This window comes from Anomaloglossus baeobatrachus, chromosome 2 (assembly GCF_048569485.1).
Source record: "Anomaloglossus baeobatrachus isolate aAnoBae1 chromosome 2, aAnoBae1.hap1, whole genome shotgun sequence".
NCBI lineage: Eukaryota > Metazoa > Chordata > Amphibia > Anura > Aromobatidae > Anomaloglossus > Anomaloglossus baeobatrachus.
Genome location: NC_134354.1, coordinates 471,612,054 through 471,733,271, shown reverse-complemented (window position 1 = coordinate 471,733,271; position 121,218 = coordinate 471,612,054). Strand labels below are relative to the sequence as shown.

Here is a 121,218-nt window from a genome sequence, read left to right as displayed (position 1 = left end):
ACCATGTCGCCAGTCGCCGTCATAGACATCGTACTTGGGCAACACACCACAGAAACAGTTTTCCTTGAACTCAAACTTAACTCCTTTATTCAGCATACATTTCTGGGAGACATCTTCATAACACACGTTTCAATCTTCAAAATAACCTTCCTAGGACAGACATACCACTTTCTCCTTTGTTACCATTACATTGCCACTGCTCAACAGACTAGCATTCTGTTCAGCCCTCGCTCTGGGTACTATTCCTCCAGCAGCCGAGTCTGACTTCTATGGTCCCTGTCTCTTGCAGTCGTGCCCATAGGACACAATGGAGGATACCTCCTAAGGCCTGGGCAAACTTTGGAACAGAGCTTGTGGTCCCAGGACCTCCTGTGCAGCACACTACTGCATCTTCAATAATCTGATCTGAACTCACTAGAGCTGATCGAACTGGCCAAAAACCGAGACCGGCGGATCACTGCTCAATTAAAAAAAAAAGACCTATCCGCCCCGGAATCCGGTGCCCATATAAGTCAATGGGGACCAGAATCCGGAGATTAAAAACATTGGTGGAAGGGATAGGGGTGTAGGAGTGTGCACAGTATACTCATCCAGGCGGTGTCATGGCGGCAAACTCATTCCGGGTCACATTTTTCCCTTCCGGTGCCAACAATTCAATATTCATTGGTTTGTCCGCCCACCGGCGCGTGTAATTGGTTGCAGTTAGACATGCCCCCACCCTGAGTGGCAGCATGCCAGCTGACTGCAACCAATCACAGACGGCAGGAAGGCCGGTGGACGGGGAAATCAGTACACGTGTCTGCGGGTCAGTATGGTGAGAGTGCATGTAGACAGAAACACATGCATGCTCCTGTCAGAGTGCATGGCTGTGCCAGTGATGCGATGTCAGACTCGTACGAGTCTGGCATGACATTACCCGGCACAGCCTGCCACTCTCTGAACATGAGCGTGCATGTACCTAGAAAAACATGCACGCGCCTGTCAGAAGTGTGTGCAGCTGTGCCGGTGATGCGATGTCAGACTCGTACAAGTCTGGCATGACATCATCCGGCACGGTCTGCCATTCTCTGAACGTGAGCATGCATGTATGACGCCCTGGACTAGTCAGGTCATCACAGGGTTCTGCACAATCTTTCTCTCCCTGTGCAGGGCTCAAACCCCCATGGTTCTGGGAACCTAACCTGCAGTACTGCCTCCACCAGCATTCCCAAATCCTAGATACACCTTGCACCACACCCTGTCAGGCACACCAGTGGGCTACTTAAGCTGGAATAGGGCCGCTCACCTAGGGGTCAGGCAGGGAGGTGGGAGGTGTCAGTTGAGTGGTAGCCCTTGAGCTGTGAGGAGTTCTGAGGAAGGTGGGAGTTGTAGCTCTCAAGGGAGAAGCAGACTAGGTCACAGTCGGTGGTCTGGACCTAGAGGAGTCGGACCCCCGGTCACAGGGGATTGAGCCTAAGTGCCTGGGACCTGTCTTGGAGGATGGCCAGCAGCCTGGACCTAATCACCGGTCTGGGACCGAAGGCACGACGGGGTACATGGACCCTAGGTCGGGGAGGAGCTTCAGGCGACCCAGCAATTAACCTGCGGAGAAAGGCCTATATGGACTGTTCCCACCAAGCTCAGAGATCGGGGGCACTAGTGCAATGAGGGGGATAGGGCTTTCCAAGCAAGCGGTTCACTAAAATCCCAAGCGTGAGCTCCTGAGAACAAGCTCTTCTACTTAGCCACAATGGGGAGTGGGGCCCGGAAAGATTCAAGCTGACGGGCCACAAAGGACACTTTAAAACTACTATGCCAGGAGGCAGGTCACGGACCACCAGACAGTGCTGCAGGGAACGGGACCCGGACGAACTCCCTCAAGAGGGCAGTGGCACCCAGAGACTTGGTTTACCCTGTTGTCAGCGTCTGCTTCATTGCTGAGTGAGTACCAGGTTAACCCCTGCAACCGGCAAGCCTGCGCTCCCCCAGCACCCCATACCACCATCCAGAGTCCCAGGCCCTTCCCCTACCCGTGGAGGGTAACGTCATCTGGATGCCACACTCCATCACCCAGGGTACTCCCAAATGGCAGCGGCGGTACTCCCTATTACCGCACACCACGGGTGGCGTCACAAACTACTGTATATCTCCCCTGTAAATACCACCTTCTGTATTCGGGTGTGACCATTAGCCCCCGGGTCCGGAGACCCTCGAGCCATGAGCAGTGACATCCGGATCCGAGCGGTTCGACCACTGCTGGGGCGTTACACATGTACCTAGAAACACATGCATGCTCCTGTCAGAAGTGTGCGTGGCTGTGCCGGTGATGCGATGTCAGACTCGCGGGAGTCCCTCGCAAGTGTGATTCCAGCCTAAGAGAAATCGCATGCAGCTTTTTTAATTTATTTAAATAAATAATTTTAAAAAAAAACTGCGTGCTGTCCTGCCTAATTTTCATCCCCAGCCAAGATAAAGCAAGCTGGGGGCTGGTATTCTCAGCCCGCAGCCACCCAGTATTGCCACATCCATTAGATGTGACAATCCCGGTGCTATACCGGCTCTTCCCATTGCCCTAGAACGGTTGGAATTAGGGTAATAAGGGATTAATAACAGCGCACAGCTGCTACTAAACCCTAGCTTAGTGATGTCACAGGCGTCTATGAGATACTTGCAGCATAACCTGTACATGAAGGTACAGTTAGGTCCAGAAATATTTGGACAGTGACACAAGTTTTGTTATTTTAGCTGTTTACAAAAACATGTTCAGAAATACAATTATATATATAATATGGGCTGAAAGTGCACACTCCCAGCTGCAATATGAGAGTTTTCACATCCAAATCGGAGAAAGAGTTTAGGAATCATAGCTCTGTAATGCATAGCCTCCTCTTTTTCAAGGGACCAAAAGTAATTGGACAAGGGACTCTAAGGGCTGCAATTAACTCTGAAGGCGTCTCCCTCGTTAACCTGTAATCAATGAAGTAGTTAAAAGGTCTGGGGTTGATTACAGGTGTGTGGTTTTGCATTTGGAAGCTGTTGCTGTGACCAGACAACATGCGGTCTAAGGAACTCTCAATTGAGGTGAAGCAGAACATCCTGAGGCTGAAAAAAAAGAAAAAATCCATCAGAGAGATAGCAGACATGCTTGGAGTAGCAAAATCAACAGTCGGGTACATTCTGAGAAAAAAGGAATTGACTGGTGAGCTTGGGAACTCAAAAAGGCCTGGGCGACCACGGATGACAACAGTGGTGGATGATCGCCGCATACTTTCTTTGGTGAAGAAGAACCCGTTCACAACATCAACTGAAGTCCAGAACACTCTCAGTGAAGTAGGTGTATCTGTCTCTAAGTCAACAGTAAAGAGAAGACTCCATGAAAGTAAATACAAAGGGTTCACATCTAGATGCAAACCATTCATCAATTCCAAAAATAGACAGGCCAGAGTTACATTTGCTGAAAAACACCTCATGAAGCCAGCTCAGTTCTGGAAAAGTATTCTATGGACAGATGAGACAAAGATCAACCTGTACCAGAATGATGGGAAGAAAAAAGTTTGGAGAAGAAAGGGAACGGCACATGATCCAAGACACACCACATCCTCTGTAAAACATGGTGGAGGCAACGTGATGGCATGGGCATGCATGGCTTTCAATGGCACTGGGTCACTTGTGTTTATTGATGACATAACAGCAGACAAGAGTAGCCGGATGAATTCTGAAGTGTACAGGGATATACTTTCAGCCCAGATTCAGCCAAATGCCGCAAAGTTGATCGGACGGCGCTTCATAGTACAGATGGACAATGACCCCAAGCATACAGCCAAAGCTACCCAGGAGTTCATGAGTGCAAAAAAGTGGAACATTCTGCAATGGCCAAGTCAATCACCAGATCTTAACCCAATTGAGCATGCATTTCACTTGCTCAAATCCAGACTTAAGACGGAAAGACCCACAAACAAGCAAGACCTGAAGGCTGCGGCTGTAAAGGCCTGGCAAAGCATTAAGAAGGAGGAAACTCAGCGTTTGGTGATGTCCATGGGTTCCAGACTTAAGGCAGTGATTGCCTCCAAAGGATTCACCACAAAATGTTGAAAATAAAAATATTTTGTTTGGGTTTGGTTTATTTGTCCAATTACTTTTGACCTCCTAAAATGTGGAGTGTTTGTAAAGAAATGTGTACAATTCCTACAATTTCTATCAGATATTTTTGTTCAAACCTTCAAATTAAACGTTACAATCTGTACTTGAATTCTGTTGTAGAGGCTTCATTTCAAATCCAATGTGGTGGCATGCAGAGCCCAACTCGCGAAAATTGTGTCACTGTCCAAATATTTCTGGACCTAACTGTAAATAAGCACAAACACAGAGAAAAATCCTTTATTTGGAGTGAAATACAAAAACACAGGCTCCTTCACCACTTTATTAACCCCCAACACCTTGCAGATCTGACGTAATCCACACGAGGTCCCACAGATATTCAGCTCTGCCACATCTGAATATCCCAACGAGCGGCCATAGAGCACGACCGCTTGCTGTGAGCTCCAGAGAATGGATGAGCTGCGCAATGAGTGGTGACGTCACTCAGATCATTTGCGTTCACAGCTGGAGGTTCCCACGGTCCTTCACCTGTGATCGCAGGTAACCTGAACTCAGGTGAAGGTCACTGAGTTCACAGAGCTGCATCTCCTAGCAGAAAATCGCATTTTTTTTGGCCAAGAGATGCAGATTTGGTGCTGAAATTTTCCACAATATTCCTGCACCCAATCTACACCTCCTGGCAAAAAAACGCTTTTTTTTGTAAGCATTTTTTTTGCTGCGGAATATGGTTCCAGCTTTTTGCCACGATTTTTGCCGTGGTTTTGTGCCAGGAGGTGCACATTTGGTGGTGAAATCGTCTGCACCAGATTTCAGCACCAAATTTCCACCTCCTGGCAGAATTTTTATTTTTTTTTTCATTTTTGGGCCAAGGGATACAAATTTGGTGATGAAATGTTTTACACCATATTCCTGCATCCAATCTACACCTCCTGGCAAAAAAAACACGGATTTTTTTACCCATATTTTTACACTTTTTTTGTTCCGGCTTTTTGCTGCGATTTTGTGCCAGGAGGTGCACATTTGGTGCTGAAATTGTCTGCACCAGATTTCAGCACCAAATTTGCACCTCTTGGCAGAAAAAAAAAATAATTTTTCGGCCAAGGGATGCAAATTTGGTGCTGAAATTTTTACACCATATTCCTGCATCCAATCTACACCTCCTGGCAAAAAAAAATTGCATTTTTTTGACGCATTTGTTTTGCCGTGGTTTTTTGTTCTGGCTTTTTGGTGTGATTTTTTGCTGTGGTTTTGAGCCAGGAGGGGACACTTTTGCTCCTGCTGTCAGAAGTGTGCATGGCTGTGCCGGTGATCCAATGTCAGACTCGCAGGAGTCCCTCGCAAGTGTGATTCATGCCTAAGAGAAATCGCATGTGTCTTATTCTATTTATTTAAATAAATAATTTAAAAAAAAAACCCGACGTGCTGTCCCCCCTAATTTTCATACCGAGCCATGATAAAGCCGGCTGGGGGCTGGTATTCTCAGCCTGCAGCCGCCCGGTATTGCCGTATCTATTAGATATGACAATTCTGGTGCTATACTGGCTCTTCTTGGTGCCCTGGTGCTGTGGCAATCATGGTAATAAGGGGTTAATAACATTTCACAGCTGCTACTAAACTCTAGGTTATGATGGCACAGGCATCTATGAGATACCTGCATCATTAACCTGTACATGAAAGTAAATAAGTACAAACACAGAGAAAAAATCCTTTATTTGGAATAAAATACAAAAACGCACCCTCCTTCACCACTTTATTAACCTCCAACACCCTGTAGGTCCGGCATAATCAACACGAGGTCCCACGATGACGCATCCAGCTCTGCTACATCTCGCAGCCAGCGGCCATAGAGAACAACTGCCAGCTGTGAGTGTAGCCTATCACTGAGCTGTGATGCTTGATGACTGCAGGCAGACACTGTCACAGGCTGGGAGCGCATCTGACTGCAACCAATCACAGACGACAGGACGTCTAGTGCGTGGGGGAAGCACGGAAAGCTGTGTGTATGCAATGAGCCAATTGTGCAGTACAGGAAGTGACTGCGTGACCCGGAAGCAGTGTGCCACCATGTCACTGAGTCACGGTAAGTATGAAACGCTGTTTTAATTCTGTTTTTCTTCATTTTTCAATTATTTTCCACAGTGTCGGATCTGGATCGTGCACTCGGAATCCTGGGTCCGGCACCCGGGCAACTTTGAAACTTTGAGACTTTTACAGTCCGGATCCGCTCAGTCCTAGAACTGACTCATCTGGCCTGTTTACCTCAGCAACTCACCTTTACTCCACCCACTGTGCGCTGTCTCCCTGGTTACTATTGTATCAATTTCTAGCTGGTCTGCTAACCTGCACTTATCTTCTAATAACACACTATCTACATCTGACTTCCTCCTGCCCTCTTGTCCCTATGTTGTACTAACTATACCTTAAAATATTCTGTCTTAATATTCCTATGACTGTTACTTACTATAGTTTACTCCATATTATCCTACTTAACACTTCTATATTTTACACATCATTAATACCATTTTTCCTGAAATAAAACACCTTACATAAAACATTCTATACTCTATATAGATATAGAGTTATATTATATATGTATAATAGGAGGGGGAGTGAATCAACCACCTCCTACAAACCCATCAGCCAATAATATGAACCCCAGGCATGAAATTTCCTGAAAAGAAAAAGTACATTTCTCAAATTTAGCAATCAAAAAGTTCTCTGTGTAAGTGTGTGGAACCACAAGGCGCAGAATGACTCAAACACAGTCCAGGTGGTCTTTCAGGGTTTTTACTCACAGTAGATGGCAGGGTGAGTAACCCTGGCGTAGCTGGGATGAACCAGGCTGGAACCAGATATCCTTCTGGCTGGCTGATGAGGGTGACTACCAACTCGCCTTCCTTAGCCCTGTGTGTTTTTGTGGTGACCCCAACTTGAAGTCCCTGCGGGGGTCACCCAGGGAAGTTGCTTGCTTGTAGCTGGACCAGGTCACTCCGGCTGCTTGCCTCCTGTGAACTATGGGCCCTCTCTTTGCTACGTGGCTGCGGACTCTGTGGTGGTATGGTGTGGGTCTGAAGTACCCCCACCGGCAGGTTTGGCAGGAGAAAATTGGATAAATCTCTGCACTAGGACCTGTGACCCTTGCGGGCCTGGTACCTCCCTGGCTGTCCCCTTACTCTGCCACTCCATTGCTCTCTCTAGCCTTGGGTGGATTTCGGGTGGCACTACCAGGTGACCGATCTCCCCTGTCGATAGTTACTGCGCGTACGTTGTCAGATTGTGACAGACTCCAGGGTCTGCTGCATGCGACTGCTCTCCCTGAGCTGCACTCACTAACTGGCTCACTAGTGGGTACTGCACGTCTGCCCTTTCTGAGCTCCACTCCAGACTCCTCACTCCTCTCTAATTCCTCTCCCCACTGTGCCTGCCTACGCAACCTAGCAACCAGGCTCTCTACTACACCCCTTCAGTGGAGATGGAGGCCACGCCCCCTCCTGGATTCCCCAGGGGTTGACTCAAAGGTAGATATGTGAGACCTGATTACTATGCGCCTGTGTAGTCACACCTCAGTCAGCCTTCTGGATTACCTGTATTGTATTGCCCCCAGCATGGGTGCAGTACTCAGTGGTGCCTGACCAGGTCAGGGGTGCCACATTTGTTCCTGGTAAGAATTCAAATTTGACGAAAAAATTAAAATGTCATCAATGTAAATCATTTATAAAATGTCCAGCGAGACCACAGTAAAAACAGAGTCCAAGACTGTGTCTACATCACCTCTCTGTGGCACTCCAACCTCCATCGGTTCCCCCACAGGGAACAGATATGCTCTGCGGGAGCAAGAAAGGCACCCTCCTGCTTCTAGCTCCTCTCCCTTATTCCCACCTCACTCCCCATAGAATGTTATGAGGTCCAACTGTCATTTCCTAGCTCAGTAATGGGAAGGTCTGTATTCACAGAAGACAAATTTTACCTTTAAATTAAGAATGTTGGGAAAGACAAATCAGTCCAGGAGGCGAAAGAAGCAGATTTCTCTGATAAAATCTGATACAAACTATCATATTTTCATGTGTATTATTGAAAAACTAATTGAAACAGTAGTTACTCTACAGTACAAGCTTCCACTACTTTTACTCTATTGAGGCTTTAAAAGAAACCTCAGTTTACATTCCTTAATTTACTTTGGCATCAAAACAAACTACAGCTCAGGCTCGGAAATCACCTATTATTTCTTTTAATGTGGTTATGAGAATTGGTCGATGTGAACAAACATCTCATGGGGCTATTTCTCCTTCAGATGCCTTCTAGAAACTCCTTAGAGGCTCTCACCAGATTGGATTTCATTTATTAGGCCTAAGCCACACAGCATGAAAATCGGACCGAGTGGAATGCGATAAAACATCGCATTACACTCGGACCAATATTAGCCTATGTGCCAGCACACATGAGCGATTATTTTCTCGGTCCCAATCGGACCGAGAAAACAATCGCAGCATGCTGCGACTGTAATCCGAGACTCTCTCTCTCGCACCCATTCAAGTCTATGGGGCGAGAGAAAGATCGCGCTGCACTTGCAGTGCACCAGTGTAGTGCATTGCGAGAATGTGCACATCAAGTATTTACTGTAAGATAATGCCTGGTCTTTTAATAAAAGTCTGCAGTCACTGTATTTGACTGCAGGCTTCTGAATCTTACAGCATGCACACTGCACGCAGTCAGGATTCTCCAGTATCATGGGCGAGAGTAGGAGGTCACGTGACTGCTCGTATACAGGGTTTTTCAACTTGCCAGCTAGACATGCTCGGCTTTATCAATGAGTGGTGCAAAGGCTTGGTTTGTTTGAAAACCACTCAGGCCAGTGATTGGCTGCAGCAGTCATGAGATATAGATGCAATGTTACAACTGATGCTCTGTCAGCAAAGATTGGCAGGGAGCAGAGATGCATCATTGAAGTGGCTGTAGCTAACTAATGCTGATTTTGTTATTTACCAACAGATTAAGCCTTTGTTTCATATTTCCGGGCAATCCCTTCAAAGGGAATTTGTCAGCAGCTTTTTGTTGATAAAAAAATGTATTGAAACTACAGCAAATGGCTTAGTAAGTGACACATCCCTGGAGTCAGGCTTTCTGTCGCTATATCATGCTGTTCTCAGATTGAATATTAAAGACCTGATGACAAACTCACTTTAAGCTTTTGAAATGTTGTGCTTGTTAAATGATACTTGTTTTTCTTTCAGTAATTATAATTTACATTTTGAAGAAAAATAATGGAAGTGATACAGTACAAATATTGTATTATGATGTTTGTATCATACGTGTATCAGTCCCTTCCTTATTCTGCTTGATAAAGCAAATAAATCCTTTGGAAAAGACAAAAGGGTTGTAGAGAGTGTACTTTAGAAGATTAAAGAGCTCGATAAATATGGCATCTGGCCAGGAATAGGGCCAGAAAACAGGTGGAATTGAACTTATAAATATTTCTCCATATAGAAAATCATTGTGATTTAGGAGGGATAATAATCATCTTTATTTATATAGCGCCAGCATATTCTGAAGCGCTTTACAATTCAGGGGTTCATATACAAAGTCATAAGTAACAGCTATAGAAGATACAATAATTAAAAGACAACTGCAACCTGCAGGTGGCGTCACATGACAAAAACTCTTATCTCCCCTGTAAATACCCCCCATTAATAAAAGGGGCCCAGAGCACGGGACTGGACAACGGCCACCAGAGTGACATTCCCATTTGTTACTGCCCAGGACCGAGTACCCACTTCCCTGGGCGCTACAGTTCCCCTTATTCTGGTGTCAGGAACAGGATACGGACAAGGCCCGTTAACACGGGTGATGTGTGCCTTAAGGAACTGTATTTAATGGACTGTTTGTGTAAAGACTGTCGCCATCTTGAATGCTGAAAAATTTGCTGCACCATCGCTGTGCCCAAAAGAGCGCGAAACTGCAAAAGCGAGTGAACGTAAGCCCCGTCCACGAACCCTGAGAGTGCGGGCAGAAGTCGGCAGTAACCGGACCCGGAAGCTCCCAGTGTACTGAGTCCCCGTGAGAGTGGTGAGAGTTGACCAAATAGGACTGGCAAGGTGGAGGCGCAGGGAAACGGCAAGGGTTAGCAAACCTGTAACCGGCGAGATGTCTGCTCCTCCAGCTCGCGAGTGTAGGTGACCCGGTCACAGGGCTGTACCCTGGACAGTGGAGAGCCAGGAGGCGGAGGTTCAGTGGCTGTACTGGACTATGCGGGCGGAAAACTTGTGGTGAATGGAGGAGTGGGAGGCGAAGATGATGGGGTAGTGGCAGCCATGCGGGCTCAAGAGAGTGGAGCGCCGCCTGACCAGGCTGCACCGTACCAGACTCCCGGATCCATCCTCGGCCAGACCGTATCACTGCCGGAGCCAGCGAGACATAAGCGGTCGCATCACCTTCTCCGCTGTGGAATGAGCAAGCATCAGTTCCTGATCTAGAGCCAGCAATTCAGGCTCTGACAGTGTCGGGAGCCGCAGAGAAGGTTGCCACCAGTGCTGACGACTATCCTCAGGTACTGCGTCCAGCCACTGTAAAGCGAACGGCAGATCTGATCCCAAAGCTGGAATGGGTGCCGCATGCAGGGGGCGAGTTCATCTGCGTTGTGCTAACGCGATATATGGTGTCTGACATCGAGGCGCTAAAGCCAGAGGAGCCTGTACACCAATCTGCTGCGGTTCCCTCCCCAGCCTCTGCACCTGCGACAGCCCCTGCATTTTGGCTGCCACCCGGGGGAAGAAGTGGTGTGTGAACCCAGTGCACCCAGACCTCGAGTGCTGATCTCAGGAGGCCAAGTGATCCAGATGGCCCCCTTATTGAATAATGGTAGCGGAACCAGGCTACCTCAGCAGTTATAATGTTGATGTTGTTTTATGTTTGTGTTGTTACAATAATTTGCTAAAAATCTGCATAATAGTCTAAGAATATTTTGAAAACTTTGAATAATGTCCGGAAACGTAACCTGATTCTCTACAAGTTAAAGTTAAATATGGACCACGGCTGCAAGACTGGCAGCAGCCAACATGAACTTGTGTCAATGTAAATAGTTGCACCCAGTGTGCCTCCCAGAGTAATCCCATCTGCACCATCAGGATATTGATCCTGTCACCAAGGAGAGGAAAGTTAGAGGAAAGGTCTGGGATAGAGATGGCCCAGACCTGGTCACCAAAGGGACCGGTGACCTGCCTCCTTGAAGGGTTTTGGGGAACCAGGACCTTTTTGGGTGGTGGGTTGATGGGGGGATGCTCAAAGCAACGTTTAAGGAAAGTGCCTCCACTGTGTAGAAGAATGTTAAATGTTATGCATTAACCTTTTACCTTTTATTTGCAGTTATAGTAAAATTCTATCTTGCTTACAGCCCAAGGACGTGCTGTATTTAACCAAGGGGGAATGTAGCTACAGGGAACTGCATCCTCTTGGGGATGCAGAACCTACCCCCTGGGACCTGGAGTACCAGAGCTGATTCCATTCAAACACGACCAAAATCCTAGTTCTCCACTCCACACTGGGCATAGAGGGTTAACCATGTAAGGGGATGGTCGCCATGGGATCGAGTCCCTGGGTATAACCAGCCTGGTGAGAGGGGTCAGCAATGAGAGAGTCAGTAGTGAGGAGAGAGTCGAGTAGCACACAAGAGAGGTGTGCGGACGTTCCTGAGCTGGGTCCGTGTAACGGTGACCTCGGGGGCACAGGAGAGAGGTCGCCAGGATAGGTAACGGAGATACCGCTGGAACCAGAGCACGCACGGGATACAGGGCCCTAGGTCAAGCACAAGTTTTAGACTGTTTGGCAAATACCTGCCTGGTGAGGACACCTTCACGGACTTCACCGAACCAAATAATCCGGGGGTCATAAGCAGTAAACTAGGATCAGGGTTCGGACACTTACCTCCCCACAGGGTATGCACTGCCCGCCGTACGGAGAAGGAGACTGTACCCCAAAAGGCACAGTCAGGGCCCCCAAACGCTCCACGCTACGGGGACCCATTCAATAAAGAGTGTCAGGGACAGAGCAACCTGGGTCACTACATTGGCACTGGTCTTCCAAGGGACCTGAACCAGCAACCCCTGGGTCCACAGTGAGTAGAGACTGTTAAAGACAACATGGTGTGGTCTCCGTTATTGGCCCGTTACATCTCCCAGGCACAGCCCTACCTGCGGAGGGCCTACCATCACAGCTGCCATTACCACCAGCCCTGGGAGTACCCACATTCAGCAGCGGCGGTTCTCCGTCCTTAACCGCAACCCACAGGTGGCGTCACATGTCAAAAACTCTTGTCTCCCCTGTAAATACCCCCCCACTAACAAAAGGGGCCCAGAGCACGGGATCGGGCAACAGCCACCAGAGTGACATTCCCATTTGTTACTGCCCGGGACCGAGTATCCCCTTCCATGGGAGCTACACCAGTGCCAGTTGACTACTCGGTTGCTCTGTCCCCGGCACTCTCAGTGTGATTGGGTCCCCGTAGCGTGGAGTGTTTGGGGCCCGACTGTCTCTTTGTGGTGGCAGTCTCCTTCTCCGTGCGGCAGGCAATGTGGACCATGTAGAGATGGTCTGTGTCCCGAACCCTGATCCTTGCTTTACTGCTGGTGCCCCCGGTTTTATGATTCAGTGAGGTCCGTGAAGGTCACCTCACTGAGAAACTGTCACCTGACCTATGGCCCTGTGCCCCGTGCGTGCTCTGGTCCCAGCAGTACTCGGGTGTACCCGCCCTGGCGACCACTCTACCATGCCCCTGGGCCACCATTATACGACCCAGCTCTAGGCACGTCTTTCCACTTTCACTTCTTATTCAGACTGCCAGCTGTTCCCTCCCACCAGGTTGTCTAGTCCCTCTGGTCTGCCTCCACCCTCCAGGTGGCCATCCCCTTGTATCTGACTAATCAATTACCCCTGGTGTGGTAACTAGGATTTTGGTGTGTATAGGTGTTGCTGGCACTGGTGTTCCAGGTCCCAGGGGATAGGCCCTGCATCCCCGTGAGGATGCAGTTCCCTGTAGTGCCCTGAGTGTCTCAGGGGCGCTACAAGGGCCCCACAGTAGCCTCCACACTGTCTGATGGCTGACTAGTAGCCCTATGATGTATGATGGAACTCTTTGTAACCTCGCTTTGTATAAGGGCCCCTTTGAAGCCCCCACTTTTCATGAAGGCTCCATTTGGAGCCTTCACTAAGTATGAGGGCCCCTTTAGCAGCCCCTACTTTGTATACGAGCCCCCTTAATAGCTTCCACTATGTATGAAGACCCCCTTAATAGCCCCCCATTCTGTATCATGGTTCCCATTCTACGATGTCCTCAAACTGTATGACTGCTCCTACACTGTGTCATGGCCCCCTTAGTAGCCCCCACGCTGTATGATGGCATCCTTAGTCACCTCCACTCTATATGAGGACCCATTTAGCAGCTCCCACAATGTATAAGGGGCCCCTTAATTGCTCCCACTCTGTATGAGGGCCCCGTTTGTATCTCCCATACTATATAAGGGCCTCGTTAGTAGCCCTCACTATGTATGTGGGCCTTCTTAATAGCCTTCATTATGTATGTCATATATCTGTTGCTTGCCTCAACACAGCCATAAAGCTGGATGAAAAAAATTGTCACTTTGGGCAGCCATCGCTGTGGTGTTATAGGACTAATGGAAACGAGAAAAATTAACTTGGTAGAAGGACAAAGTAATCAATTGTAAATACAAAGTACTATATAATATGATGATAGCAATATATTAAGATTTTAAGAGAATAAAAGAAGATGTAGAAGTTAAGTTTTCCATTTTCTCACCTGTGTTCTGAATCTCACATGCGAGACAATATTATTGTAGAGGTGTGGAGATGTCACCACACCCTCTGAAAATTGTAGTTCATGTCACCTTATGTAGCTCCTATGTTTGTCTATGTGTATGTTATGCGCAAGAGGAGTCCAGTCCTGTTATGACTTGCATTGAACCAGCAATAGCGCAGTTGTGGAGTGGAGCCCCTGAGGCTTCAGTCGCCACAGGGTACTGCATCTCCCTTAAGATGTAGGACTCATCCCGGGTAAGAAGAGGTTAATCGCTGGTGTTTCTCACATTCACAAGCCACAAACAATTAGGTGCTTTCCCATCGGGGATGTGGCCTGGGGTAGATAGGGGGGTGGCCAACATGAAGCATGAGACTTTCCCGATTACTAGGACAACCACCTGGTGGATGGGCACCACTTGGGGAAAAGGAAGGAGCATCTTCACACATAGTTAGTTAGCCCCAGCCACAGCATGGGGTGAGGAGCACAGTCGGTCCAGGCACATTCTCTCTACCTTCACACTTCTGGGAGCGCCATAGGACCCGTGGCTTAGAGCAGGCTGCTCGGTCTGGGTTCTCTTCAGCTACACGAGATTCCAGGGTCTGCGGAGAGTGCAGGAAACACCCGCAGCCCATTCCATATTCCACATACACTGGGATTGGAGGAGTGTGAACACCGGCGGTGACCTCGAATTGCTTGGGATCGACTGGGGCCCATCACGGTGGTGACCGGCATCTTCCGGGTAAACCAGGACTGTGAGTAAAGACACCTTGAACCCGCAGAGACTGTGTCCGCATTTCCTTGCTGGCGCTGGTGCCCCGCACTTCGGCACCAGCCATCACTAGTCCCCTCATCATCCTTCCCGGGGCCCGCTCCACCTGTGGGGAGCGGAAACATCTTAGCTGCTGTGACGCCCTGGCAAAACCAGGTAGTCACAGATAGGCCCCTACACAACACCCTTCCCTCACTAGGAAACACACAGCCAACCTGATACCCTAGTCACCCCCCCTTAGGGAAAGATAGACACACCAGTGGGCGGGACCAGGCGGTTGGACACGCCCACTCAGGAGTCTGGACAGCCCGGGGTGGGAAAACAAGGAGAAGGAGTTTGGAGTTCAAGTTGAGAGGAGTGTGGGCTGGAGCTAGGTGTAGCTCCAGCAGAGGAGGCTCAAGTTGAACGGTTCCAGGGTAGGAGCCCTGTTGCCTTTGGCTAGGAGACAGACGGTGCTCTCCATCACCAGGAGATGGGAAGACGGCTCGGCAGAACCGAGGTGGACCGGGACAGGGTTGTAGCCTGCCGGTACCGACACGGGGAACCGACCTGGAAACCGGAGCACAAAGGGGGGTACTCGGACCCTGAAGCCAGGACCGGAAACAAGCAACCTGGTTAATTAATCAACTGAGGCCAGGACTAGAGGCCCTGTCCCACCCAAAGTCCCTCATAGAAGACAACAGCCCACCGATGGGGATAGGAGGTCACCGCTACAGGTGGGTGGGGTGATGGGCGGGGATGTGCGCATAGTAAACAGCCAGCCTGCATGATCACCCCTGGCAACTACAGCCTGGAGTGATCATGTGCGGCTATATTCACTGCCCCCCACGCATCATCATCAGCGCGGGGTGCAGTGAATCAATGTAGTCACCATTCCCCTGCAGCACCACAATGTCCTCCTGTCTGCTGGCCATGCTGTGTGGAAACTAGCGGTGCTCACAACGATGACGTCATCGCTGTGCGCACGTGTCCACACAGTCGCGTCGGCAGACAGGAGGACATCGCGATGCTGCAGGGATCGTGGCCGGCTCAACACAGCGCTGCCAGCAGACAGGAGGAGGAGCGACGCTGCGTGGAGTGAGGAAAGGTGATTGTAAACGTTTATTTTTTTTTTTTTGTGTGTGCCACAGGATGCAGGACATAGCAGTATGATGGGGGTATATGAGCAGGATGATGGGGGTATATGAGCAGGATGATGGGGGTATATGAGCAGGATTATGGGGCCATATAGCAGGATGAGGGGGGTATATGAGCAGGATGATGGTGTATATAGCAGGATGGGAGCACATACCAGGATGGCAGTATATAGCAAGATGGGGCTATACCAGGATGAGGGACATATATATACACAAGGCATGAGGATCATTACCAGGATGGGGTACCTTAGTAGAGATTTTGGGAACATTACCCCCATAATAGTGTCAGCAGCAGATCCTCGCCCCATAACAGTGTGTAATGACCACATTTTTGCTTAATTTTTTTTTCCTATTTTCTGTCTCTAAAACCAGGGTGCGTCTTATGGTCCGGTGCATCTTATAGTCCGAAAATACGGTATGTATTAACTACTTTGTATGGTATAACTATCTCATTTAAGGATATACAAATTAAAAGTTTTAAAATTGAAAAATTTTCTATTTTTTGCCAAATTTTTGATATTTTCATAAACGAACATAAATAATATCGACCAATATTGAGAATAAATATAAAGTACAACGTGTCATGAAAAATTATTCTCAGAATCACTGGGATCCGTTGAAGCGTTCTAGAATTATATCCTCATAAAGTGACACTGGTCAGATTTAAAAAAAATGGGGCTTGGTCATTAACTTACAAAGTGGCTTGGTTCTTAAGGTGTTAACATAATTATTTTGCTTTTGATTGAGCTTTTTATTTACACTATAAAGGCACCTCTATGAGTGTGAAGTGTGCATCGGTTTTCTCAAACCTGTACATGGGGGTCTTAGAAGAAATTTTAAATATATCAAAATTCATTATTTTCTCCTAATATTTTTTCTATGAACAGTTTATATATGATATGATATTTGTTTGGAAAGGTCCTAAGGGAAAATCTAGAACATTTTTTAACCATCTAAATAAAAATGAATGGGGTCCTATCTTCAGTGAGAAATGCAACCCGGAACAAGCTGTTTTTTTAACTTCAATATTTTCATCAAGAGTAATAGAAAATATACAAAAACCCATTTTATGTAGGATGATGTGAATAGTTTCTTAAATTTTGAGAGTAATAATTTTAAGAAGAGGAAAACAAGCATGCCCTTTAGTCAGATGGTGCATATGAGGAGGAATTGCACTGATGATAAAGACAGGGACCTTCATATAAATAAAATAGGGACTAGATTGAGGGAAAAAGGATATCCAAAATCCATCATTGAAGGGTCAATAAAAGAGCTAAAAAGATTGATAGGTTTAGTTGTATTGATAAAATAAAAAACAATAAGAAGGGCCAAGATGAAAAGAAATATGGTCTAACCTTCATCACGAAATTTAATAGTAATGCAAAATAAATTCATAACATCATTAAGAACTATTGGAGAATTTTATGGGGTGCTTTTCATTTGGGGAATATTTTGAGTAAAGCGGGCTTTACACGCTACGAGATCGCTATAGCGATCTCGTTGGGGTCACGGATTTTGTGACGCACATCCGGCCGCTAGCGATCTCGTTGTGTGTGACTCCTAGGAGCGATTTTGGATCGTTACAAAAACGTCCAAAATCGCTCCTCGTTGACATGGGGGGTCACTTCTCAAATATCGCTGCTGCAGCGTGTACGATGTAGTTCGTCGCTCCTGCGGCAGCACACATCGCTTTGTGTGACACCGCAGGAGCGAGGAACCTCACCTTACCTGCCGCCGCCCGCAATACGGAAGGAAGGAGGTGGGTGGGATGTTACATCCCTCTCATCTCCGCCACTCCGCTTTGATTGGGCGGCCGCTTAGTGACATCGCTGTGACGCCGCACGGACCACCCCCTTAGAAAGGAGGCGGTTCGCCGGTCACAGCGACGTCGCTAGGCAGGTAAGTATGTGTGACTGTTCCTAGCGATGTTGTGCGCCACGGGCAGCGATTTGCCCGTGTCACACAACCGATGGGGGCGGGTACCCACGCTAGCGATATCGGTACCGATATCACAGCGTGTAAAGTGGCCTTAAGTCACTGAGGATGGTATTTAGGAGGGCAAGGACCATTAAAAAGATAGTGGCTCCTTCCTACCATAAAGTAAGGGGCAGACGGGGAACACTGAAGGAAGGCATTAGTTGGATAGACACTTATGGGGTTTTTAAATGTAAAGTTGAGAAATGTGAAATTTGAAGATGTATCACACATAGACATAAAGCCTTCAGAAGTAATGTTGCGGGACAGAATTTTGATATCAACCAATTTCCTAATTGTGGAAATAACTTTACTATCTATTTGTTGGAATGTTAATGTTGCCTTCTATACATAGGTAGAACAACTGTGTTGCTAAGAGAAAGACTCAAGACACAAAGATAAAAACTTAGGCACAAAATTAAAAATCATAGGGTATTACAAAAATTTTCTATGATACATGATAGTGATTACAGTAGTTTGAAGGTTACATCCATTGAACAAATACCCCATTCTTATTCTAGGCATAAAAATATCTGCAGAAGAGAGATGTAATTTTTAGATCGGATTGTCTAGGACCTAAAGAGTTAGATCTTTCATTGGAAAAAATTGTCTAATATAACAGGCTTTTTATATATATATATATATATATATATATATATATGAAGCCTGTTATACTGTTATATTAGACAATTTTTTCCAATGAAAGATTTAACTCTTTACTTATATATATATATATATATATATATATATATATACACACATACATAATAAATATAAATATATATATATATATATATATATATATATATATATATATATATATATATATATATATAAAATATGTATATAACTTTATTTTATATATCTATATATATATATATATATATATATATATATATATATAATAGAGATAATCTGATAGAAACAGCAATTTCACCGAGCACATGTGCACACATCCATGGACACATGTACACGGTGCTTAGGAATGTAGAAGAATGCCACGGTATGTGCCATTCTGGGGACCATTACAGGATCACAGTAAAATGACTCTCAGCCCACACTCGCAGCAGACTTTGAGCCATGTCATATGCATAATTGGCCCAAGAGGATTATCACTAGTGTGAGTGAGCTCTAAATGTATGTAAAGAGCCCTACACCGTGTGCAGAATTATTAGGCAAGTTCTATTTTAGAGGATTTCTTTTAATTATTGATTAACAACTACAGTATGTTCTCAATCAACGCAAAAGACTCATAAATATCAAACCTTAATATTTTTGGAACTTGGAGTGGTGTTTTTTTTAGATTTGGCTCTCTTAGGAGGATATCTGTGTAACTATTACTGTGCAGAATTATTAGGCAACTTAATAAAAAACAAATATATTCCCATCTCACTTGTTTATTTTCACCAGGTAATAAATATAACTGCACAAAATTTAGAAATAAACATTTCTGACATGCAAAAACAAAACCCCAAAAAATTTAGTGGCCAATATAGCCACCTTTCTTTATGATGACACTCAACAGCTTCCATCCATAGATTCTGTCAGTTGTTTGATCTGTTTACGATCAACATTGAGTGCAGCAGCCACCACAGCCTCCCAGACACTGTTCCAAGAGGTGTACTGTTTTCCCTCCCTGTAGATCTCACATTTTATGAGGGACAACAGGTTCTCTATGGGGTTCAGATCAGGTGAACAACAGGGCCATGTCATTATTTTTTCATCTTTTAGACCTTTACTGGCCAGCCACACTGTGGAGTAATTGGATACATGTGATGGAGCATTGTCCTGCATGAAAATCATGTTTCCCTTGAACAATACTGACTTCTTCCTGTACCACTGCTTGAAGACGTTGTCTTAAAGAAACTGGCAGTAGGTCTGGGAGATGAGCTTCACTCCATCCTCAACCCGAAAAGGTCCCACAAGTTCATCTTTGATGATACCAGCCCATACCAGTATCCCACCTCCACATTGCTGGCGTCTGAGTCGGAGTGGAGCTCTCTGCCCTTTACTAATTCAGCCTCTGGCCCATCCATCTGGCCCATCAAGAGTCACTCTTATTTCATCAGTCCATAAAACGTTTGAAAAACCAGTCTTAAGATATTTCTTGACCCGGTCTTGACGTTTTATCTTATGTTTCTTGTTCAAAGGTGGTCGCTTTTCAGCCTTCCTTACCTTGCCCATGTCCCTGAGTATGGCACACCTTGTGCTTTTCGATACTCCAGTAATGTTTCAACTCTGAGATATGGCCAAACTGGTGGCAAATGGCATCTTGGCAGCTTCACGCTTGATTTTCCTCAATTCATGGGCAGTTATTTTGCACCTTTTTTGCCTAACACGCTTCTTGCGACCCTGTTGGCTATTTGCCATGAAATGCTTGATTGTTCGGGGATCACGCTTCAAAAGTTTGGGAATTTCAAGACTGTTACATCCCTCTGCAAGACATCTCACAATTTTGGCCTTTTCAGAGCCTGTCAAATCTCTCTTCTGACCCATTTTGCCAAAGGAAAGGAAGTTACCTAATAATTAAGCACACCTTATATAGGGTGTTGATGTCATTACACAACACCACTCCTCATTACAGAGATGCACATCACCTGATTTACTTAATTGGTAGTTGGCTCTCAAGCCTATACAGCTTGGAGTAGGACAATGTGTATAAAAAGTATCATGTGATCAAAATACTCATTTGCCTAATTATTCTGCACACAGTGCATTTTGTGTGGTCCAGTTATATGCATTGCTGTATACAATGTATTATTAAAAACTATTACTCAACCCCCCTCTTTTATTCACTGTTGGGTACAGAATTATATTACTGTTGTTATTTGCAGTTTCCAAGTGTATCCTCTTATTAAAAAAACAAACCATATGCTTTCTTAATAAGGATTTGTTCACACATTCAGAAATTGATGGGAATAACTTTCTGAAGGGATTTTCCATCTTCGGGACTTTTTTAACCTAAGTTCATATATTATAGAGAATACCACATTCACTTGCATTAGCTGTAGAATCTCAACAGAATCTTACAAGATGTAGATGAGGAAGTCGTGAATATGCAGACATTGTAAGTCCACACTTCTACATCTATTTCTGCAACCTAGAAAGACCTCCTGGAAGTGGAGGGGTCCAAGATTAGTTTGCATTCCACTGAAATGAAGGACAAGTGTGAGATAAAGGAAGCCAAGACTTTTCTAAACTTCCCCTTTGTTATATTCAATTGAAAACTGCATTTGCCAAGAATTATTACAACATTTAATGAAATGTATATAAAATGGGAAGGCAGGAATTTAGAAATTATCTAAGATATTGCATAAATTGTTTCTGTGGACATATTTAAAATGACAAGTGGAACATCTTAAAGCATACAAGTACTTTGAAAAAAATATCAAGTATGTTCCGAAAAGGGCATCAAAAAGCAGCACCCCCACTAATTCAGGTAAAGGCCCCAATCTATGACTGTAGATTTTATTTAAAAAAACTCATTTTGTTATGTATATTACACACTTAAACACACCCCAAAATTATTACAGTCTACTCACCAGACCTTGGAAACATATAGACCACATTTCAGACCCCAATTATAGCCATAGACCATAAGACAGACCGGTATGTATATTCCTGTAAGAAAACAAATGCGCTCAAGACATTGGAAAAATGTTAAGAATATAGTTTTTTTTATTATTATTATTATTAGTATTATTATTATTATTATTATTATTATTATTAATGGGTGGACAGATTAACAACAAAGAAATGAAAGAGAATGCGCAGCACAACAGGACAGGTAAGTATATTGACTGGTGAGTATATTAAATATTTGAATAATAAATGGTTACATCCAAAAATGTGAGGTGACCTGAAAATAGATAACTCACTGAGGTAAAGATTCTTTCAACTGCTGATTAAAGCTTAGCCACAGCTGTTAACCATTTAAATGCCATTGTCAATTTCTGACAGCAGAATTAAAATGGAAAGCGTCCCAGTGCTCACACTTTTGGCTCCCATCATCACCCCATGACGTGATTGCTTGGTGCCAATGGATTAATATAACAGCCGTGGAAACTGGTGAACACAAAAAAGAAAAGGGTCCCCGTGTAAGAACAATATATGGGCCCTTTGCAATAGCTCATCATAATGCACAATTCCATGTGTTTCAAGGTAATAGTGGGCCCCATTTTTTCTTGGACCCCTGTGCTGCTGCACAGGTTGCACCAATGGTATGTCCGCTAATGCCTAGTAACCTTCTGAAGGTCCCCGTCACTTGAATCGTGGTATGAACAGAGCCTTGTGTTGCTGGTTGGTGTAATAATATGACTTTTCTTGAAAGGGGGCTTGTTAGGTTGCTTATGAAAGGGTGGGAGAGAATACAGACTACACTTAGCTAGCTCATAATCTGCCAAAAGGAAGAAGGAACCACCGACACTATTCAGCGAGCTTACCGCTCAATCCACTTAATCCAGGCTTGTGATCGCACTATATGGCAGTAAATCCATAGAGTCTTGGCCACGGTGCTCTTTCCAATAGACAACAATCCACACAGTCCATGAAATAGAGAACGGAAGGCACTCACCAAATATGCTCAGTGAAAAAAAGTTGTTTATTCAACCATCAGGTCAGGGGGAAACTCGTGGAAGCGTCGGTTGTAAAGACGTGAAACGGCCGTCGTCCGACAGATTGTGTGTTCCTACCTCCCTCACGCCTTTTCCCCTGACCTGATGGTCGAATAAACAACTTTTTTTCACTGAGCATATTTGGTGAGTGCCTTCTGTTCTCTATTTCAAGAACTGTGTGGCTCATAATCTGGACAAGACATTTAGGAGGTTAAGAACTCCAGTCCAGTGGTGTAACTAGAGTTTGATGGGCCCCAATACAAGATTTGGATCTAGGCATCCCTTCTCCTGCATATTGCAGTGCAGGGACATGATGGCTCTCTGCTCCACAATACACTTCAGCTGAATGTGCATTCTCAGATGCACATCCAGCAGACGTAGGCGCTGGGGTCAGTGAGCCCCCCCTACAGCACGAGCCAGGTCACGATCTCTGCAACTATGATTGTAACGCCCTTGCTGCAGTCCCATATTTTTATATATCATGTCACACATGTAAAGTGTATAATAAAAGTGAGTAAACCACTCACATTTTTTAAAGTATTTTTATTATATATTTTCATGGGATAACACTGAAGATATGACACTTTTATACAATGTAAAGTAGTCAGAGTACAGCTTGTATAACAGTGTAAATTTAGTGCCCTCTAAATAATGCAACACACAGCCATTAATGTCTAAACCGCTAGCAACAACAGTGAATACACCCCAGGTGAAAATGGCCAAATTGTGCCTAATTAGCCATTTTCTCTCCCCTTTGTCATGTGACTCATTATTGTTACAAGGTTTCATGTGTGAATAGGGAGCAGGCATGTTACATTTAGTGTAATAGCTAAGACACACTCAATCATACTGGTCACTGGAACATGGCACCTCATGACAAAGAATTCTCTGAGGATCTGTAAAAAAGAATTGTTGCCCCAAATAAGATTGCCTAGGCTATAAGAAGACCTTGAACCTGAGCTCAGGCACGGTGGCCAAGACCATACAGCAGTTTAACAAGATAGGTTCCACTCAGAACAGGCCTCGCCATGGTCGCCCAAAGAAGTTAAGTGCATGTACTCAGTGTCAAATCAAGAGGTTCACATTTCAAAACAGACGTATGAGTGCTGCCAGCATTGCTGCAAAGGTTAAAGGGGGATTCAGCCTGTCTGTGCTCATACCATATGCCGCATACTGCATCAAACTGGTCTGCATGGCTGTTATCGCAGAAGGAAGCCTTTTCTACAGATTATGCACGAGAAACCCCACAAACAGTTTGTGAAGACAAGCAGACTAAAGGCCCCGTCACACTAAGCAACATCGCTAGCAACATCGCTGGTAACGAACAACTTTTGTGACGTTGCTAGCGATGTTGCTGTGTGTGACATCCAGCAACAACCTGGCCCCTGCTGTGAGGTCGTTGGTTGTTGCTGAATGTCCTGGGCCATTTTTTAGTTGTTGCTGTCCTGCTGTGAAGCACAGATCACTGTGTGTGACAGCGAGACAGCAACAACTAATGTGCAGTGAGCAGGGAGCCAGCTTCTGCTGAGGCTGGTAACTAATGTAAACATCGGGTAACCAAGAAGCCCTGTCCTTGGTTACCCGATATTTACCTTTGATACCAGCCTCCGCCGCTCTCACTGTCAGTGCCGGCTCCTGCTCTGTGCACATGTAGCTGCAGCACACATCAGGTAATTAACCCGATGTGTGCTGTAACTAGGAGAGCAAGGAGCCAGCGCTAAGCATTGTGCGCTGCTCCCTGCTCTGTGCACATTTAGCTGCAGCACACATCAGGTAATTAACCCGATGTGTGCTGTAACTAGGAGAGCAAGGAGCCAGCACACATCGGGTTAATTAACCTGATGTGTGCTGTAACTAGGAGACTGGGGGCTGGTCTCTGGTTGCTGGTGAGCTCACCAGCAACTCGTGTAGCCACGCTCCAGCGATCCCTGCCAGGTCAGGTTGCTGGTGGGATCGCTGGAGCGTCGCAGTGTGACAGCTCACCAGCAACCTCCTAGCAACTTACCAGCGATCCCTATCGTTGTTGGGATCGCTGGTAAGTTGCTTAGTGTGACTGGACCTTAAGGACATGGATTATTGGAACCATGTGCTGTGGTCTGATAAGACCAAGATAAACTTATTTGATTCAGATGGAGTCAAGAGAGTGTGGCGGCAACCAGGTCAGGAGTACAAAGACAAGTGAGTCTTGCCTCCAGTCAAGCATGATGGTGGTAGTGTCATGGTTTGGGACTGCATGAGTGCTGCCAGCTACAACAAATTCTCAAAAAAGATACACAATGTGTAAATGGGGCTCTAACATAACTGAAACATCCAAAGTAGAGAGGCAGATATAAAAAAGCGTAGAACCAATGAGTTATGAAAAGCCCATGAAGTTTATTAAGTAAATTAATAGACACAAAAATATGTGTAGTATAATAAATAATACAAGACTAGATCAAATGCTAGGATAAAAATATACAATATAAAAAGCCAATGCTGTAGTAATTTAAATGGCGGACATCACAACTAATACACTAAAAAGCAACATACAAATCCGAAAATATAATACTACTAGAAGGTGGCCCGATTCTATGCATCGGGTATTCTAGAATTTACGTATTGTGTAGTTAATGTATGATTTTTGTTATATATATAAATAAATGTTGTTGTGTGTAGTTACCAAGTGTTTGTGTAGGGCTCTGTACATGTTCTGGGTGTTGTCTGGGTGTGGTGGGGGGTGAGAGCGGTGTTGTTTGTGTGTTGCGTTGTTTGTAGAGCGCTGTGTGTCTATAGCGTTGTGTGTGTGTGTTGCGCGGTTTGTGTGGGTATGGGGTATGTGTGTGTGTTTTGGGGGGAGGTATGTTTTGTGCAATGTGTGTGTTGTGCGGTATGTGCGTATATTTGTGTGTGCCGCGGTGTTTATGTGTTGGGTGTTGTGTGTGTGCGGCGTTGTCTGTGTGTGTCTGTGTAGGGCAGTGTTTGTGGTTCCCAGTGTGTGTGTGGTGTGTTGTGCAGTGCGTGTGTGGCGGTGTGTGTGTGTGTGTGTTTTGGGGGGAGGTGTGCACCCCCCATCGTGCTCCATCCCCCATGCTGCGTACCCCCCATCGTGCTCCATCCCCCATGCTGCGCACCCCCCATCGTGCTCCATCCCCCATGCTGCGCACCCCCCATTGTGCTCCATCCCCCATGCTGCGCACCCCCCATCGTGCTCCATCCCCCCTGCTGCGCACCCCCCATCGTGCTCCATCCCCCCTGCTGCGCACCCCACATCGTGCTCCATCAATCATGCTGCGCACTCCCCATCGTGCTCCATCCCCCATGCTGCGCACCCCCCATCGTGCTCCATCCCCCATGCTGCGCACTTCCCATCGTGCTCCATCCCCCATGCTGCACACTCCCCATCGTGCTCCATCCCCCATGCTGTGCACCCCCCATCGTGCTCCACAGTCACACATCAGACAGTATACAAGCACACATCTGATCGCATACACTCACACACATACCCCACTTCTCCCTGTGCCCACCGGTGGGCGGTCCCAGCATGCGTGCGGGGGGCGGGGCCAGAGCGAGCGTGCAATGCGTGAGGGGGGTGGGGCGTGGCCGAGTTGCCAATGCGTGCAGGGGGCCGGGGCAAGAGGACAATCCGTGTGAGGGGGCGGAGCCGAGGCGAGCGGCCAATCCGTGCGGGGCCATGGCGAGCCCAGCGGCCAATCCGCTGTTTGTCACCGTAAGAACACAATTTTGGAGCAAGACAGACAGACAGACAGACAGACAGAATAAGGCAATTATATATATAGATAAGGTGCTGATAAATTTAAAGAAATATAAGAACAATGAATAATGTGTCCAAGTGTAGTTGTGCACAATATAAGTCTACATCAATAAATCATGAGGTAATCATATATAAAGTGCAGTATGACAGGTAAAAGATACACATGTGAACATAAATCAAATAATGGTAAAACTTACATGGGCACATAGTGTAGTGTGCATCCTCTGTACCCCAATGCACATTTCACCCTTCTTCATCAGGGCACGTGTGTGTTGGGGGACATTACAGGGTTTGTATAGGCAGGCCATCACAATAATCACCTGATTACGTGTGACTGTCTTTCGGGTTGGTAACGGTGCATGCATTGCCGACATCACCCCCACGTCTCATCTGTTCCTCTGTCCTGCCAGCTGTGGGGACCTACAGTTCATTCAGTGAACCATGTGTTACCATGTGCTCTGGCGGATTGAGGGAAAATAAGAAACACAACCTTCTTCCTCAATCGCAACCCGGGGTCCACCATGCAGAGATGTGATACCACTGCTAGTGTACCGCCCCGGTGTTGGTCTGGCTGCTCAGATCCGGAATCGTGGTGGCTCGAGCCAGTACCCAGGTTGGCGGACACTTTGATCCGTGAAAGGGGTATCTACAGGGGATAAGTTTGTGACGCCCCCTGTGGATTGCGGTAATGGGAGTACCGCCGCTGCTGTAAGGAGTACCCGGGCATATGGAGTTAAGCAGTCTGATGTTAGTCCCTACACACGTAGGGATGGCCCCGGGCTCAGGGGTGTTGGTGGTTTTTTGGGAGAGCAGGGTGCAGGGGACCAGGGTACTCACTGTGGGTAGTCATGGTGCTGGATGAGGATTGTGAAGGAGACACACGCTGCAAGTAAAATAAGTTCTCTGTGTGCCGTTGCCGCTGCAGGAAGCCCGTCCAAGTACCCGGTCCCACCAGTGTCACATAGTAATCTGGAGCCTGCCTCCGTGCACAGTTTCGTGTCCATGTGGGTCCCTCTAGCCTGAAACTATGAGGTCCCACTCTTCAGTTTTTAAGTGAAGATGTGCTCCCAAGGCCTGGCACTTGGGTCTTTAATGGGTTGCTTTCTCTGGAAAATCCTGTCCCCTGCGGTGTGCTGATGCCCTCAGTCTCTGAGCTCTCTGGTAAGGTCCCTGAAGGTCCCCATCTGCAGGTTAATTGCCAGGACGTTGAATCGGCTCCTGACCTAGGGTCCTGTACCCCGTCGTGCTCAGTACAGGTCAGTTCTTTTGGGATTTCTGGTGCCGACAGTCCTCCTAGACTATGTCCGTCGCACCCTTTTCCAATGTCACTGCCACTGGTCCCCGACTCCTCTGGTCCTGGACTACTGTCTGCGACCCAACCACGGTCATTCTAACTCCCCGGGGGCTAACACTCCCCAGCTCCTCTCTCTTTGAGGGCTCTCACTCGACTCTCTAGACTCTCCCTTCCACCAGTCTGCCTGATCCCTAGGTGGGTGGCCCTTTTCCAGCTAGTCCAACCCACTGGTGTGTCTGACAGGTCATGATGTGAGGTGTTGATTGAGATTTGTGGTGCTGATGGAGGTGACAACGGTTTCTGGGAACTTGGAACCAGGGGAGGTAGGTCCTGCATCCTGAGCGAACAGGATACAGTTCCCTGTAGCACCCTGTGTGGTAAATACACAGTGGTATTTAGTGGGTCACAATAACCTGTGTTAAAAGTCACAGAGGTTATGCAAATGAAATGGAAACATCACTGTAACCAATGTTATCTTCACAGAGGCTACGCAACTCAACAACCCAAAGTAAAACTCCATGCATACACCCACACCCAAAACACATGCCTAAAGAGCGATCCCTAAGTGGCAGTGGAGTGCGACACGCCTAGCCCGTGTGCACACCAAAGGAATGTCTGAAGACAACCTGCCTAGGCAGCCTGTCTAGGTTGTGGAGTTACCCTCTCACAGACCCAGGCCACAGTGTGAACTGTACCTGCCTAGGTAGCCTGTCTAGGTTGTGGAGTTACCCTCTCACAGACCCAGGCCACGATGTGAACGGTACCTGCCTAGGTGACTTGTCTAGGGTGTGGAGTTACCCTGTCACAGAATCAGATCACAGCATTGGCGTTCAGCCAGACATCCAAACATATGAGGTATAGGCTTTTAAAAGTGCGCACCCATGTGCGCCGGTGGGAGCCTTAAGTAACATTAGCTCCACCCTAAACAATCACAGAACCACCCCAAACAAGGGCACCAGTCACCGTCAGACAACCACGGCCAATAGTCCTGAAGGCGAGCGTCTAGCTGCGAATCAGCTGACATGTCACCAGGGCAACTGACGTAAGAGAGCCAATCAGGACCTGCCACGTCATGGACATGCTCAGGCCAATCAGTGCTGGTGAAAGCACCCGCCCCCGTCGGTTGTGCATCATGGGCAAATCGCTGCCCAACATCGCTAGGAACAGTCACACGTACTTACCTGCCTGGCGACAAACCACCTCCTTTCTAAGGGGGCGGTTCGTGCAGCGTCACAGCGACGTCACTAAGCAGCCGTCCAATAGAAGTGATATCCCGCCCACCTCCTTCCTTCCTCATTGCCGACGGCCGCAGGTACGGTTATGTTCCTCATTCCTGCGGTGTCACACATAGCGATGTGTGCTGCCACAGGAACGATGAACAACCTGCGTCCTGCAACAGCAACGATAATTGGGATTAGAAAGACGCGTCAACGATCAACGATAAAGTAAGTAATTTTGATTGTTAACGGTCGTTCGTGCGTTTCACACGCAACAATGTCGATAACAAGGCCGGATGTGCGTCACAAATTCCGTAACCCCAACGACATCTCGTTAGCGATGTCGTTGCATGTAAAGTGGCCTTTAGTCTCAACCAGAGTGGAAACTTCCCATACATGCCCAGTAGCGAATTTTCCACACTTAGTCTCTCGAAGAGGAGACTCAGACCGAGCATGCTCAGTAGGCAAAACACAAGACTTAAGGGTACTTTACACACTGTGATCTCTAGCGAGCGTACCCGTCGGTTGTGCGTCACGGGCACATCGCTGCCCGTGGCGCACAACATCGCTAGGAACAGTCACACATACTTACCTGCCTAGCGTCGTCGCTGTGACCGGCAAACCGCCTCCTTTCTAAGGGGGCGGTCCGTTCGGCGTCATAGCGACGTCGCTAAGCGGCTGCCCAATAGAAGCGGAGGGGCGGAGATGAGTGGGCCGAACATCCCGCCCACCTCCTTTCTTCCTCATTGCTGGCGGTCGCAGGTAAGGAGATGTTCCTCGTTCCTGCGGTGTCACACATAGCGATGTGTGCTGCCGCAGAAACAACGAACAACATCGTTACTGCACATACAACAATTTTTGGTAAATGAACGACCTCTCCAAAACCAACGATTTTTACCTCTTTTGTGATCGTTGAAGGTCGCTCGTAAGTGTCACATGCTGCGATGTCGCTAAGGATGCCGGATGTGCGTCACAAACACTATAACCCCGACGATAAATCGTTAGCGATGTCGCAGCGAGTAAATGGCCCTTTAGTCTCTGATAGAGAACTAAGTACCTGAGCATGTGTACCGCCCCGCGCTCGGTTGTAGCCGAGCCGCTCGGGTCCGGGCTCGTTTGGTGGGTGGCTCGAGCGCCTCCGGACCTGGGGGTCACGTCGCTCTGCAAGGGGTTGCTGGCGATCTCGATGGGGGTGGTTAGGTAGGTGTACGGCCGGAGCCGTGTTTGAGTTCATGACGCCACCCACGGGACGTGGTGAAGGTGTAGACACCACCGCTGCAGTTATGGGGGCACCCGGGGGAGATGGTCGTGCAGCAAGATGTTAACCCCTCTGTGGGCAGGGATGGTGGCCCCGGGACCCGCTTGGGAAGAGTAGTGGTTGGGCAGTGCAGGGCGGTGCACGGCCGGATGGCACTGTGGTACTCACGATTATTGATACACACAAGTCTCTGGTGAACAAAGTTGATGGTGGTCGGTGCACGCAGCCGGCTGCATCTTGTCCCCCACCCGGGTTGGTGGTCTTGGCCTTTCTTCTGCACCTTGCTATGTTTGTGTAGACTGCCTGTGCCTCAGCAACGGGAGTCTGCTCCCCGGCTGTGTATGTGTCGTGGAGTCCGTTTGCCCGCAGGCGCTGGCCCGTGGGATCTCTCTGCCTGTGCGGTGGCTTTCTATACCCCTCGGTGGGCTCCTGCAGGCCAGGCCACCACCTGCTTCCTAGCCAAGGTGTGCGGGCTACGATCCTCACACCTGTCAGTTTTCGCTGCAGACCTGTCACCACAGGCCTGCTGCACACTCCTCCTCTCAACTCCACTTCCAACTGACAACTCACAACTGGCAACTAACAACTGCCTTGTGTTTTCTGCCTCAGGCCCTCTGGACTCCTCGGTGGGCGTGACCAACCGCCTGGCTCCGCACCCCTGGTGTGTCCATTAAGCTCTGAGGGAGGTGACTAGGTTTTAATGTGGTTGGCTGCTATTACCTTTTTAGGGGGACGGGTATTATGCGGGGCCTATCTGTGACTACCTGGCTAGTCCAGGGCATCACACATGCACAGTAGAAGATTTTTGGGACTTAAAACCCAAAACAAACTGAACAGCCAGAGCATGCACAGTGGGATCTTTTAGGGACTTAAGGGTGCTTTACACGCTGCGACATCGCTACCGATATATCGTCGGGGTCACGTCGTTAGTGCCACACATCCGGCGCCGGTAACAACATCGCAGCGTGTGACACCAAGGAGCGACAATCAGCGATCGCAAAATCATTCAAAAATGGTGATCATTGACACGTCGCTCCTTTCCTTAATATCGCTGCTGCCACAGGTACGATGTTGTTCGTCTTTCCTGTGGCATCACACATTGCTATCTGTGACACCGCAGGACCGACGAACATCTCCTTACCTGCGTCCACCGGCAATGCGGAAACAAGGATGGTGGGCGGGATGTTACGTCCCGCTCATCTCCGCCCCTCCGCTTCTATTGGCCGGCCGCTTAGTGACCCCGCAGTGACGTTGCTATGACGCCGAATACACCTCCCCCTTGAAGGAGGGATTGTTCGGCGGTCACAGCAACGTCACTGACAAGGTATGTGCGTGTGACGCTACCGTAGCGATAATGTTTGCTACGGCAGCGATAACAAATATCGCACGAACGACGGGGGCGGGTGCTATCGCGCTCGACATTGCTAGCAAAAGGTTGGGGGTTTATAAAAGAGCCCGGAATATTCATGTCCCGCAGGGATGTGCTGGACCACCTGAAACAGGGACATCCAGACCGTGACCTTCACATGGTTGACATGGTCACGTACACCAGGCATCATGGAGAAAGGGGCTGGTATGCTCTTGATGTGCAGAAGATCCGTGATCTATCCCTGCCAGCTCCTCCTACTCCCCCACCGTTTCTAAAGTCCTCCATTCTGTGGTAGTGGAGCCAGGCTACCCCAGCAGTTGAAGTGTTGTTGTTTTAAGTGTGCATTTGTTATTTTCCTTTAAAACAAAAATCTGCATAATCTAAGAAATGTTTGAAACATGTTGAATAATCTCAGAACAGTAACCTGATTAACCTGTTTGAAAAGTTAGTTTAAATATATACCACGGCTGCGGGACTGGCAGCAGCCAACACAAACTTGTGTATTGTAAATAGTTGCACCATGTATGCTTACCAGAGTAATTATTTTTGCCATCAGGACATTGATATCGCCACCAAGGAGAGAAAGGTTGGAGGAAAGGTGTCTGGGATAGAGAAGGCCCAGACCTGGTCACTACAAGGACCAGTGACCTGCCTCCTCAAAGGGTTTTGGGGAACCAGGACCTTTTTGGGTGGTGGGTTGATGGGGGGATCCTCAAAGGTTGCAACGTTTAAGTGAATTGCCTCCCCTGCGTCGGAAGAATGTTATGTAAACTATTTAACTATTTTTTTTTCCATTCCGGTTACAATAAAACTCCATTTTGCTTACAGCGCGAGGACGTGCTGTGTTTAACCAAGGGGGAATTTAGCGCCCCTGAGACACTGGTGGGAGGGATCAGCAGTCAGTCAGTAGAGAGTCTAGATAGTGCAGCACACAGGAGAGGTGTGCGGACATGCTTGAGCTGGGTCCGTGCAGCGGTGACCCGGGGGCACAAGAGAGAGGTCGGCAGGTCGGGTACCGGAGATACCACTGGGAGTGGAGCATGCATGGGGCACAGGGCCCTAGATCAGGCGCCAGTTCTACACGGCTTGATAAATACCTGCCCGGTGAGGACACCTTCACGGACTTCACAGAACCAAATAATCCAGAGGCTTCATCAGTAAACTAGCATCGGGGTTCGGACACTTACCTCCCCACAGGGTCTGCACTGCCCGCCATACGGAGAAGGAGACTGTACCCCAAAAGGTATATGGAGATAAGGTATGCACACCAGTGACTATGCAAGGGCAATACATGTAATAGCAGAAACTGCTGTATTCACAAAGCAGTTTCTGCTATTACATGTATTCCCCTTGCATAGTCACTGGTGTGCATACCTTATCTCCATATAGTGATGTTTATTTAGGTTTTTGCACCCAGTTCAGACCTAGAATGGAGTTGCAAACGTTATTCCTTATTTGTTAGTAGTTTTTCGTTTGTGAACCCACCCCACTCACGCCTATTGCCAATCCACATGATACGTATATATAGCCTGGGTCTCAGATTCCCATACACGGTAAGTTTTTTTTAACTGCATGAGAGGACACACACAAGCTAGGGACCCCAACGTAGAGAAATACTTTGGCGTAGTGTTGGGGCTCTATTGCATTGATCAATTCAGTAGCTAAATTTCTCTTTATTCATATGTTCATGGCAGTAATGCAGATTCCATTTTTCACATTTCATTCTTACATATAGCTATTGAATTTTTTATGTCAGTATTCGCACAGCAGTTTCTGCTATTACATGTATTCCCCTTGCATAGTCACTGGTGTGCATACCTTATCTCCATATAGTGATGTTTATTTAGGTTTTTGCACCCAGTTCAGACTTAGAATGGAGTTCCAAACGTTATTCCTTATTTGTACCCCAAAAGGGACAGTCGGGCCCCAAATGCTCCACGCTACGGGGACCCAACCAACAGAGTGTGCCGGGGAAAGGGCAACCTGAATCACTACATTGGTACTCATTCTCCAAGGGTCCTGAACCAGTAATCGAAGGGCCTGAGTGAGTAGAGACTGTTAAAGACAACCTGGTGTTGTCTCCGTTATTGCCCCTTATCATCTCCCAGGCACGGCCCTACCTCCCTACCTTCGGAGGGCCTAACACCATTGCTGTAATCACCACCAGCTCTGGGAGTACCCACATTTAGCAGTGGCGGTTCTCCATCCATAACCGCAACCCGCAGGTGGCGTCACATGACATTAACTATTATCTCCCCTGTAAATAATCCCCCTTACAAAAGGGGCCCAGGGCACGGAACCGGGCAACGGCCACCAAAGTGACATCCCTAACGGTACATTCTGCCCGAGAACGAGTAACCCCATTCCCTGTGAGTCACACATGCTCAGTTGTCAAAACTCCACACATAGGGGTACTTTGCACGTTGCGACATCGCTACTGCGATATTATCGGGGTCAAATCGAATGAGACGCACATCCGGCGCCAGTAACGACGTCACAACGTGTAAAGCCTAGATGCGCCGATAAACGATCGCAAAAGTGTCGAAAATCGGTGATCTGTGTAGCGTCGGTCATTTTCATAATGTCGCACCAATGAGGGAGCAGGTCCCTCACAGCGGTCACCTGCCCAATGAGCGTCCTTATCACAGGCTTTCATTCCAGGAGTTTGTCTCCTCTTTCCCATGCCCATTGCGAATTGCAGCCTGTGTGACTCACCTCATACACATAAGGTTTTCACCAAAAGGATGTAACATTTTCCCTCTTTCATTGTGGACTGTAGTAAGTGAGTGTTACCATATATATACAAAAGGTTCTTCTTTCTCATAGCTTAAAGCAGTTTGTCTACGGAAACGCGGCCATAGACCCGTGAGATATAAGATTTATGTTTCCTATGATAGAGTCAGTAAAAATAGTCATTATCATCGCTGACCACCTGTCCCCCTTCTTTAACATCGTTATACATGTTATGAGACCTATATTTAAAGTTTCAGGCCGTCTTCTATGGCTCATACACATTGGTATTAGCTTTAATTGCTTTCCTTGTGCCCTTCATTAGTTTCTACTGACAGTTCTTTGAGAAAGGCATAGCTTGCCGAAAACGTTTTGTGACACTGTCTGTAAAATACCAATTTTCACTACGGACTATACTACAATAAAAAGATATTTGTTTGAACATAACGTCAGTGTAGTCCCATGAAAAGATATAATATATTATTTACGAAAATGTGAGGGGTGTACTCACTTTTGTGACATACTGTGTATGAGAGCCAGGTAACACAGTGGCTGCCTTTTCAGAACTCAGTCTTGTAGACAAACTACAAATGTTAACAAAATCTTAACAAGAGGGTCATCAGTGACATCTAGTGGATACTTAGTAGACTACAGCTACAGACTCATTGAAAGGAAGGAGTAAATAGTATAAAATGCTAAGTGAAAAAAAGAATGCTAAATAAATAAATAAATAGTATACAAAGTAGCTACGTGTGCAACACCGCGATCCATACACTTTTACGTGTGCCACATCGCAGCCCATACACTTCTACATGTGCCACATCACGATCCATACACTTCTACGTGTGCTACATCACGGCCTATACACTTCTGCATGTGCCACATTGCAGTCCATACACTTCTACGTGTGTCACATTGCAGTCCATACACTTCTACGTGTGTCACATTGAAGTCCATTCACTTCTACGTGTGCCACATTGCAGTCCATACATTTCTACGTGTGCAACATCGTGGCCCATACACTTCTGCGTGTTCCACATTGTGGCCCATACACTTCTACGTGTGCCACATCTTGGCCCATACACTTGTACGTGTGCCATATCGTGGTCCATGCACTTCTACATGTGCCACATCTCGGTCCATACACTTCTACATGTGCCACATCTCAGTCCATACACTTCTACATGTGGCCCATCACAGCCCATATGTCACACCCAGGGATATGGGGTACTCGGTTCCGGGTGGTATAGGTCTTGGCAATGTCACGGTGGTGGCCGTTACCCGGTTCCGTGCCCTGGGCCCTTTTTGTAATGGGGATATTTATAGGGGAGAATAAGATAATGTTGACTTGTGATGCCACTTGCAGTGTTGCGGCTAAGTGTAGGGAGTCGCCACTGCAGAATGTCTCTACTGGGGCTGGTGGTATTGGCAGCTAGAATGGTAAGTAATCCCTCCAGAAGTAGGGTTTTGCCCCAGAGGGTGTATGGTGCAGTGGGTGTCGGAAGAAGGTAGTCCACACAGGTGTTCAGTGCAACTGGTTTACTCACTGCTGGTAGATGTTGACTGGTTGCCCGAGGCCGGCTGGTTTATCCTCTAGGTCCCCTTCAATCCAGTGCCAGTTTGGTTCTCTGTTACCTTCTTCCCCTGCACCTGTCTCTGGTAAGTGGCCTGCACCTGTCTCTGGTAAGTGGGTCTCTGTAGTATAGAACAACTGGGGGTCCCCGTTTTGTGGTTTGTCCACTTCTGTCCGCCTGATGATAGCGTGAAGCCTGTGGGGTTGGAGTCTCTGGTCCTGTCCCCGGTTCTCCCTTTGCTACTGAGTCTTCGGATTCTTTAGGGTCAGCAAGGTCTCTGATGGTCCCCTTGCTGTGCAGGTGTTAACAGGTCGGTTTGAAGCTCTTTCCTGTCCTAGGGTCCTGTACCCCGTTGGTGCATAGTTCCGGGGGTACTCCACCGGCAACCACTTCTCCTGGGTACCAGGTCACCGTCAACCCGAGTCAGGACGTTACTTTGCTTCCACCTTCACTCCTTGCCTGCCTGACACTTGTCTGACTACTCTCCACAGTCTGCTCCTCCCACCTGGTCAACTAGTGGACTGGATTGGCTCCACCTCTAGGCGGCCATCCATTGGTCCCACCCTAGATAAGTACCATTGTATGGGGGAATGTTGGGGAAAAACTGGGATTACCTGGGTTTTTGATGGTACCAGAACTGGGGTTCTGGGTCGCTAAGGGGGTAGGCCCTGCATCCTTGTGGGGATGCAGAACCTTGTAGCAGCCTGATGGCTTCAGGGGCACTACACATATGTAGCGCCCAGAGAAAGAGGTACTCAGTCCCGGGGCGGTACAAAAATGGGACTGTCACTCTGGTGTACATTGCCCGGTCCCGTGCTCTAGGCCCCTTTTGTTAATGGGGGGTATTTACAGGGGAGATAAGAGTTTTTGTCATGTGACGCCACCTGCGGGTTGCGGTTAATGATGGAGAACCGCTGCTGCTCAATGAGGGTACTCCCAGGGCTGGTGGTAGTGGCAGCTGCGATGGTACGATATCCGCAGGTAGGGCTGTGGCTGGGAGATGTAATGGGGCAATAACGAAGACCACACCAGATTGTCTTTAACAGGCTCTACTCACTGTGGACCCAGGGGTTGCTGGTTCAGGTCCCCGGAGGACCAGTGCCAATGTAGTGACCCAGGTTGCTCTGTTCCTGACACTCTCTGTAGATTGAGTCCCCATAGTGTGGAGCATTTGGGGACCCCGACTGTCCCTTGTGGGGTACAATCTCCTTCTCCATACAGCGGGCAGTGCGGACCCTGCGGGTAGGTAAGTGTCTGAACCCCCGATCCTAGTTTACTGCTGATGCCCCCGGATTATTTGGTTCGGTGAAGTCCGTGAAGGTGTCCTCACCAGGCAGGTATTTGCTAAACAGTCTAAAACTTGTGCTTGACCTAGGGCCCTGTGCCCCATGCGTGCTCCGGTCCCAGTGGTATCTCGGTACCCATGCTGGCGATCTCTCTCCTGTGCCCCCGGGGTCACTGTTACACGGACCCAGCTGAGGCACGTCCGCACACCTCTCCTGTGTGCTACTCGACTCTCTCCTCACTACTGACTGACTACCCCTCCCACCAGGCTGGCTATACCCAGGGACTCGTTCCCATAGCGACCATCCCCTTATGTGGTTAACCCTCTATGCCCGGTGTGGAGAGAACTAGGATTTAGATTGTGTTTTGGTGGAAAAGGCACTGATACTCCAGGTCCCAGGGGGTAGGTCCTGCATCCCCAAGAAGATGCAGTTCCCTGTAGTGCCCTGAGAGTCTCAGGGGCGCTACACATACACTTCTGCTGTGCCACATCGCGGCCCATACACTTCTACATGTGCCACATCGCAGCCCATACACTTCTACATGTGTCACATTGATTGCGGCCTATACACTTCTACATGTGTCACATTGCGGCCTATACACTTCTACATGTGCCACATCGTGGCCTCTACACTTCTACATGTGCCACATCTTGGCCCAAACACTTCTGCTGTGCCACACCGCGGCCCATACACTTCTACGTGTGCCATATAGTGGCCCATACACTTGTATGTGACATTTCATTGACCAGCGGCGGCACCACCATTCCCTGATCAAGGCAATGCAGACGCAGCGGGAGCCGCTCCAGCCGCATGAGCGGTAGCGCCCGAAGCTGAAGTGACCAAGTAGTCCCAGCTCCCAACGCTGCGGACCCAGAGGAGGAGATAGATTCGGGCTCCAGCACTCCGGAGGCAGCCTGGGTTCCGCGCTTCGGAGGGAATGGCTACTGTGTCTCCCTATCAGCACGTTCGGTGCCGGAGGTACTGGTGATGGAATGTGAGGAAGAGTCCACATCAGATGTTGAGCCTCCAGCGGACACCGTTGATGTCCTAGTGCCAATTTGTCGCCGCTGTGGCCTGCCAGGACACTTTGCACGGGTGTGTCCGGGGAACGCCTGACACTAGGGAGCTGGAACTGGTTCTCAGGAGCAGCAGTTGTAGCTGAACCTGAATTGCTACCCGCGAATCTGTTAAGGAGTTTGAAGTTTGAACGTTGAATATGGGACTTGTGGCCCTTGTTGAACCTTCCCACAGTGTTCTGTTCAGGTGGAAAAGGCCATCAGGGGCCCAGGGGTCTCTGGTGGAGGGCAGCAAGGAAGTTAATGCTTAGCAAGTATATGTGCCTTCCTTGTTGAACCTTTTTATATTGCTCCGTTAAAGATAAAAAGGCCATCAGTGTCCTGGGCGGTGCGCCACTGGGAGGTGGTACCAGAGACGCTCGGTGGAGGGTGGCGATTGGGTAATGACTGCCAGATTACCCAGGTGGTTTACTGAGAATGTAAAAGTGTTAAAGAGTGTTGCAAAGTGACTGCACCAGTTGTGCGTTCCCTACGAAGTTTACCAGAGTCGTCTCTTGAACCATCAGGACTTCAATCCTGTCACCACGGACACTGTAAGGAACTTGGGGTGGTGCAACTCCATGGTTAGCAGTGGCACCAGGGGTTCAGGTGTTTTGGGTGGCGGCTTGAAGGGAAAAGGGACAATGGAAATGGACAGTCGCAGGAAGGAGCTGCAGCAGAGTAGGCTGAGTCTCTGACTACAGCTACAACCAGTAGCGTTACCATGTGTTCTTGTGTTAGGCTCTGTGAGTTAGAAACATTTAAGTGTATTGCCTCCCCTATGTGGGAAGAATGTCTAAATATATAACATGTTATCCCTTTTGAGTTTCAGTTCAATAAAATCTCTGTGTGTCCTGTAGCTCAGGGACGAGCTACGTTTAACCAAGGGGGAATGTGGCACCCATCAGTATATCAGGGTGCCACAGGGTACTGCAATCCTTACCAAGGATGCAGGGCCTACCCCCCATGGTTCTAGGTTCCCAGAAATCGGTGTCACTAACATCAGCACAAATCCCAATCACACCTCACATCACAACCTGTCAGACACACTAGTGGGTTGGATAAGCGGAATTAGGCCACCCAACTAGGGGTCAGGCAGACTGATGGGAGGGAGGAAGTAAGCCGAGTAGTGAGAGCCCTCAAGGAGTGAGGAGCTGGGGAGTAGTAGCTCCCGGGGAGCTAGACAGAGGTTGGGTAGCAGACGGTGGTCCGGAACCAGAGAAGTCAGGGACCGGTGGCAGCGACATTGGAAGGGTGCGACAGACATAGTCTAGGAGGACTGTCGGCATCAGAAATCCAAAAGAACTGACCGGTACTGAGCACGACGGGGTACAGGACCCTAGGTCAGGAGCCAGTATAACATCCTGATAATTAACCTGAGAGGGAGAGTCTCTTTATGAACTTCCCTAGGAGCTCAGAGATTGAAGGCGACAGCACACCGCGGGGAATAGGGCTTTCCAGTAATGCGGCCCACTAAAATCCCAAGTGCCAGCCATCAAGAGCACAGCTACACTAAAAACATAGTGAGCGGGGCCCCAACAGCTTCAAACCGAGGGGCCACACAGAGAACTAACTTGTGCACGGAGGCGTATCCAGCTTACTCAGGGACACCGGTGGGAGCGGACGCCTGGACGGGTTCCCCTGTAGAGACTGTGATGCACAGTCTTAGGTTTCTCTTCAGTGTGTGTCTGCTTTATAATCCTCATCCTGCACCATGACTACCAACAGCGAGTACCCTGGTTCCCCTGCACCCTGCGCTCCCAAAGATCTCAGCAACTATCCCCAGAGGCCGGGGCCTTCCCTACCTGCGGAGGGACTGACACCTTGCTGCTCCCCACCATCTGCCCCGGTACTCCTTTCCAGCAGCGGCGGTACTCCCGCAACCCGCAGGTGGAGTCATGAACTTCTCTCCTGTAAATAATCCTTTCAAAGATCGGAGCGAGTGCCGAGCCAGGGTCCGGACTCCTCAAGCTACGACCACCCCGGATCAGAGCATCCCGATCTGCGCCGGGGCGGCACATTTACATCCATCTTTTTTTCCTTGTTGGTTTCCCTTGGCCCCCACTCTGTTGGGAATAAGGGTATGTGCGCACGTTGCGTACTAGCCCAGCACCGTAAAAGGTGCGCTTCAGAGCGCAGCTGAAAAGCTCCGTTCTGAAGCGCATGGTGCCGGCGAGAAAGTGCGCTCTGCCTGCAGCTCCTCCCATAGACAGAGCAGGAGCTGCCGGCAAAGCGCACGGAAGAAGTGACATGTCACTTCTTTTTGCGCAGCGCTTCGGCAGTAGCCGAAGCGCTGCGCTCTAAAACGCCACGTGCGCACGGCCCCTGCACAATCTCCATAGACTGCATGAATAGACTGCAGGACGTAACTGCATGAATTTACGCAACGTGCGCACATAGCCTAAGATTGTATATCTTATTGTTTTGCACAGATTTTTATGTATCACATTGCATTATGTGGTTTATCATTTATTCTTTTGTATTGTGACTTTATCCATAATCCATATATCCTTTTAAAGACTATATTGAAAGTTATATTTTATTAGACCTGGGAATTTTCATTCCGTGATATTAATCTTATGACCCTGATGAAATATCACACTGAGTTATTCATTTCATTGACCACCTGTAACAGAAAGAGTAATGGTATATTCATGCAAATAATGAAGAAGTGTCCCCTTAGCTATGAAGTGGTACGGTCCGGGAATTGCGGCTCAGCACCGCCACAAACACGCTGTCGGGGGCGGAGTCAGCTATCTGCAGCTTCCATGACATGCCTCATCTGACACGCCTCCGGACTTGGGCCAGGTGCATGCCGGGATTTGTAGTTTTCTCGGGAGGTCAGCAATATGGCTGCGCCCATGCCGGTGTCTGGTGTAGTGATCGTGCAGCGTGTGTAGCAGGATGGCTGTGACTGTGTGACCTGATGGTGAGTGACAGAACAGCATGGCCGCTTCCGTCCACATGTGTGACTACATGGACGCTAGAGGCAGCGGATGGACAACCTGCAGCTTATGGCCAGTGACCGTCCTGAACACTGATCGCAGGTCCCTTCTGACGATTCTCAGTGGCAGTGATATTTAATTACAGGTTTATTGCGATTGCCAGGATATTTTAGGGTTAATCGTCCAGTTAGTGGTAGGATGAGCAATATTGCTGGATCCATAGTGGTGGAGCAGTGTGACATTGGCATGTGTGCCCAGTACTGCAGTGCTTGCCATGTTGTGGCTTCTATAACTGTTTCTATAGGTCCTGCTGTAACAGTACACGAGGGTCTGGTCGCTGCGGCTGACATTGTGGAGGGTGGGTGTCTGGAGCTGGCACACAAATACAGGGCACATCAGCCAGGACTAGGTATATGTTGCGGGCGGAGGAGGGGACGCTGCGCTCACCCACTGCTCGGGTCCGGCTGCTGCTGCTGCTCGGTGGTGGCTTGAGCGGTGGGCCGGATCCCGGGGACTCGAGCGGCGCTCCTCGCCCGTGAGTGAAAGGGGGTGATTTGGGGATATTGTCCGTGATGCCACCCACGGTTGTGGTGAGGTTGTGACACCACTGCTGCTCTGGATGGGGATCCCGGGAGCGATGACAGGGAGCAGCTTGGATGTTGTTTCTCCCCTCCGTGGGTAGGGAGGTTGGTTGTCCCGGGGCCCGGTGAGGGTTAGGGATGGCAGGCGGGTTACGGGGCCTGGTGAGGTGCGGGGGCAGCGCTGTGCCGCACAGCACGGTGGTACTCACTCAGCCAGTAATTTACACGGAGTCTCTGGTCAAACAGACGGCTGCGGTGTTTTTCCCCTGACCCCAGGTTGGTAGTGTAAGTCCTTTCCTTCACCTTCGTGTACACTCCTCCTGTGCTCCGGTTTCCAGCTGGCTCCCCGGTTCGGTACCGGACGGGCCACTACCCTGTCCCGGCTACCTACGGTTCCACCAAGACTGTCTTCCCGGCTCCCACAGACGGCCACTACCGTCTGCCTCACTGGCTACACGAGGGACCTAGGCTCCAACCTAGGCCCCAGTCTGCCTCTCTGCAGACCTCCTCTCTCTTCCTCTGCCTGGACTTGTCTGAGCTGGTTTTTGCCTCAGGCCAGCTAGACTCCTTGGTGGGTGTGCCCATCTCCTGACTCCGCCCACCTGGTGTGTCTGTCTGAACCCGAGGGAAGAAATCAGGTCTCACTGGGGATGTCTGCTGTGAACTGCTGGGGGTGGGGGTGTGTGTGTGTTGTTACCTGTGGCCCCTGGCTTGTCCAGGGCGCCACATATACTACCCTCTTACATAGGGCTTGTTCCGGCTGAAGCCACTGGTTTTATAGGATCCTTGATAGATTGGTTAGAATTAGTGATGAGCGAGCTCTACCATGCTCTTGTGCTCGGTGCTGGTAACCAGCAGTTGGACGCTCAACGGGCTCAACTCGAGTGCCGCGTATAATGGGAATCAATGGAGAACTTAATCATCTTTTTGGAAGGATCTTCTGGGAAAAATACTTAATTTCTCCATTGACTTCTATTACACTGGGTCATCAATTCACGCCCATATGAGCATCATCTGCTTGTTACTAGTACCGAGCAGCCAAGCATTCTAGTTCTCGCTCATCACTAGTGATAATCTGACAATAGAAAGAACTAACCCGAGTGTGAGAAGAGTCTACACAGCCATATCTGTGCATATCTCCTGTGTATATACTCTGCTAATAAGAATTGAGGAATGCATGCAACAATGAATGTAAATGTAAGGCTGGGGCCACACGGGGATTACTGCGATCCCCTCGCATGACACTTAGCTCACACTGGCAGTACAGCAGAGCCGAGTGTCATGCGAGTGTCCCTGCGACTGATGTCTGACCGTGCGAAGAGAAGAGAAGACCATCTCAAGAAAAGTCATACTGCCCACCATTTAGACAATCGGGGTAACACCACCATCCTGGGCTAGTGCCCATTTCACCAGGGTATTCCTTTGCCATACATGTACTGTGGATGTGTGCACTGAATGTATGGCGTAGGCTCAGGAGCTACGCCCTCCCCTACAGTGTACATGCTGGCTGTGTGATGTAGCTGGCGGTTGCCCCTAACAGCAGTCCCACAGAGCTAGCTCTGATCACAACCTCCTAGATGCCACTGTTCATCACAATAGAGGCATTAAAGAGGATGGAAAGGTCACCCTAACCAACTCTCATTGCCACATGATTGCAGAGTGCCAGTGATATTGTCATGTCTGCTGGAGGGCCTGTTGTGGAGAGCCCGGAGGGGCCTGTTGTGGAGAGCCCGGAGGGGCCTGTTGTGGAGAGCCCGGAGGGGCCTGTTGTGGAGAGCCCGGAGGGGCCTGTTGTGGAGAGCCCGGAGGGGCCTGTTGGGGAGAGGCCGAAGGGGCCTGTTGGGGAGGGCCCGGCGGGGCCTGTTGGGGAGGGCCCGGCGTGGCCTGTTGGGGAGGGCCCGGCGTGGCCTGTTGGGGAGAGCCCGGAGGGGCCTGTTGGGGAGGGCCCGGAGGGGCCTGTTGGGGAGGGCCCGGCGGGGCCTGTTGGGGAGGGCCCGGCGGGGCCTGTTGGGGAGGGCCCGGCGGGGCCTGTTGGGGAGGGCCCGGCGTGGCCTGTTGGGGAGGGCCCGGCGGGGCCTGTTGGGGAGGGCCCGGCGGGGCCTGTTGGGGAGGGCCCGGCGGGGCCTGTTGGGGAGGGCCCGGCGTGGCCTGTTGGGGAGGGCCCGGCGGGGCCTGTTGGGGAGGGCCCGGCGGGGCCTGTTGGGGAGGGCCCGGCGGGGCCTGTTGGGGAGGGCCCGGCGGGGCCTGTTGGGGAGGGCCCGGAGGGGCCTGTTGGGGAGGGCCCGGCGGGGCCTGTTGGGGAGGGCCCGGCGGGGCCTGTTGGGGAGGGCCCGGCGGGGCCTGTTGGGGAGGGCCCGGCGGGGCCTGTTGGGGAGGGCCCGGCGGGGCCTGTTGGGGAGGGCCCGGCGGGGCCTGTTGGGGAGGGCCCGGCGGGGGCCTGTTGGGGAGGGCCCGGAAGGGGCCTGTTGGGGAGGGCCCGGAAGGGGCCTGTTGGGGAGGGCCCGGAAGGGGCCTGTTGGGGAGGGCCCGGAAGGGGCCTGTTGGGGAGCCATGTCTGCAGTGTATTTGCGTCTTGGAGGCCAAGCCTGTAATATGATAGTGTGGTCTAATTTACAATGTACTGCGATATTATAGTATTTTAGTGTACTGTTCAAGTTTCTTAGAGAAACCAATAAAAAATGTATTAAAAAGTAAAATATCAAAGTTTCAATTTTACCAAAAAGTAAATAAAAATAGCATATTTATAATTGTCTCCTGCATAACTATACAAACTAATAAATTTAATATTTATCCCAAAGATTGATGTTTAAAATGGAAACAAAAATTGACACAGAGGAATCGGTTTCTTTTTAGTCACTTTGGTTCCACAAAAAAAAAATAAAAGAATAAGAAATATTAGTTGTATGGATCCCAAAATAAATCCCTAATAAAAGTACAGCTTGTGCTGCAGAATGACAAGACCGGATCCAACTGTACCGAAAAATAAAAGTTAGTTCTTGGCAGGTGAGGAGGAAATATTGGAAGTGAAGAGGGACGCACATATACTTGGGAGCGACCACGCTCAGTGCACGTCCTCTGTAACGATGTGGCTTTACTCATTGTGATAGAACGGAGTTATAGAATGGTACTGTGCTTGAAGATCATTAATTCTGCTTGTGTTTCTAGCTCCAGTTGTATGGCAGAATGCGTCCTTCATCATTACTTTTCGGCCTGAACATCTTAAAGCCAAAGTTCATATCCGTGCGCCACTTGGCAACAGCTGCCGGGAGAAGCAGACAAGGAGATGACCTTCCGACCTTTCAGTACGTTGGGCACAAACTTAGAAGAAAGGACCGGGTTTTTGTATGGGGATTTTCGTACACCGGAGCATTGGGAATCCCAAGCTTTGTAAAGCCGGATACAGGAAGGAAAAAGCCTAAACAATACCAACTAACTCCCTATAGGCTCGATGTGGATGAAAAGGTAAGGTGTTCCTTCAAAACTAATGATGAGCGAGCACTACCATGCTCGGGTGACCGGTACTCGTAACAACAAGTGATAAGCGAGCAGTACCATGATTGGATGCTCGGTACTCGTGACGGTTAGTGATGAGAGAGCACTACCATGCCCGGGTGTCCGATTCTCGTAACAACAAGTGATAAGCGAGCACTACCATGCTCGGATGCTCGGTACTCGTAACGACTAGTGATGAGCAAGCACTACCATGCTTAGTACTCGTATTTGCTAGTGATGAGCGAGCACTACCATGCTCGGGTGCTCGGTACTCGTAACGACTAGTGATAAGAAAGCACTACCATGCTCGGTACTCGTAACGACTAGTGATGAGCAAGCACTACCATGCTCGGTACTCGTAACGACTAGTGATGAGCAAGCACTACCATGCTCGGTACTCGTAACAACTAGTGATGAGCAAGCACTACCATGGTCGGTACTCGTAACGACTAGTGATAAGCAAGCACTACCATCCTTTGATGCTTCGTACTTGTAACAAGCAATTAGATGCTTGGATCGGCTTGAGCCATATACAGAGTATAATGGAAGTCAATGGGGAACGCAAACATTTTTCTGGAAGATTTTCTGGAAAAATGCCATTGTCTTCCATTATACTCGTTATGCAGCTCCAGGCTATCTGAGCATCTAAATGCTTGTTACAAGTATCGAGCGTCCGAGCATGGTCGTGCTCACTCATCACTAGTTGTTACGAGTGCCGAGCACCCAAGGATGGTAGTGCTCGCTTTTCACTAGTTGTTATAGTTGTTACTAGTACTGAACTCCCGAGCATGGTAGTGCCCGCTCTTCATTAGTTAGTACCAGTACTGAGCACCCAAGCATGGTAGTGCTCGCTCCTCACTAGTCGTTACCTGTACTGAGCACACTAGGATGGTAGTGCTCACTCATCACTACTCGTTACCAGTACTGAGCACCCGAGCATGGTAGTGCTCACTCCTCACTAGTCGTTACCAGTACTGAGCACCCGAGCATGGTAGTGCTCACTCATCACTACTCGTTACCAGTACTGAGCACCCGAGCATGGTAGTGCTCACTCCTCACTAGTCGTTACCAGTACTGAGCACACTAGGATGGTAGTGCTCACTCATCACTACTCGTTACCAGTACTGAGCACCCGAGCATGGTAGTGCTCACTCCTCACTAGTCGTTACCAGTACTGAGCACCCGAGCATGGTAGTGCTCACTCCTCACTAGTCGTTACCAGTACTGAGCACCCGAGCATGGTAGTGCTCACTCCTCACTAGTCGTTACCAGTACTGAGCACCCGAGCATGGTAGTGCTTGCTCAATAATGCAACATGAATAACAAAATCCATGTACGCAGTAAAAAATATGGAGGAAAAGAGGAACCCCACACGTTTCGCTACCAACAGTGTGGCTTCCTCAGGGTTGATGTAATTAGTATGGTCATGTCGGGGGATGTTCATGTAACATTTTGGCTGTTTTAATTGTTTTTCATTATATGTTTTTTTGTTTTGCAATATGCATTTTATTTTTCCTTTCTTAAGAAAGGGATCATCAGCAGTTTGTGGCTGCTATTCGTCTCTATGGGGCAGATGGAAACCCTGTACTCAATGTTCTATATACATCTTTGGTATTTATCACTTACAAAATATATAATATGATGAAACTGTTAATGAAACTATTAAAACAAAATGATCCAAGCCTTGGGAGGTGAAATAATTTCTGTTTTATAAGGAGGCCCTGTGTTGTGATGCAGAAGGTTTTCTCCGCTTCCGATGTACAGATATATTTTTGTATCATTCTTCAGATCTCATCGGTGGCCTGTGGTTACGGCTTTACATTGTTATCATCCAAGACGACCGATGTCACTAAAGTGTGGGGAATGGGACTAAATAAGGATTCACAAGTAGGATTCCATAGAAGCCGACGGGACCGCAGTAAGCATTTCCAGCATTCAGTCACTAGACCATCATTCACACTGTGCAGCGCAGTAATATAGTGCCTGGACATGCTAGGAAAAAATAAAGCACAAGCTGAATTTTTCCTATTTGCTTGTTTTATTTGTGGTAAATGTCACATAAATATATCTCATAGCTGCCAGGAATACCTGTCTCCTAATATATTAAGATGAGTGATGACTTAAAGGGGTTTTCTGGTTTCAGAAAGCTGCATTTTCCCTGCTTTAAGATAACAAAATAGTCAAACTGTGCTTAACTCTCCCTCCTCGGGTCCAATGCTGAGTCTTCATTGCTACTGCGGGTGTTTATGATTGTCTGCAGCGCTGACGTCCCGTTGCAAGTGTAGCAGCCAATCAGTTATCCCAGCGGCTCCGCCCCCAATCTATGGCATGAGCTGCTGAGCACACTGGCTGCTGCACTGTTGACGCGACGTCAGCGCTGCAGACAGTAACAGACATTGGTAGTGGAAGCTCAGCGCTGGACCAGAAGAGGGTGAGGTAAGTCAGATTTGTTTTAAAACAAACTCGAAAACCCTTTTGTTGAAATTGGGATTGCGGATTATCAATATAGTCCAAAAATACCAGCTATGACTTGATTTAGACTGTTGGCAAAGAAAATGGGCCAGAATGTTGTTGCTTCTTTTTGCATTGTGGTCTTAGGGGAGAATCGGCACATCTTTACATTATGTAGTTAATCTGGCATTTATTGGGCTCTTTGGTCATTTGATATTGATGACTTATCCATAGAATAGGTTGTTTATATGAAATTGGTAAGGATCCTCCTTAATAAGACCTCAGCAGTGGGTTCTACACATTAAGCTGAGATGTTCAGTGCGAATGGAATACTTTGTTTTGTGTTTTATCCTAAGTCAAGTGGCAGGGCCCTTTAAAGGGTCGATATTGATTTTTAAGTTTGCTACATCCAGTAGAGTTCCTATCCTCCTCCTCTCTGAAGAGTCTGTTCACGTATTTCATTTCCCAGAGGAGCATTGCATGGCCTACAAGTCTCCTTACACTTTGTTAATACTGTCCACAAGGAGGGATGTTCTCTTTTTTGTAATAACTTCCAGGGCTGTGGAGTCGGTAAGCCAAACCTTCGACTCCGACTCCGACTCCTCAAATTCTCTTGCACCGACTCCGACTCCGACTCCGACTCCGGCTCCGACTCCGACTCCTACATATATTGCTTAGTTAGGTGAAAAATTTATTGTAGTACATGAATATGTGTATGTGAACATCAGACATTTAATAATTTTTATGATACGATAATCAAGATATTTGGATAGAACATAAAATATATTTATTGGAATACAACTTTAGAACACAAAAAACTGTAATAAATTGTAAATATGTAATACACTATGTAATATACAGTAGATTACATATATATCTTGTGTGTGTATATACACTGTGTGTATATATATATATATATATATATATATATATATATATATATATATATATATATATTACATATTTACAATTTATTAGTTTTTTGTGTTCTAAAGTTGTATTCCAATAAATATTTTATGTTCTATCCAAATATCTTGATTATTGTATCATAAAAACAATTAAATGTCTGATGTTCACATTGTACTACAATACATTTTTCACTTAAATATAAGCATTATACTAAATGTTATTATTTAGTAAAATATTCAGCACATTCTGCATTGCACTCCTGTCCCCAATTTATTATATATTTTAGGAGTCGGAGTCGGTGCATTTTATACCGACTCCGACTCCGACTCCACCAAAATGAGCTCCGACTCCGACTCCACGACTCCGACTCCGACTCCACAGCCCTGATAACTTCATTGTGTTTTTGCATGTGCCTGTGTGAAGAAGGCTGAGTTGTGGATTTACAGTATATGCCTCATCCTTTTCTCCATTATGTCACCTTGTTTAATGATGTTTTATTCTTTAAAGCTAAAGGTTATGAATACATTCTGGAGCCATCACCAGTCCCCTTACCGCTGGACAAGCCACAGGCTACACGGGTTTTGCAAGTGTCTTGTGGCAGAGCACACTCCCTTATTCTGACAGATAATGAAGGAGGTAATTAAAGTCTCAACATCCAGAAGCTTTGATTGTGTAAAGCTGGTTTCACATATCCAGCATTCATGAGGTCCGGACCGGCCGCAGGATTCTTGTCCCAAACTCACCAACCTCTTATAAGCCTATGAGACTGTAGAGTTCACGCCAGGAGAGCCCGCTGCCATTCCAGCCTATATCCAGAGAGGGAATGTCAGACGTGCGACCAGCCTAATATTAAAAGTATTGCCTACCTTAGCTTGCTTTTTACCATAGATGTATTAGAGACCACCTAGCGCTTAGCTCATGTGAGAGGTCAACGCAATTAAGCAATTATAGTCATCAGCTTTCTTTTATATTTTTAAAGAGCAGCAGTAATAACTTTCATTGTTGTCAAGGAGGGACAAGCCAAAAAGTTAAAGGGGTTATCCAGGACTCTATAAATGTTTTACTATGGCCCTAAAAACTAATAGGCTGGTGGTTGCTAACCTTCAACCCACCTGCCCAGATCTCTGCCGTCACAGACAAATCCTGCCAGACCTTCTACTGCTTCTGCTGGCGTCATGTCTACAGAGCAGCTCCTTCTCTTCCGCTCTGCTGTGTTGACGAGGCGTGACTGCTGATGTCATGCTGGTCAACAGTTGGTTCCCCACTGCCGAACTGCAGGAAGTCTGCTGTCAGGTAGCATGACATCGGCAGTCACGCCCTATTGACAGAGGAGCCCGGTAGAAAAACAGCTGCTCTGGTGATGTGAAGCAGCTGAATCGCCAGCAGGAGCGGTCAGTGATCGCTAGGAGCCAGAACTGAATAGATAAGGCAGGTAGTTGCCAACTATCTGTCTGTTGGGTTTTTTGGCTCATGGCAAAAAAATAATTTATTCCTGGATAGCACCTTTAAATGCTAGAAGTAAATTTTGCCAACAGATTGTATACCTGATTAGTAGCATTGGCTTGGGCTGCAAACCTTCTTTCTTTAGTTTTTGGTTATTACTCTAGACTGGTTGTGGGCATGATCAAAAAATGATTTAGGCCCTGTGCGCACACTGCGGTTTTTGCTGCAGAATTGGTGCGTTTTTTTGTTCATAAGCTTCATGCAGACCTTCCCCAGCAAAGTCTATGAGAAATCTAAAATGCTGTGCGCACGTTGCGTTTTTTTCCTTACAGGTTTTGCTGCAGAATTTCTGCAGCAAAAAGAAGTAGCATGTCACTTTTTTTTTCTGCGTTTTTCCCTTAAAAAACCCGCAGGGACAATACGGCAGGCAAAAACGCGGTAAAAACGCACCAAACCGCGGTAAAAGAGCATGCGTTTTTGGTGCGTTTTTTCCGCTGGAGAAATAATTCTGCAGTGTGCGCACATAGCCTTATAGAAATAATTTGTCTCTACAAGCCTTTTGGAAATCAACATGACCTGATCAATTTTCTAATCTGATCACCAATTTCACTACTTCTGTAATAAATAATAAAAAAGTGATCAGCTGTGATTACACTGCTGTAACAGATTACTCCTATGGTATACATATAGATAAATATGGCTGCATGAAGTTTACTATGTCTGAATCTAATCTACAAGAGAAAATTGCACATATCACAGTGATGAATAAATGGTGTACATTGCATGAATACAACCTGATGAGCTCCACGCTAGAATAACCCCACATGATATTACAGGGCTGAATTATACAAAGTCCATAAACCAGCCTTTAATATGCATTGCTGTATCAGTTTTCAGCATTGGGAATAATTCATATGGACAGTGCGCAAGACGAATTGTGGAAGGGGAGATTTACAGGTAAGAAATGTTGAAAGCCTAAACCTTTTACATACACTACAGTTCAAAAGTTTGGGCTCACCCAGACAATTTTGTCTTTTCCATGAAAAAACATACTTTTATTCATTAAATGAGTTGCATAATGAATAGAAAATATAGTCCAGACATTGACGAGGTTAGAAATAATGATTTTTACTTAAAATAATAATTTTCTCCTTCAAACTTTGATTTGTCACAGAATTCTCCTTTGCAGCAATTCCAGCTTTGCAGTCCTTTGGCATTCTAGCTGTTAATTTGTAGAGGTAATATGGAGATATTTCACCCCATGCTTCCAGAAGCCCCTCGCACAAGTTGGATTGGCTTGATGGGCACTTTTTGCGTACCATACGGTCAAGCTGCTCCCACAACAGCTCAATAGGGTTGAGATCTGGTGACTGGGCTGGCCACTCCATTACAGATAGAATACCAGCTGCCAGCTTCTTCCCTAAATAGTTCATGCATAATTTGGAGTCATTGTGCTTTGCGTCATTGTCCTGTTGTAGGATGAAATTGGCTCCAATCAAGCGCTGTCCACAGGGTATGGCATGGTGTTGCAAAATGGAGTGATAGCCTTCCTTATTCAAAATCCCTTTTACCTTGTACAAATCTCCCACTTTACCAGCACCAAAGCAACCCCAGACCATCACATTACCTCCACCATGCTTGACAGATGGCATCAGGCACTCTTCCAGCATCTTTTCAGTTGTTCTGCATCTCACAAATCTTCCTTTTCTGTGATCCAAACACCTCAAACTTTGATTCGTCTGTCCATAACACACTCTTTTCCAATCTTCCTCTGTCCAATGTCTGTGTTCTTTTGCCCATATTCCTTTTATTAGCCAGTCTCAGATATGGCTTTTTCTTTGCCACTCTGGCCTAAAGGCCAGCATCACGGAGTCGCCTCTTCACTGTAGACGTTGACACTGGAGTTTTGTGGGTACTATTTAGTGAAGCTGCCAGTTGAGGACCTGTGAGGTGTCGATTTCTCAATCTAGTGACTCTAATGTCTTGTTGCTCAGTTGTGCAGCGGGGCCTTCCACTTCTCTTTCTACTCTGGTTAGAGCCTGTTTGTGCTTCCTCTGAAGGGAGTAGTACACACCGTGGTAGGGAATCTTCAGTTTCTTGGCAATTTCTTGCATGGAATATCCTTCATTTCTAAGAAGAAGAATAGTCGAGTTTCACATGAAAGTTCTCTTTTTCTGGCCATTTTGAGAGTTTAATGGAACCAACAAATGTAATGCTCCAGATTCTCAACTAGCTCAAGGGAAGGTCAGTTTTATAGCTTCTCTAATCAGCAAAACTGTTTTCAGCTGTGCTAACATACTTGCACAAGGGTTTTCTTAAACATCCATTAACCCTCTAACACAGTTAGCAAACACATTGTACCATTAGAACACTGGAGTGGTGGTTGCTGGAATTGAGCCTCTATACACCTATGTAGATATTGCATTAAAAAGCCAGACGTTTGCAGCTAGAATAGTCATTTACCACATTAACAATGTATAGAGTGTATTTCTGTTTAATTTAATGTTAACTTCATTGAAAAAATGTGCTTTTCTTTCAAAAATAAGGAAATATCTAAATGACCCAAAACTTTTGAACTGCAGTGTATATTGTGCAATTAATGATTTATTGTAAGTAATTGGCCACTTGTATTGTTTCAATGCAATAATCTAACATGCCTGCTCCCATGATCACCTCCTAAAACATTTATTTTGATATACAGTTATATTTACACTACACGTCTACAAGTTTTAGAATTCACATTTCATGTCCCTTTAATGGGAATCTGTCACCAGGTTTTGCTTTCTCGTCTGAGAGCAGCATAATGTAGAAACAGACCCTTATTCCAGTGATATGTCACTTACTGAGCTGTTTGCTGTCATTTTGATAAAATCAATGTTTTCTCTGCTGCAGATCTAGCAGTTACACAGAGCTCATGAATATGCCGAACTACCTGCAGCACGCCAAGTAGTCCTGTAATGATAATACCCTGCTGATTAAACAGTGATTTTATCAAAACTACACTAACAGCCCAGTAAGTGACACACCGCTGGAATCAGGATCTCTGCCCTTACGTTGTGCTGCTCTCAGATTAGATGGCAAAAACCTGGAGACAGATTCCCTTTAAGGCTAAGTTTCCACTTAGAGCATTTGGTGGAGATTTTGATGTTGCAGATTTTTTTGCACCAATTCGCTTCCTTGGGTTACTTGTGTATCCTCATTGTGTTTTTAGTGCATTTTTATTGCATACAGTGCCTTGCAAAAGTATTCAGCCCCTTTGAATTTTTCAACCTTTTCCCACATTTCAGGCTTCAAACATAAAGATAAAAATGTTAATGTTATGGTGAAGAATCAACAACAAGTGGGACACAATTGTGAAGGTGAACTAAATTGATTGCATATTTTCAACTTTTATAAAAAAAAAATAATAAACTGAAAATTGGGGCGTGCAATATTATTCATTCCTTTTCAGTTAATACTTTGTAGCGCCACCTTTTCTGCGATTACAGCTGCAAGTCGCTTGCGGTATGTGTCTATCAGTTTTGCACATCAAGAGACTGAAATTCTTGCCCATTCTTCCCTTGCAAATAGCTCGAGCTGAGTGAGGTTGGATGGAGAGCGTTTGTGAACAGCAGTTTTCAGCTCTTTCCACAGATTCTCGATTGGATTCAGGTCTGGACTTTGACTTGGCCATTCTAACACTTATTCTTGATATGTTTATTTGGGAACCATTCCATTGTAGATTTTGCTTTATGTTTGGGATCATTGTCTTGTTGGAAGACAAATCTCCGTCCCAGACTCAGGTCTTTTGCAGACTCCAACAGGTTTTCTTCAAGAATGGTCCTGTATTTGGATCCATTCATCTTCCTATCAATTTTGACCATCTTCCCTGTCCCTGTTCCTGCTGAAGAAATGCAGGCCCAAACCATGATGCTGCCACCACTATGTTTGACAGTGGGGATGGTGTGTTCAGGGTGATGAGCTGTGTTGCTTTTACGCCAAACATATTGTTTGGCATTGTGCCCAAAAAGTTCGATTGTGGTTTCCACATGTTTGGTGTGTCTCCCAGGTGGCTTGTGGCAAACTTTAAATTACACTTTTTTTGGATGTCTTTGAGAAATTACTTTCTTCTTGCCACTCTTCCATAAAGGCCAGATTTGTGCACTGTACGACTGATTGTTATCCTATGGACAGACTCTCCCACCTCAGCTGTAGATCTCTGCAGTTCATCCAGAGTGATCATGGGCCTCTTGGCTGCATCTCTGATCAGTCTTCTCCTTGTTTAAGATTACATTTTTGAGGGACGGCCGGGTCTTGGTAGATTTGCAGTGGTATGATACGCCTTCCATTTCAATATGATCGCTTGCACAGTGCTTCGTGGGATGTTTAAAGTTGTGGAAATTTTTTTTTAACCAAATCCGGCTTTAAACTTCTCCACAACAGTATCATGGACCTGCTTGTTGTGTTCCTTGGTCTTCATGATGCTGTCTGTGCTTTAAACAGAACACTGAGACTATCACAGAGCAGGTGTATTTATACAGAGACTAGATTACACACAGGGGGCTTATATTTATCATCATCAGTCATTTAGGACAACATTGGATCATTCAGAGATCCTCAATGAATTTCTGGAGTGTTTGCTGCACTGAAAGTAAAGGGGACGAATAATATTGCATGCCCCACTTTCCAGTTATTTATTTTTTACAAAAGTTTAAAATAAGCAATAAATTTCGTTCAACTTCATAATTGTGTCCCACTTGTTGCTGATTCTTCACCATAACAATAACATTTTTATCTTTATGTTCGAAGCCTGAAATGTGGGAAAAAGTTGAAAAATTCAAGGGAGCCGAATACTTTCGCAAGGCACTGTATATATCAGCTGTGGTTTTTGTATTTTTTTTTTTGGTATGTCATGTTTTGGATACGTTTCATTATTTGGCTTTGTCAAAATTTTATAGATATCATGTGCGAGTTATGTGATTTGTCAGTGAGCTCTCTGTGTAGAAATGTGATAAGCACATGATTTTTTTTAAAAAAATTTTATGTGCGGATTTTCCTCATCTTATGGTGAAACTCTGCAAATAAAAGGCATATTTAACGCAACAGAAATTGAAGTGTTGCGGAGCTCAAAATCTCACCCCTGGTCGGTATTTACTGCATAAAAAAATTCTGTTTTTTCTTTAAGCCCATTCACTGTTTCTGAATCCTAAGGCTCTGTGCGCACTTACCGGTTTTTGCCGCGGATTTCCTGCGGTTTTGCTGCATGTTTCGGTGTAAAAAATGTTCATAACATCTCTGCAGTGAATCACCAGCAAAACCTATGGAAAAAAAAAATGCTGTGCGCACTAGGCGGATTTTGACAGCTGCATGTTTTGCTGCGGGATTCCCGCAGCAAAAACAATTGCATGTCACTTCTTTTCCGCACGTCGCTGCGGGATTTCACTCCATTGACTGACTGCCATGTAATCGTGAAATCCCGCAGGGAATAACGTAGGCAGCAAATTCTGTGTGGTTCACTGCGTTTTGCTGCGTTATTCCCACCAGTATTTCGCGGTTTACCTGCGGTAATGTACATCGCTGCCTGCGGTTTGCAGGGAAGTGATGTCATTATGACAGGAAGAGGAAGCGGAGCAGAGAGTAAACACACACAGATCAGACATATAGAATACACATACATCACACACACACAGACATATAGAATACACATAGAAATCAAACGGACATATAGAAAAAAAGCACGTGGGCTCCTCTGTATTTTTACCATCCAGCTGAGGTAAACACACAGCGGCGGCCCGGCATTCTCAGGCTGGGGAGGGCAAGGGGCAGGGTTAATGTCCCCCGCCTCCCTCCCACCTCCCGCAGCCGAGAATATCAGCCCGCAGCTGCCCCAGGACTGTCGCATGCATTATGCGGTAGTACCGGAGTGTCCCCAGCTCTTCCAGATGCCATGATGCGGTGGCGATCCAGGTAATAAGGAGTTAATGGCAGCGGATCGCCGCCACAAAGTCCAGGCTTGATCATGGCAGCGTCTATGTGACAGCTGACATGATCAACCCGTAAGTAAAGTGAATAAACACACACACACCGAAAAATCCTTTATTTTAAATAAAACACAAAAAAGCTCCTGGTTCACCCGTTTATTAACCCCCCCCCGAAACATACAGCTCCGGCGTAATCCACGTCCTGCGATGCTTGCATCCAGCCGCGACTGACACAGACACAGCTGAATGCAGCCTCGCAACGAGACAGCAGAGGTAACCACAGGGCATTTCCCACGGCCGGTAATGTGAACTCACTACCGCCGGGAGAAATGCAGTGTGTGCTCACAGGGACTCTGTCTATCTATCCCTCTCTATCTATCTATCTATCTATCTATCTATCTATCTATCTATCTATTTATCTATCAGCTATCTAAGGAAATGACTTTTTTTTTTCTTCTTCAATGTGCTTTATTGCATTGAATGCATTAAAGCACATGTACCAACCAGCACGCGGCAATACCGCGAACAATACCACGGTAAAACCGCGGCAAACCGCATGCGGTTTTCGGGTGCGGTTTGCCACGTTTTTTTTTTATTGCGTGTGCGGTAATCTTTCAGACCCTGTGGAATTTTCTTAAGAAAATTCAGTTTTCCAGTGCGCACAGGGCCTAAAGTGGTTAAAAGTAGTAGTGAAAGACGGAACATGTGGCCAGCTAATGTTATTGTTATTACATTGCTGAAGGTTATGTTCATTGTTGTTTTGTTTTGGGTTTTTTTGTGTAGCTTTTTCAGACAGACTCCAGGTGGAAAGAAATAAAAAGCTCCAGTCCTTTAGGAACACATTTATTTGACTGATTAAAGGGAGTCTGTCAACCCCAAAACACTAATAAAGTTATGTAGTGGAATTGGCCCTTACAAAAATCATACCTGCAATATAGATTTCAGTGTTTTAGTGGCTAAGAAAAATCATTTTATATCATATTCAAATTGGGGTGTTTTGGTACACTTTTGGTATGGCCAAGGGCTAAGTTAAAAAGAATCTGTCAGCAGGTTTTGGCTATGTAAGCTGAAGCCAGCATGCTGCAAGGGTTAATACAAAGTTCAGGCATGCCTGTTTTGTCACAGTCAGATCTTTTGTTTATTTGCTATGTTTGTTTAAGCAGCAGGAGCCTAATCATTACATAACTAGAATCTCATGTGCAGAGAAATCCGACACCCGCCTGCTGTGATTGACACCTGTGATTGTCCATGTATAATCTTTATAGGGAGCCTGGTGTTGGCGGGACGGCTTTTTCAGCTCTGCTACATGACTAATGCTGGGTTTACACACTGAGACTTTCTAGCGATTCAACCTGCGATCTCAACCTAGCCGGGATCGCTACAAAGTCTCTGGTGAGCTGTCAAACAGGCAGACCTGGCCAACGACCTAACAGCGATCCGGACCTGCAGAGCGACTAGCTGGTCGTTGGGGACAGCAGGTGAACTTCACCCGAGTTCATTTAATGCCGCGCGGCTCTGTGTGCCGTGTAAATAAATAAATAATTAAAAAATCCGGCGTGCGGTCCCCCCTATTTTAATACCAGCCAGATAAAGCCATACGGCTGCAGGCTGGTATTCTCAGGATGGGGAGCCCCACGTTATGGGGAGCCCCCCAGCCTAACAATATCAGTCAGCAGCCGCCCAGAATTGCCGCATACATTAGATGCGACAGTTCTGGGACTGTACCCGGCTCTTCCCGATTTGCCCTGGTGCGTTGGCAAATCGGGGTAATAAGGAGTTATTGGCAGCCAATAGCTGCCAATAAGTCCTAGATTAATCATGTCAGGCGTCTCCCCGAGATTCCTTCCATGATTAATCTGTAAGTGACAGTAAATAAACACACACACACCCGAAAAAATCCTTTATTAGAAATTAAAAACACAAACTCATTCCCTCATTACCAATTTATTACCCACAACAAAGCCCTCCTTGTCCGGCGTAATCCACGGTCCTCCAACGTCGCATCCAGCTCTGCTGCATGCAGGTGACAGGAGCAGCAGAAGACACAGCCGCTCCTGTCACCTGCACGCAGCTAATGAAGAGAGCCGTGTGATCGGCTGAGCTGTCACTGAGGTTACCTGGATCCAGCGGTGGCCGCGGGTAACCTAAGTGACAGCTGAGCTGATCGCGCTGCTCACCTCATTTGCTGCGTGGAGCTGACCGGAGCGACGGTGAGTAGCGCGATCAGCTGAGCTGTCGCTGAGGTTACCCGCGGCCACCGCTGGATCCAGGTAACCTCAGTGACAGCTCAGCCGATCACACGGCTCTCTTCATTAGCTGCGTGCAGGTGACAGGAGCGGCTGTGTCTTCTGCTGCTCCTGTCACCTGCATGCAGCAGAGCTGGATGCGACGTTGGAGGACCGTGGATTACGCCGGACAAGGAGGGCTTTGTTGTGGGTAATAAATTGGTAATGAAAGAATTTGTTAGTGTTTTTTATTTCTAATAAAGGATTTTTCGGGTGTGTGTTTTTTAACTGTAATTTACAGATTAATAATGGAAGGTATCTCGGGGAGACGCCTGACATGATTAATCTAGGACTTATTGGCAGCTATGGGCTGCCAATAACTCCTTATTACCCCGATTTGCCAACGCACCAGGGCAAATCGGGAAGAGCCGGGTACAGTCCCAGAACTGTCGCATCTAATGTATGCGGCAATTCTGGGCGGCTGCTGACTGATATTGTTAGGCTGGGGGGCTCCCCATAACGTGGAGCTCCCCATCCTGAGAATACCAGCCTTCAGCCGTATGGCTTTATCTGGCTGGTATTAAAATTGGGGGGGACCTCACGCCGGATTTTTTAATTATTTATTTTACTGCACAGTATAGACACGCCCACCGGCTGTTGTGATTGGGTGCAGTGACACAGCTGTCACTCAGCGTGTGGGCGTGTCTCACTGCAACCAATCATATTTGCCGGTGGGCGGGGAAAAGCAGGGAATACGAGATTGTTTAATGAGCGGCCGGCTTTTTCAAAAAAGGAAAAGCCGCTGGAGCAGAGTGAACGCCGTGCAGCGCCGGGGATCGGTGAGTATGAGAGAGGGGGGGACACTTCAGTCACTCGGGGGATTAGCGGTCACCGGTGAATCCTTCACCGGTGACCGCTAATCAGGACGCTACACAGACAGAGCCGCTGAGTCGCTGTAAAGTCCCCTTTACACACTGAAACTTGCTAGCGATGCATGCTGCACAGCGGGAAACAAAGGACCTAGGAATGGTCCTGAACGATTTGTAGCGATCACAACTTCACAGCAGGGGCCAGGTCGCTGATAGGTTTCACACACCGCAATGTCGCTGGGGAGGTCGCTGTAACGTCACAAAACCGGTGACGTTACAGCGATGTCGTTTGCGATGTTGCAGTGTGTAAACCCAGCTTAATGCTTAAAGGATTCACCGGTGACCGCTAATCCCCCGAGTGACTGAAGTGTCCCCCCCTCTCTCATACTCACCGATCCCCGGCGCTGCACGGCGTTCACTCTGCTCCAGCGGCTTTTCCTTTTTTGAAAAAGCAGGCCGCTCATTAAACAATCTCGTATTCCCTGCTTTTCCCCGCCCACCGGCAAATATGATTGGTTGCAGTGAGACACGCCCACACGCTGAGTGACAGCTGTACACTGCACCCAATCACAACAGCCGGTGGCCGTGTCTATACTGTGCAGTAAAATAAATAAATAATTAAAAAATCCGGCGTGAGGTCCCCCCCAATTTTAATACCAGCCAGATAAAGCCATACGGCTGAAGGCTGGTATTCTCAGGATGGGGAGCTCCACGTTATGGGGAGCCCCCCAGCCTAACAATATCAGTCAGCAGCCGCCCAGAATTGCCGCATACATTATATGCGACAGTTCTGGGACTGTACCCGGCTCTTCCCGATTTGCCCTGGTGCGTTGGCAAATCGGGGTAATAAGGAGTTATTGGCAGCCCATAGCTGCTAATAAGTCCTAGATTAATCATGTCAGGCGTCTATGAGACATCCTCCATGATAAATCTGTAAATTACAGTTAAAAAACACACACCCGAAAAATCCTTTATTAGAAATAAAAAACGCTAACAAATTCCCTCATTACCAATTTATTACCCACAACAAAGCCCTCCTTGTCCAGCGTAATCCACGGTCCTCCAGCATCGCGTCCAGCTCTGCTGCATGCAGGTGTCAGGAGCAGCAGAAGACACAGCCGCTCCTGTCACCTGCACGCAGCTAATGAAGAGAGCCGTGTGATCGGCTGAGCTGTCACTGAGGTTACATGGATCTAGCGGTGGATCCAGCAGTGGCCGCGGGTAACCTCAGTGACAGCTCAGCTGATCGCGCTACTCACCGCCGCTCCGGTCACCTCCACGCAGCAAATGAGGTGAGTAGCGCGATCAGCTGAGCTGTCACTGAGGTTACCCGCGGCCACTGCTGGATCCACCGCTAGATCCATGTAACCTCAGTGACAGCTCAGCCGATCACACGGCTCTCTTCATTAGCTGCGTGCAGGTGACAGGAGCGGCTGTGTCTTCTGCTGCTCCTGACACCTGCATGCAGCAGAGCTGGACGCGATGCTGGAGGACCGTGGATTACGCTGGACAAGGAGGGCTTTGTTGTGGGTAATAAATTGGTAATGAGGGAATTTGTTAGCGTTTTTTATTTCTAATAAAGGATTTTTCGGGTGTGTGTTTTTTAACTGTAATTTACAGATTTATCATGGAAGGAATCTCGGGGAGACGCCTGACATGATTAATCTAGAACTTATTGGCAGCTATGGGCTGCCAATAACTCCTTATTACCCCGATTTGCCAACGCACCAGGGCAAATCGGGAAGAGCCGGGTACAGTCCCAGAACTGTCGCATCTAATGTATGCGGCAATTCTGGGCGGCTGCTGACTGATATTGTTAGGCTGGGGGGCTCCCCATAACGTGGGGCTCCCCATCCTGAGAATACCAGCCTTCAGCCGTATGGCTTTATCTGGCTGGTATTAAAATAGAGGGAACCGCACGCCGGATATTTTAATTATTTATTTTACTGCACAGTATAGACACGCCCACCGGCTGCTGTGATTGGGTGCAGTGACACAGCTGTCACTCAGCGTGTGGGCGTGTCTCACTGCAACCAATCACATTTGCTGGTGGGCGGGGAAAGCAGGGAATACAAGATTGTTTAATGAGCGGCCGGCTTTTTCAAAAAAGGAAAAGCCGACGGAGCAGTGTGAACGCCGTGCAGCGCCGGTGATCGGGGATCGGTGAGTATGAGAGAGGGGGGGAAATCACCAGCAAATGAGGTGAGTAACGCGATCAGCTGAACTGTCACTGAGGTTACCCGCGGTCACCGCTGCATCCACCGCTGGATCCAGGTAACCTCAGTGACAGCTCAGCCAATCACACGGCTGTCTTCATTAGCTGCGTGCAGGTGACAGGAGCGGCTGTGTCTTCTGCTGCTCCTGTCACCTGCATGCAGCAGAGCTGGATGCGACGCTGGAGGACCGTGGATTACGCCGGACAAGGAGGGCTTTGTTGTGGGTAATAAATTGGTAATGAGGGAATTTGTTAGTGTTTTTTATTTCTAATAAAGGATTTTTCGGGTGTGTTTTTTAACTGTAATTTACAGATTAATCATGGAAGGTATCTCGGGGTGACGCCTGACATGATTAATCTTGGACTTATTGGCAGCTATGGGCTGCCAATAACTCCTTATTACCCCGATTTGCCAACGCACCAGGGCAAATCGGGAAGAGCCGGGTACAGTCCCAGATCTGTCGCATCTAATGTATGCGGCAATTCTGGGCGTCTGCTGGCTGATATTGTTAGGCTGGGGGGCTCCCCATAACGTGGGGCTCCCCATCCTGAGAATACCAGCCTGCAGCCGTATGGCTTTATCTGGCTGGTATTAAAATAGGGGGGACCGCACGCCGGATTTTTTAATTATTTATTTATTTACACGGCACACAGAGCCGCGCTGCATTAAATGAAGTCGGGTGAAGTTCACCTGCTTTTTTGACACGTCCCCAACGACCAGCTAGTCGCTCTGCAGGTCCGGATCGCTGTTAGGTCGTTGGCCAGGTCTGCCTGTTTGACAGCTCACCAGAGACTTTGTAGCGATCCCGGCTAGGTTGAGATCGCAGGTTGGATCGCTAGAAAGTCTGTGTGTAAACCCAGCTTAAAGCTAAAAGTTCAGATTGTGACAGAATGGCTGCACCCTGTAATCTAAGTGATACATTGTTGGATTCAGAATCTTTTTACCGAAATCATGCTGCTTTCAGATGAGGTAGCAAAAACCTGCTGACAGATCCCCTTTAAACACCTTATTTTGAGTTTTGTGCGCTTATCCTGATTGAGAATACTCGCTTATCAACGTGAACACTGCCTGAAATCAATTTGCGCCCCTGCTCATGTACACTAAGCCCAAAGACGCTCATACAGTGTCAGTGCAGGCTCTCACATTGTGGGTACAGGCACAGTCTCATCCTGAGTTCCTGTCTCTACTTTTCTGGGTGTATCAATGTAACAACTGTTGACTGGAGATAGGAGTCATGGATGAAAGCGCCCCCGTACCCATATTGTGAAAGGGCCCACAGAGTCAGCGTGCATGAGCAGGGCCACAGATTTATTTCCGGCCGTGCTCTCTGGGCAAGTGAGTGCTGTCAATCAGAATAAGGGGAAGTGCTCAGTATGCAAATTTAGGGGTATGACGGTGGATTAAGGTGACACTCCTTTTAAAGTTTGTTTAAAAAAATGTTTTAAAATAAACTACTGACAGTCATCATTAAAATTGTTACACTAAGAAGGAAAAATCTTGGAATTATGGAAATCAGAGATCGATAGAGATATTACAGATATGCAAATAATGGTAAAATGGAAACAAATGTTCAAACTATCTCGATTTATTTAGTATCTATTATAGGATCCACGTGCAGAAAATTACACACTGATGCACCCTAGCATGCTATCAGTTTGGTCATTAATGGCTGTCTGAGAAATGTTCTGCCAAGCTGAATGCAGTTGGGCATGGAAATGATCAAGAGCCCCAGCTGTCAGCTCCCATTGCCGACCAATGTCTATGGCTTAAAAATGGCTTTAAAAAGGATTTGGTGAATGGTGGCGTATATCTTGGGGGTGCAAAGTAGCAAAACGAAACTTTTAGTGGATTTCAGCTTTATTTTAATAAATCTCATCTCCACCACACAGGAAAAGTTTGCAACTTTTATAATTTAGGAGAAAATTGTGATCATTTCATGTTTGCGCCAAATGGCTTAAAAATGGCTTTATAATGGATTTGGTGAATGGTGGCGTATATCTCGGCAGTACAAAGTAGCAAAACGAAACATTGCTGACCATATCTCATATCGCGCACATTATGGTTCTTGGTAATTGCAAAGGGAGCTGCCAGCAGTGGATCTTGATGATTTTCATGCTCAAGTATATTCAGTATGGCAGAATATTCCTCAATCAACCATTAATAACCTCATTGATATCATGCCAAGGCGTATAAGAGCGGGAATTTCTTTATGGCACTTCTGCTTGATAAAGCATAAATGGAGATATTTTGAAAATTTTGTTTCCATGTGTTCATCATTTGCATATCAATAATATGTCCATCGATCCTATGACTTTCAGTTTCATTACTTTTCATTTTGGTGTTGCAATTTCAAAAACTGGACATTCTTAAAAAAAACAACAAAAACCCTTGTTGCATATACCATGACTAGTCACATTGTAAGTAAACGGAATGAATGAAACACTTTTTAACTATTCTTTTTTTTTTCTATGTCATGCTAGTGAAAGCCAGTTAGTTCACAGAGTCAAGCAGCTTGACAGCACAGTTGTTCAGGTAAGACACAATACTGATGTGCTTAAAGCCTATATACACCTGCACACAGAAAAATCTGAAACTTGGATCTGACTGCAAACTGCATATCAGGTGTTCTGAAAATGAAAGAATAAAGTTTGTAGATAGAAATGTAGTGCAATTTTATTAACTTAAAGGGAACCAACCACCAGGATTTTCGTATATAAGCTAAAGCCAGTGCTATACTGGCACTATCAGGCTGATTCTATACATACCTGTAGTGGTCAGCTCGGATGTATAGGTTTTGAAATCCAAATTACATTACCAGAACCACCGTCAGTACATGAATATGTCATCATAATCAAGTTTTGAATATTTGAGGAGGATTTAAAGAGTTTCTGCTCACTTTATCTGGAGATTTTGGAGCTGAAACTCTCCGTATCTATCTCATAATCTCAAATTCTAAGTTTTGAAGATTTTTGTTATTTGTTAATATAGGCCACCATCTTACCAATTCAGAATTTATACATGTGTAAAGATTAGAATCGTTGTCAGTACATGAATGCGGCACTAGAACTATTATCAGCACATGAGTGCGGCACCAGAACCATGGTTGGTACATGAATTCACCAAGTAACTTAGTCCAGCGATCAATCGTAATATTACAATATTACAATAGATCGCTGGACTAAGTTGGTGAATGTTAGGTCAGCTCAATATACACTTGTTTTGCATGCACTTGCAGCTCCCAGTATTGGGAGTTGTTAACTGTCATCATTAGACTGCGGTCCACAGCACTGATGATATTTATTAGTATAAACAATTGCATCCAGGTACCTTAAAGATGACATCTTCTCTCATGGAAGTCATTCTCATCCCCTTTGTCTCCATGTAGTAAAGACCCCATGATGAGATTTAATTCGCACACAGCTCATATCTTCATACATCCATATTCTCTTGGCTATTACAGCTGGTTCCGACACAGTGCCCTTAAAAATAAAAAGTATCATTATAATGCCCCATGAATAAAAATATTTCTTATACTGTACCTCTGAATAAATAATTGCCCCTCCTGTGCTCCTTGCACAAACTATAACCCATACACTGCCCCTCTTATAATACCTTGCCTCCACATAGTCCCCCCATATAAATTATAACCCAAGCAGTGACCTACCATTATAAATTATAACCAACTCCGTCCTCCCTTATGAACTGTAACTGCAACGCTGTTCTTCCTTATGAACTATGGCCATAACAATGTCCTCCCTCATGCTATCCCCATAAACTGGTACCTCTACCTCTCTATACTGTCCATCCACACTCTCACCTCTACATAGTGGTCTTCAAACTGCCACCACTCCATATTGTGCCTCCACACAATACTGTGCCCCCCCATGCTCCAACTTCTCAATAGTGCCTCACTCTATACTGTCCCGTCACTCCGTACCATGACCCCCCCCACTATCCTACATCTCCATACTGCCTCCTTATACTGCCACTTCTACCTACTACCCTATCTTCATACTATCCCTCAGAATGCCCCATCTCCATGTCACCCAAAGCTGCTTTCTCCATAATGTCTCCCCAAAAGTGCCTCTCTCCCTACTACCCCTTCTTCATAATGTCATCCTCACTGCCTATCTCTATAATGTCACAACACACTGCTCTAGTTATCATGACTACACACTGCACCTCTCCATAATATCCCCCACGCTGCTTCTCTATACTGGGCCCCCTCTTTCACAATTTTAATTTAATTTTCCACCCAATACTCTATGATGTGACCTCACAATAAGTCAAACCTCCCTCTCATGCACAATAATAGTCAGCACATTTAATCTTCAGCTCCTCCTTGGAGCGCTTACTATTCCCTGCCTTCTCCGCAGCCCCTGTGGTGAGGTCAGCAGTGTGATGATGTCAGCAGCATGATGGCCTCATTACGCTACGTTAGCGGCTTGTCGGGAAGGAGAGCTGATGAGTGCTCTTCTGACCCTATCCCGGCGTTCAAATGTATTTGTGTCTAAAAGACATGAATACCTCTGAATATCGGAGGAACAGAACCAACATCTCCTGGTTGCTGTTTGCAAAAATTCCGTTGGCAGACTTTGTGCTATACAGACCTGATATCAATGTAAACGCCCACATATGTAAAATCATTTTTCTCTTTTCAAAGGTGTCCATAGCTTTTAAATTTCAGGCTTTAAAATTGCCGCTACTGAAAATGGCATTCTTTAACATAGTCTTCCAGTAGTGTCTGCTATGGGCTAATGATCAGGTCACATGTTGCGGAAAGGTTCCACAGTGAAATCTGCTGCAATTCCATAGATCAAAAGCCAAATTTTTACATGCAAATTTTGTTGTGTGGTGACAGTCCATTGTGCAGTGAAGAAGATGGAGCAGTGTTGAAAAATGTAATTTGTAATTACGGGAACATCATTAAGGGTAATATATACTGTGTAGCTTTTAATGCTTTGCAGGCAGGGTTCTCCCCCTCCCCCCCATTATACCTGTCTGTCACTTAGCCATGTTTACCCACTCTTGTTTTATTTGCTTTTATGCATTGCTAAATAATGGCTTTGTGGTGTAAACCCTGTTTTTGTATGTACACCTCCTAGAATTTAGGGTGATATAAACTAATATGTGTCTTTGGCTTCTTCTGCACACGATTATATTTATTAGTTAAACTGTTAATTTTTACTAATTTACTAATTATTTCTATAACAAATAAAATGGGAAAATCCCCTATACAAAGTAAAAAAAAAAAAATGCTAACTCTTTAAAACTATGTTGCTCCACTGGTTTCATGTTTGTGTTTGCAGGTTGCCTGCGGACAAGATCATTCTCTCTTCAGGACGGAGCATGGAGAGGTTTATTCCTGCGGCTGGGGAGCTGATGGGCAAACAGGTCATTTCAAAATGGGTTTTAATCTAGTTCTCTGTGTACTGTTGTGTCTCTCAGGGACTTTAGTAACGCATAGTGATGAACGATCACTACAATGTTCAGGTGCTTGGTACTCGGAACTAGTAATGAGCGAGCACTACAATGCTCGAGTGCTTGGTACTCGGAACTAGTACTTGGTAATCGTAACTAGTGATGAGCGAGCACTACAATGCTCGACTGCTTGGTACTCGTACTAGTGATGAGCGAGCACTACCTTGCTTGAGTGCTCAGTACTCGCAACTAGTGATGAGCGAGCACTACCATGCTCGGTACTCGTAATGAGTAGATGAACACTCAGATGGGTACAACTAGAGGATCCAAATATAATGAAAGTCAATGGAGAATTCAAACTTTTTTCCTGGAAGATTGCTCACTTTGAAGAAAGGACCCAAAGCAGGGCATATATTTAAACATTGGATCATAACCCAAATGAAAGTGTTTTCTGTTTGAGAGTAGAAACAGTGTGCGTTGTGGATAGATACTTCAGTGGGAATTCCCTAGCTGCTAATTAGGGTATAATTAGAGGGCAACGGACTGCACCCCTTTAGATGAAGTATATATTTTTCGACACCTTTTGTGGACCACCAAATATTCTAGCTAGTTTGAACGGGAAGGCCGAACCGATGGGAGATATATTATATGCAACATTGTTTACATTATGTAATTTTCCACATGATATATTTCTCTGTCGTTTCATTGGGGGACACAGGACCATGGGTTATGCTGCTGTCACTAGGAGGCTGACACTAAGTAAACAGAAAAAGTTAGCTCCTCCCCAGCAGTATAACCCCTGAGCCGGAAGCGGGCTCAATCAGTTTTTTGCTTAGTGTCGTAGGAGGCTGATGTGGGCCGACTGGGCCCCCTTCAGCCACTTGATTTTTGCGTTATTTTTTTCACTTTTTCTCGGCGACGCTCGTCGCTCTCATCTGTGGTAATTCTCTTTTTCTGCAGGTATCTTTTCTCTACCTCAGCTCTCGCAGCCCGTGTGGGTACCACTCCCCTGGGTCGCAGAGGCTTGAGTCGTCGGGCCCTCTCCCCCGTCCAATTCCACGGTACCACTCCCCGGTTGGCACGCGGGGCTGAACTTTCCTGGGCACCCCTATTCACCCTGCGGTACCACCCCAAAGGGTCGCAAGGGGCATACAGCAGGGACTGGACCTCCGCAGCGCATCTGGATTTTTTGGATGGGGCCCGCAGCGCTGCTACATTTAGGGGCTTCCACCCCAATGGCGTCCAACTCCCCGCCTTCTTCAGCCTGATTCCTGGTGCCCGCAGCCATTCCTTCGCTGAGCGGTGCACACAGGAGCATGTGCAGAGTCTCAGCCTGCACACTGGACAGCGCGCCGCGGATCAGGTAGGACCCCTACCTTAACCCCCCTCGGACGGCTGCAGAAATTTAGGCCCCGGTCTGGGCCTACTCGCCGGACTCCCCCGCTGCGTCCGTGGAGCTCCCTGCCGACTCCGAGGTCGGGCGGCCCCGCATCGCCGCTGCGTCGCCGCCGCTTGCGGCCGGGTCCGCCGGCGCTGCCCCTGTACCTTTTAACAGCTTCAAACGCCGCCGCTCCTGAGGTCGGGTCCGCCGGCGCTGCCTCTGCCCGCAACGGCACCTCGGCTCGGCCACTGTCCTCGGGCCCCCAGGCCGCCTACCGCACAGCGCGCCGAGGATCCTCGCCGCCGCCTGCGGTCGGGTCCCCCGGCGCTACCTCTGCACGCGACGGTACCTCTGCTTAGGCCCTGTCCTCGGCGTGCCCAGGCCGCATCCCGCACAGCGCGCCGAGGATCCTCTCCGCCGCCGCCTGCGGCCGGGTCCGCCGGCGCGGCCTCTGCCCGCCCCGGCACCTTCAAAATTTACCCCCCGGCTTCGGCCCTGTCCTCGGCGTCCCCAGGCCCGCCTCCCGCACGGCGCTATTGGACGCCGGCCTCTCCGTTCCCGCCCTCCGCCGTGCTCCAGGCATCACTTGGGGGGTGGGGGATAGTTTTTTCCCGCTCACAGCGTCCATTTTAAATAAAGAAAGAAGAAAAAAAAAAAAAAAAGAGAGTGGGAGTTTATTCCAGACTACTAGTCTGGGTTTACTGAGGCCGCAGCATCACCTTCTTTTTCCGGGGGAGAAAATAAAACACACTTTTCTTTAGTGGGTATTTTTTATTTAGGTCGATTTTTTATTAAAAATTTTACATACATGAGTTCTTCACACCTTAACTCTTTCAGTACTTTCGGGCACTTGTTTTGCTTCACTTTTTTATATCGCGCTCCCAGCTCGAGATTTTAGTTTAGTCCCCTCCGGCGGGTTAATGCCCTGTCTCAGGCCATAGATCCCCTCGCCGCCGTTCCTCGGCTTCGCGCGCATGCGCTGCGTCCCCGGACAATACTCGGTTATACCTTCCATAGGTCTAGCACAATCCCCTCGGGGAGGTGAGTCTCGTACCAGGGACCTTTTCCCTATGCTAGAAGCGGACCCGACAGGTCTCGTCCTTTGTGGCCCCCCTGTTTTCCACCTTATTCCCCAGGTCCAGACCGCCTTTTCTCCGGCAGTCTTCCGACCTCTCGGGTGATGGCCCAGGCTTTCCACCTCTGCTGGACTCCGAGCAGGACCTGGATGTTTTGGCGCATGACTAAAGGCCCGCTGGAATTGGTGAGTCAGGCCGTAAGGCTACGGACAGCCCTCTTATCTACATGCACGCAGGTCCCCCTTAAGTCATTTGGAGCGGACCCTTGATGTGCTCAGACGACATCCAGAGCTCGCTGAGTTACCGCGTGCTCACAGTCAACTGCCAGACACGACGTTTGCCAGCGGTAAGTCTTGTCATCGTCTTTATTCCCTTCTCCAAAAAAGGGGTCTCGGTGAGAATGGGCATGCCACACTGGAGTCGCTGAGTGATCACAGACAACAACCAGACACGGCGTTTACCTGCGGTAAGTCGTGTTATTGTCATTATCATTCCCCCAGAGGGCTCTGGAGAGAGGGGGCATGGCACCTCGCAGACAGGAAGGTGGGGGCCCCTGCGGGTTTTCAGTGGACATCCAGTTCGCCGTGTGACGGCGTGATCATGGATATTCCCCGGACACAATTTTCACCAGCGGTAAGTCCTTTATATTGTCTTATCCCTCCTCGTAGAGGGCTCCGTGATGAAGGGGCACGCTATCCTGTACTTGACCCGCCTGGGTTCCTTCTGGCTTCTCGTCCCTATCGTGGCGCTCCGCAGGGACTCCACGGACGCTCTACGCAGCGGTCCGCGCTCCACCTATGCCGACCCAGGACTGGTTATCAGCTTCAGTGAGTACCCTCTCTTCACAAAATCTGGTGTCTGCCCGCTACATGGCCTGAGCCTCTAACATCAGTGTACCTACCCGTCGAGAGCTCTGACTCGGGATCAGGAACGCAGATTCGACATCTAGGAAGTCGCTGACTTCCTTTCCGGCTCTCGGGATCGCCCTTTCGGAGATAGGCGAGTTCAGTTTATCCCCTAGGCTACGTCAGGGTAGACTGGCTACGTAAGGGAAGGGTACATCCCTTTCGCGGCATCGGCCCTGATTCAAAAGGTCTCGTTCCCTCACGCTAAGGTTCGTCAGGGAGCCTTTATCCCTACAACAGCCGTCTCCGCCTTGCGTGGCTGCAGATGTCCCAGCTTTCTAACAGTGCTTGCAGGGATCATGATCCCTACGCATCCTCAGGCTCTCTCTGCCCAGGAACGACCGGGAGACCCAGAGTCTCCCTTCAAGGATCCTCGCCTTGAGGTTTAGACCATCATCATCATCACTTTTCGCTACTAGGGTAGCTGAGCTACAGGAAGGAGTCCTCCCAGACCCGGCCCGGTCCATCACTCCTCAGGCACGGTATTCGAGCCGTTCAAGGGTTGCTACTCCTCACGCAGGAGCAGTTTCCCTCCTGGCACAGGGTCCCGCGGCTCCTTGCCTTACGCTCCCGTTTTTTCCCTTCGGTTTTTTGCTTTGCGAGTCCTCGACAGTCTGTGGCGGTGTTAACGATGGTGCACATACCAGATTTCATCCCGGACTCTCCAACGGAACACACTGAAGAACGGGGTCAGGAAGGTTCCGTCTTCAAGGGTGACCGGCCAATCTCCTCCTAGAGGGCCAATCTTTGCAACCATCCCTGGGAAGCTTCCCTTTCCTCCTCTGGAGCTTATTATCAACCGTCACCAGCCTCCTGTACTAGGGTATGCTACCCCACCATTCCTCGGCACGGTCCCGATGGACATCCCTAGAGTGTCGTCTTCCCTTCAACATTCCGGACTCAGAGCCATTCGGTTAGCCCGGTTACAATTTCTTCTCTGAGTCGTATTGTCCAGTCAGGTTCCAGTCGGACCATGTCACAGCAGTGAGGTGCATCATCCACCAGGAAGACGCAGGGAGCGTCATGGCAAGGGAAGAGGCCAAGAGGTTCTTTCTCTGGGACGGGCTCTTTCATTCGCTAATCTCGGCAGCACATCCCGAGCGTGGACGTTTGGACGGCCGATTTCCGCGGTAGGATAGGTCTCGCGTAGATAAAGGGCTCCACCAGGGATATCAACAGCCAGATATCTGGCGAAGGAAGACCTCCAGTCGTGATCTTTTGGCCTTCCGTTCCAACTCTCAAGTCAATGGTGCGTCGAGTACGCCACCTGCTCTGGACTAGAGGGCGATGCCCTAGACCGGTCGTGTAGCCTGTTCAGGCTCTCGTGCATCTTCCCGCGGCTTTCCATGATCTCGAGGGTTCTCAAGAGGGACCTAGGCAGGCGATAGCTCGGGAGTGGCCCAGGCGAGCATAGCTTCGCATAACTTACTCATCTCCTCGCAGATGCCCCGTGGCTCCTTCCAGACCACCAGATTCTACCAGGACTCAGAACTCCCAGGTTCCATGGCCTCACCAGTGGATCCCGGATGCTGGCTCGGTCAGGTCTGTGAACAAGATGATGACAGACATTGAGGAGGGCCTGGAATCCAGTTCCCTCGAAGATTTATTTCCACTCGGAAAGAGCTCCCCCTGTGGTGTGAGGACCGCATCTTCAGAGACTTTTCACTTTCCATCAATCAGGGCCTTCGCTCAGAGAAACGTCCATCTGGCTCGGCGTTTTTTTCATCGTTCACTAGAAAGGTGGGACCATAATCCAGTGATGAGTTTGCTCAAGCTACCCCTTTTTTCCCTGCTCCCACCTGTTTTGATAGGTGGGCTCCTCGTGGACATCTGGTTGTTACAGACGGCATCAGGGCGGACAGCCCTCTCGTAGTCTTTTTTCCCCCTTTTTTCCGCTCCGCCAGCAGGATAAGGGGGGGCTCCAGCCAGAACCCTTCGTTTCTGTCCGAGACACCTCGGCTTTCCTTCCAGAAGAGGACTTTAGGTTTCGTTTTTGTCGGTTCCAGGCTCCCCTCTCAGCCTGAAAGAGGCATAGTTCGTTCTAGGGCTGGTACGGGCCCTCAGTCTTTCGTGTCTGCAGGACACCATTTTTTTGTCGGTTACACCGACTGCCAGTCCATCCTTCCACCCTTTCCCGGGAAGCATAGGCCGGCGCCAAGGGCCTGAATATCACATGGATCCCGTCCTCCATATGTGAAGACTATCGCATGAGGGTCGGACTTCCGCCGCGGTCTACCGAGCAAGGGGCACCCTTGATCGATTGGGCTCCAGACGTCGGTCAACCAGGTCCTCTGGTCCGCCACCCGATCTAGTTGGCGTACCGTTACTAGTTTCTAACAGGTTCTCACTCAGGCTTCGGCAGAGGCCAGTCTTGGTGTAAGGTTTGCGGGTGGCAGTGGCACACCTGTAACAACGTAGGCGCTTGTAGGTCCGGGTCAGCCCGGCAAGGGGAAGCAACTTACTTCCTATCTCCGGTGATGGTTTTCTTCCCACCCAGGGACTGCTTTTGGACGTCCCATGGTCCTGTGTCCCCCAATGAAACGACAGAGAAAGTAGGATTTTTGTGTACTCACCGTAAAATCTCTTTCTCTTAGTCTTCATTGGGGGACACAGCACCCACCCTGCTTGTGCTTTTTGTTATTTATGACATGCCTGTTTCCCCAGTGCCCATATTCCCAGGTCACTGGTCACACGACTGTTCGTCATAGTTTTTTACCTTGTTTTATCCTGGATTGTTTGGTTCTCCTCCTACTGCTTGTGCACTAAACTGATTGAGCCCGCTTCCGGCTCAGGGGTTATACTGCTGGGGAGGAGCTAACTTTTTCTGTTTACTTAGTGTCAGCCTCCTAGTGACAGCAGCATAACCCATGGTCCTGTGTCCCCCAATGAAGACTAAGAGAAAGAGATTTTACGGTGAGTACACAAAAATCCTACTTTTCTCATATGACAGTATACAATAGGTATTTTGTTTTATAACTAGAGGGACGGTTAATTTTTTAAATTTTTTTTTGGGGGGGGGGGGGAGGTTGGGTTGCATTTTGTATTGTTTGTATTTTTGTAAAAAGTTAAAAATCTTTCATAAAATTAATTGGGATAATTTTGTATCCCTTAAGGAAAATCTGTTGGCTTAATACTATGCTTTCATATACACACGTGGTCAAATTTGTTGGTACCCCTCGTTTAATGAAAGAAAACCCCACAAAGGTCACAGAAATAACTTGAATCTGACAAAAGTAATAATAAATAAAAAATCTATGAAAATGGACAAATGAAAGTCAGACATTGCTGCTTTTCTGCTTCCACAGAATTTAAAAAAAAACAAAAAACTCATGAAATAGGCCTGGACAGAAAGGATGGTCCCTTCCTTAACCCCTTCACGACCGTGGGCAGTAAAGTTACGTCCTATTTTGACGTGACTTAACGAACATGGACGTAACTTTACTGCCTAAAGTTCATTTGATTGCCGTGGCCATAGTACCGGCTTTCATATGATGTCCCGTACTGTTTCTCACAGCAGGAGACCTTTTGCTTGACCCCATCGACAATCGTTGTGATTGGCTGTTCAAATCTGAACCGCCAACCAAATCGATCGCACTGGTTTCGGCTAAAACAATGCCTGAACCAGTGTGATACTGTGAGATCCTGGTATGAGGTGCTGCAGCAGATCATAGCAGGAGATCAAACATGGCGCCCTCGAGCTCCTGCAGCACTGATTGGAGCGATCGTGCTATGACACGCAATCGCTCCAATCAGTGTGCAGTGGGGCGGTCTGATCCGGAGGTGGCCCCCCTCCCCAGGCCTGTGCTGGCCTGGGGAGCCTCCCCCAGCATGTCTGCAGCGTGCACTGGCTGGTACTTGTAGTACCACGCCGCCGCTGCTGATGCCGCCGCCCGATCGCCGCTCCTGCTCCACGTGAGTATTGCGCACTCCCCCTGATGGTCCCTGCGTGCTCCTGTGATGGCCCCTCCTGCCTCTGCTTCTCCGGTCTCCCCCTCTCCATCTGCTCTCCCTCTGACATCGCCTACCTGCCTTCACCGGGTCGTCCGAGGTCTTCACTGGCCCGATCTCCTCATCTGCCTCCATCGCTGGGTCCTTCCTGGGTCTCCTGATGAGCTGTCCAACCTCCTGCCTGCTACTCCTGTAAGAAGCTGTCCAGTTGCTGCCTTCTATTCCTCCTGCAGTTCCTCTGGTCAGTAATCCTCCTGCTAATACACTGGGTACTGTGAGTATAATTTTTTTTTTTTTTTTTTTGTATCCTCTGTCCGTTTTTACACCTCATCCGTCCGTGCGTCCCGTCGAGCGCTGATCAGAGATGCAGATAACGTATCTGCATCAGTGGTCAATTTTCGGCGGAACTTTTTTTTTTTTTTTTTTTGTCCATATCTTGTGTCGGTTTTTTGCATCTCATCCGTGTGTGCGTCCTGCAGCGGTCGCGCACTGATCAGGGATGCATATAATGGATCAGCGTCCCTGCTCAATTTTCGAGGTGACTTTTTTTTTTTCCGTGTCTTCGACGCTTTTTGCATCTCATCTGACCGTGTGTCCTGCAGCGGCCGATCAGTGATGCACAGCGTCTGTGCGTTTGAAAAGTCAAATGGCGCTCCTTCTCTTCCAAGCCCTGCTGTGTGCCCAAACAATTGATTTCCACTACATATGAGGTATCTGCGTACTCCGGAAAAATTGCACAATACGTTTTATGGTGCATTTTTTCCTGATACCCTTATGAAAATAGCTACCTGGTTCAAGTAACAGTTTTGTGGAAAAAAAAAAAAAAAATGTATTCATGGCTCAACATTATCAACTTCTGTGGAGCCCCTTGGGGATCACTAAACATCTATATAAATTCCTTGAGTGGTCTAGTTTCCAAAATGGTGGCACTTGTGGGGGAGTTCGATTGTTTAGGCACCTCAGGAGTTCTCCAAGTGCAACATTACCTCAGCTAATGATTCCAACCAATTTTGCTGTCAAATGGCACTCCTTCTCTTCTGAGTCCCGCTGTGCGCCCAATTACTTTCCACCACATATGAGGTATTGGCATACTCAGGAAAAAATGCACGGTAAATTTTATGGTGTATTTTTTTCCTGATACACTTGTGAAAAAAAAAAGCTATCTAGTTGAAGCAACAGTTTTGTGGTAAAAACATTTTTTTTCTTTTCACGGCTCAACGTTATAAACTTCTGTGAAGCACCCAGGGGTTCAAAGTGCTTACCAAACATCTAGAAAAATTATTTGAAGGCTCTAGTTTACAAAATGGGGTCACTTGTGGGGGAGCTGCATTGTTTAGGCCCATCAGGAGGTCTTTAAACCCGACATGGCGTCCGCTAATGAGTGCAGCTAATTTTGCGTTCAAAAATTCAAATGGCGCTCCTTCCCTTCCGAGCTCTGCCATGTGTCCAAACAATTGATTTTTACCACATAGGGTATCAGCGTACTCATAATAAATTGTATGGTGCATTTTCTCTTTTCTCCCTTGTGAAAATGCTAAATTGTATGGCTAAAGTAACATTTTTGTTTTAAAAAGTAAAATTTTAATTTTTTCCTTCCACATTGCTTTGGTTCCTGTGAAACACCTGAAGGGTTAATAAACTTCTTGGATGTGGTGTTGAGCAGTGTGAGGGGTGCAGTTTTTAGAATGGGGTCACTTTTGGGTATTTTCTGTCACCTCGGCCTCTCAAAGTCACGTCAAATGTGATGTGGTACCTAGAAAAATGAATTTGTAAATTTTGTTGGAAAAATGAGAAATTGCTGATGAACTTTGACCCCTTCTAACTTCCTAACGCAAAAAAAAATTTTTTAGAAAATTGTGCTGATGTAAAGCAGACAAGTTGGAAATTTTATTTAGTAACTATTTTGTGTGACGTAATTCTCGGATTTATGGGCATAAATTTTCAAAGTTTTGAAAATTGCGAAATTTTCGATAAATTTCCAAAATGTTCACATATAAATGCAAAAAATATCAGCCTAAATTTACCACTATCATGAAGTACAATATGTCACGAAAAAACAGTGTCAGAATCGCTAGGATCCATTGAAGCGTTCCAGAGTTATAACCTGTCAAGGTGACACTCGTCAAAATTGCAAAAAATGGCCCGGTCATTATGGTGTTTTAGTGGCGGGGGGTGAAGGGGTTAACTTACTATTTTGTTGCACAACCTTTTGAGGCAATCAAACGATTCCTGTAAACTGTCAATGAGACTTCTGCACCTCTCAACAGGTATTTTGGCCACTCCTCAAAAGGAAACTGCTCCAGTTGTCTTGTGTTTGAAGGTTGCCTTTTCCAGATGGCATGAATCAGTTCTTTCCAAAGATGCTCAATAGGATTTAGGTCAGGGCTCATAGAAGGCCACTTCAGAATAGACCAATGTTTTCCTCTTTGCCATTTTTGGGTGTTTTTAGATGTGTGTTTTTAGATGTGTGTTTTGGGTCATTATCCTGTTGCAAGACCCATGACCTCTGACTGAGACCAAGCTTTCCGATACTGGGCAGCACATTTCTCTCCAGAATCACTTGATAGTCTTGAGATTTCATTGTACCGTGCACAGATTCAAGACACCCTGTGCCAGATGCACTAAAGCAGCCCCAGAACATAACAGAGCCTCCTCCATGTTTCACAGTAGGGACAGTGTTCTTTTCTTGACATGCCTCATTTTTCTGTCTGAGAACATAGCGCTCATGTGCCTTGCCAAAAAGTTCATCTGTCCATAGAACATTCTCCCAGAAGCTTTGTGGCTTGTCAACATGTAGTTTGGCACATTTCAGTCTGGCTTTTTTATGATTTATTTATTTTTTTTTCAATAATGGTGTCCTCCTTGGTTGCCTCCCATGAAGTCCACTTTGGCTCAAACAACGATGGATGGTGCGATCTGACACTGATGTTCCTTGAGCTTGAGGTTCACCTTTAATCTCTGTAGAAGTTTTTCTGGGCTCTGTTGTTACCATTCGTATTATACATCTCTTTTATTTGTCATCAATTTTCCTTCTGGGGCTACATCCAGGGAGGTTGGCTACAGTCCCATGGATCTTAAATTTCTAAATACGTGTAACTGTAGTCACAGGAACATCAAGCTGCTTGGAGGTGGTCTTATAACCTTTACCTTTTATCAAGCTTGTCTATAATTTTATTTCTAATCTCCTGAGACAACTTTCCTTTGCTTCCTTTGGTCCATGTTGAGTGTGGTACACACCATGTCACCAAACAGAACAAGGAGTATCTGTAGCCCTATATACAGGCCCACTGACTGATTACAAGATTGTAGACTCCTGTGATGCTAATTAGTGGACACACCTTGACTTAAACATTTCTGTCCAGGCCTGCTTCTTGAGTTTTTTATTTTTTTTTAAATTCTGTGGAAGCATGGTTGAAAAGCAATGTCTGACTTTCATTTGTTCATTTTCATACATTTTTAGTTTATTATTATTTTTGTCAGATTCAAGTTATTTCTGTGACCATTGTGGGTTTTTCTTTCATTAGACGAGGGGTACCAACCATTTTGACCATGTGTGTGTGTGTAAGAGCAGTTTATTACAGATACAGGTTTATACTCCTAGCTGCCAAAACGTCACAAAAAATGTAATACACCGCACACCTAGTTTGAGCCAGGTGACATCTTGATAGGAGGGGTCCCCTGTCCCTCTCATGCATACGCAGCGCCTGTTAGTCACCTAGAGGCCAGAAGACTTGTCATCTCGTGGATACAACATAAGCTTCAGTATATATCTGATGTATTGGTAGCTCTCACAGAAGGAGATTTTTTTTTTTATGTGGTTTTGTCTTTTAGGAATAAAAACTGATGTCCATAGAGAAGACTTCTCAGCTTAATATATTATACTATTTTCCGTTGATGCAATGGCACTTGCCACCAATTCATTTTTGGTACTCTGCTCCATGTAACTGCATAAAACACAAATAACTCTGGACCCATAATAAACTATAGCCATGGTGTTATAGATCAGTAAGGCTATGTGCGCACGTTGCGTAATAACATGTAGTTACGCTGCGCTTTGTAGCGCAGCGTAACTGCATGCGTCCTGCGTCCCCTGCATAATCTCTGAAGATTATGCAGGAGCCGTGCGCACGTGGCGTATTAAAGCGCAGCGCTTCGGCTGCTGCCCGAAGCGCGCGTTCTAAGAAGTGACATGTCCCTTCTTTTGTGCGTATTGGTTGTAATGTCGGTCTCTCTCTGTCGTTTTCTGTGTCTCCCTGTCGGTCGGTCTCTCTCACTCTCTGTCGGTCTATCCCTCTCCCCCCGTCTCTCATACTCACCGATCAGCTGCATGGCTGTCACTGCTCCGGCGGCTTCTCCTGCTTTTGAAAATGCCGGCCGCCCATTATTCAATCTCGTATTCCCTGCTTTCCCCGCCCACCGGCGCCTATGATTGGTTGCAGTCAGACACACCCCCATGCTGAGTGACGGCTGACTCTCTGCAACCAGTCACAGCCGCCTGTGGGCGGGTCTATGTAGTGCAGTAAAATAAATAATTTTAAAAAAAAACGGCGTGCGGTCCCCCCCAATTTTGGTACCAGCCAGGGTAAAGCCACACGGCTGAAGGCTGGTATTCTCAGGATGGAGAGCCCCACATTATGGGGAGCCCCCAAGCCTAACAATATCAGCCAGCAGCCGCCCGGAATTGCCGCATGAATTGGATACGACAGTCCCGGGACTGTACCCGGCTCATCCATAACTGCCCTGGTGCGGTGGCAATCTGGGTAATAAGGAGTTAATGGCAGCAGCCCATAGCTGCCACTAAGTCCTAGTTAATCGTTGCAGGCGTCTATGAGACACCCCCAATGATTAACCTGGTGAAAGTAAATAAACACCTACACCCGAAAAATCCTTTATTTGAAATAAAAGACAAAAACCACCCTCTTTCACTACTTTATTAAAATCCCCAAATACCCCTCCAGGTCCGGCGTAATCCACGAGGTCCCGCGACACATCCAGCTCTGCTACATGAAGCTGACCGGAGCGGCAGTACAGCACCGTCGCTCCTGTCCGCTCCATGCAGCAACTAAAGGGAGTCGCGCTGGCAGCGGGGACGTCACTGAGGTAATGCCTGTGTGTGTGTGCGGTGATGATGAGGGCTGTAGTGTCGGGCTGTGTGCGGGGATGTCGGGCTGTGTGCGGGGATGTCGGGCTGTGTGCGGGGATGTCGGGCTGTGTGCGGGGATGTCACTTAGGTTACCCGCGGCCACAGGTCTCGGGTGGAGGACTCGAGCTGGCCGCGGGTAAACTGAGTGATGGCACCGGTGATCGCGTGGCTCACTGCAGTCACTCAGATTTGCGGTCACAGGTGAGTCCTTCACCTGTGACCGCAAATCAAGCCGCGGCACACAGACAGCCGTGAGATCACAATGAAGTCGGGTGAAGTTCATTCTGATCGCGCGGCTGTCTCCCGCAGCCAGCCATGTGCTCTTTTTGACATTCCGGTCCCAGTCGGCTCTGCTGCAAGTCTATGGGGATGCAGCAGAGCCGAGTGGGACCGCACTGTCAGTGCACTCTGGATGCTTTTCCCATGGCAGAGAAAGCATGCAGAACGCATGAATTCTGCAGGAATGTGCGCACGTTGCGTTCTGCCGAATGCGTCTCAGAACGCAGCTTTTCGGCTGCGTTCCGAGACGCACATGCAGTGACTATTTACGCTGCGTAATAGAACGCAACGTGCGCACATAGCCTAATGCTTAAAGGGGTTGTCCAGTGAAGATAAATGATCACCTATCTACAGAATAGGTGATAACATCTAGATCGGTGAAGGGTACGGAACTTTTATCCCCATAGGGAGCGTATAGAGTAGTAGTCGGGCATGTGCACAACCACTTCATTCTGAATGGGAACAAGAACGGGCAAACCCCCCCCCCCCCCCTCCACCACCACCAATCAATGTTATTTTCACTGGGCAGCCCAATTAAGTGTGCGGATGTGATTCCATTGTCACAGGGAGCCAAATGTCTTTTATCCTCTATAGTGATACTCTATTAGTCACAGTACTGTACATATTGTAGATAATGTTCTTTGTTTTTACACCTTTCCAGGTCAGGGGCATTACAACATCAGCAGTAAACTCACCAAAGTTTCTGGGGATTTGGCTGGTGTGAATGCCGTTCAGGTAGCCACCTTTGGAGATTGCTCCCTGGCAGTATCAACTGAAGGAGATGTTTATGGCTGGGGAAATTCAGAATACTTGCAGCTTGCGTCCATAACAGATCTCACACAGGTAAGATAGTCACTTGTTAAAATTTAATGAGCGTAGATTATATGGACACTGTCACCAGGCACTGAGACGTTCTGACAAAGCTCCTCTGTCATGTTGCGTTGAAAGGCCATTGTGGGCTTTACCATAGAAAAATAGCCTAAAAAAATATTTCAAACTATATATCAATATTGTCCACATATTACATATAAAACCATTACCCATAAATCTATTTGGCCTCAATTTTACTAATATCAGATGCCGATCTTTGTCACTAGCACTGATGGGTTTTGGTTCATTTATTTATTTATTTTTTTTCCATTTTATTATATTGTCATCGTGGCTTTAAACATAAGTTTTTCTTCACCCCTCTCCATAATACACTTTCCTACACTGCCCCATGTATAATATCCCCCAACATGGTGCCCCTTTGTATAATGTCCCCCCACACACACATTGCTCCGCTGTATAATATTCCCACACGCATACTGGTCCTCTATATAATATCCCCCCACACACACACACACACTGCCCCTCTGTATAATATCCCCACACACACACACACTGCTTCTCTGTATAATATACCTCAAGTACGCTGCCCCTTTGTATACTATCTCCCCACACAAGCTCCCCTTTTATGTGTATATTCTCACACACACACTGCCTCTCTGTATACTATTCCCCCCCAACCCCCCTCCCTCCCCCCCCACACACACACACACACACACTGCCCCTCTGTATAATATCCTCCTGGTGTAAATGTCCTACTCTTGGTATATATGTCCCCTTCCTGGAATATATGTCCCCATCCTGGGTCCTTTCTGGTATGTATGTCCCATCCTGGTTTATTGTCCCCTTCCTAGCATATATGTCATCCTCCTGGTATATATGGCCCCTTCCTGGGATCCTCCTGGTATATATATATCCCAATCCTGGCTTATTTGTCCCCATCCTGCTATATATAGCCCATCGTGATATGTCTATCCCCCTCCACTGCACATTCTGCTATATATGTCCCCACACTGTTTTTGTTTTTTTTTTCATCCCCCGCTTTATAGATATGTCCTCCATAAATAAATAAATAAATTAAAAAATAAAATATATATATATATATAATAATATGTGTGTATATATATGTCCCCTTCTAGGGCTGCCGCAGAAAGAAAAAAAAACCAAACATTTTACTCACCCTCCCTGGCTTCCATGTCACGCGGTGTCCTCTGTGAGCTGCATTGCATTTCAGCTGGTTGCCCGCAGCACTGTAATGAGGTCACGCAGAGTGATGACCTCATTATGATGTGCCGCGGGATGACATGCCGCCTCCCTGCTCTGCTCCACTCACCTTGCTTCCAGCCACATGGCTAATTTCCATATGATGCCTTGGAAGCGCTTTGCATGGAATTTAGCAGTGTGTGCAGTGGCTGAAGCGACACCGCCGGGCCCCTCTGCTGCGGCTGTGACTGGGGCTTGGTGAAGAAGGAGCCGAGGCTTCATAAAACTAAGCAATTACGTCAAGCTCGGTCGGGCTCCCCCCCTCTTCACTGGGCCCAGTACACCAGTCACGGTTGTAATGCCCTGATGGCGGCGCTGCTCATAGCTACTACATTCACCGGATGATATATTGCCATTTGTGCTGAGAGTAAAAGATGATTAGGATTTCTTTTTCTTAGGTCAATGTTCCTCGGCTCTTACCATTCCAAAACGTTGGGAAGGTGAAACAGGTGGCCTGTGGTGGGACGAGTTGTGCTCTGTTAAATGGTCAGTATAAACCGTGATACTGTCAGTTTCAAGGTCTAGGCTTACTCACTGTATGGACAAGTGTTGAGATGCTGCTCTTTTTTGTTGTATTTACAGTGGGTACAGAAAGTATTGAGACCCCTTTACATTATTCACTCTTATTGCAGCCATTTGGTAAATTCAAAAAAGTTCATTTTTTTTCTCGTTAATGTACGCTCCGCACCCCATCTTGACAGAAAAGAACAGAAATGTAAAAATGTTTGTAAATTTATTAAACAAGAAAAACTGAAATATCACATGGCATAAGTATTCAGACCCTTTGCTCAGTATTGAGTAGAAGCACCCTTTTGAGCTAGTACAGCCATGAGTCTTTTTGGGAATAATGCAACAAGTTTTTCACACCTGGATTTGGAAATCCTCTGCCATTCTTCCTTCTAGATCCTCTCCAGTTCCGTCAGGTTGGATGGTGAACGTTGGTGGACAGCCATTTTCAGGTCTCTCCAGAGATGCTCAATTGGGTTTAGGTTAGGGCTCTGGCTAGGCTGGTCAAGAAGGGTCACAGAGTTGTTCTGAAGCTATTATTTTATTATACTTAGGGTCATTCTCTTGTTGGAAAGTGAACCTTCAGCCAAGTCTGAGGTCCAGAGCACTCTGGAAGAGGTTTTCTTCCAGGATATCTCTGCACTTGGCCGCATTCATCTTTCCTTCAATTGCAACCAGTTGTCCTGTTCCTGCAGCTGAAAAACACCCCCATAGCATGATGCTGCCACCACTATGTTTCATTGTTGGGATTGTATTAGGCAAGTGATGAGCAGTGCCTGGTTTTCTCCATACATACACTTAGAATTATCACCAAAAAGTTCTATCTTCATCTCATCAGACCAGAGAATCTTATTTCTCACACTCTGGGAGTCCGTCTTGTGTTTTTTTGCAAACTCTATGCAGCTATTAATATGTCTTACACTGAGGAGAGGCTTCCGTTGGGCCACACTGACATAAAGGCCCGACTGGTGGAAGGCTGCAGTAATAGTTGACTTTGTGGAACTTTCTTCCATCTCCCTACTGCATCTCTGGAGCTCAGCCACAGTGATCTTGTGGTTCTTTTTTACCTCTCTTACCAATTTTCATCTCCCACGATTGCTCAGTTTGGCTTGACGGCCAGGTTTAGGAAGAGTTCTGGTGGTCCCAAACTTCTTCCATGTAAGGATTATAGAGGCCACTGTGCTCTTAGGAAACATGAGTAGTGCAGAAATTCTTTTGAAATCTTGGCCAGATCTGTGCCTTGCCACAATTCTGTCTCTGAGCTCCTTGGGCAGTTCCTTTTGACCTCATGATTCTTATTTGGTCTGACATGCACTGTGAGATCTTATATAGACAGGTGTGTGCCTTTCCAAATCAAGTCTTATCATCAAGTCTACAACCTGCATAACACTCAGTCCGCTATAGCACTGCACAACCATCTCTACCCTCACCTACAGTATCCTGACCCAACCCTTGTAGACTGTGAGCCCTCGCGGGCAGGGTCCTTTCTCCTCCTGTACCAGTCTGTGCCTTGTTTTGATTATGATTATTGTACTTGTCCATACTATGTATACCTTTTTCACATGTAAAGTGCCATGGAATAAATGGTGCTATAATAATAAATATCAGTTTAATTAAACACAGCTGGACTCATATGAAGGAGTAGAACCGTCTCAAGGAGGATCACAAGGAAATGGACAGTATGTGACTTAAATATGAGTGTCTAAGCAAAGGGTCTGAATACTTATGACCATGTGATATTTCAGTTTTTTCTTGTTTAATAAATTTACAATTTTTCTACATTTCTGTGGGGTTTTTTCTGTCAAGAATGGGGTGCAGTGTACATTAATGAGAAAAAAAATGAACTTTTTTGAATTTACCAAATGGCTGCAGTGAAACAAAGGGAAAAATTTAAAGGGGTCTGAATACTTACCGTACCTACTCTAGATTCTTCAATTGCCATGTGTATAAAAGTCAGTACCTTGCCATGCAGTCTGCCTTTACATATATTTGTGAAAGAATGGCTCATTATTAATTCTAGAGATGTGCTATAATAGCATGCCACTGTTGCAAAAGTCAGTTCACACAATTTTCTCTTGCTTAACTAATCCCTTATCAACTCTAAGAGGTATTATTAAAAAGTAGAAGCATTCTGGAACCACAGTAACTCGGTCATGAAGTGGAGATCATGTAAAGAGTAGGGCACCCAAGTGTGAAGTGCATAGAGCCGAATTCATTGAGGGGCATAATGAACTCGGCGTATCTTCTCTGGCGTGAGCTTCAGTGTGCCTCTACAGAAATCGTCCCTGCTACTCCGGTCCCTGCTACTCCGGTCCCTGCTACTCCGGTCCCTGCTACTCCGGTCCCTGCTACTCTGGTCCCTGCTACTCTGGTCCCTGCTACTCTGGTCCCTGCTACTCTGGTCCCTGCTACTCTGGTCCCTGCTACTCCGGTCCCTGCTACTCCGGTCCCTGCTACTCCGGTCCCTGCTACTCCGGTCCCTGCTTCTCCGGTCCCTGCTTCTCCGGTCCCTGCTACTCCGGTCCCTGCTACTCCGGTCCCTGCTACTCCGGTCCCTGCCTGACGTAGCATTTCTGGTGTTTAGAAATGCAAGCACTCTTAATTAAATTGATGGGCTGGTGTAGTCGTGCCCTGTCCCGGCACCGCCTATTTTGGTGTGACTGCACTATTCCAAATTATATATAAATTTTGCAACTTTTTAAAGTGTTTTACACCAGTTTTGTGCCATAAAAGCTTTGATAAATCGCTCCCACAGTGTATTAAAGTCTCCAATTCCATTAAAAGCTCTACTTAGACAACACCTCTCAAATGTGTATAAAATTGAGGACCTCGCCACGCAGTCTGCCTTTATATACATATGTGAAAGAATGGCTCATTGTTAATTCTAGCGATGTATTATAATAGCATGTGACTATTGGAAAAGTCAGTTCATGCAATTTGCTCTTGCTTGACTAATCCCTTAACAATTCTGAGAGGTATTATTAAAAAGTAGAAGCATTCTGGAACCACTGTGACTCGATTTCCACTTCATGACCATGTAAAGACTAGGATACCCAAGTGATGAGTTGCATAGTGCGAATTCATTAAGCCATGCATAATTAACTCAGCTTATCTTCAGTGGTGTGAGCTTCATTGTGCCTCTACAGAAATTGTCCCCGTGTCCTTCCGGTCCCCGTGTCCTTCCAGTCCCCGTGTCCTTCCGGTCCCCTGGCATAAAAGCTTTGATTAATGTCTCCCACAGTGTATTAAAGTCTCCAATTCCGTTAAAGGCTCTACTTAGACAACACCTCTCAATCGCTATGTTCCCCCTTTTTAAAATAACAGCTATACTCTACTTCGATTTTGGCACCGTTCTAGTGGTGTTCGCACTGGCTCTTCCCAGCACCCACAAGTGAGGTGTGTATAGTTGTTGTTTTAGAATGGTGAAGTTTAGTGATTACTGTTGTCCAAGTAGTGGACAACCCATGTAAGAACAACCCAAAAGTTGTTCATGAGTTTTCATGGCAGGGTAGATGCATGCAAGCCTTAACTCATCAAGCACAATGCCAGGAGTCAGATTGGTGTAAAACATGTTACCACTAGACTGTGGAAAAATGTTGTGTTGCATGACGAATCAGACTTCAATAGCTAGCAGTCTGAAGGACGAGACTGGATTTGAAAAAATGCCAAGTACATTTTACCTGACTTAAGACCACGTCTCACTAAGCGACATCGCTGCTGAGTCATGGTTTTTGTGACACAACAGCGATCTTGCTAACGATGTTGCTGTGTGTGACATCCAGTAACGACCTAGCCCCTGCTGTTAGATCGCCGGTCGTTGCTGAATGTCCTGTAACATTTTTTGGTCGTTGCTCTCTCGCTGTGAAACACACATCGATGTGTTTTGACAGAGAGAAAGCAACGATCTGAATGTGCAGGGAGCCGGCTTCTGCAGACGCTGGTAACCAAGGTACACATCGGGTAACCAAGCAAAGCGCTTGGTTTCCAGCGTCCACAGCTTCTAGAAGCCGGCTCCCTGCATACGTAGCCAAGGTACACATCGGGTAACTATAAGCAAAGCGCTTTGCTTATAGGTCGCTGGTGGCTGATCTCTGATCGCTGTGGAGATCTGCCTGATTGACAGCTCACCAGCGACCATGTAGCGACGCTACAGCGATCCCTGCCAGGTCAGATCGCTGGTGGGATCGCTGGAGCGTCGCTAAGTGTGACGGTACCTTTACAGCATTGTGTTAGCAGTAAAATTTTGTGGAAGAGGGATACTGCTATGTGGTTGTTTCTCAAGGATTGGCCTAGGCCCCTTAGCTCCAATGAATGGAACACTAAATCCTTTAGAAATGTAAACTATTGTATGCTTATAACAATGTAGGAACAATTTGGGGAAGATCCTTTTCTGTTGAAGCATGACTACGTCTCAATACACAAAGCAAAATCCATAAAGGCTGGGTTGGTGAAGGTGCTGTGGTAGAACTTAAATGGTTCACACAGATTTTGACCTTAAACCCATTGAACACTTTTCTCTCTAATCTCACAAAAGCTCTTCTGGGTAAATGGGCAAAAGTCCCTATAGTCACAGTCCAAAATCTTGTAAGAAGCCTCCACAGGAGAGTGGAAGTTGCTTTAGCTGCAAAGTGGGGACCAACTCCATACTAATGCCTCTGGATTTAGAGCGGGATGCAATTAAATCTTCTGTACTTGTGATGTGTAGATGTCCCAATACTTTTGTCCTTATAATGCAAATTGGTGTCAGTAGTTAATTGACATCCATGGGATTAGATGCCTACGTCCACCTATGGATCTGAGAGGAGAAAGTCACTCTTGCTCTAGATATCACACTACCATTGTCTATTGATTTCCTATACTTGTTGCTGGGCTTCTGTGTCAGTGTCTGCAGCTTCTCCTGGCAATAGCCCCTAATTGCTATGGTTTCGGCCACAGAATATCAGCTAAACGTCATTGTAGGTAGCAGTGTTACAAAAGGGAATTGCCATGGTAGACTATAAAGTGTGCAGTAAATAAAAAGGGCGGTATCTATGGAACTGTATGGCGAATTAAAAATACATACCGTATTTTTCGGACTATAAGACGCACCGGACCATAAGACGCACCCTGGAAAATAGGAAAATAAAATTTTAAGCAAAAAATGTGGTCATGCCACACTGTTATGGGGCGAGGATCTGCTGCTGACACTATTATGGGGGGTAATGTTCCCAAATTCTCTACTAAGGTACCCCATCCTGGTAATGATCCTCCTGCTGTGTGTGTGTGTGTGTATGTGTGTGTGTGTATGTATGTGTGTGTGTGTGTATGTATGTGTGTGTGTGTATGTATGTGTGTGTATATATATATATAATAATGATATAATGTGTGCCTCATCCTGGTATAGCCCCATATTGCTATATACTGCCATCCTGGTATGTACTCCCGTCCTGCTATATACCTCATTCTGGTATATGGTTGCATCATGCTATATACCCCCATGGTATGTGCCCCCATCCTGCTATATACGCCATCATCCTGTTATATACGCCATCATCCCGCTCATATTGCCATCATCCCGCTCATATTGCCATCATCCCGCTCATATTGCCATCATCCCGCTCATATTGCCATCATCCCGCTCATATTGCCATCATCCCGCTCATATTGCCATCATCCCGCTCATATTGCCATCATCCCGCTCATATTGCCATCATCCCGCTCATATTGCCATCATCCCGCTCATATTGCCATCATCCCGCTCATATTGCCATCATCCCGCTCATATTGCCATCATCCCGCTCATATTGCCATCATCCCGCTCATATTGCCATCATCCCGCTCATATTACCATCATCCCGCTCATATTGCCATCATCCCGCTCATATTACCATCATCCCGCTCATATGCCATCATCCCGCTCATATGCCATCATCCCGCTCATATGCCATCATCCTGTGGCACACACAGACAAAAAAAAAAACATTTATATTCACCTTTCCTCGTTCCACGCAGCATCGCTCCTCCTCCTTCTGTGCCGGCAGTGCTGTGTGGAGCCGGCCACGATCCTGCAGCACCACGATGTCCTCCTGTCTGTGCCAGCGCGGCCATGTGTGGACACGTGCGCACAGCGATGACGTCATCGCTGTGAGCACCGCTAGACTCCACACAGCGCGGCCGGCAGACAGGAATAGATCGCGATGCTGCAGGGAACGGTGAGTGTACTGATTTACTGCCCCCAGCGCTGATGATGATGCGCGGGGGCAGTGGATACAGCCGCAGATGATCACTCCAGGCTGTAGTTGTCAGGGGTGATCATGCGGGCAGGCTGTTTAGTATGCGTTTACCCCCCCCCCCCGCCCATCATCCCGCCCACCTGTCAGCGCCGGCTTCAGCCCTGAGAGATGGGCGGGAGGATGGGCGTGCATATGTAATGAGCGGGCCCACTTGGTCACGGCAGGCTGCTACAGCCTACTCGTGCCCCCGATGACCAGCTCCACCGCAGCACCCATATTCCCCGCAGCCCTATATTCAGACCATAAGACACCCCCCCCCCCACTTTCCCCCAACAAAAAAAGTGCGTCTTATAGTCCGAAAAATACGATAATATTCAGGGAGCACCAGGAATTAAAAAAAAAGAGTAAAATCTTTTTTACTTTTGACCTAGTGACAAAGGTATTCTCTAAGGAATGTTACATATTGTTTTTACTTATATTTTCCCTGTTATTTGTTCTTGTAGAGGATGGAAATGTCTTTGTATGGGGTTATGGTATTCTTGGAAAGGGACCAAACTTTACAGAGTCTTCCATCCCAGAAGTAATTCCTCCGACGCTGTTTGGCCTAACTGACTTCAACCCAAACGTGAGGGTGTCCACGATTTCTTCGGGCCTTGGCCACTTTGCTGCAGTAACAAGTAAGTTATGCCAACATCCAAAAACTGATGACTATTATTCCTTCTATTGTCATAAGGGAAGCAGTACATATGTTAGTTCATGGTTCTGCGTTCTTCCTGAACAGTAGGTTAATATGGGAAAAGAAAAGCATTTGTAAACGGGAGAAACAGAAAATATTTTTTTAGGAATGAAAGGGTTTCTCATGTCACGTTCTTGAAGATGTTCACCAGACAGTGGACTGATTGCCATTATCCAGCTGTTGGAACCACATTTAATCAGCTATCACCACAAGGACCAAAGTCAGACATCCATGAAACGCCGTTGTGTATGGACCATGATGCACAGACTGACCTGTGAGTCCTTTGAGCTGAACTCAAGGCCATATATAGTATGGCTGGCAAGGTCGAGTCAGGCCATTCCATGCTCCTTGGTCCATACATAAACTGTGTTTCACAAATGTCTGAATTCTCCCTAAGATGTTCCAAGATCGTCTACATGTAATAACACGACAATCATAAGATTGCATTTAATATACCATTTATTCAATAAACTGTAATATAACAGTAACAATGTTTCTTATCCATATTAGTGTGTACCTTTTTTTTAAACTTATTTTTGTTTTACAGATATTGGGGAACTATTTGTTTGGGGTAAAAATATGAGAGGCTGCTTAGGAACAGGAAGACTGGATGATCAGTATTTTCCATGGCGGGTAAGTTACTTTCCTACATATTGCCAAACTTTCAGTCTCAATTTTTCTCTCCTTTTTTTGTTTGATTCTAAGGTGATTTTTCATATCATCAGGGCTACTGTAAGGATCCTAAAATGCCCAGTGTATATTCACATGCTAAACATCCAGCACAGAGTAATTATTAAAGGCATTTTCCAGCATATTAAAAATGTTCCTCAATGATCTCTGCATAGTAGGTTTGGTAACGTGCTTATGTAGACTTATTAGCCTAGATTCACCCATTGTCCTCTAGTCCTTGCACTTCATGGCCCAATTCAGGACAGCTTTTTCTTTGTCAGCACGTGAGTACAACAATGAGTGAATCTGGTTGAGCTGATTACTGATTTCAATTGTCAAGCTAGCATCCTTCTGTCTATACATCAGAGAAGGGGGTTGGCTTAGCTATTGAAATTAGCAGTCTGCCAGCCCTTTCAATCAATACTGTGATAACAAGCCAACATAAAGGCCCCGTTACATTTAACGACTTACCAGCGATCCCGAAAACGATGCATCCTGATAAGGATCGCTGGTAAGTCGCTGGGAGGTCGCTGGTGAGATGTTACACAGTCAGACCTTACCAACGACGCAGTAACAATCAGCGACCTGTATAAAAATGAGCGACCTGTATAGGAGGTCATTGTTTGGTGTCAAACACAGCAATGCGTCCTGCCCAGCAGGACATCGCCTTTGAACAAAATGGTCCGGACCATTCGGCAACGACTAGTGATCTCACAGCAGGGGCCTGATCGCTGGTAGGTGTCACACATAGCGAGATCGCTGGCGAGATCGTTACTGCATCACAGAAACGGTGACGCAGCAACAATCTCGTTAGCGATCTCGTTATGTGTGACTGGATCTTAAGTCACACTGTCCTGTGCCTATTTTGTCAGAACTTCTCGAAAGAGGTGTGTTTACGGCAAAAGTTTCAACATTTTTGCGCAACTTAAATGTGCACAAAAATGTTTAAAGTGTATTACTCCAATTTTGTGGCAACAAAAATCTTGATCTTTTTATCTCAAGTATCTTTATGTCTACATATATTGTTTAAGGAATGTGACATTAAAAATATTTCTCGGATGCCTCATTGGGGGACACAAGAAACCGTGGTATAACCAGAGGTAGTCTACTGGGGAGGAGACACTTTTTTTTTTTTTTTTGGAGGTGTGTTCTTCGTGTCAGCCTTTGGATGGCACCAGACTGCACCCATGGTCCCTGTGTCCCCCAAAGAGGATTACGAGCTAAATATTTTGTGTTGAGTACCAAAAATATTAATGAATAATTAATTATATGATGCCTGTTACTTTTTATTTATTTCAATTTTCTCTATCGCTTCATTGTGTATGCTGCTGACACTATGCAAAAAAAAGTTAGCTCCTCCTTGGTAGGATACATCCATCAACCGGAGCCAACCTGACCAGTTTTAGCTTAGCATCCATATGAGGCAGACACAGGGCCACACAGTTCTGTTTCTACCTTAGATGTGTTGTTTTTTAGTTATTTATTTAGATAAAGTTTGTGATTGGGCAATAGAGTAGAGTTGTTGTACTCTGCCATCCCACATAGAGACCGAAAGCACAGTTTGGGGTTGCGTTACTATTGTATACTCTCTAGTCTAAGGCAGAACCCGAACCCCCTAACACATAAAGAGTGTGTGGGGCTTTCCAGTCGGATCGGTCGTTGCCATCATACCCCTGGCCTCTTGCCCCCCAGTGCCTGACTGTGCAGGGAGGGAAGATGAAACCAGTAGTTTCCATCCTGCCCGACAGACAGCATCCATGATTTCTAAAGACCGTCTTCCATCCTCAAGCCGTAAAAAAGTATTCCGAGACCCTCAGAACAACTATCTTCCCCACTCCCTAAGTCCCAAGAAGTATATCGGTCTCCTGGTGTTTTTGAAAAAAGAAATTAAAGAGAGAATGGGCCCAGCAGTGTATCTCTTGTTTCCTCCTGCTTCTCCCTCCCATAATCTTTTTGTGACTTTTATTTCGTTTTTTATTCTGTCCTTCGCCATTGTTTCCGCGCCCCCATCTTCAAAATTCTTCAAAATTTAGTCATTGGCTTTTGCCAGGCCTATTCTTGCTCCCAAACCACGCCCCGGCAGCCCAGGCAATCACACGCACATATAGTTTTGAATCCTTCCGACCACCCCTCTCAGCATATCAGATGGATTGTTTTCTACAGCCGCGTGGGAACCCTGCGTGTGCGCACTTGCGCTTTCAATGTCACCTCCTCATATTCTTTTTTTCGGCGACATCTTTTGTATATACCAGCACCTATAGATCCCAGAACCCTCAGCCATGGTCGACAGAATATTTGTCTCAGCAGACCTTCGGCAAACAGGCCACAGAATAGGGTAAGCTTTTTCTCCTGGGGGCAGCTTGTCTCTCTCCGGCAACTCCTTTTTCTCTGGGCCCTTTTTCTTCTTTCCAATCTTATAGTCTACCTACTGTACAATTCCCCCTGAAGCACCACCACCCACAATAAGAGTAGGCTCCATTTTCCCTTCCTAGGAGGACGAAGCACGATAGTTGGTGCTTGCCAGTCTTCTAGTAGGTGCCCTTACTCTAATGGCATACAGACTCTGACCGTAGCTACAGAGTGTTTACCTACCAACAACCGCCTGGTCCTCTGTCCACTATCCAGTGACTTAAATCCACCAGCTACCACATAGCTGATTTAAATGCTCTGTCCACCATCGAGTATGTCAGTGCCATCAGTTACCACAAAACACACAGCTGACTGCAGCCGCGGCCCAACTGCTCTGTTCACCATACAGTGTGTCAGACCATTTAGTTATCACAAATCACATGGCTGACTGCAGCAGTGGTCCAAGTGATTTCTACACTGTCTAGTTAGTGAGTCCCATCTACTTCCACAAACCACACGTCTGAATGCAACTGTGGTCCATGTTTTCTGCCACTGTCCAGTGGGTTAGACCCAGAGTTGCCACAAGCCACATTGTTGATCGCAGCAGCAGTCGGTCCAAGTGCTCCGTCCTCTATCCAATGAGTCAGATCCACTATATACCATGACCTCATGGCTGATTTCAGCACGGTCCAGATGCCATGTCCTCTATGCAGTGAGTCAAACTTGCTATATATATACCACAAGCCACATAGCTAATTGTAGCAGTGGTCCAAGTGCTCCTTCCTTTATCCAGTGAGTTGGATCCACTATATACCAGTATACAAACCTTCCTTTGCCTGTACAGTTTTTTGGAGAAAGCCTCTCAGCTTTTTCATTTACATTCCTTTTTGGTCCAATGGTAGACGGCACTGCCTGTCCTATTCTGTTTCTCAAGCTTACAGACTGGTGTGTCCCTCTACGCCTTACAAGATGGAGCTTCCACTGTCTGGGTTAACCTCCAGGGAACCTGCGGCTACTTCCATTATGCAAACCTAAACATGCCTCCTCTTATCTACTTTCTCTGTACCACCTAGAGTCCAGGAGTCTGTCAGATAACGGCATTACCCTTTTTGGCTTAAAGACCTCCCCAGTGTACTATGAGGTTCAAGTCAGCATCATAGGATCCCATGCAACAGGAGGATCTCAGTCTTCCTTACCCAGGTTTCAAGACTCTTCTCTTTAGCACACGGCGAGAGTCTTCAAAATCTCAACAGGTCAAAGTAGTTACAATTCCGAGCCACCACATTTTTAGAACAAAAAAATTCTAAGAAACCCGATTGGTTCAAATATAATAAATGTTATCAATAATTAAAAATAATGACCGACAACTGGCAGTATGACTAGAGACATAGGCATCACATGTAAAAATAGATTAAAAATCAGGCTCAGGTACTGTGCAAAAGTGTGAGGTATGATTATTATATGTAGGAGGAAAGGACAAGTTACTGGGAGGACCAAGGTCAGTACAGGTACAACACAGTAGGGAAAAGAACTCGAACAATACCAAGTTCAGAAAGAGAAACAAGTGAGTCAGGAATATGGTATGAGTGTATATATACTCAGCTGTGTTATAACCATTAGCTTACACAGATGTTGAGATTAATTGTGACAAAAAGAATTTTGGTGATGGCAACATCTAATATGACAACAGTGGTCTTAATAAATGTTACTAAAAGAGAAAAGGGCGGATGATGTAATACGAGTGAAAAAAGTGAGGAAAAAGTATGTCTCAAAGAGGAACTGTGTTGGTGATGCGGCTTTTTTTTTTTCTTTTTTCTTATTATTTAAATAATTAAAAAAAAAAACGGACTTGCGGTCCCCCCTAATTTTCATCCCCCAGCCATGATAAAGCCGGCTGGGGGCTGGTATTCCAGCCCGCAGCCGCCCGGTATTGCCGCATCTATTAGATGTGACAATCCCGGTGCAATACCAGCTCTTCTCCATTGCCCTGCAGCGGTGGCAATCTGGGTAATAAGGGGTGAATAGCAGCGCACAGCTGCTACTAAGCCTTAGGTTAGTAATGGCACAGGTGTCTATGAGATACCTGCATTACAAACCTGTAAATAAACACAGACACAGTGAAAAATCCTTTATTTGGAATAAAGTACAAAACACACACCCTCCTTCACCACTTTGTTAACCCCCAACACCCTGTAGCTCCGGCATAATCCACACGAGGTCCCACGCCGCTTCAGCTCTGCTACATAGCCAGCGGCAATAGAGCACAACCGCTGGCTGTGCAGACAATGAAAGCCGCGATGACTGCAAGGCAGACAGATACTGTCACAGCCTGCAACCAATCACAGATGAGAGGAAGGCCGGTGGGCGGGGAAAACATGGAAAGCTGTGTGTATACGATGCACAGTACAGGAAGTGAATGCGCGACCCGGAATCAGTGTGCCGCCATGATACCGAGTCTCTAAGTATGAAACGCTGTTTTATTTCTGTTTTTCTTTATTTTTTAATTATTTTCCCCAGTGCCAGATCCGGATTGTGCACCCAGCACCCAGAATTCCGGATCCAGCACCCGGAAATCTTTGAAACCGCACGGATCCGGACTTTTACAGTTCGGATCCTCTCAGCCCTAATGCTGACACATTGAAGAGCTATATAATAACTGACCCCGCATGGATCTGCCTTACCCAGCATAGATTATAAAAGCGTTAAATGACTGGAGTTGCACAGTATGCATAAGATAATCCTATTTTGGATTCATTATATTATTTTTTTTCTGGTGAGTTTTTTGTTTTTTTGTTTTTTTGGAGTTTATTTTGGATTTATTGTAGCGCCATTGTATTGAAGATGACGTTTTTATGTGTTTAGTCTAGCCTATTGAACGAATGTATGAAATAATTAAAAATACCTATTTGTTATTTTTTATGGACTGTGAGCAGCGTTACCGGAACAGCTGCTAATACAGAAAATGTGGGTGAAGTTGCGTTTTTAAAACACTATTTTTATTATAATGCCTCCTATTGGCAGCAGCATACACGCATGGTTTCCTATGTCACCCAATTAAGCCTCAAAGAAGGAGATTTTACTGTGAGTACCTAAAATCTTCTTTTTTTGTATTTCCTTGAAGGTAACTGTACCTGGAGAAGTAATGGATGTCGCTTGTGGCGTGGACCACATGGTCGCACTAGTGAAGTCTCTCAACTGATGAAGAGGAAAAATATTCAATATTACCTATTATGGACTGTTCCTCAAGCTGGACACATGAAAGGGAATTTGTCAGGAAGATCAACTTCTAAAAGGACATATATAAGCATGTAAATCCATCAACACTTTATCTGCTGCATCCCATATGCAAATTAAATGCTCAGGGTATGATGGAGAACTTAAGGAGTCTCTGTCTCCCCACGTTATTTTCCCTCCCAGCACCAGCCTCTTCAGCTTGATTGATGATAGCTAACTGTCTGTGTGACGTTAGGCACCAGGCAAATAACAGTGAACTATCAATCAAGCTAAAAAGACTACTTATTAGGATAGTGCTATTCCATGCCCAGTGCACCTAATTTTAATATGAATGAAAACTCAAATTTCTCAGGAATGCAGCAACAGATAAAAGATATAAAGGTGTCAATGGATTTTGATTTTAAAGACTTGCATATGTGCAGTTTGGGTTTCTTACTGACAGATTCCCTTAAAATACTCTTTTAACATAGTGTAAATCGTGAAGATGGAACTTGGCCAACAATGCCTTGTTTCGGTAAATGAGCTGTGCGTATGGTATAACTATAGCTTTCAATTTTCTGTAAATATGGAACTTTTTATAAAAAATATTTCTTATTATGAATAAGTTAAAACTTTATAAAATATTCCTCAGTTGTAAATTCTTGTATAGTCTGTGACACGCCTGGTGTTTGTCATCGGAGTGTTTGTGGTCATATCTTAGTTTTTGCACTTACAGGTAAATGCAAGCTGCTTAAAATAATGATGCCAGAACTAGGTACTGACCGCATTTTATGTCCATGTGCTGTCCACAGAGGCTGTATTCTCATTTTGTGAGTTATTATTCAATCTTTCGGCATAAAACACAAAAGAAATTGCCATTTACTCAATTGCTTTCTTTAACGCAGCTCCAAACACATAGCTGGAGGAGGATCACAATGTGTGAGTGTTATGTTCCTAGGATGGTCTCCTATGTAGTAGCCTACAGGGAAGTACGAGGTTTTCAGAAACGCGTTGGTTTCATACCTGTTCCTGCTACGTCCGATGCCCTTTCGACAACGCAGCATGTGACAACTGTAATTCTGACAATTTATTCTTTCACCATTCTGTTTGGAGTAACTACAGCAAATTACACTATGATCAGAAAATAGATCAGTAGTAGCAAAAAAGTCAATATTTAACGGGACTCGGCCACCACATTTAAGCTATTTAAACTATTAATATGGTCAACATACAGGTTATAAAATGCTGAAAAATGTTGTACCGTTATGTCTCATTAGATGCCTTGTTGTTGATAAATCATCTTTTATCCATTTATGTAAATGACTTTTTCAGTTTAAAGGGAACCTGTCAGTAGATTTGGGGCCTATAAGCTGAAGCCACCACCACTGGGCTCTTATATACAGCATTGTAACATGCTGTATATAAGAGCCCGGGCCGCTGTGTAGAACGTAAAAAAAACTTAAACGGTCGCTGTGATGGAGTTGTCCGGTGCCGGCGTCTCCTCTTTCGGCCATCTTCATCCTCCTTCTGAAGAATGTGTGCATGACGCATCCTACGTCATACACACTCGCCGGTCCTGAGGTCCCGCGTAGGCACACTACAAAACTTTGATCTGCCCTGCTCAGGGCAGATCAAAGTACACCTGCGCAGGACCTCAATGCCAGAGAGAGTGTATGATGTAGGACACTTCATGCACCCTGGCTTCAGAAGAAGGATGACAAAGATGGCCGAAAGAGGAGGCACCGGAGAACGGATACACCCATATGACCCAACTCCACCGCAATAGGTAAGTATTTAAAAGTATTTTTTAGGTTCTAAACAGTGGCCTTGGCTCTTATATACAGCATGTTAGAATGCTGTATATAAGAGCCCATTGGTGGTGGCTTCAGCTTATAGGTCCCAAATCTGCTGACAGGTTCCCTTTAAGGGCAAGACATTGCCCGGAAGACAATTGTGCCTCCGCACTTAATCTTCACATTTTATTCTACAGCGGTCAATGTCACAGACTGACATTGATAGAAGGCATGATATATGATGATGAAGGGCGGACGCAGAGTTATCGTCCGTGTAATGTCCTACCCATAGCCTGGAAGAAGTCTATTATTGTCTGCAGCACTGACATAATGTCTGTAAAACTGTAGCCAACCTGTGAGCTCATCCGCTCTGCCTGAGCAATATGGCAGTGGTGGAGGCTCAGTGCTGGACCAGGGGATGGTGAGAAAAACAGGTTTGTTTTTATAATAAATAAAACTGTACTTGGGGACAGTGATTTCCTGGAATCATAAATCCTTTTAAAACCCTTGCTGTTTCCATCAGCAGGACTTTGCAAACACAAGTGCCACAAGTTCCATCAAACACAACCTTGTAGTACACCACATGCACCAAAAGAGACAGTGAAAACTGTCAGTCCAGAGCAGTTACTGAACTATAATCATATCACCAACATCTAACATGAAGCCTCCTGAAAGCACCATATGCATGGAACTTCAATCTCCTGGGATGGATGAGGCGTCTGTATGAGTAGAATAATTGTACAGAGGCATGCAAAAGTTATTGCACCCCTGGTCAAAATCACTGTTAGGGGTACTTTGCACGCTGTGACATCGCTAGCCGATTGTAGCGATGCCGAGCGTGATAGTCCCCGCCCCCGTCGCAGATGCGATATCTTGTGATAGCTGCCGTAGCGAACATTATCGCTATGGCAGCTTCACACGGACTTAGCTGCACTGCGACGTCGCTCTGGCCGGCGACCCGCCTCCTTCCTAAGGCGGCGGGTCGTGCGGTGTCACAGCAACGTCACACGGCAGGCGGCCAATAGAAGCGGAGGGGCGGAGATGAGTGGGATGTAAACATCCCGCCCACCTCCTTCCTTCCTCATTGCAGGCAGGACGCAGGTAAGGAGATGTTCCTCGCTCCTGCGGCTTCATACACAGCGATGTGTGCTGCCGCAGGAACGAGGAACAACGTACCTGTCACAGCAGCGAAATTATGGAAATGACCAACACTACACAGATTTTCGACGCTTTTGCGATCGTTTATCGGTGCTTCTAGGCTTTACACGTTGCGACATCGTTACTGGCACCGGATGTGCGTGACTTTCGATTTGACCCCGACGAGATCACAGTAGCGATGTCGCAACATGCAAAGTACCCCTTACTGTGAACAGTTAACCAAGTGGAAGATGAAATGATCTCTAAAAGGCATAAAGTTAAAGATGACACATTTCCTTTCTATTTTAAGCAAAAAAAAAATTAAATGGATCTGTACATTTTTAAATTAACAAAACAGGAAAATGGGCCGATTCAAAAGTTTTGGCACCCTGCAACGTTAGTACTTAGTAGCACCCCCTTTTGCCAGTATCACAGCTTATAAACACTTTTTGTTGCAGCCAAGTGTCTTTTTCAAGTCGTCTTTGAGGGATTTTCATCATTTTTCCTTTGAAAAGTCTTCCAGTTCTGTGAAATTCCTGGGTTGTCTTGCATGCACTGCTCTTGCCACGGATTTTCAATGATGTTCACATCAGGGGACCGTGAGAGTTATTGTAAAATCTTCAGCTTGCGCCTTTTGGGTTAAGCTATTGTGAATATTGATGTGTGTTTAGGATTATTATCCATTTGTAGAAGCCATCCTCTTTTCAACTTCAGCTTTTTATAAGATGGTGTTATGTTTGCATCAAGAATTTGTTGAAATTTCATTGAAACTATTATTGTTATTGTTATTTTGCATACTTCTGATGTTGAATTTTATGGTGAGGATGAAGGACAGGTTTTCTTCTGATGACTCTTCCATATTTGTGCAGGTGTCTGAACAGTAGAACAATGTAGCACAACTCCAGAGCCTGCTAAATCTTCCTGAAGGTCTTTTACAGTCAAGCTAAGGTTCTGATTTACTTCTCTAGCAATCCTACGACCAGCTCTCACAGAAATTTTGCTTGGTCTTTATCTTGGCCTCCACTGCTTCTGTTAACCCCCATTTCTTAATTACATTTTGAACTGAGGAAAGGGCACCTTGAAAACGCTCTATCTTCTTATGGCCTTCTCCTGCTTTGTGGGCCTCCACTATTTTCAGTGCTCGGCAGCTGCTTAGAAGATCTCATGGCTGCTGTTTTCTGGCACAAGGTTAGAGGAGGCTGTGTTTCTATAAAGCTGTGAAATTTGCATCACCTGGCCTTTCCTAACGATGATGGGGAACAAGCCATAACCCTAACACGCTAATTAACACGAAGTCCCAGAGAGGGGTCATTTTAACATTTCTGCCTAGGGAACCCAGGGAGCTCGAAATTTCTGGGACTTCTAGTGTTAACTTTGACCAAGGTTTCAGATCTTATCTGAGGACAAAAATCTCCAAAGGTGTCCAAACTTTTGCATTGGCCCATTTTCCTTTTTGTCATTTTTCAAATGTAAAAAATGAAATTTTTTTTTCTTCCCTAAAATCCAAAGGAAAATATGTGATCTTTAACTTCATGCCTTTAAGAGATCACTTCATCTTCAACTTGCTTAAGTGTAAACAATAACAGTAATTTTGACCAGGGGTGGCCACATTTTTGCATGCCACGGTAACTGTGGTAGTAATGTATACGTATATATTTATTACTTTGGACACGGTACGTATACATTTATATATAACGCATGAACTCTCAGTTTTGATAGCAGCATTATTCAAGAAACCTTTCTTAAGTAGCATTCCTTGAAAAGGGTGTCTTGTTAGGTATCCCAAAAAGTTTGTACTAGTGTTAGATTTATAGCTAAATGAAAGATGTTGGGTATAATGAGGTCCTCCACTTTTTTTTCTGGATCTTCACTACATAGATGAGAGCTGACCCACAAGACCTACCATTTACATAGGTGATCAATGATTTCCATATTCAGATTCTTCACTGTACACATTACTATTTCACATATACCCTGAAAAACAATATTCCGCCATTCTTGAAATTCTATGAAGGAATCTTTATTACTGTCTTTAAATATTTTATAGAAGTAACTAGCTAGAGCGTTTTCTTTTCCTTCAAGAAATCTTACACAACAGATTGCTCATCCTTTCTTTAGCCCAGCATTAAGCATACATATCTCATGGGTGCCCGTCTTGCTTTACCTTTGTCCAAAAATTCTAGTGGAGCATGTTAATATCTGAAATCCACTCTATACACTGTTATTCCATGATCAGTTTATATGCAAGGAATCCATAGGTTCTGTTGTATGTACATGCTAGGAAAGCCATAGATTTTGTCTCATGGAGTAAGTTCCTTGTTCAAGGCAACCAATATAATCTACTGAAAAAGAAAGCACTCTCTACTAAGATGTGCCATAAGACCCTGGTATAATAAAAGAACGTACTACAGAATCAATTTAATTTCAACCTCCCCCTTTTAAAAGAAAATGTCTCAGTTGCTTTATTGGGGGACAACGGAACCATGAGTTAATATGCTGCCACCTGCAGGCTGACATTGAGAATACATGATTACATAAGGAAATAAATATATAACAAAATATATAATTTTATTGAAAACAAAAAGAAATAAAAATATATGATCGTATTAAAATAATAGAGAGCAATTCACAGAATGAAGTTCATGACAAACGTATCAAGAATAAGGGGTATCAAAATAATAATATAATGTTCTCTCTCTCTATCTATATATATATATATATATATATATATATATATATATATATATATATATATATATATATATATATATATATATATATATATATATATACACATACATATATATATATACAGTACAGACCAAGAGTTTGGACATACCTTCTCATTCAAAGGGTTTTCTTTATTTTCATGATTCTGAAAATTGTAGATTCACATTGAAGGAATCAAAGCTATGAATTAACACATGTGGAATGAAATACTTAACAAAAAAAGTGTGAAACAACTAAAAATATGTCTTATACTCTAGGTTCTTCAAAGTAGCCACTTTTTGCTTTGATTACAGCTTTGCACACTCTTGGCATTCTCTTGATGAGCTTCAAGAGGTAGTCACCAGGAATAGTTTTCACTTCACAGGTGTGCCCTGTCAGGTTTAACCCCTTCAGCCCCCGGGCACTTTCCGTTTTTGTTTTTTGCTCCCCTTCTTCCGAGAGGCGTAACTTTTTTATTTTTCCATCAATCTTGCCATATGAGGGCTTGTTTTTTGCGGGACGAGTTGAACTTTTAAATGAAACCATAAGTTTTACCATATAGTGTACTGGAAAACGGCAAAAAAATTCCAAGTGCGGAAAAATTGCAAAAAAAGTGTGATCGTACAATAGTTTTTGGGATCTTTTATTCACTGTGTTCACTATATGGTAAAACTGAGGTATCTATGTGATGCCTCAGGTCGGTGCGAGTTTGTAGACACCAAACATGTATAGGTTTCCTTGTATCTAAGGGGTTAAAAAAATTCACAAGCTTGTCCAAAAAACGTGGCGCACGTTTTGCGCCATTCTCCAAAACCCGTAGCGTTCTCATTTTTCAGGATCTGAGGCTCAGTGATGGCTTATTTTTTGCGTCTCGACCTGACGTTTTTAACGGTACCATTTTTGCGCAGATGCTACGTTTTGATCGCCTGTTATTGCATTTTGCGCAAAATTTGCGGCGACCAAAAAAACGTAATTTTGGCGTTTGGAATTTTTTTGCCGTTACGCCGTTTACTGATCAGATTCATTGATTTTATATTTTGATAGATCGGGCATTTCTGAACGTGGCGATACCAAATATGTGTGTATTTTTTATTTTTTTTAACCCTTTAATTTTCAATGGGGTGAAAGGGGGGTGATTTGAACTTTTAGGTTATATTTTTTTTAATTTTTTAAAACTTTTTTTTTTTTTTTTACTTTTTTTTTTTATTTTACTAGTCCCCCTAGGGGGCTATAGCGATCAGCAATCCGATCGCTCTGCACTATCTGCAGATCTCAGCTACAGAGCTGAGAACTGCAAATTTGCTGCTTCACTTTCAATGCCGGCTGTATTCTAGCATTGAAAGAAAGTGAGTCATGTTAGCTACAGGCGTCATCACATGACCCTGTGCTACCATGGCAACCGCCGAAAGTCACGTGATCATGTCACGTGACTTCCGGTGAGGGCGGGGTAAGTAACTGTCATGGCGGCGCCCATATACATATCGCTGCCAAGATTTTGGCAGCGAAATGTAAGGGGTTAATGGCCGCGGGTGGAAGCGATTCCACCCGCGGCTAGCAGGCACACATGTCAGCTGTTGATAACAGTTGATATGTGCGCGGATAGCCGCCGCCTGCCGGCGGCAGGGGGCGGGGCTTACCGGCACACGATCCATGATGTACCCAGTACGTCATGGATCGTTAAGGGGTTAATAAGTGGGATTTCTTGCCTTATAAATGGGGTTGTGACCATCAGTTTTGTTGTGCAGAAGTCTGGTGGATACACAGCTGATAGTCCTACTGAATAGACTGTTAGCTGCTTTTTCCTTGCCATAATACAAATTCTAAGTAAAGAAAAACGAGTGGCCATCATTACTTTAAGAAATGAAGGTCAGTCAGTCCGAAAAATTGGGAAAACTTTGAAAGTATACCCAAGTGCAGTGGCAAAAACCATCAAACGCTACAAAGAAACTGGCTCACATGAGTACCACCCCAGGAAAGGAAGGCCAAGAGTCACCTCTGCTGCGGAGGATAAGTTTATCCGAGTCACCAGCCTCAGAAATTGCAGGTTAACAGCAGCTCAGATTAGAGACCAGGTCAATGCCACACAGAGTTCTAGCAGCAGACACGTCTCTAGAACAACTGTTAAGAGGAGACTTTGTGCAGCAGGCCTTCATGGTAAAATAGCTTCTAGGAAACCACTGCTAAGGACATTCAACAAGCAGAAGAGACTTGTTTGGGCTAAAGAACACAAGGAATGGACATTAGACCAGTGAAAATCTGTGCTTTGGTCTGAGTCCAAATTTGAGATTTTTGGATCCAAGCACCGTGTCTTTGTGCGATGCAGAAAAGGTGAACGGATGGACTCTGCATGTCTGGTTCCCACCGTGAAGCATGGAGGAGGTGTGATGGTGTGGGAGTGCTTTGCTGGTGACACTGTTGGGGATTTATTCAAAATAAATTGAAGGCATACTGAACCAGCATGGCTACCACAGCATCTTGCAGCGGCATGCTATTCCATCCGGTTTGCGTTTAGTTGGACCATCATTTATTTTTCAACAGGACAATGACCCCAAACACAACTCCAGGCTGTGTAACGGCTAATTGACTAAGAAGGAGAGTGATGGGATGCTACACCAGATGACTGGCCTCCACAGTCACCAGACCTAAACCCAATCGAGATGGTTTGGGGTGAGCTGGACCGCAGAGTGAAGGCAAAAGGGCCAACAAGTGCTAAGTGTCTCCGGGAACTCCTTCAAGACTGTTGGAAGACTATTTCCGGTGACTACCTCTTGAAGCTCATCAAGAGAATGCCAAGAGTGTGCAAAGAAGTAATCAAAGCAAAAGGTGGCTACTTTGAAGAACCTAGAATATAACACATATTTTCAGTTGTTTCACACTTTAAGTATTTCATTTCACATGTTTTAATTTATAGTTTTGGTGCCTTCAATGTGAATCTACAATTTTCAGTCATGAAAATAAAGAAAACTCTTTGAATGGGAAGGTGTGTCCAAACTTTTTGCCTGTACTGTATATGTTATATAAGATATGATAGACAAGTACCGTATATGATAAGCTATAAGAATAGGTAGTGCATATATCAAAAGAGAACCATACCATAAAGGAAAGAACAACAAATAAATATGGACCCCGACGTACATTTTGCTCTTGGCTTTCTCAAGGAATGTGACACTGTTACACTCAGTAAGAAAGCCAATGGCGAAACATACATCTTAGAAAAAAATGCTGACTCCTCACAACCAGAATACACCTGGGCAACCAACATTTATTCAGTTTAGTTTAGTGTCTGTTGGAGACAAACATGGGTCTGATTCTCAGACCTGACTGACTTGGCTTCGGTTGAGCGTTAAGGCAGGTCATTCAGATGATTGACTTCTATTTTGTTGCTAGGGCAATTGGAGATTTTACATCTTTAGTGGACTCATAGGAAACCTACCTCCTCCACTAGAGTTTCCCCCGTTAGGTGACAGGTCAAGGCAGAGGTGTTACAGTTCGGGGTTTTCCCAAGCCTCGAACTGCCCCTGAGCTGTCTTCATCCTCCTCTGCTGTGGTGCCGGCTGGCTCTCCTGCGCCACCTTTCCGCTACTCCAGGCGCCTCGCTGCTAGGCGTCAGGTTTACACGGTCTTTGTGAGTTCTGATTGTCCGTCAATGATATCATTGGTGATGTGGCGGTCCATGAGTGGCTGCTGCTGGCGCTATTGCCATCTGGTGCTTGGCTTGGGGCAGCGTTTAGTCTTTAAAAGATCCTGGACGACGCACATGGCTGCACGTCTGTCATTTTAGCTCTGGGTTTGTTGTCAGAGCAGTGCAGCAACATTGCGGCCAGCACCATTACATTCTGGAAGCGGTAGGGAGGGTTAGGCGTCGGTACCCGTCACGCCAAGATTCGTGGTGAGGTACAATCAGGGTCAGCTAACCCACTTCTGCTCTATCACTCCAGTTTGTCAGTGGCAGCTCAGTGGTGCTAACTGAGCTGCGCTGTTTGTCCTGGTGTGCCCCGTACGTGCATGGACAGTCACCCTCAGGACTCTCTGTGCTGCTAACAGGAAAGCTCCTGTTTTCGGCATGTGTGCAGCTAATGCCACCGATTTTGTGTTTTTTTAATTTTCTTGTTTGTCTGAAGCTGTGCCTTCTGGCTGCCTGTCCATCTGAAGCTTTACCATCTGCTCAGAGGACCTCTTGGGACGTTAGATCTTGTATTTGTTTTTGCTCTAATCGTCCTCCCGCATAACAAGAGGAGGCAATCTTAAGGCTGCTTTACACGAGCCAATCCATCGTGCGATTTCTTTGGCAAAGTCTTTTTTTTTTTTTGTTTGTATCGCTGATAGGTAGTTGTCCATGTGTCACACGTTGAGTGTTAAACGACCCCAAAGCGCTCATCGATATATTGATTGGCCATGGCGGACGTCCAAAAGGCTTCACACATGTTTTCCTTTGGTCAATCTGTCTTTTGTATGGGCGTAATTAGGCAAACTATACACCCCTCCGTGACGTTGTCTGGATTGTTGCACGCCCTGAATTCTTCTGACCTGCTCAATCCAGTTCTGCTAATGTGGTTGATTGGTTAGATCCCATATATATTGTTTCTCTTCTGCATCCGTCTTTGTTTCCTCGTGTGTCCTTAGCATCAGTCTTGTTTTTTGTTTGTGGTCTGGTTTATGTCGATTTCAGAGTATCTATCTTCAAAAGGTGGGTTAGTTTTGTTTTTTTATCGGTTTTTTTATTGTGTTATTTAGCCGTTCACAATGTGTCTCTTATGTATATTTTTTTTTTTTGTATGTTTTATCGTGTATTATGTTTTTTTAAACATAATAAGGTTTTGTTTTTTTTCTTAATTTTTGGTTTTGTTCGTTTACAAAAACAAAAAGATTACATGTTTATTATAACAGTGTAAAATAAAATGTTCTCATATATTCCTTCACAGATGACGGCTCATCAAAACGAATTATTTTTGCGTGATTTCATTGACAAATATCGCACATTAACCTGTCTTTGGAAAATTAAATCGCCTGAATATAGTAACAAACGCATCAAACAAGCAGCTTATGCGGATCTGATTACTATCTATAAAAACCATTTTCCTATTGAGCCTGTGGATGTAAATCTTATCAAGAAAAAAATACAAGGAATACACACTGTATATAAAAAGGAACTCCATAAAGTCGAGGAGTCACGACGTTCAGGGGCTGCGACTGCCGATCTTTATGTCCCACGGCTGTGGTATTTTGATCTACTTGACTTCACAAGAGATCAAGAGGTTCCAAGGTCATCAACAAGTATGCTTTCCATTCAGGAGTCACAAAATGGGGCGATTGGCAGCGAACAAACAAACGTAAGAAAAATTAGGACTAATGCACTATAAAACACTGTGCATGACGCCAAGGCTGAATGTTGACACATCATGACTACAGCTCCGTATTTTATAACAGTAATAACCAATCAAAACGCATCTGCTACAACCAATCCGATTAGATTAGGCGTGATTATTTAAAACCACAAATACGCCCTGAACGTTTAATGACGTCACAAACAACTACGAGGATGGCCGATTACACGGTGTCACACTTTGCAATGTGTCGTTCATGAAGACTAAACTGAACGATTTTATGGAATTAAACGATGAGTACACGATGGCTGAATTTCAAACGATTAGGCATCGGTTGGACTCGTAAGGAGCTGTCACATGAGAAGATGTCGTTACGAATGACGGAAGTGCGTCACAAAATCCGTGACCCCAACGATGCATCGCACAATATATCGACTCGTGTAAAGCAGCCTTTACATTCCATTGTGAATCTTGGTCTTTTTCTCTCTGGGCAGGATTTTCCTTTTGGAGCTTGGCATGAAAATTTTGAATGCCTGTTAACCTCAGAATTCTTCAGATTAAGTCCGATATATTTTTTATCTCTACTGGCTAACACGGTACAAAGATATACAGTTAGGTCCAGAAATATTTGGACAGTGACACAATTTTCGCGAGTTGGGCTCTGCATGCCACCACATTGGATTTGAAATGAAACCTCTACAACAGAATTCAAGTGCAGATTGTAACGTTTAATTTGAAGGTTTGAACAAAAATATCTGATAGAAATTGTAGGAATTGTACACATTTCTTTACAAACACTCCACATTTTAGGAGGTCAAAAGTAATTGGACAAATAAACCAAACCCAAACAAAATATTTTTATTTTCAATATTTTGTTGCGAATCCTTTGGAGGCAATCACTGCCTTAAGTCTGGAACCCATGGACATCACCAAACGCTGGGTTTCCTCCTTCTTAATGCTTTGCCAGGCCTTTACAGCCGCAGCCTTCAGGTCTTGCTTGTTTGTGGGTCTTTCCGTCTTAAGTCTGGATTTGAGCAAGTGAAATGCATGCTCAATTGGGTTAAGATCTGGTGATTGACTTGGCCATTGCAGAATGTTCCACTTTTTTGCACTCATGAACTCCTGGGTAGCTTTGGCTGTATGCTTGGGGTCATTGTCCATCTGTACTATGAAGCGCCGTCCAATCAACTTTGCGGCATTTGGCTGAATCTGGGCTGAAAGTATATCCCGGTACACTTCAGAATTCATCCGGCTACTCTTGTCTGCTGTTATGTCATCAATAAACACAAGTGACCCAGTGCCATTGAAAGCCATGCATGCCCATGCCATCACGTTGCCTCCACCATGTTTTACAGAGGATGTGGTGTGCCTTGGATCATGTGCCGTTCCCTTTCTTCTCCAAACTTTTTTCTTCCCATCCTTCTGGTACAGGTTGATCTTTGTCTCATCTGTCCATAGAATACTTTTCCAGAACTGAGCTGGCTTCATGAGGTGTTTTTCAGCAAATTTAACTCTGGCCTGTCTATTTTTGGAATTGATGAATGGTTTGCATCTAGATGTGAACCCTTTGTATTTACTTTCATGGAGTCTTCTCTTTACTGTTGACTTAGAGACAGATACACCTACTTCACTGAGAGTGTTCTGGACTTCAGTTGATGTTGTGAACGGGTTCTTCTTCACCAAAGAAAGTATGCGGCGATCATCCACCACTGTTGTCATCTGTGGACGCCCAGGCCTTTTTGAGTTCCCAAGCTCACCAGTCAATTCCTTTTTTCTCAGAATGTACCCGACTGTTGATTTTGCTACTCCAAGCATGTCTGCTATCTCTCTGATGGATTTTTTCTTTTTTTTCAGCCTCAGGATGTTCTGCTTCACCTCAATTGAGAGTTCCACATTGAGAGAGACCGCATGTTGTCTGGTCACAGCAACAGCTTCCAAATGCAAAACCACACACCTGTAATCAACCCCAGACCTTTTAACTACTTCATTGATTACAGGTTAACGAGGGAGATGCCTTCAGAGTTAATTGCAGCCCTTAGAGTCCCTTGTCCAATTACTTTTGGTCCCTTTAAAAAGAGGAGTCTATGCATTACAGAGCTATGATTCCTAAACCCTTTCTCCGATTTGGATGTGAAAACTCTCATATTGCAGCTGGGAGTGTGCACTTTCAGCCCATATTATATATATATAATTGTATTTCTGAACATGTTTTTGTAAACAGCTAAAATAACAAAACTTGTGCTGTCCAAATATTTCTGGACCTAACTGTATTTTACTTGTATCAGATTAAGTTCATAACTTTAATTCTTTGTTGCATATGCCCTTGGACACCATGCATAACATCCAGATAGACCTTTCCAAATGGTCTCCTCTTCTATCCAATTTCTTGGTCATTTACTTTTCCAGCAGGACTGTTGGCTCCGCATTTCAGAAGACTTTTTAGGCTTTTTGGATTAGGTTTGACTAGGATTAGGGAACAAGGGCCTTAGACATCATTTTTCTGGCATTAGATTTAGCCTCTTGCTCTTAGATGAGAACTTATTGGCAGTGCCCCTATGGCGATTTATCCTCTTTTTTTAATTTTTGCTTGCCTGTCTTAAGCCAGGGTTGACTCTCAAGGGCCAGATTCTTTGCTATCCTTGTTTAGCGGAACTTGACTTTTCACCAGGTGAGGACTGCCTACCTCGGTTGGGAGAACTCGGGCCACCATATTAGCTCTCCTGGATCTGAGGAACCCCATTCTGATTTTGGACACCCTTCAGTCCTTTACTTTCATGATGATCACAGATATCTCTCCAGTTGTGCTTTTTGGCAGGGTGATCTTTTCCTTTCTAGCAATCTCTTCCATCAGGCAAAGCTCCAAATAGTGGCTCTCACATGTCTCTCTTCTCCAGGACAGAGTGGTTTGGCCTTCAGCTCCCTCTTGTTTCCGTAGTGCTTTCTCCATCTTCTACCTTAATGAAGCGATTACTCTCCTTCCTTTAGATCTCATTTCTTGGAAAGCTTCTAAGAAAATCTGATGCAGTTTGAGCTATGTAACTCTACCTGTCACTCACAGCTCTGAATGTTCAGTTACCTTGTTGGTTGTCCTCCATATCTGCCACACCACAACTCTTATGCGGACGTCACACTGTACGATCTATCGTGTGATCGCACGAGCGTTCGTACCCGCCCCGTCGTTTGTGCGTCACGGGCAAATCGCTGCCCGTGTCGCACAAAGTCGTTAAACCGCTGTCTCGCGTACTTACCTGCTGAGCGACCTCGCTGTGGGCGGTGAACATCCTCTTTGTGAAGGGGGAGGGACGTTCGTTGTCACAGCGACGTCACACAGCCGCCGGCCAATAGAAGCGGAGGGGTGGAGATGAGCGGGACGTAAACATTCCGCCCACCTCCTTCCTCCCGCGTAGCCGCCGAGTGCCGCGGGACGCAGGTAAGCTGCAGTTCATCGTTCCCGTGGTGTCACACGGAGCGATGTGTGCTGCCCCGGGTATGATGAACAACCGGTGCCATGAAAAATAAACGATTTTTTAAAAATAAGCGACATGTACACGACTCACGATTTGTGACCGATTCAGCGTCGCTCGGATGTGTCACACGAAATGACGTCGCAAACGATGCCGGATGTGCGTCACGAAAACAGTGACCCCGACGATGCATCGCACGATAGATCGTCTCGTGTGACGCCCGCATTACTCCAGTCCATGACCATCAGCGCTCGTCACCCCCCCCCCATACTGCCCCATCCTGGCCAACTTTGTTGGAACTGAGAGAAAATAGCGTGAGAACACTAAAAGTTTGACCTTTGATTTTGAATTACCCCAAAACTTTGCAACTTTTCAAAAACTTTTTATTCCAAAATTCGTAAAAGCTTTGATTAGGGACTACTAAATTTATAAGGGTTTGTCTCATTTTTTGGATTCTTTATTGCAGTATGTGAATGCAATGAAGGGGTTTTCCATAGGAGAACCCAGCACTTCCATTTCCATTCTGTAGCGCTGCCGAGGGAATGTGCTGCTGAATTTTTTTCTTATTGCTGCAAGATTCCAGCAGCGAGACATGTGACTGCTTATCATCATGGGTCCCGTCTAATAAAATGAGATTCTACAGAGCAGATAAGTCCTTGACAGTTTTCTATATTCATATTTTCTAATGCATATAAAATAAGACATTTTCGTAAGATAAGTAAATGATATTTTGTACGTGGAGCTGAATTCCTTGCAAATCTCCCCAACACAGGAGGGAAGAGGTGGGTAGCGGTTTGTGTAGGGGCTTTGTACCAGTTAAGATCCTCATCTGTAATTGTATGTATAATGTATCCATATTCTGTTCTAGAACTCCTCAGTTGCTTTAATAACGGCATGTTCAGTTCTTAGATTTTCCTGGACTGGGGTCTTATCTGAATATAGAACGGATAATCAGAATGCAATCTTCTGTGAATAGAGGTAACATTAAGTGAGTTCATTGTCGATTATCTTTAGAAAGAAATTATGTTCTCTCTGTAAACTGAATTCACAGATCCCATATTAATATCTGCTAGAAGCCTGTGTGCGCTCCGGAGATAATGAAAATAAACAGCGGCTTTTGTGTGCTTCGGAGCAATCTAGTGTTTCTTCTCAGAAATGTTTTTAATACCACATTTACAAAGCGCTGTAGTTTAGATTGCTGACCTCATTTAACGAGGATCAAATCTACAGGTCTACTTGTGTGATAGGAGGGGGATACTTCTGTGGAGCAACTTTAGCATCCAGCAATTTATAACAGTTTTGGAGCCAAATATCCGTGTTTCTGTTCAAACCATTTGTTTTTTGCTCAAATGCTTCGAAAATATTTTTTCTCTCCATTTCGTGTATACAGCTCCAATGCAGATCTATGAGTATTTGCAGTTATAGGATATGAACAAACCCTATGTGGAAAAATTCTTGCTACTCTTTTGTCTCCTCTGCTGTCTGTAAAGGTCCATTTACATGGACCGACCGGTGACACGATACCACCGATGATATATAAACTTTTATCTATTTGCGGTCATTTAAATGCCTGATTACACAGTCAGCCCAAAGTAAATAATGCGCTTTAAGTGATTTCTACTAAATTGTTCAGTGCGTATAGGCTGCAGTTCTCGGCGAGTCCTGTTTACAAAGGTCGACCATAGTAAACTGTGCTTTCTGAGTGATCTCTACTAGATCTCACAATGTGTATATAGGCTGCCAGGGGTGTAACGACCGAGTTCACAGAGGTCACCATCGCGACTGGGCCTGGCAGGGTTATGGGCCCAGCGCCCGCCCTGCAGAGAAGCAGCCGGCTCCTCTCTGTGAAAGCGGAGCTGCGCTGTTCTGTGGCAGACCACACTGCTGCTATGGAGCCCATGAATCAGGGGGGCCCGGTGTCAGCGCCCAAGGGCCGTTCACTTGTCATCACACACAGCAATAATGAAGAATCAAGCGGAGAGCTTCGCTCCATGCTACATCTTTCTTCCCCTGTGCCTGCGCTCGACGTCTTAGTGCACCAGAGCGCAGTGACGTCACTACTGTGTGACTGCTGTGCTGAGACATGCAGAGCACGGGACGGGAGTACGTTCTGACCGGAGAAGAGGGGGAACGAAATGAGGACAGGTGAGGACTTATTTATTTTTTTTTAATCAGTGAGTACACGGTGGCCAGAGACCTATGAGGCTGCATTATACATGGAGGTCTATGGGGCTGTATTATACATGAAGTTCTTTGGGGCTGCATAATACAACATGAAGGACACCTTATACATGGACTATAGGGGTGCATTATACATGGAGGACTATGAGGCTGCATTATAATAGATATAGGATTATCGGGGCTGCATTATAATATATGGAGGACTATGGGGCTACCTTATACATTGACTATGGGGATGCATTATAAAACATGGAGGACTATGGGGGTGCATTATAATACATTCAGGGCTATAGGGGCTGAATTATAATATATGGAGAACTATGGGCTGCATTATAATTTATGGAGGACTATGGGATGCATTATAATATATGGAGAACTGGATTGAATTATAATACATGGAGGACTATGGGGGTGCATTCTAATATATGAAGGGTTATGTGGGCCCCTTTATACTATATAGAAGGTTATGTCAGGGCCATTATTGTATTTGGAGAACTACGGTATATACAAGGGAGGACAAAGAAACAAGCATGTGATGGAAATGTTTTGTGCTGAGGGAAAGAGGCTTTTTCCCTCAGCACCCAGCTTTCCCATGCTCTGCTGTACATCTTTTCTTAGCACCCAGCTTTCCCATTCTCTGATATGGGAAAGCTGGATGCTGAGGGAAAGATGTATAGCAGAGCATGGGGAAGCTGGGTGCCGAGGACAAGATAGATATCAGAACATAGGAAAGCAGGGTGCTGATAGAGGGATTTCAGATCATGGGAACCCTGGGTGGAGAGGGAAAGAGCCAAGTGTCAGCATCATTATCTTGTTCCCTGAGTGTCGGTGTATGTGGAGGGGGGGCCCAGGTCCAAACTTTGCATCTATGCGCTCTGAGTGATCTCTACTAGATAGCTCAGTGCATATAGGCTGCAATAATTCTCAGCTGTGCGAGTCCTGTTCACACTTGCAGCACAAGGTAAACCATGCTTTCTGAGTGATCTCTACTAGATTGTTCAGTGCACATTGACTGCCATAGTTCTGGCTGTACGAGTCCTGATTACACAGGACGATGCACCAGTGGGACCCTTGAATTATTTTTTTTTTTTGCGCTGTGCAAAAAAAACATTTCATCCAATAAATGAGCGTTTTCCTCTTTCAACAGGTGATCGGCAGCCTATTTAGACTGCAGGATAATCATAAGATGAGCGTAACTCGATTATCTTGCACTGGAAATGCAACTATAATTACTAATAACTGGACGAACGAGGTACCAATATCTAACAAACCAATTCTGGTGTGCCATCTTGCGAATGCCAAGTGAGCTGCAAAGTGCTGTGCTGTGACTACAAGTTTCACTGCAGGATGCCAGGCTCTCCTGCCATGCTAATGGAGTCTGTATCTCATAGATTGCTTAGAATTACATACATTAGTATCCTGCTGGAGGTTCTTTTGTAGAGCTCTGGTAGTTTTCCTGTTTTTCTCCTTGCATATAGAAGCACATAATTATGCAACTTCACTGATGCCCATCAACAGTCTTATCGGGCTTTCTTCAGGAAACATCCCATATCGTGGTATCTGCCCAACGCTCTTGTGCTGGTAGATAGACCAAACCTTCTTATAAGAGCACATTAGTGCCAATCTGGAGGAGCAGGACTACCTGTGCATCCTGAATGACCTGCAGACACTGCCTTAGGCTGGACTCACACGAACGTATTAAAAAACGGTCCCATTCTCGTTTGCGAGAGTCGGACGAATTTTTCTCACTTGTCATCAGTGTGCTCTCAGTGTGCTGTCAGTATGCAATCCGTTTTTAACTCAGCAGCTATTAGTCATTTACAGTCAATTACAGGAACATTTACAGTGTTCTATGCTACATGATAGAATTGTTTCCATAAAAACGGATGTCACTAGGATGGTCCGTGTGCCGTCCGTGTGACGTCCGTTTTTTTCTCGCACCCATAGACTTGTATTGGCGATTCTCGGCCGTTTTACGCATGAATACGCAGCATGCTGCCGCTTTTCTCGCATTCAGAATCTGGATGCGAGAAAAGCTGACCAACAGCTCGCACTCATAGAATAACATTGGTCCGAGTGTAATGCGAGAATTTCTCGCATTGCTCTCGTCCGTTTTTGTCGCTCGTGTGAGCGTACCCTTATGCTGCCAGTAGAGACAAGGGCATAATGAAAGTGCAAAACTAGAGAAGAATCAGGAGAACAAATAGGAAGTATTTGTGGCCATCACCTGCAAAAATATTCCCTCGATGGGTTTTTCCTGCTTTCATTGCTTTTTCTAATCGCTTTTGCTTCCTAACTGGACAGATTGATATCCCTAAAGTTTAATTGACGTGGTGTTATACAATGATGCGTGTGTTCCCTTGAATTTGGTTGAGCAGTGTAATTACTGTAATTGATTTTGCTGCACCCAATTCTAGGAGAATTACCTGCTGATCTTTATTACTGAGAACCTGTCAAGTCTCCTGAACGGTCTGTTCCAGTAGATATTTGTATTGTACATGGACTAACATTCCTGGAGCTCCAACTGTTTTGTGCCATTCCTCTGCTAGTCCTCATGAGAAGTGTACATAAATTGATAACTGAGCGTTACCATTTCCCTTAACAGGGAACGTCTCATAGCAGCAGTGTAGGATCATGTCCTAATCACACGGAGAATGGTAACACCCTGTCAAATTAGTTGTACATATCCTGGAGGAATGGCCCCACACAGATTAATCCAGAATTATTACTTTTTTGGGGAATCTATTTAGGAAACCTTTATTATTGCAGCCATTTATGTTTTACACTGAGAAAACCTACCGTAAAATTTAGCGGAGGGTTCAATAGTAAAATATTCATACTGGCATTAACACAGCTAATGTCTGATTCATGCAGCCAGCAGTTCCCTTTAGTAGGATATGTAAAATATTGGAAATTTTTGAAGAGCAAACAGGTTCTCTATTATATCAGTGTAATGTTTTAAAATCCACAATATTTTCTGTGTCCTGAAAACAGCTCATGTCTCTGTCTTCTGCCCACTCAGTTATAAGAACCCTGTTGCACATATTATCCAGTCTAGTATGTTTGGGTAAAAGGTAATAAAATCTCATTGCTATGAGACAAGTATGGCTGTGATAACACATTCTGCACCATGTCATAGTTATAAGGACACGACCCCAAAAACTATTTGACCTATACATGTGCTGCCCCCGTGCCAGCAGCCGGCGCTGCTCAGATCCGAGCCTTCAGGGTGGTGGCTCGAGGGTCTCCGGACCCGGGGGTGTCACGGACACGCCGAATAAATGGGGGGGGGACGTAGATGTACGGGCTAGGCCGTAGTAAGTTCGTGACGCCACCAACGGTGTGTGGTGAGATGGGACACCACCGCTGCTGTTATCGGGCACCTGGGGGAGATGTTGTGCAGCAAGTTGTTAACCCCTCCGTGGGCAGGGATGGTGGACCCGGGACTCGGTGTCGGTGTGCAGGGGACAGTGACCGCAGGGAGTGTTGGTGTACTCACTGTTAATAAACCACACAAGTTTCTGGTAAACCAAAGTGATCGTGGCCGGTGCCGCGGCCGGTTGCATTCAGGTCCCCCACCCGGCTGGTGGTCTCTATCCTTTTCCTCTGCACTGTTTGTGTAAGGTGGACTTTCCTAGTGTGAAACTCAGGAGTCTGCTCCCGGCTGGATGTGGCCTAAGGAGCCGTGCCCGGAGACACTGGCCCGTGGGATCTATGGGCCCTGGCGGTGACCTCTTATCCCTATCGGTGGGCTGTTGTCTTCTATGAGGGACTTTGCATGGGACAGGACTTCTAGTCCTGGCCTCAATCCGTGAATTAACCAGTTCCGCTTGGTTCCAGTCCTGGCTTCAGGGTCCGAGTACCCCCCTTTGTGCTACGATTTCCGAGTCGGTTCCCCGTGTCGGTACCGGTGGGCTACAACCTTGTCTCGGTCTACCTTTGTTCTGCCGAGCTGTCTTGCCGTCTCCTGCTGACGGAGACCACCGTCTGCCTCCTAGCCAGTGGCACCAGGGCTCCAACCCTGGTACCGTTCAACTTGAACTTTCCTGCTGGAGCTACACTTAGCTCCAGCCCACACTCCTCTCCAAACTGAGCTCCAAACTTCATCTCAACTGATCTGCTGTTTTCCCGCCCCGGGCTGCCTAGACCCCTGGGTGGGCGTGTCCCAACCACCTGGTCACGCCCACTGGTGTGTCTATCTTTCCCTAAGGTGGGGTGACTAGGGTTTTCTGGTTGGCTGTATGCTTCCTAGTGAGGGAACAGTGTAATGCGGGGGCCTATTTGTGACTACCTGGTTTTGCCAGGGCGTCACATACATATGTAGGAAACCTGACTGTCCCCAACAGCTAGTATAGCAGTATGTGCGCAGCTCCTTTACCTTAATAAGGTGTTTTATTTAACTTAAATGGGTTTTCCCCACAAACAAAGTTAACTTTAAAGTTGATTTTAATCAATAGATCTTGGAATAATAAATTCCACAGTTGAATGTTTAAAAAAAATGCAAAAGAGAATACAGACATTACAGCATGGGACAACAGCTGACACTTTGTGAGGTAAAGCATTTCCCTGCCTGTTTTTAAAAAAGGTTTTACCTCCAAAGAAAGATTAATTTGCGATCCCTTACTGTAATATCTGTATTTTTTTTTTTTGTGTCCTCCCCCGCCTAGAGATGTGGTATGATCAGACCATGTCCCTGTACAGTCAGACACAGCCATTACACAGCACATAGCAGGGGCACATACAGTATATAAGATTATCTCTGCACAGAAACATTTTGTAAAACATCCAAGATCTATTGATTTAAATGAGCTTTGTTTGTTTGACAACCCCTTTAAAAGACGTTGTCCGGGACTTTGATGGCCTAACGCTAGGATAGGTCATCCATATATGATTTTTGTGTGTGCGTGCCACCCGGCACCTGTGTTAATAAGCAATTCCCTTTTGCCTGCGGCAGCTGGATGAGGAGCTGCACAGCTCTGTAAACTATATACTAGCTGTGTCTGGGTACTGTATATCCGCTCCTATTGATTCAAGTAAGGGGCAGATTTGCAGTACCTGGATGTGATCACTATACAGTTGATAGTCCATTGTTGACCACTGCTAGCTGCGAGAGCAGCTGATAAGCAGGGGTGACCGGCGTCGCATCCCCATCGATCAGATATTGATTACTCTTCCTAAGGATAGCTCATCAATATAGAAGTCCTAGACAACCCCTTTAGTATTGCTGCAGTGTTTGAAGAATGAAGGTCTAATCATGCAACCTAGCATATACTAATGAAGCATGTCAAGTACAGTGCAGCATCTCTTGCCCCAGGCTAGTTTGGCCTCAGATCCTCCAGTCATACCTCCTTAGTTATGATTGGCAGCCTAAATTCAATCCAAAATATTGAAATCAATGGGCTATACAAGAAATTATGGACATGCCAAGTCATCCAAAGTGAGGAACGTATATACCAGGATGGGCACAGTGTCAGCAGCAGATCTCCCCCCATACCAGTGCGTCTTGACTGGAGATGAGCGGTTCCATCGAGGCTTGGTTTGCCGGCAGCAAACAAGCTTAGCTCCACAGGCTCGTGCTTGACCCGAACCCCGGATCCAGTCCCTGATTGGCTGTTTGAGTCTCCACCCACATACAGCCAGCCATAAGCGGAATACTTCTTGGGGAGAGTAGGCGGCCTTTTTCAAACTTTTTTCTCTTTTAGTAGCACACTACATGTTATCATGCTGTTGTTGCCCCCAGTGTGTGCTGTTCAAACACTGTAAGGGCCGTTTCACACATCTGGCCGGATGCCGGATACGGCACGCATGCAGTACAGTAGATTCATTTACAGTGGAAGCTCGACACCATGTGGACAAATGCGGTTGTGTATGAAGCACACAACCGCATGTTGTCACGCTTCCATTGTAAATTAATCTACTGTATTGCATGCGGGCCGGATCCAGCATCCAGCGAAATGCCGGATGTGTAAAACGGGCCTTAATCGGCTCACACAGGGCTGATCACCAAGCGTACCTAAGCACAGCGTTGCTTGCACACGTTTTGTAAGCACGTACATCTTTCGATCCTCAAACCCGAACCTTGATTTTAAAATTTGGTGTTCGGTTCAAAAAACAAACCTCAGGTTCGCTCATCTGTAGTCTTGACCACGTTTTTTGCTTCAACATTTTCTTTCCTATTTTCCTCCTCTAAAACCTAGGTGCATCTTGTGGTCCGGTGCGTCTTATAGTCTGAAAAATATGGTATTAGCCTGAGCTGTATAAAGAGTGTATCTACCTTTGGATGACTTGGCATGTCCATAAAATTCTTGTGCAACCTATTGATTTCAGTGGGATGTGTGCAATACTTCACATTCCCTCCGGATGTGCTGCAGGGAAATTGATCTCTTACTGATCACAGCTGATATTTGGGTCTCTCTCCCAGCAGCAGTGCCCTCTATGGTCCGCTTACTGTCATAAGATCCTTCTAACAAAAAGCAATTGCTCTTTTACAGTGAACAGAGAGGGATCTTTCCTCTAAGTATTATGTCACTATTTCTGCATTTACATGGATTATGTTTTATTTTAATTCTCTCTTGTGAAAGCTTTATTTCTTTCGAGACGCATAAGCAAAAAAATTAAATTAGCGTTTTGAAAGCACAATTGTATTTTCCTATTATTCCTTACAGTTCACACCAGAGAACAGGGATTGTTGTTTTCACAGGCTCCGAGATTAAAAACAATAGCAGCGAAGGCAAGTTAATGATATTCATATTTACTGCTGTTTAGGAAGTGAATGGTGCAGTAATTGCTACCATCTTTCTTTCATGGAGGCTAGTTCTGCCTATATACAGCCCCGTGTTGGAAGCATTGTGTTCTGCCAGTGGGTGTAATTCAGAAACGGTCTATAGATTTGTACTGAAAATTGATCCTTGCTGTACAATACAAATGGAGAAAGTGTAAAGCACCCCAGTGGTCATGCCAGCGTTTGATTTAACCTTGAGGTTGCTGAATATAGTAAAACAGACCACAAAGCCACTACACAATGTTACGTCTTGGCGATCAGATTTTTACAGCAGCTTCTAAGGTAGACGCCTCGACTCCATGCAGTGCACGGCACGGCGGTGCTGTGCTAAATATTGATGGGCTTCATTTTTATTCATGGTGCGATTGTGCCGCCAGCTGGGCTTTGTTATGGAGTAGTCTGTCTTTGTGATAGCAGGATTCAGTTACCACGAGGCAAGCGTGAAAACAAATATACCGTTAACCAACCTGTAGCCATTTAAATACAGTAATGAATAATAATTAGTGTCAAGATGAAACAATGCACCTAAATCCTGGAAACACCTTCACCGCGGCCAGTAACGTCCTTGAAATGAAAGGAGCTATTGTGATTTCTAGGTCACGGCTGTTTTCTAATTCAAATTAGATATCAAGACGGCACAGGGTCTTGGTAAGAAATATATTTTGCCATTTTATCCCGAGAGAGTGACTCAGATAGCAGCAGGAGGGAGCTGGTGTTTCCTCGGGCTCAGTATGCAGGTGCTGATGTCATTATCTGTCTTATGATTTATCATTAAATGCAGCTATATTCACGCAAGAGACAAATACAGGCATTTATCAACAAGAAAAACAGCCACAATCACATTAGTAATGTAGTTAGTGTTATGTGTTAGTAATGTGTTAGTAACTATTACTTTATTGCTCTGATTTTTGGGAGTATTTATGTCCTTTTGTTATGAGTTCCATTCATCTACAAGACTTTACTCAATGGTTAGAAAACAAATCTTAAAGGGGTTGAAGGATATCATGTTACAATCTGTACTACAAAAAAAAAATGATCTTGCAATTTTCGCAGTGTACACTGCAAATTTTATTGACTCATGGTTCCTGTTCTTTCAGGTAGAGTTTTCAGCATGCTCCTTATCATCACAGACAGATTTTGAATGAATGATAACAGCTCTTTACTAATAATCACAAAAGGTGATGCCACAGCTTCCCCTCTCTTCACAATAACCGTAGCAAAGGCTCATTGGATACTTCAGTATAAAACATGCAGTTGGAGTCTGTTCATTGTGGATAATGGACATGTAGATTTCCTTAAACAATGGAAAATGATTAAGAATCTAAAAAACTATCAGTGGCCAGTGTGAAAATTATAACATTTCTAATTGTTCTTTTTAATACAGATTGCGAAAAGGGGAAAAATTGCCAAAAAGTACCTAGCACAATATGCTGAATTAAATAAAAAGTCATTTTCTGTTGATACATTTCCTTTAAAGGGTTGGTATGATTTGGACAACCTCTTTATATAAGCCTTTTTACTGGATTACATAAATGGTAAGTGTAAGTGATACTGTACATTGCATTTTTTCTTCCTAAAGAAAGTAGGCCTTAATGATGGTAATGTCATGCCTTGAGTTTCAGACTCGATTCAGTGACCTTGTGCTGTATGGTCCTGTTGATCCACAGCCTCTAAGTGCTGATGATCTTTTACCTTCTATCTTTTTGGTTGGTGGTTATCAGTAGAGATGAGCGAACCGGTCGCGGTTCGGCTCGAGGTTGGTTCGCCGAACGGACCTCCCGTTCGAGTTCGGTTCGTCGAACGTTCGACGAACCGAACTCGAACTGCATAGGAAACAATGGCAGGCAATCACAAACACAGAAAAACACCTAGAAAACACCCTCAAAGGTGTCCTAAAGGTGACAAACAACTCAAACACATTGGAAAGTGACAAGGACATATACTCATGCGAAAACAAAACAGCTGGACAAGGAAAAAGAGGAGGACACACAGATATAGGCATGGCACGCCCTTCTAAAATCATGTAAAACACCGCAAGGTGACTCCAAGCGGAGTCTCCATTTTTTCCAAAAATTGGGCCACACACACACCCACCCCTTCAGTGGCAGCAGTTGTGCCCCAGTTGTACACTTCACAGCTACATTTGCATCAAGCACATTCAAAAATACGCCATTCTTATCCATCCCCAGGATGACACCGGGGTAGGTAGCAAAGTCTTTGCTGACCCATGACTTGTTCATCTTGGCTTCTTTTAAAAACAATGTAAGCAAGGGTTACTCCAAGCGGAGTCTCCCTTTTTTCCAAAAATTGGGCCACACAGACACCCACCCCATCAGTGGCAGCACTTGGGCCCTAGTTGCAAACAGGATGTTTTGATTTGCATCAAGCACATTCAAAAATACGCCATTCTTATCCGTCCCCAGGATGACACCGGGGTAGGTAGCAAAGTCTTTCCTGATCCCAGCTCTGTTCATCCTGGCTTCTTTTAAAAACACATCAAGCAAGGGTTACTCCAAGCGGAGTCTCCCTTTTTTTCCAAAAATTGGGCCACACAGACACCCACCCCATCAGTGGCAGCACTTGGGCCCTAGTTGCAAACAGGATGTTTTGATTTGCATCAAGCACATTCAAAAATACGCCATTCTTATCCGTCCCCAGGATGACACCGGGGTAGGTAGCAAAGTCTTTGCTGATCCCAGCTCTGTTCATCTTGGCTTCTTTTAAAAACACATCAAGCAAGGGTTACTCCAAGCGGAGTCTCCCTTTTTTTCCAAAAATTGGGCCACACAGACACCCACCCCATCAGTGGCAGCACTTGGGCCCTAGTTGCAAACAGGATGTTTTGATTTGCATCAAGCACATTCAAAAATACGCCATTCTTATCCGTCCCCAGGATGACA

The 121,218-nt window shown here is 46.0% G+C and overlaps 1 protein-coding gene across 1 annotated transcript; it reads left to right on the top strand.

The window, feature by feature from the left end:
* The first annotated feature begins 40,736 nt into the window (after positions 1-40,736).
* RCC1L (RCC1 like) lies at positions 40,737-95,588 on the top strand. The gene is made up of 12 exons (XM_075334233.1): positions 40,737-40,837; positions 44,600-44,896; positions 46,715-46,844; positions 48,794-48,922; positions 50,620-50,686; positions 63,480-63,531; positions 66,309-66,393; positions 79,814-79,995; positions 81,642-81,729; positions 88,466-88,639; positions 89,246-89,331; positions 94,838-95,588. The coding sequence occupies exons 1-12, from the start codon at positions 40,835-40,837 to the stop codon at positions 94,913-94,915; spliced, it is 1,371 nt and encodes a 456-aa protein (XP_075190348.1). The 5' UTR covers positions 40,737-40,834; the 3' UTR covers positions 94,916-95,588.
* Positions 95,589-121,218: the final 25,630 nt, after the last annotated feature.

Excerpts from the sequence above, each read along its gene's own strand:
- RCC1L (XM_075334233.1), top strand. Across the intron at positions 44,897-46,714 it reads GGCTCGATGTGGATGAAAAG|ATCTCATCGGTGGCCTGTGG; the intron begins GTAAGGTGTTCC and ends ATCATTCTTCAG. Across the intron at positions 66,394-79,813 it reads GGGAGCTGATGGGCAAACAG|GTCAGGGGCATTACAACATC; the intron begins GTCATTTCAAAA and ends ACACCTTTCCAG.